General features: G+C 37.9%; 6 protein-coding genes, 3 long non-coding RNA genes and 2 pseudogenes across 23 annotated transcripts; 5 read left to right on the top strand and 6 right to left on the bottom strand.

Moving 5' to 3' along the window:
* Positions 1-3733: 3733 nt before the first annotated feature.
* On the top strand, positions 3734-19419 carry LOC142607672 (tropinone reductase homolog At2g29170-like). Of its 11 annotated transcripts, none has more exons than XM_075779248.1 (7): positions 3734-3814; positions 4584-4799; positions 5835-6054; positions 6291-6388; positions 9804-9808; positions 14157-14191; positions 19155-19419. In XM_075779248.1, exons 1-7 carry the CDS (start codon positions 3734-3736, stop codon positions 19244-19246), a joined length of 747 nt encoding a protein of 248 aa, XP_075635363.1. In that variant the 3' UTR covers positions 19247-19419. The 11 variants fall into 11 exon arrangements, with proteins under 11 accessions (XP_075635363.1, XP_075635358.1, XP_075635357.1 ...); XM_075779243.1 differs by lacking the exons at positions 9804-9808; positions 14157-14191 and adding exons at positions 7270-7279; positions 10223-10245 and having other exon boundaries at positions 6291-6400; positions 19151-19419; XM_075779242.1 differs by lacking the exons at positions 9804-9808; positions 14157-14191 and adding exons at positions 6496-6502; positions 8789-8818 and having other exon boundaries at positions 6291-6400.
* A 10397-nt stretch (positions 19420-29816) lies between these two features.
* Positions 29817-36566, top strand: LOC142607671 (tropinone reductase homolog At2g29360-like; annotated as a pseudogene).
* Positions 36567-49630: 13064 nt separating this feature from the next.
* LOC142607811 (uncharacterized) lies at positions 49631-51777 on the bottom strand. Its single transcript, XR_012839377.1, has 2 exons — positions 51565-51777; positions 49631-50462 (listed from the first exon to the last, which is right to left on the bottom strand). It is a non-coding gene; the product is annotated as an uncharacterized LOC142607811 (long non-coding RNA).
* A 1953-nt stretch (positions 51778-53730) lies between these two features.
* LOC142607810 (tropinone reductase homolog At5g06060-like) lies at positions 53731-67988 on the bottom strand. Of its 4 annotated transcripts, XM_075779441.1 has the most exons (7): positions 67751-67988; positions 67553-67659; positions 66461-66608; positions 66114-66302; positions 65768-65975; positions 54030-54246; positions 53731-53898 (listed from the first exon to the last, which is right to left on the bottom strand). In XM_075779441.1, the coding sequence occupies exons 4-7, from the start codon at positions 66200-66202 to the stop codon at positions 53780-53782; spliced, it is 633 nt and encodes a 210-aa protein (XP_075635556.1). In that variant the 5' UTR covers positions 66203-66302; positions 66461-66608; positions 67553-67659; positions 67751-67988; the 3' UTR covers positions 53731-53779. The 4 variants fall into 4 exon arrangements, with proteins under 4 accessions (XP_075635556.1, XP_075635560.1, XP_075635557.1 ...); XM_075779445.1 differs by having other exon boundaries at positions 54030-54138; positions 66461-67659; XM_075779442.1 differs by lacking the exon at positions 66461-66608.
* On the bottom strand, positions 67439-68603 carry LOC142606150 (tropinone reductase homolog At2g29260, chloroplastic-like). The gene is made up of 4 exons (XM_075777544.1): positions 68382-68603; positions 67813-67962; positions 67751-67763; positions 67439-67659 (listed from the first exon to the last, which is right to left on the bottom strand). The coding sequence occupies exons 1-4, from the start codon at positions 68601-68603 to the stop codon at positions 67439-67441; spliced, it is 606 nt and encodes a 201-aa protein (XP_075633659.1).
* A 2294-nt stretch (positions 68604-70897) lies between these two features.
* On the top strand, positions 70898-73115 carry LOC142605548 (uncharacterized). Its single transcript, XR_012839078.1, has 3 exons — positions 70898-71247; positions 71578-71694; positions 72721-73115. It is a non-coding gene; the product is annotated as an uncharacterized LOC142605548 (long non-coding RNA).
* Positions 73116-75258: 2143 nt separating this feature from the next.
* LOC142606149 (protein FAR1-RELATED SEQUENCE 5-like) lies at positions 75259-79809 on the bottom strand. The gene is made up of 5 exons (XM_075777543.1): positions 79525-79809; positions 75882-78129; positions 75624-75779; positions 75400-75536; positions 75259-75285 (listed from the first exon to the last, which is right to left on the bottom strand). The coding sequence occupies exons 1-5, from the start codon at positions 79807-79809 to the stop codon at positions 75259-75261; spliced, it is 2853 nt and encodes a 950-aa protein (XP_075633658.1).
* Positions 79810-93346: 13537 nt separating this feature from the next.
* LOC142606147 (tropinone reductase homolog At2g29150-like) lies at positions 93347-98058 on the top strand (annotated as a pseudogene).
* A 4370-nt stretch (positions 98059-102428) lies between these two features.
* On the top strand, positions 102429-102941 carry LOC142606146 (uncharacterized). Its single transcript, XM_075777542.1, has one exon. It carries the CDS (start codon positions 102429-102431, stop codon positions 102939-102941), a length of 513 nt encoding a protein of 170 aa, XP_075633657.1.
* Positions 102942-117214: 14273 nt separating this feature from the next.
* On the bottom strand, positions 117215-119066 carry LOC142607809 (tropinone reductase homolog At5g06060-like). Of its 2 annotated transcripts, XM_075779440.1 has the most exons (5): positions 118975-119066; positions 118368-118575; positions 117896-118112; positions 117705-117811; positions 117215-117562 (listed from the first exon to the last, which is right to left on the bottom strand). In XM_075779440.1, exons 1-5 carry the CDS (start codon positions 119049-119051, stop codon positions 117380-117382), a joined length of 792 nt encoding a protein of 263 aa, XP_075635555.1. In that variant the 5' UTR covers positions 119052-119066; the 3' UTR covers positions 117215-117379. The 2 variants fall into 2 exon arrangements, with proteins under 2 accessions (XP_075635555.1, XP_075635554.1); XM_075779439.1 differs by having other exon boundaries at positions 117357-117562; positions 117705-118112.
* Positions 119067-124376: 5310 nt separating this feature from the next.
* LOC142607076 (uncharacterized) lies at positions 124377-126179 on the bottom strand. The gene is made up of 2 exons (XR_012839227.1): positions 125615-126179; positions 124377-124665 (listed from the first exon to the last, which is right to left on the bottom strand). It is a non-coding gene; the product is annotated as an uncharacterized LOC142607076 (long non-coding RNA).
* Between the last annotated feature and the right edge of the window lie 8233 nt (positions 126180-134412).

Raw genomic sequence — 134412 nt, 5'->3', positions numbered from 1 at the left:
GACTCTTGGATTGAGATAAACCTTAGCCTTTTTGATTTTTTAGAGATAAGGACGCTTCCTAATTCGTATCTGATTGTTCAGCTAATTTTTCGAAGCATTCCAACCTCTATAAATAGGGGATGCCTCTCAAAATTCATTATACTTTCTGACCCCTTCTATTTTTGGCTCTTCTCTTTAGATTTTTCAATTCCCCTTACGTTAAAGACGTTCTGGAGGCTTTTGTCTTAGGAACTTCTTTTTTGTAAGTAAAGTATTTTAGGCTTCGAAGAGGTGAACAAACTTCTTTGAATTCTTTCATTAGAAGAGCACGCCCATGCAAGAGGTATTCTAGTTGTTTCTTTTCTTCTCCATTAATTTTTGTTGATGATGCATGAATATGTTTAACATATTTTATTATTTCTTGTTCTTGATTTATAATTACAATGTCCTGCTTGAATTTTTCTTTAACATGTTCTTAGATGTTTTTTTTATTGTGATTCTCTTTCTTAAATTTCAAAATATGTTGGCTATCAAAGATTTCTTTAAAAACTCAAAAACTTATCTGTATTTTCAGATTTGATTTTTTCTAAACACAAAACATATTTATATTTTCATATCTGATTTTTTCTAAACACAAAAACTGATATGTATTTTCATAAAATACAGATATGATTTTTTTAACACAAAATTGATTTGTATTTCATTATATATAGATCTAACTTTTTTAGAAAAAGTTTTCTTGGTTACAAAATTGTAGATTTTGAAATTTAAAAGAAGAAATTGAAAGTTAGGTTGAAGTCTTTTTTTTTTTTTTTAATATGTGATGCATGTATAATAAATTCATCTCATGAATGTGGATCCTCTTTCAAAAAGTCTTTTTTTTTTTTAATTCATAAAAAACAGATATAATTTTCTTGATAAAATCACCTTTTTAACTTTACGCAAAAACAAATCTGATACCTTTTTACAAAAATCTTGTTCTTTCTTTTACATAAAAACATATATGATTTTCTTTACAACTCCAATTTTTTTTATTCACATAACATATTTGAATTTTCTTGAAAAAGAGGACACATCCATAAGACCAATTTATTTGAATTAATTTTGGTCAAGTTTCTGTCATGTATGTTCAACATATCATTCAATATCATGCAAAAAATGGTATATTGATCATTAGAGTCTAGAAGACAAAATTCTGTTTGGTCGGAATGGGTACCTAACACCTTCCCATTCCCTAGCCTAGCCCTCGAGCTTAGGATTTTTGAATAGGTAGATTAGTGTTTTATCTTTTTAATTTTGGGTAGATTGTAACTAGGACCAAAAGCTTTGTATTCTTTTGCATAGACTGTAACTAGGACCTAAAGCCTTGTAAGGTTTAATTTACCAAAATTGTACTTGTCTTTATTCAATCAATGACATTCGAAATATTTTGATCATGTAATTTGTATTTATTTCTTTCTTATTTTTTTGTATAAAAAAATGAGTGGAGACTCCACACCATTACCCAAAAGAGAGGTTCCCTTACAAGCATCCAAATCTCTTTTTTGAGAGCACCCATGTGGACTCTCACAATACCCATATCTCAAAAATACAACCTGAGCTTAAAGAGAACAAGAAATGAGAGAGAGAGAGAGAGAGAGAGAGAGAGAGGAATGAAAGTGTGTGGCCATGTGGTATAGAAAATGAAAAATTCTGAAGTTCTAATGTTGTGTGTGAGTTTGATTTTCTAGTTTGTTTGTGTTTTATTTTATGTTTTTTTTTAAAAAAAAAAGATAAATGAAAACCTTTAAAAAAAATTGAAGAAATTATTCAAAATATAAAAGTTGACATGGATGATGATGTGACATTTTTTAAATGCCAAATAAAAATTTTAAATGCTTCAAGTTTGCTAGCAATGCAATTTGTTTGCCATATAGACTATTTTTGTTATTAAGATGATAGTAGTGATTAAATGAAAATGATTTTTTGATTTTAGACACAAAAAATGGAAATAAAAATTCTTTTAGAACCAAAATGAAAATTGACGGATACTATAAGCGACGAAAATGGTATTTGCACCTTACTTACCAAATTTGTAGATGGAACTTATGTTGGCCCTTTGCATTCTAGGGAGACGTGGCCCTTTCATGCTTAAGATGGAACAAATGCAAAAGTCGCAAGCCAGGTCCGACTTATTTACCATAATTATTGAATATTGACCAGAGACATAAAAATCTTGTATAAGCATCCAAAATTGTAAGGTTTAATTTTGTAAGGTTTAATTTTGTAAGGTTTAAATCTTGTAAGGTTTAAATCTTGTAAGGTTTAATTTACCAAAATTGTACTTGTCTTTATTCAATCAATGACATTCGAAATATTTTGATCATGTAATTTGTATTTATTTCTTTCTTATTTTTTTGTATAAAAAAATGAGTGGAGACTCCACACCATTACCCAAAAGAGAGGTTCCCTTACAAGCATCCAAATCTCTTTTTTGAGAGCACCCATGTGGACTCTCACAATACCCATATCTCAAAAATACAACCTGAGCTTAAAGAGAACAAGAAATGAGAGAGAGAGAGAGAGAGAGAGAGGAATGAAAGTGTGTGGCCATGTGGTATAGAAAATGAAAAATTCTGAAGTTCTAATGTTGTGTGTGAGTTTGATTTTCTAGTTTGTTTGTGTTTTATTTTATGCTTAAGATGGAACAAATGCAAAAGTCGCAAGCCAGGTCCGACTTATTTACCATAATTATTGAATATTGACCAGAGACATAAAAATCTAAAGTGTTTCATAATATCTTCCATTTTGATTCCTCGTATATCTCCCTGACAGATCCAATAATAATGTAAATTCGTAAAATGAAACTTTGTTGGAAAAAAGTGTGGGCCAGAGAACTAGGTTGCCCATCCCACCATGTCGAGCACAAAACCAACAAAAAAAATCAAAATTTATTATGTGTTTGGTATGATTATTTTTACCAACTTATTTTACTATTTAGTTTATTTTTGCTATTATTTATAGGTCTCATTGTACTTTTTGGTACCGTTCATGAGTTTCACGTACTGTACTATTTCAACTACCTTTTACATTTATCTATGGTACTTTCAGCAAAATATTTTCAGTTTCAGCTAAATAATCTATTTCAAACAAATACTTAGTGCCAAGTTACATGATGACAATAGATGTCACTATTTGCTTAGTGCACTACTTAGTGCGAAGTTACTTAGTTTAGAATTTTTTTAATCTATAAAAGTAGATTAAAAAAAAAAATTTACATACTTAAAATATAAGTTATATTTTAAAATACTCTATAATCTTTATTTTACACTATATTTTATTAAAGTTTTAATTTTTTAATTTTTTTTTCACACAAAATAACAATTATTTACTCTCTTTCTCTATTCATTCACAAGATAGGTAAAGAAAAAATATAAATAAAATGTAAAAATAGATAGTATCAGTGTAAATTTACATGGTTGTAACAATACATATTTATAAACAATTTTAACTTTTTTGTACAAAATTATGTAAATATTGAAAAAAAATTTAATCTTTCACCATCTGATGAGAGACGACCATAATGCCCAGTTTATTTGTTTCTCTCGGTGCCACAAAATAGTCATTAAAGTCCTAATAGGCCTTATCATCTATTGACCATTGTGTTGGACCTGTTGGTGTTGATCTACTTTAGGCAATATAAATATAACCCATTCAGAGAAGTGGAAAACACCACTAGTTACACAGGAAACATTGCAGCGACAAAGAGAGATAAATGGCAGGGCAAGAATTGGGTAGCAGAGAAAGCAGGTGGTCTCTTCAAGGAATGACCGCTCTTGTTACCGGTGGAACCAAAGAAATCATTTCTCTGCCTATTTTTTTTTCTCCTCCCTCTAAATTGCATTCTTATTGAATATTTCTAAACATAGATAAATGGCCACTTTAAAGTGACATTCATAGTAAAAAAAAAAATTTTTAAAAAGTTAATGGGATAAAAAACCAATAGAGAGGAAAAACGCCACCTCATTATATTTGGTTTTGTAGCTCTAATTATAGCCTGGTTGTTTATTTATTTATTTTTTGACATCAAAGATGGTGGCTAATGGCTATACTCATCCATGGTGGATGGGGTTGTGCCCCTTTGCAAAGGGTGTTAAAGTGTTACAATTATATATGTTGTATTAGTAGTCCCTAGATTTAGTGATACTTGCTTTATGAATCCAATACTTATATATATATATATATATATATATATATATATATATATATATATTTTGCATACTTCGTATATATCTCCTATGAAATCATATTTTCAAAACACATTTTCAAATAAAATAATGAAATTGTGAAATTATGTTTTGAAAATACGATTTAACAATATTAACTAAAATCGTATTTTTTTAAAAAAAATTAGCTTATATGGCAGAATTTGTATGGTGAATATGCAATAACTAGTGTGTGATAATCATTACCTTTTATATAAATGTTCTTGTGTACAGTTTGATCCCTAAATAATTTAGCAAAAATAAAATAAAATATCCCTAAATACAATAGAATGCACATTATCCAGTTTTTTTTTAGTCTCTAAGTTTTTTATCTACTATTATTTACTTGTGCTACGTCTTTCAATCGGGTATGCTATTGTCGAGGAATTGGCAAGTTTGGGGGCTATCGTACATACATGCTCTCGAAATGAGACCCAACTCAATGAATGTTTACATGAGTGGAAGATGAAGGGATTTCGAGTCACTGGTTCAGTCAATGATGTAGTATCTCAAACCCAACGAGAGGAGCTAATGAGCACAGTCTCTTCTATCTTCAATGGCAATCTCAACATCCTTGTAATTTTAAGTCCTTAATTTATTTCTTGTACATTGCATGGCATTCTAAAGCATATATCCTACATTCTTTTTTGTATTAAAATCATTGACTTCCAATAATTAACTTAAAAAAGAATTTTCATTTGAAGATCCATCTTGAAATTAGCGGTGGTTCTTGGAATGTTTTACCAGCCTAAAAAACTTAAATTATACAAAATTTAATAAAAAAAACTTTATATATTGACTAAAACACAAATATGTAAAGTTTTACAATTTACTTTTACGAATTTTCTTAATTTAAAATCATTGATTGATAGTTTTATTATTAATGTTGCAAGCTACGGCTCTTTCAAAATTTTAGTTCAATAAATTTTTCTTGAGATTTTTCTTTTTGTTTGTAAGAGCCTAATATATTTTTAAAGGGACCAAAGTTTAGGGACAAAATTTTGTTATAAACATAGTTGTAGACTATATATTTTAAAAATCTAATTGTTAAATTGTATTTTCTTTGTGTTCTTAAAACTTGTGTCAAATTTTATTCCAATAAAATGTTATTTATTATTCAATCTATAAACTTACTTTTCATGTATAATTTTAGACTATACAAAAACTCAAAATTTAAACATTTAGTTAATGACATAGCTATTGATCTTTAATTTTCTTGAAATTTTACAAATATTGAGATATAAGAAAAAAAATGTAATCTAATTGTGAATTTGGCAAATTTCACATCCAATAAGAAAAAATATTGGGGGGGACCAAGTTAATTGTAAAATTTTGTCCAAAGTTTAGTTAAGTTGGGCCTAAAAAAAATTTAGGGTGGTCAAAAATCTTTTTTAAGAGTAAAAAATTATAAAATTTATATATCATAATTAAATTTTTTTTCCAGGTTAGAGTGGTCACAGACTCACAGGACCACCCTGTCCTTAATGTGGAGCCGCTTCAGTTGCAAGTTGCAACAATTTTAATGGCATTGAAATTTTACTTGTCTAGAGCCACTTCATTTGTGCGTTTATAGTGATCATTCAATTTATAGTTAATGCTATCTGGTGTTAGATTAACAATGTGGGAATGAACATATTGAAACCAACGTTGGAGTACATAGTTGAAGATTTCTCATTTCTAATGTCTACCAATTTTGAATCTGCTTATCACTTTTGCCAACTTGCTTATCCTTTTCTAAAAGCTTCGGGAGCAGGAAGCATTGTTTATGTTTCTTCAGTTGCTGGTGTAGTTTCCTTAAGTATTGGACTATCTATATATAGTTCAACTAAAGGTAATTTCTTTGCACTATTTGAAATTTTTTTTTTTTGGTAAGCTTACAATATAAATTTTAGCATGACATTAACTGATAGGACAATATATTATATGTTTACATTCACCATTCATATAGAGCATATAATGTTGTACACATTAATTTAGTTTACAATGTATAGTGTACATGAATAGTGGATGTAAAACCATAATTTTCCTAAATGATGCGATCGACTTTTGTCTCATTTTCATGTGAAGGAGCGATGAATCAACTCGCAAAATATTTGGCATGTGAATGGGCAAAGGACAACATTAGGATTAACTCTGTTGCACCATGGTTTATCAAAACCCCACTGGCTGATACAACGGTAAGATTCCTCTTTCCTTGCATGTGATTGATTGTGCTTGAAGATTGTTAAAATCTGGCCATTTTTGAATGTCTTAGGGAGATATTAACATGGAGTTTTCAGGTGAGGTCATGATGTTACGTATTTGGACATCATCTTACTAAAACGCTTTATGTCTATAGGTTTGACACTAACTATGTTATACTCCAATAATTAGGTCATAATTAATCAGTCACCCTTATGACTTATATTCAATTGAAGAAGAATAAAAATCATTAATACTCACATTTGCAGACAAGTTGGACATTTTTTACCTTTCAGAATTAGTATTAATGCTATTTACTCTTCAATTAACTACATGTACAGTACAGGAGGATTCAGACTAATCGGGAGACTAAGACATAAGACACCTTTACTGAAATGCACACTCTCAATATACAAAGATTTGTAACAAATCCTGATTGAATTTTTCGTGTGCTAAGAAATGTGAAAAGTTACTGAAATTAACCCTACCATTCTAATATCCTGGCTCCTTCAGAGAGGTCATTATCTGAGTTAAATGCCAACCTAAAACTGGAAATGTGAACAACTTCATGCATCATGATTACCATAACAAAATTATATTCTCTTTTGTAGTATCTATGCAATGAAATGTTTTTGGAGGCTGTTATCTCTTGATAGTGACGTTTTTTACAACCTGTCAATACGTTAAGGAGGCTGACGGGAATATACAACCCGTCAGCCAGTCTTATTAGGATGCCTCCTTTTGACGTTTGAGGCCATACCCTTTACGTAGCGACGTTAGGCTAACGGATCAAGCTGACGAGTCAAAGCTGACGACCTTGGTTGTAAAGGTCCTTGGCTGACGTTCTTTGTGGAGACATACATAGGCTGACGACAGTGTAGGAGGTACGCGTGGGGCGACGACCTTGGCGAGTAAAGGCTGAAGGAGTAATCCAACCTTCATTCTTAGCCTATTTTGACTTCTACATACGTGAATATAAGGAAAGTTCTTGCGCTACACGTTCGACTTTAGTCAAGAAGATACCTATAAGGAAAGGGCTCTATACAATAGGCAAAGATCCACGAATTACTCTTCTAAAAGGAAAGTACTTCTTCACCAAGGCGTTTATTTCGGCCCCATACCACTATATATACCCCAAAAACCCTCATGACCCAAAGGTACGCACAATTATCTCAACTCTTGCACTCTAGGGTTGTTTAAAAGACTCTAACTTGATCGTCGGAGGGTTTTTGGCCGGCACCACACCGGTGCTCTCTGTTCGATCATCTATTTTCTCTTCGCAGGTGTTGCTTCGATTTGAGGAGTATTCGCAGCTTACTGGTGATTTCTTCGGCATCATCAGTTGGCGCCGTCTGTGGGAAACGACATTTTCGAGTATCACAGCCTTGCTCTATTCCTGAGACAAAAAGTTGCATGGTACTCACTCGATCGATGGCAACAAACAACAATCAAGGCGACGAACCGCACGCCACAGCTCTAGAAAGGCAGGTCCAAACGCTTGTAGCGGCGGTTGAGCGCCTCACCAAGCAGAATCATGATCTGGAGGAACAGTTGTGACAAAGGACTGCACACCAGAGTGCACCAGAGGAAGACCAGGAAGATGCTAGTCCAAAAGGAAGGAATGCGGAAGGACCTGAGGGCAGCAACGCTCCGACTAGACCGGAGCGATAAGAAACCAATCGACCATCCGTCTCGGACACCTTGCCGACCCACATCGCTGCTGAGATGCAGGAGATGAGGGAATGTATGGACGTAATGATGAACGCCCTCAGAGGACGAGTATCTAGCAACCTGGACGACCTAGTCCACAGGACGGATTCGCCTTTCACAGCGCTCGTGAATTCATGCCCTCTTCCTCCAAAGTTTCGCATGCCACACGTGGAGAATTACGACGGATCCAAGGACCCGTTGGACCACTTTGAATCCTTCAGAACCCTAATGCATCTTCAGGGCGTACCGGACGAAATCATGTGCAGGGCTTTTCTCACCACCTTGAAAGGGCCTGCGAGGGATTGGTACAGTAGGCTGACGCCCAATTCCATCGGCACTTTTAAGGAACTAGGCGCACAGTTCGTATCACACTTTATTGGAAGTCACCGGCACAAGAGATCTACTGCGTGTATACTGAGTATTAAGCAACGAGAAGACGAGACATTAAGGTCATATATAGCCCGCTTTAACAAGGAATCCCTCTCGATAGACGAGGCAGATGACAAGATACTTGTGGCAGCATTCATGAACGGGCTACGAGAGGGTAGGTTCTTATTCTCTCTATGCAAGAATGACCCAAAGACTATGTCCGATGTACACTACAGGGCGACGAAGTACATGAATGCGGAGGATGCTTTGCTCGCCCGAGAGGACAAGCCTAGAAAAAGGGAAAGACAAGAAGATGCACAACCAGACAGAAGACAAAAAAGGGCGAGAACCAGAGAGCGACGAGATGATCGGCGACCCAAACCGCCTACAGGAAGATTCACGAACTTCACTCCCCTAAATGCGCCCATCGACCAGGTGCTGATGCAGATTAAAGATGAGGAAACTTTGGCCTTTCCTGGCAAATTGAAGGGAGATCCCAACAGGAGACCGAGGGACAAATACTGCCGTTTTCATCAAGATCACGGCCATGACACCGCCGATTGCTACGACTTGAAACAGCAAATAGAAGCTCTTATTAGGCGAGGAAGGTGTTAGGATTAGTGCCCTTAAATCCTATTGTATGATGCTATGTATGATATTATGTATGACATTATGTATGACATGATGTATGACTTAATATTATGTTTGATAAAGTTATTTTATTATTATCTAAAATAATGGTAACATGAATATGAGACATTATCATATAGTCCATGAGATGCATTGTATGTGATTTATGTGAAAAGTCACAGAAGATGTAAATCACAAGTTCTTTGTAAACTCAGAATTAATAGTTCGTAGTCGGTGATGAAATTGGGCATTTCATCTGCGAAGACTATAACGTTTCAACTAAGATGATTTGTCTTGATCATGGAAGTGGAAGCTTCTAGTTGATATGTTGATATGTTTTAAGAGTTAAAACATATTGAACAGGACCGCTGTGAGATTTATTATTGTTCTAACGACTGTCAAATGAATAATAAATCTCACGACTTCTATTTGCATGAACTCTTAATCCTGAGAGAATAATGGACTTGATCATGAAGTGTAGGTTGCTTTGATATATCAGGAGTGAGATCTGAAGTGACGGTCAAAACCTCAGTATGTTGGGCAGCCACATTTAGTGTTGATGGAACATATATTCTCAAGATGGAATTCATAGTCTCTTGATGGAGATATAAAATATTCCCTTGAGATAAGTTTAATGGTTCAGTTATTCAGAGAGTTAGACCTAACCACTTTAGTAAGAAATTACTAAAGTATATGTTTATGAAATTGGATTTCATAAATATATAATGAATAATTTTAAAGAATTAAACCGGGTACTCAAGGATAAGATGTAGTAATTTACAAAGTGGCAGTCTACATTTATGACTTTGTGTTACTACGAATATTTTATGAAGGGGTTACGTGTATAATAAAGTCTTGGGATATAATTTATTAATAAGGCCTAGAGTGCAATTATATTTATATAGTGGTATTAAATATAATTAATGGTAACTTTGGACTTGTCAAGAGTTGACGGAAAAGCCCAAGGCCCATTGGAGCTAGTGTCTTATTGGTCCCTTTTGGTCCCACTCCAAGCCACACACTAAAGCCCAATTGGAAAGGCCCAATAGGCCAGCCCAATTAGATAATCAGTTAGTTATAAAGGGAGAAACATACAGGATTTTTATTAGGAGAGTTTAAAAAAGAAAAAGAAACGGTGTGTGAGAGAGTGTGAGACACACTTTCATTCTCCCTTTAAAAAAACTGATTGAGAGACCACACATCTTGGGCGTAAAGTGGAATTGGAGTGAAGATTAAAATTGTTCCCAAGTGCTTCTAATCTTTGTTTTGAATTTCTCCACACCAAGGTACGCTATCTTGTTCTTAAATTCTGAAATTTACTTTGTGCACGTTATCAATCATGAATGAAATAGATCCTAGTTCGTTGCTTCCGCTGTGGGTTTTGCATGAGATGCAAAACCAGAATTTTTCCTTCAGAAGGCTGCAGAGGTTCGTCAACAAGGAGAGGGTGGACCCGTCACAAAATCAAGCCACTCGGTGAGACAATGATCGCCCCAGGCAACCTGTAGGAGATATAAGGATGATTATAGGAGGCACCATGAGGGCCGGATCTTCCAAGAAAGCCCGAAAGACGTACATCAGAACGGTCCAGAACGTCCAGAAGGCAAGTCCCGCGCTTAAAAGGTCACGGATTGACAATCCCCCCATTGAATTTTCGGAAGTAGACGCTCGGCGCCTTCATCATCCCCATGACGACGCTTTGGTCGTCACTATACGGGCAGGAGACTACAACATACACCGAGTTCTCATAGACAACGGTAGTTCAGCAGACATCCTTTACTATCCCGCTTTCCAACAGATGGGAATTGAAAAGGAACGACTAATTCCGGCTAACGCCCCGCTCATTGGCTTTGGAGGGGCGAGGGTACATCCCCTTGGCATTGTCACCTTAGCGGTAACCATTGGAGACTACCCACAGCAGGTCACCCGGAATGTAACTTTCCTGGTAGTCGATTGCTCGTCGGCTTACAATGCCATCATAGGACGTCCAACTCTCAACTCATGGAAAGCCGTAACCTCGACATACCATTTGATGATAAAATTCCCTACTGACCATGGAATTGGAGAATTGAGAGGAAATCAAGTATCCGCACGAGAATGTTACGTGGCCATGATGGAGATGGACAATCACATTCAAGCCATGAACATAGAGGAACGTAGGGTGGCGACAGAGCCTGTCGAGAGACTCGAAGACGTACCTCTCGACGAAACCCACCCGGAGCGAACGACAAAAATCGGCACCCTGGCCAACCCGGCAATTCGTCAAAAACTTGCAACTTTCTTGAAAGAAAACAAAGACGTATTCGCATGAAGTCACGAAGACATGCCAGGAATTGACCCGTTAGTCATGGTGCACAGGTTGAACGTGTCGCCATCTTTCCCGCCCGTCCGACAGAAGAAAAGAACCTTTGCCCAAGAAAGAGATCAAGCAATAGCAGAAGAAGTCCGCAAACTGCAAGAAGCTGGATTTATTAGGGAAGTGTATTACCCCGACTGGTTGGCAAACGTCGTGATGGTCAAAAAGAACAACGGGAAATGGAGGATGTGCGTCGACTTCACGGACTTAAACAAGGCATGCCCCAAAGATAGCTACCCCCTCCCGCGGGTCAACATCCTAGTGGATTCTACGGCCAAACATCAGCTGCTGAGCTTCATGGATGCATTTTCCGGGTATAACCAAATCCGAATGGACGAACCTGATCAAGAGAAGACTTCATTCATAACAAGCCAAGGCCTCTTTTGCTACAAGGTCATGCCCTTCGGCTTGAAAAACGCTGGCGCAACCTATCAGAGGCTCATGAACAAGATGTTTGCACGCCAGATTGGAAGAAACGTCCAGGTATATGTCGACGACATGCTGGTCAAAAGTCAAAGAGAAGAAGCTCACCTGGAGGATCTTAAGGAAACATTTAATACTCTTCGCTCTTACAATATGAAGCTCAATCCAAGCAAGTGTGCCTTTGGAGTGACGGCAGGAAAGTTCCTAGGATATATGGTATCCCAAAGAGGGATCGAGGCCAACCCGGACAAGATTCAGGCCATTATGGGGATGGCCCCTCCTAAAAATATCAAGGAAGTACAAAGCCTCAATGGCAGGGTCGCCGCACTTAGTAGATTTGAATCAAAGGCGGCAGATAGATGTCTACCTTTTTTCCGAACGTTGAAAAAATCCTTTGAATGGACGGCCGAGTGTCAACAAGCGTTCGAAGATCTAAAGGCCTACCTCTCTTCGCCGCCGTTGCTAAGCCCCTCACAACCAGGAGAAGAACTATTCCTCTATTTGGCCGTTTCCCCAGCAGCTGTCGGTGCGGCCTTAATCAGAGAAGACGACAAGGTTCAGCGACCTATGTACTACGCGAGTAAGGCATTGCATGGTGCAGAAGAAAGATATCCTCTCATGGAAAAACTTGTCTTCGCTTTGGTTACAGTGGCCCGTAAACTCAAGCCATATTTTCAAGCCCATATAATAGTCGTCCTAACTGACAAACCTTTGCGGCGAGCAATGGGCAGCCTTGTGGCTGCCGGACGAATGGCGTTGTGGTTAGTAGAATTAAGCGAATTTGATATACAATATCGCCCCCGCATTGCCATCAAGGGACAAGCGATGGCCGACTTCATTGCGGAGTTCACCAGTGCGGAAGGCGAAGAGGAAAAGAATCCCCAATGGAGCATTTTCACTGACGGGTCGTCCAACAAGAAGGCTGGCGGGGTAGGGGTCGTACTTAAATCTCCAGAAGGCGACGAGCTCAAATGTATGATTCGCCTCGATTTTCCTACAACTAACAATGAAGCTGAGTACAAAGCCCTGATAGCAGGTTTAGACCTTGCCCAAGTTGTAGGAGCCACGAATGTGGTTGTCCACTGCGACTCCCAAGTTGTCACAAGCCAGGTCAACGGCGAGTACGAGTGCAAGGGTGAAAGAATGAAAAAGTACTGGGAGCAAACGAAAAAGAGAATAGATGGGCTGCAAGCCAAAATAGTCCAAATTCCAAGAGGAGAAAATGAACATGCCGACCGACTTTCCAAAGTCGCATCTGCGGAGCCTATGATTACCATTGACAAGGTACTTTCTTTTACTCAGTCCTCACCGTTAATCGATGTTGTCAGCATACAGGAAATTGGTTCCGAAGACAATTGGACCACGCCCTTGATCTCCTACCTAAAAGATGGCACGTTGCCTGATGAGAAGGAGGCTGCCAGGAAGCTGAAGGTCCGGTCTGCACGGTTTGTCTTGATAAAGGACGTCCTCTACAAAAGGGGCTTTTCTCGACCATACCTAAGGTGCGTAGACCCCGAAGAAGCAAGCTATGTTATGAGAGAAGTACACGAGGGGATATGCGGCAACCACTCTGGATCACAGTCATTGGTACAAAAGTTGATTCGGGCCGGATACTATTGGCTGACAATGCAAAATGACGCCTAAGTTTATGTAAGAGCTTGCGACAAGTGTCAAAGGTTCAGCAACATCATTCGGCAACCGGCGGAAGAATTGACCCCCATAACCGCCCCATGGCCATTCGCCCAATGGGGGTTGGATATCATGGGACCATTCCCGATGGCAGCAAGGCAGCTGAAGTTCCTCGTCGTTGGCATTGATTACTTCACCAAATGGGTTGAAGCTGAAGCCCTAGCCACAATCACTGAAAAGAATATAAGGGGTTTTGTATGGAGAAACATTGTTTGTAGGTATGGAATTCCAAGAGTCTTAATTTCGGACAACGGTAAACAATTTGACAACGACTCCTTCCGAGCCTTTTGTTCAGAGTTAGGAATCAAGAACCATTATTCCTCCCCAGCCCATCCTCAGGCAAACGGACAAGTGGAAGTCACCAACCGATCCTTGCTTCGAATCATCAAGACTCGGCTCGAGGGGGCAAAGGGCGTATGGCCTGAGATGCTACCCAGCGTATTATGGGCATACAGAACGACAGTACGAACCCCTACAGGAGAAACCCCTTTCCAGCTGACATACGGGAGTGAAGCGGTCATTCCAGCCGAGATAGGACTCACGAGCTATAGGGTGGACAATCACGACGAAGAAAGAAATGATCAAGAGCTTCGTTTACAACTGGATCTAATTGACGAGGTAAGGGCGGTGGCTGAACAGAGACTCGCAAGATACCAGGACCTCGTAGCCAAGCACTACAACTCCCGAGTCAAGCACCGAGACTTCAAAGTCGGAGATCTTGTTTTAAGGAAGGTAATGGGCGCAGCAAGGGATCCCACACATGGAAAGCTCGGCCCGAACTGGGAAGGACCATACAAGATTACATCATGGATAAGAAAGGGCACCTATCACCTAAAGGCTCTTGACGGGCAGAAACTACGACACCCATGGAACGCCGAGCATCTCAGAAAGTACTACCAGTAGAAGATAGCAAGCAGAACATTACTCCTCATCACCAGTTTATGCTCTTTAATTATCCGTCTTAGCTTATTCCTGTCTACAGTATATTTTAAGTCCAAAGGACTGAAAGTTTGTTTTCCTTTTTTTCGAACAAAATTTTACTTATGCATTCATCGTAATAAGAGGAGGTTCATTCAGAAACGACCAGTAAATTTTTTGTGTCTTGAAGAAAATAGCAAATCCTCTACTACTAAGTCCACAAAGTGGACGGCCTATTTCTAAGTCCACAAAGTGGACGGCCTATTTCTAAGCCCACAAAGTGGACGGCCTACTACTAAGTCCACAAGTTGGACGACCTACTTCTAAGTCCACAAAGTGGACGACCTACTTCTAAGTCCGCAAAGTGGACGACCTACTTCTAAGTCCACAAAGTGGACGGCCTATCTCTAAGTCCACAAAGTGGACGGCTTATTCCTAAGTCCACAAAGTGGACGGCCTATTTCTAAATCCACAAAGTGGACGACCTATTCCAAAGTCCACAAAGTGGACGACCTGTTTCTAAGTCCACAAAGCGGACAATCCCATTGCTAAGTCCACCAAGTGGACGGCGTCATAAATAAGTCCACAAAATGGACGATCTTACACCTAAAATCCACAAAGTGGACGACCCCAATCTGAGGCCAACAAGGTGGATGACCTCATTACTAGAAGGCCTTATCACCAAGTGCATAAGATGTACAAGGGCAATAAAATGCTGATCTGTTCCCCCTTGGACTCGTCACCTTGCCATGATGCAACAAAGTGACGGTGTTATGTTCAAAGTGACGGCATAATAGGTTAGCTGACGGCATTGTTCGTAGAAATGATGGGCGTATAGCCAAATGGATACATCGAACTAGATTAGCTGAAAAAGAAAAGCTGACGCCGTTAGGAAATTGACAGGCATACAATTAAGTTTTGTCCAACGACGTCGCCCATGAAACTGACGGAATGATAAAAAACGACCCTAAGTTTTCATGGAAAAGAAGCTGACGCCGTCATCAGCTCAAAAATTGAATTGAAAGAGAAAAACCCCGTCACCCTTAAGCTGACGAGCTCATCACGAACATTTAATTCTGACTTACAATAAAAAACACACATACTTGAAGCATAAAATGACATTAAAATTAAAATAGGCGATGTCTTTACAAAAGCCCAGAAAAATGGGCGTCAAGTACTACAACTCCGTCTACACTTTTCAAAAAAAAAAAAAAAAAAAAAAGAGAAAAGAAAATTTTAAGTTCATAAAGGGGCGTCAGGGTCTTCCATCGTCTTCGGCAGTAAAAGGCTAGGCACAGGAGAGAGAAGGGCTGACGGCATTTGGGTCGCCATTATGAGGATTTGCTGGAGTCAGAGTAACGGATTGATCCGCAGCTGGCTGAGCTAGGACGACGTTGTTGTCTCTCTGACGGTTGTCGTCAGCTTCTTCATTGACGGCGTCGCCTGCGGGGGTTGACGGGATGGACTCATCCATTGAAATCCTTGACAAATCCAAGTCAGGATAGACAGATTTTACTTGCTTCAAGCAGTCCTCGAACCCGTCACCGTAGTAGGCAGCACAAGCGTCTATGAAGGCTGACGAATCCTTAAACTCCGTCACAGCGTCATTCCTAGCTGTCTCCACTTGGACTAGGATGGACCTCAGCTCCTTTTCCGCCGCCGCCTTGGCCTTCGTCTCCAGCTCCCGTCAGCGGGTTTCCTCCGTCAGCTTTTCCTTATAATCCTTCAGCTCCGTGCCCAAGATGCGGTTTGCCTCCTTGAACTGCGCCTGACCGTCAGCTAGGTACTTGACGCGCTCTTGCAGACGGGTAATCACCCCTTCCTTGGCAAAGCACCTGCCTGACAGAGCCTTCATGCAAACCATAGCCTGGAAGAAAAAGGGGACGAGACAACGTCAGGGTATAAAAAATTGGTCGGGCACCAAAGTAGAAAGCGAGGCTCACCCTGGTAAGGTCGAAAAGGCCTGATGCATTTATCTCATCAATAGTTTGCTCGACACAAGGGTCTATTTCCTCATCCTTCAAAATGGACCCCGTCATCTCTACAGCGTAGTCTTTATGGGTAAGCAGACGGCGTACAGATCCCTGGGAGATAGGGCCTGACGAGGTCATGGGCCCCTTACCCGCCCCATGAACGGGCCTGGGAGGTGACGGCCTTCGTGAAGACTTGTCCCCGGGAGTTGGGGCAGCCTTCTTTCCTGGACGGTCTTCCCTACCGTCAGGTTTCCTCTTGGCCACGACCTTTTCGACGGACTTAGGGGCTGACGGTGGGGTCGACTCGCCCCCAGCCTTCTTTTGTTGTTTTTTTTTTTGCCGCAGCGGCAGCTTGAACCCTTTGTTTAGCTGACTCCATTTCTGCGAAAAATAAGGGTTAGAAAGAGACAGCGTCAGGATAAAAACAAGAAGTTGAAGGACACTCACGACGACGGGAATAAGCGTTCAATTTGCAAGCTTCCTCCGTCGGTTCAGGACCACCACAATGTAAGTGAAGAGTATCTAACGTGATTAGATCCCGACACTTCCTCTCGTCCAAGGGAATGGCCGTCACTCGACGAATGAAATCCTCTTGCTCCTCGGTAATGCGTGGATGATTGTTAGCTGCAATAAAAAGTGACGGTTTAGGATATCAAATAAGTAGACGAAGTGAGAAGGTCGACGGGATTAACCTGAATCTCTAACATATGCCCATGTGTTATCAAAACCATTGGGCATTGACTCCCACTCCTCTTGACGACATACCCAGTTTGTTCCTTCTACAAAGAAGTATCTGCCCTTCCACTTCCTATTGGAATTAGGCATATCTGACACTAATTTCAACTCCTTTTCCCTCACTGCAAAATGATACACTCCTTTTGACGAGGAAATGTGTTGAGGACGATAACACCAGAAGAACTCGTCCAAGGTCAGCTGACGGTTCCCACCACTCAGACGACCCCATAAGATCTCGGCACCAATAAAGGTTCGCCAAGCATTGGGGGCAATCTGACTGACGGATATCCCAAGGAAGTTAGCTAACTGACGGTGTAACGCCGTCAGCGGTAGCCTTAGCCGGGCCGCGAACATGGCATCATACATGCCGACGTCCGCGGTTCGTCCCGAGTAACACCTCTCACCTTCCTCAGGAAGACGGATGGGAATGTCGTCTGGTATTTGGTAGCGAGACCGCAAACTCTTGAAAACATTCTCCGACATCGTCGGGAGAAAATTGTTGACGGACCACTCTGAGGGTAAGATGAAGGGACGGTTATCACTAGAGGATCCCGAGGTGCTCTCTAAGGCTTCCTCGTCGCCGTCGCTCTCACCCCCGTCACTGATACTCGCCTTTTCATGAATCTCCTGGTCTTCATCGTCTACCCCTTCTTCATCACCACTCACCTTACTTCCTCTAGAACTCTCTACTTCACCGTCAGAAGGAGTTGACGATTCTCTTTCTGACGACCAGGATAGGCCCTCCGTGGGCTCACGACCTGATTGGAAAACTTTGTTGTAACCCGCTCCGTCGCGGATCGACGATTGATCACTCGGCGTCTCCCTAGACATCTGGCTACCTACAAACGACGGGTTTTTCTAAGATCCTAGGCAGACGACTTCACTAAAGGGCGTCACTAGAAAAAGTAAAAAGGTAAAGTAAGGAAAACTTACGTGTAGGAGGACGGTCTCAAGAAGTTTACGGCTGTACGATTGACGGTGTGATAAGATTGGCAGTGACAGATTCTTTCTCTCAAGATGAACAAGGCGAAAAAAGTGGGAAAAAGGTAAATAGTGAAGTATATATAGGAGAGAGGAGGCGCGAAAGACGAAGCGACACACCCGTCCAGACACGGAGCCAATCAATCTACGCCATGTGTCCCACCATTTAATGAAGATGGCACAAATTACCATGCACGAACCATTTCCCCAATAACGAGAACTCTATGACCCGTCACCCATAGCTGACGGGGTAATGGAGTGGGGGGCAGTTGATAGTGACATTTTTTACATCCTGTCAATACGTTAAGGAGGCTGACGGGAATATACAACCCGTCAGCCAGTCTTATTAGGATGCCTCCTTTTGACGTTTGAGGCCATACCCCTTACGTAGCGACGTTAGGCTAACGGATCAAGCTGACGATTCAAAGCTGACGACCTTAGTTGTAAAGGTCCTTGGCTGACGTTCTTTGTGGAGACATACATAGGCTGACGACAGTGTAGGAGGTACGCGTGGGCTGACGACCTTGGCAGGTAAAAGCTGAAGGAGTATCCAACCTTCATTCTTAGCCTATTTTGACTTCTACATACGTGAATATAAGGAAAGTTTTTGCGCTACACATTCGACTTTAGTCAAGAAGATACCTATAAGGAAAGGGCTCTATACAATAGGCAAAGATCCACGAATTACTCTTCTAAAAGGAAAGTACTTCTTCACCAAGGCGTTTATTTCGGCCCCATACCACTATATATACCCCAAAAACCCTCATGACCCAAAGGTATGCACAATTATCTCAACTCTTGCACTCTAGGGTTGTTTAAAAGACTCTAACTTGATCGTCGGAGGGTTTTTGGCCGGCACCACACCGGTGCTCTCTATTCGATCATCTATTTTCTCTTCGCAGGTGTTGCTTCGATTTGAGGAGTATTCGCAGCTTACTGGTGATTTCTTCGGCATCATCATCTCTCAAACCCCACTTGGACGTATTGGAGAGCCAAAGGAGGTTTCCTCCTTGGTGGCATTCCTTTGCCTTCCTGCATCTTCTTACATAACTGGTTAGACTACTTGTGTTGATGGAGTGTTTACTGTGAATGGCTTCAGCTTCCCATGAGCAACCGAAACTGATGTTCAGACACACGTCATTGGAATATGTTTTGGTGTACTGCATCAAGGCATGTTTCTAAACCCATGAATAAAGGCACGACTACAAACTATTGTTAAGCAAAGAAAATAAATTAATATAGTTAAACCAGTTGCGTTCAAAATTGGGAAGAAAAAAAAAAGTGATTGTAGTAATTATGCATGTGAGATGCACAAACTTTTCTCTCCTTGGCAATTTCTGAAATTATTGTGTGGTATTTCCATCTAAATTCTTGTGTTCTTAAATAATTTATAAATACAATGCATATATGTTCCAAGAGCCTGAATGACAATTTATTCAAACATAACTAATATTTTTATTTGGCATCATAGTCATTCGGTCCTCATGGCTTCCAACTCTTTCTCCTCTTCTTCAACCACGATCAACCCAGCTAAAAACTTTTTAAATCAATTTCATACTGGATTCCATTTTGATTTGGCCAAAAAAAAAAAAACTTCAATACCAATTTGTAAAAAGAGAGATTCTTGAAGAAAAGCTAAAAACGCTTATTGATTACAGAGAGAAAATTTTGATACAAAACAGTTACAAGATAAATAGCAATCTAATCTATATATACATCAAAACAGAGTATGAGCTTGGCTCCAAATTACTAATCTAACAAACTCTCAATTGTACACCTAATCACGGCTTGACAGCTGGTTTGACTAACTGCCTTTGCCTCTTTCACTGGCATGTGCAATCTGTGTTTGCTCATTATTCAAAATAGTGCCGTTTACATCTTTCTTGCTTAGTGCCGTTTTCTTCTTGTGCTTGCATTTGTCATTGTCGTCGTTTATTGATCGCTCCAGCTTCAACACTCCCCCTCAAGTCCTGAACTTTTAAGTTTTTTGACTTGAACTGAAGAATTTGCCTTCAATTGCTTTGGTACAAATATATCCCTTAATCCTAGCTTCTCATAAAGCCTTGTAAAAGATGAGAAACCCAAAGCTTTGGTGAAAATGTCAGATACTTGAGAGTTTGTTGCAACATGAAAGGTTTTGATCATCCTTTCCAAGATTTTATCTTGAACCGGATGGCAATCTACTTCAATGTACTTAGTCCTCTCACGGAAGTTTGGATTAGCAGCTATGGACAATGCGGCCTGATTATTATCGAATAGCATGGTTGGTTTAGGATGTTCAATCTTCAAATCCTTGAAAAATTGCAGCACCCAAGTAATTTCACATGCCACACTTGCCATGGCTCTATACTCAGCTTTTGCTGAGGACCTTGAGACCATTCCTTGTTTTTTTGACCTCTAAGATATCAATTATTCTCCCAAGTAAACTGCATAACTTGTTAATGATCTTATAGTGTCAGGGCATCCAGCCCAGTCAGCATCACAAAAGGATTTAATATGCAAATTTGAGTTACTAGAGAAAAAGATTCCTTTCCCTGGTGAACCCTTTATATACTGAAGCACTCTATGGGCTGCAACTAGATGAGGCTCCCTTGGCAGTGGTACAAATTGGCTTAACCTATGCACAACATAGGTAATGTCTAGTCTTTTCAAGGCCAAGTACTAAAGCCTCCCGTGCAATTTCCTAAACTGAGTAGGATCTACAAGTGGCTTGCCTTCATACTTAGACAACCTTAGATTCTGCTCCATGGGAAACTTGACAAGTCTAGAGCCAATGAAACCTGTGTCCTTCAAAATCTTCAGGGCATATTTTCTCTGGCTTAAGCTTATTCCTGCATCAGTTCTGGCTACCTCAAGTCCTAAGAAATATCTTAATGATCCAAAATCTTTCAAGCCAAACCTATCATCAAGCAACTTCTTTAAACAATCAACACATGCAGGATTATTCCAGTGAGATATATGTCATCCACATAGACTAAAAGCATTGTAGAGGACCCTTATGTGTGAGTGAACAAGGAATAATCAGATTTAGACTAAACAAACCCCATCTGCAAAATTGTGATTGAAAACTTCTCAAACCATTGCCTTGAAGCTTGCTTAAGGCCATAAAGACTCTTATTCAATTTGCAAACTAGATTCACCCCCTTGCTGTGAAAACCAGGTGGCAAACACATGTAAACATCCTCAATCAAGTCACCATGTAGAAATACATTATTGACATCCATCTGGGAAAGGAACCACCCTTTCACAGCAACTAATGATAACACAATTCTAATAGATACTGATTTGGCAATAAGGGAAAAGATCTCTGAATAGCCTCGTGCTTTTGTGTGAAGCCCTTGGAAACTAAACATGCCATGTATCTCTCAATAGTGCCATCTGGAAGGTATTTAATCATATACACCCACTTAATCCCAATAAGAGACTTTCCAGGGGGTAGCTGAGTTAAAGTCCAAGTGTTGTTAACTTCCAAGGCCACAATTTCTTTGTCCATGGTAGCCCTCCATTCAGGAAATTGAACTACTTGATTAAAAGAAGCAGGTTCTGATGGAGTGGTGGTGACTGCCATGACAAAAGAATGAAAATCCAAACTATGATGAGAGTAGCTTAGGTAATCAGAAATATCATATGGCAAACCAGAAGTAGGTTTGGTACTGACAGACTTACAAGAATAATCTAAAAGCTAAGGAGGATGGTGAGGTCTAGTAGACCTTCTTAAGATACGTGTATCAGGAACAGGTGGTGAAGACTTAGATTGAATAGCATTAGACAAGGTATTAGAGGAAATGGGTTCTACAGAAGTGATAGGATCTAAATTGGGTTCTATTGAATCACAGGTAGTTTCTGCAGAAGTATTGATTGAGGTAGGGGTAGGTAGTGTCTGGATGAGAATAGAATTTGGTTCATGGACAAGAACACAGAAGAATCTGAGACATAGTGAGGGAAGACAAAATCATCCAAATAAGAAGCTAAGGGTTGAGGAAAGGTGGCATATGAGAATATATGCTAATAAAAAAAATGTCCCTTGAAATGTAAACAAAATTGGATTCAAGATCTAACACCTTGTAGCCTTTCATGCCATGGAGATAGCCTAAGAACACACTTTTTGGCACTAGGTTCAAATTTGTGCCTATTGTGTGGTAAAGTAGAGAAACAACATAAACAACCAAAGTATTTTAAATGATAATAGGAAGGTGGAGAGTTGAAAAGATGCTCACAGGGACTTTTAGTCCCCAAAGATTTTGAGGGAATTTTGTTAATCAAATGCACTGTTGTCAAGATACAGTCACCCCATAAACATAAAGGAACTTTGGATTGGAATTTTAATGTCTTGGAAACATTAAGAATGTGCTAATGCTTTCTCTCAAAAACTACATTTTGTGGAGGAGTATCAACACATGAAAATTGATGTAGAATGCCAATGGAATGAAAAAAAAAAAAATCTTTTACGAAAAATTCAATACCATTGTCACTTTTGATTGTTTTGATTTTACTGTCAAATTGAGCTTTCACCATAGTTGCAAATTAAGGAAGTAAAAATTAAGTTTCAGACTTATGCTTAAGAACGTAAACCCAATTGCATTGAGTAAAATTATCCATAATGGTCAAGAAGTATTTGAATCCATCAATAGTACTAGTATCAAAAGGACCCCATAGGTCACAATGAATCAATTCAAAAGGTTTAGAAGATACATGAGTACTAGGAGTAAAAGGAAGTCTCTTCTGTTTAGAATAGTGACAAACATCACACCAAGTTGTCTTATTTGAGATATCAAACTATACAATTTGCTTTAACAATGTAAGTTTTGAAAAAGAGGGATGGCCTAATCTATGGTGCCACAAGTCTGAAGGAGAAGTGTGATCAACATTGAGTAGTTGGAGCATTTCTAGAGTCTAAGTCTTGCAACAAATACAATCCGTTGCTTTCCTTACACAATTATTAGAAATGCACCTTTTTGGGGTTATTGATTCTTATGTGTGTGTTTGTGTGTGTGTTAAAGACCGAAAAAACCCCACGGGTGGTTTGAAGGTCACCACCAGCTTAAAGAATCCACTATAAAAATTTGAGATTACAAAGTATAAGGAATATACTCAATTTCACTTATAATGTTATCCAAATATAGTTCCAACTCGATTGGACTACTCTTCCAAGTGAACCTCCAATTCGTGACTGATTTCACACAATCAAACCTTCTTGATTGAAGTTGTCATTTGCATTATCATGTGTTGTTCTTGAGTAAATTATAGACTCTATGCATGTTTAGGAATATTTTTGGATTTCTTAGTTTAAATTTGAAGTATTTTAGGTTTTTTTCTTAATACAATAGTTGAATTCATAAATTAAAAGATGTGTTAATCTAATTGAATGTTGAAAAGGTTTTGTAATTGAGTTTATGTGATATGCTGTGCACTCAGTATCAAGGATGCATATGCAGGCCCGATAACCTGTGTATGTAACATCGTCCTTGGTACGCAACCGATAACTTGTGTATGTAACTTCATCCTTGGTACGCAGCCTAAACCAGATTAGGCAAAATATGTGTTTTAATGATTGACTTGCTTGATATCATATTTTCCCATTTGATATGTGATTTTTTTAACTGTGAACCTCTAGGATTAAGCTTATAAATAATAAATTATTTTCCATGATTTTTTCTTTGACTTTTCCATAATAACTTGATTTCAATATGGTTAGAATAGCATTTTCACTAATGATATTTGATTTGGTCAGATTTGATTTTTTTCCAATTTGATAACTAATTTGACTTGGTAATTAGGTTTAAGTTGTAACACAATGATTTGTTTCATTAGAGGATTCCTTGATTGACTTAGGTTATGAAACACAATGAATGAATGTTGGTCCACAGGCTAGTTAGGTTTGGGTTCCCAAGTCATAAATCCAATTCTGAATCTAGAATTCAGTGCATATTCCTTTGTAAGGGGGCCCAAGTTAGTTTTCAAACCTAAACCTGGTGATGACTCTCAAGCCTTCGCTCTTTAGCCCACTCGGCTATGACATACTACTAATGCAAACATCTCGTGTCTAGGATAGTGAGCTCACACTTTAGTGTCACATCTATAATATAGTAAATAAATTTCTTAATTAAATTTTTTATGTTATATCTATAAGTTGATATATTATAAGTAAAGTAATTAAATTTAAACAATTTCTAATATCACTTAGATTTATGAATGATTGTAATGTGATGTGCTTTAACACCAAGCATACCTCTTGAGTCTTGACCAACTTTTGGTGCAAACAACCAAAATAGAATAGAATGTGGATTTAAAATTTTTTAATGGCACACTACTGATGGGCCAAAAATGTATTGACCCCCTTTAGTAAATTAATCAATTAATTAGTCAAATTAATTAATTAGATTCAATTACATGCAATACACATGGTAGCACAAACAAATCACCAAATAACTAAATGCAATGAAAAATAAATTTCACACGAGTGATTTGTTTACAAATGAGGAAACCCACCGAGGCAAAACCCCAACAGGTGAATTTAAGGTTATCACTCCCGAGAATCCACTATTATCAAAACAAATAGTTACAAGTAAGGGAATCCCAATACCTTATACCAACCTACAATTGAACTCTTAACCCAATACCCAACTGGACTTGAAATGTAGTGACAATCTCTCATTTCAATGCATGGCTCCCAGTATGTGACTAAGCAATTGATGCACGAATCCTAGTACGTGAGTTACTCCTTTGCACGAATCCAAATACGTGACTAACACACTAACTTAAGGAAGATGTTGGCTGCAAAGTTCTTCAGTTCATCCAACGATAAAGATCAAGAAGCTCCTTGGTTACAAAACCCTTGGTGTAAAGACAGTAGCTTCTTCAAAGAATATGAAGAACTAGGGCAAATTTTCTCCGATCAAAATATGTGTGTTACAACAATTGCAACAACCTTTGCATCCACTATGATGATCCTTAAAATAATGTTTATATATGTCTAGGCTTGTGAGAAAAGAAACCCTACACAAATACACTTGGATATGCGTGAATTCTGATATGGAAATCCAAATTTCATAATCCTTGACAGATACAACTTCTGTTGAGCTTCAACATTAAATCTCGATAGATGTGATTTGTCAAGCTATGTTTATATATGTCTAGGCTTGTGAGAAAAGAAACCCTACACAAATACACTTGGATATGCGTGAATTCTGATATGGAAATCCAAATTTCATAAACCTTGACAGATGCAACTTCTGTTGAGCTTCAACATTAAATCTCGATAGATGTGATTTGTCGAGCTATCTGTCGAGCTTTAATGAACAACACTTCTTCGCTTGTTTCTTGAACAGATTTGCATGGTTTCGATACTAAACTTGAACTCTTGTTCCTTAAAGTATTAAACTCATCCTAGATTTATTCAATTACAAGTAAAGTGCGTTTTGTCAAAAGATTAGCCAATTTACATAATGACATATGTCTCTTAACAAGTTCTACATATGTCATAACAAATACTTTTTACTATTTTTCTTGTAAAAATTAGCATTGTATATTATCAATGATGCATAATGATGATGCACTAGATCATTAGTGATAAGATTGTCCAGATGGAATGGTGATTAATTGTAATTATGACCTACAAAATGATAATGAGATGTTCCTCCCTCAAAGAATACCAGATGCTAGCCAACGAGTCTCTGATAATAATTAAAGTCAGATACTTGGATGAGAGAGAGAAAATAATATTAAGCAAAAATGTGTACCTCAGTATATGTGTATACCTTTCTCTTATTCTGGTGTGGTTTTATAACCTACCTCTTTCTAGCTGTTGAGAGGACTTAATGGCCATATCTAAGTCTCTAGTAACGTATTTGGTCTCTTAATGAGGTCTTTGATGAGATCGTCAATGGTCCTATCTCAAGTTACCATTAGTAACAGCTATGCGCATCAACTGTCTGTTTAATGCACCAGGATCATCTTCTCGGTATTGGACAGCCTATATTTGCATTCTCATCACATAATATAATTCAATTGGTGTTAACGGTGGATCAAATTGAAACTGATGTCCCACCTTTATGTTTGGCCACCTACTTTCTAATTCTACGTGGCCTTTTCGCATTGCATGTAGGTGGAACAAAGAGTAATGCTATAGATACAAACTTTTTTACAAAAAATTTATAAACTGCTAATGTGACAAATGATTATTGGTAAATAGAAAAGTGATATTAATGATGGGTCTAGATGAAAATCAGTAAAAACTAAGAAGTTAGCCACATCAATAGTTTGTAAAAATGTTGTAAAATAATTTTTAGCTGTAGCATTACTCATGGAACAAATATATAAGTGGTAGGTCCTAAGTGAAATATATATTATTTGCGTGCAATGTACGGCTTGATGAAAATTCATATGTAAACTAATTTTTGTCAAAAAATAATTAAAACTAAATTATTAAATAAATAGTAATAATAAATTATAAAATAAGTAAATAATTTTAACAAAAAAATTACTTTAAGTTATAATTTTTTAGAGATTAGACTTTAAATCCGTGTTTATCTATTTTATATTTTAAAATTATTTTTGTCCTTTGTGTTAATTTCTTAATATGAGATGTGGCATGAGTTTGATCATTCTTATATGGGCTATATTTAATCTATGCTCTAGTCAGCACAAACCATAATAATCAAAATAGTTCCTTAATACCGATTTTTTCCCCAATGATGGTCTAATTAAAATTTCAACACACTCACATATTAAATACAATAACCAAAACCCAAAATTAAATAATACACAAAAGAGTTCAAAAATTGAGAATAAAAAAAAAAAAAAATTACATAAGAGAACTAAGAATTTAAATGGGTGTTTACTATTTTGCTTCTTTATAGTAAATTTCTTTTGGCATAATATACTGCACATAAATTCAAAAGCAAAAAAAAATAAGTAAGATAAATTTATTATATTAAAACATAAGCGTAAGTTGCACATTGGGGAAAAAAAAGTGAAAAAAAAGTGGGTTATTGTCTAGAATTTAAGTTTAGAATTTTTTTTATAATTAACTTTTAGTTTGAATAGAATTTAAATTATTTTAAATATTTAAGTTTAGAAATTTTTTATAATAAACTTTTAGTTTGAATAGAATTTCAATTTGTTGAAGTTTAAATGTATAAAATTAATTTACTAATTAGTTGTTCTCAAAGTCTTGATAATAGACTTTTAGTTTGAGTAGAAGTCAAAACGTAGGGTATTTAAAAAAAAAAAATGTGGGTTGTTATTTGGCATTTAAGTTTAGAATTTTTTATAATAAACTTTTAGTTTGCATAGAATTCAAATTTGTTGAAATTTAAATGATAAAATTTTACCTAAATTAAGCAGTTATTAAATATTATCCTTTAATTTGAGGAAATATATTCTAAAAGATAATATTAAATTAATTTTGTAAGGGTGGCATTTTGGTCCTTGAGCCCAAAAGGTAGAAGGGTTCAGGCCCAAAGAGCCCAACACAATGAATTTGTAAAGAGTGAGCTTAAAAACTAGACTTCAATGGATCAAGTAACGCACACAGTGGGTTAAAGATAGTAAGAAAGCAAAGAAAGACAAGCTCTATGCAAAGAAATCCTTCCTCAGCAGAGTCTGAGAAGAGTGATTCTTGAATATATTTCTTTTAGACTTGGTTACAATTTCGGTTCCTATTGCTACAGTCTTTTCTCTATGAATTTCCTGATCCCCCTTCCCCTAGAGAATCTCTTACATTATATGGTCTCGTTCCCTTGATCTTGGCCCTCTATTTGTTGATCATGTAGGCCATTACTTGAGTAGTTGTCCCATTAGACTCCCTCCTCAGTCTTTTGTGAGTTGCGACAACTAAGACAGCACTGTTTATGGGTCTTCTTCACATAAATACGGCTAGAGGGTTTGGTGAAGTACAATAAATGTGGTGGCAGCTACTATCCCTCCAATTATGTCAGGGTTCACCCTTTCTCTAAAGCTCTTCCAATACAGTATGGTCCTCCTCTGGTAATGTGCCATTAATGTGCCATTTTAGGATCAACTTTATACAATTTCTCTCATTTATCTAATTTTTTTATTAAGTGAGGCCACATTATATTAACCTTAACATGCACCAGTGTTTGTTAATATTTGCCAATATAAAATGTTGAAAATCAATAACGCATATTGGTAAAAAAGGAAATGTTAACAAGCACTTCGGGGTGCTTGCTAAGGTTGGACTAAGGCGAGTCTTACTTAATTAAAAATTAAATAAATGAAAGAAAAAGATATAAAACTAACTCAGCAGTTTATTTATGGTGAAAACCACATTTTTGTTTCTATATTTTCACGAAATTCCCACTTTGGTCCCTATCTTTTATTTTCACTGCTTTTAGTTCCTATTTAGAAAAACGACATCCATTTTAGTCCTTTTCGTCAGTGCTCTAATAACAAAGTCCTACATGGCAGGTGAAACTATTAAAATAATAATAATAAATTTATTTTGGCATTAAAAAATGTCACGTTAGCATCTAAATTTTAAAAAATAATTTATTAATTTTAACTAAATATAAAAAAATTAAAAACAAAAAATTACATTAATTAAGCTTTAAGTCTTAAACAAAAACAACAAAAATATAAACCCAGATCTAAAAACACAAAACTAAAATCCAAAAATCACAAACCCAGAAACACAAACACAACCTCAGCAACAGATCTTCCTTATCAACCAAACACAAAAGCAACCAACACAAACCCAAACATTAGTAAAAATACAAACACAAATCCAGCAATCCATCTTCAGAAAACTCGCAATCCATCTTTAAAAAACCGCAAAAACCCAAATCCAAACACATTCCCTGAGATCGTGACATCTTCGCATCTCTTAAAAAGAATCTCTCCCTTTCTTTTATAAACACTTGTCGTAGTTATTTACGTCAAAAAAACATTTCTTTGTGGGCATTTCCGAACCGCCAAAAAGTATTGAATATTAATCAAACCCATATACTTTACCATTCGTTTGATTTTTCCGTACTTTCTTCCGCTTTCTCTGTCTTTCTTATTCTAATCATCTTTTTGCCGTTTTCTCTTGAAGGTACTGCTGGTTTTTTCAACCTTGAAAATTCGTTTATATTTGTTATATGAACAATATATAACAAATATAATTGAAGCAGCTGAAGAATCTTCTTCTGGGTCATCGTTCTCAGCTGCTGCTACTTCAATTTCAGGTTATATATATATATATATATATATATATATATATGTATCTGGGTTTCACTTGTTTGGATTTGGGTTTGAGGAAAAAAAAAAAAAAAAGCTGCCGTTAAGTGCCACCTTTATGAGCCCCGATAACGCAACCCCTTCGTAAAAAGAAAGAAGTCAGTAGTGTGGACAAAAAGGGAAGCGTGCAGTCCATTGTCTTGTGCAAAACAGGAAAAGACCAATTGAGTGTGAGGTTACAAGATGACAGTAATATCACACTAGCTGAGACGACCTTAATGCTCAGTTTGTTTGTTTGTTTCTCTCAGTATCACAAACTCCTTCTCATAGCTTTCCCTTATCGGTATCTATTGACTATATATTGGTATCGGTGTTCTACTTCGGAGAAGTGGAAAAATACTGGTTATTGCAGAGAGCAAGAGAGAGAGAGAGAGAGAGAGAGAGAGATAAATGGCCCGGGAAGAAACTGGTAACAGAGGAAGCAGGTGGTCCTTTCAAGGAATGACAGCCCTTGTTACTGGTGGAACCAAAGGAATCGGGTTCTAATTTCTCTGCCTATGCCTTTCTTTTTCCTTCTGTTTCTATAGCTTGGAATTACATTCTCATTGAATATTTCTACATATAGATAAATTATAAATGGCCACATTTATAGAATTGTTGCAGCTTTTTTAACAAGTTGATTGGATGAAAAAGCAAGAGAAGAAAGCCGCCTCACTATGGCACTATTTTCATATTTTGGTTGGATTTTATGTTTGCATAATTGGTTTTGTAGCTTTCAATTAAAGCTTGCCTGTTTATTTATTTGGCTAAAATATCCATCCCGTTATTAGGATCTTTGGATTATACCATTTATCTCTACGGTATGAGTCTATGACTTTGGCTAAAAAACTTTAGTAATAGCTAGCTAGGTGAACTAGGTTTTGGGCGTGCGGATCTAAAATAACAATTTAGGGGGCTTTTGGAGCTGGGAAATGCAAATACCAAATGTAAGGAGAATTTGGCATTTCAAGCCCCAAAGTGCTCAGCATCAGGGAATGCAAAACTCAAGTATTGCAAATTTTTTTGCAATACTGCTATAGTGCAATTCTACCTTTAGAATTGCACTGTAGCACAATTCTAAAGCTAAATATTAGTTTTTTATTCCATAAATTCTCTCTCTCCTTTAGTCCTCTCTCCTTCACTCATACTCTGTCTCTCCGCCTCCCACTCCCTGCAAAGTCCCTCTTTCTCTCGGTCCTCACTCTTTCTCTCATCTCACATCTCTCTTTCTCGTTCAAGGCTTGCACCAGAGCTGGGTTAGGTTCATGGTTTGATCTAGGCATGGTGGTGGCTTGGGATTGGTTGATGGTGGGTTTGGATCGGCGTGGATCCACGGGCTGGGTTTGTTGGAGATGGCTTCGATGGGTTTGACAAAGGTTTGAATCGGAAAGGGTGGGTTGCTATGTTTGACTGTGGGTTGCTGTGTCGTACTTGGTCAGCGAGGTCTGGGTCATGCTTGGTCGACGAGGCCTTGGTCGTGCTTGGTCGGCGAGGTCTGGGTTCTACATTTTGGTAGGCGTGGGTCACGGCGTGGTTTTTTTTTTTTTTTTTAATATGGGTTTTTGTTCTGGTGGGATTTTGGTGGGTAGTAGGCAGTGGTGGCGTGGTGGTGGTGATAGGGTAGTGGAGGCGCGGTGATAGAGATTTGAGGGAAGGTGGAGGGGAAAATTGGAAAAAAATAAAAAAATGAAAATATATTTTATTGTGTAGATATATTATTCTAATGAGTAAAATAGGAAAATAAAATTGGGATGCTGGAGGTATTGTAAAATAGTATAGTATAATGATAAAATAACTTTTTAGGATGGTAAAATGGAGTAGAATTGGAATTTCGGGATGCTGATGCTCTTACACCCCTAAATGCTAATGCTCCAACATAGACTTTTCAAAAGTATACCCAGTATCCCTTAAACACAAATTTCACTTAACTTCGTTTGCACTCATTTCCCCAAAAATTAAGTTATGGCCAAATTAATCAATAATTATCACAATACAATTTCACAGCAATTGTATTGTGGCAATTATAAGTCGAGGGGAATGTCTACATAATAGGTAATGATGATGCACGAGAATTAGTAGGCTGAATGCTCCGGGCTCCGGTGATGGTTTGATGACCTGAAGGGAAAGAAAGACCGTCAAGGGTGACCGAGGGGTGAACCAGCCAAGGACCTTTTGACGATTAAGTCAGTTTCTCTCTAGAATACAAGGATAGTGAATCTGTGAATGGTAAAAATGTACCTCAAGCTGAAGGAATTAGATCCTTTTTATAGAGAGTTTTTAGTGGGTCTACATGTTCAGATCCATTACCATCATCTCTGTATGGTTAGTGGAGAAAACGGAGCAGATTTCGAGGAATCCTCCCCACGTTCTAGAATGATGAATTGTGGTCTTACTTTTTGGTGTTTGTAAAAGAATCCTTAAAAATTTCTTAAGTGCTATTTGATTATCCATGCCCCTGTATGACATGGACGACTAGGCTGCCTGATATGACCTCAATCGACATGCTTTGAGACCCAACAAATAATATTGGAATATTTACCCAAGAAACACAAACTAGAGGTATAAATAACAAACCTTGACCTAATGATTATAATTGAATCACGAACCGAAGGTATAAAATTTGAACGACACAAGGAAGAATTCCTGATACGTTCACAGTTCTTGAAGAACAAAAAGAAGACACAAAACCTTTTTTTTATTTTTTATTATTCAATCATCCTCTATTACAACGAGTGCATGCTATTTATAAGACATGACTAAAAATAGGAAAATATAAAAAAAACTTACTAAAAAAAATCTAAATTAAAGTTGATTTGGTCTGAAATTAGCAGCACTAAAATAGGAAAATAGCTAAAAAAAATGTTTTAAATAATAGTAGCCTAAAATTAAGGTGGATTTAGTCTGAAATTAGCAGCTCTAGAATATGAAAAATGTCTATTAATTGATATGGTGCTAGAAAATCAATCAGCCATTAATCCACACAATAAATCACGCCTAATTAAGCCAGATCAACCCTCAATAGCTTTGATTAAATTTATTACGCCTTCATCTTTCTTTGGGCCAAGCTTGGAATGTCTTGTGTTAGAATCAACCCAAATCTCTTTAATCAACCAATTAAGTGCTTCTTCGATCTTCTTAGATCTTGCTCTAGTAATAAGCCCAATTGGAACATGCAATAGATCCTTTAATGGTTGTTGATTCTCATCATTGCCTTGGACGTCCATGATATTCATGGACAGACCCTATTCATATCCATGGTACCTTTTTGGGGCTTCATTTCTTGTGAACAAGTTTGGACATAGCCTGGTCATGGATGACCATCATGGATGACCATCATGGACGAATTGAGCTTAATTTAGACCACTATCAGATAACAATCAAAGATGACAAAGGAAGTAGAAGAAGATTTGAAGAAGCATCAAAAGTTCAAACAATATTAAATGCGATTTATACTTAGGGAGCAAATTAGATATTTTTGAAGAGTTTGGGTATTGCATGCATTAGTCTAATCCTATTGGATGAGTTTTGTATTTTACCCAAGATTTATTTATTTTCTCATTAGAAAATAAAAAGAATAATACACTCTTGGTAGGTTAGCAGCAAGTAAATCATATTTAAACACTCCGCATATTGTCATAATCATTCTTAGCTAGTAAATTAATGTACAATGAAGTATAACCTTCAATTTTGCCAATAATTTAATGACATTAAGAAAAAAAAAGAAAAAAAGAAAACCTCTTTGTAAGGTTTGTATCCAAGGTTAGTCCCTCTATCTTACACTTAATAAGAAATATAGTATAACCTTCCATTTTAACTCATAACTTTCATTTTGTGAAATTCTGCTATGAGAGTTATATTGAGCCAAATCTAGGCCCCTTTGTTTATACATTATAATCACTAAATAGAATACTTTGAACTAATATAATGTTGAGCTATGTGTGGAGTTTGGTTTGTGTTCGATTCAGTATATGACCCTACCCAACTTGGAAGTGTTACGACTTTAAGTAAGACATTTTCTGACTTAGTCCATGGAACGGAGACTTGTCCAATTTGAACCTATTGTTTTGGGTTATTTATTGGTACATTGTTGAATCACGTATATTGTTTTCCTTGTGATAGTTTTCTTCACGTATATTTTTGTCTGTTTTTTGTCTCTCACAAGTTGAGGAATAATTAGGATAAATTCCTAACATATATTGATGAAACCAAATTAAATTTGAACTCATTCTCTTAGTAGTTTGTAAACCATACATTTTGGGAGGTTAATTTTGCTGACCATGATATAGTTGAATGTGTTCTTTTTTTTGGTCTTGAGGGACTAATTCACATCTCTTCCTTACTAGATTTTTGCCTTGATTAGGTCCTAGGATAGAGAAGGGAATATCCCTCCCATTGTGTTTTGTTTCTAATTCTATGCTTTCTTTGAATGTTACATGTTTACCTAGAAAAAAAAATCACTAAATACAGTAGAATACACATAATTCAGTTTTTCGTTATATTTGCTATTATTTACTACTACGTGTTGTGACTAGCTATGCTGTCATTGAGGAATTGGCAAGCATGGGGGCAACCGTTCATACATGCTCTCGAAATGTGGCCCAACTCAATGAATGTTTACATGAGTGGAAGATGAAGGAATTTCGAGTCACTAGTTCAGTCTGTGATGTAGTGTCTTGAACCCATCGAGAGGAGCTAATGAGCACAGCCTTCTCTATGTTTAATGGCAAACTCAACATCCTTGTAAGTCCTTTATTTCCTCCTTTATATCACTGTGTTTTGCGTGGAATTTGAGAGCATACTCCAAAGTTGATGAATTGTATGTTAGGATTTGTGCCCTTAAATCCTATTGTTTGATGCTATGTATGATATTATGTATGACATTATGTATGATATGATGTATGACTTAATATTGTGTTTGATAAAGTTATTTTATTATTATCTAAAATAATGGTAACATGAATATGAGACATTATCATATAGTCCATGAGATGCATTGTATGTGATTTATGTGAAAAGTCACAGAAGATGTAAATCACAAGTTCTTTGTAAACTCAGAATTTATAGTTCGTAGTCGGTGATGAAATTGGGCATTTCATCTGCGAAGACTATAACGTGTCAACTAAGATGATTTGTCTTGATCATGGAAGTGGAGACTTCTAGTTGATATGTTGATATGTTTTAAGAGTTAAAACATATTGAACTGGACCGCTGTGAGATTTATTATTCTTCTAACGACTGTCAAATGAATAATAAATCTCACGACTTCTATTTGCATGAACTCTTAATCCTGAGAGAATAATAGACCTGATCATGAGGTGTGGGTTACTTTGATATATTAGGAGTGAGATTTAAAGTAACGGTCAAAACCTCAGTATGTTGGGCAGCCACATTTAGTGTTGATGGAACATATAATCTCAAGATGGAATTCATAGTCTCTTGATGGAGATATAAAATATTCTCTTGAGATAAGTTTAATGGGTTCAGTTATTCAGAGAGTTAGGCCTAACCACTTTAGTAAGAAATTGCTAAAGTATATATTTATGAAATTGGATTTCATAAATATATAATGAATAACTTTAAAGAATTAAACCGGGTACTCAAGAATAAGATGTAGTAATTTACAAAGTGGCAGTCTACATTTATGACTTTGTGTTACTACGAATATTTTATGAAGGGGTTACGTGTATAATAAAGTCTTGGGATATAATTTATTAATAAGGCCTAGAGTGCAATTATATTTATATAGTGGTATTAAATATAATTAATTGTAACTTTGGACTTGTCAAGAGTTGACGGAAAAGCCCAAGGCCCATTGGAGCTAGTGTCTTATTGGTCCCTTTTGGTCCCACCACAAGCCACACACTAAAGCCCAATTGGAAAGGCCCAATTAGATAATCAGTTAGTTATAAAGGGAGAAACATACAGAATTTTTATGAGATGAGATTAGAAAGGAAAAGACACGGTGTGTGAGAGAGTGTGAGACACACTTTCATTCTCCCTTTGAAAAACTAATTGAGAGACCACACATCTTGGGCGTAAAGTGGAATTGGAGTGAAGATTAAAAGTGTTCTCAAGTGCTTTTAATCTTTGTTTTGAATTTCTCCACACCAAGGTACGCTATCTTGTTCTTAAATTCTGAAATTTACATTGTGCACGTTATCAATCATGAATGAAATAGATTCTACTTCGTTGCTTCCGCTATGTGTTTTGCATGAGATGCAAAACCAAAATTTTTCCTTCATTGTAAATGATCATTTTACATTTCTTTTCTATACGAAAATCTTCGATTTCATTTTTAGAAGATCAATCTTTGGTCAACACTTTAAATGGCATTGGAATTTTACTTGGCTAGAGCCACTTCATTTGTGCTTTTGTAGTTGATACATTCAATTTATAGTTAATCTAATACGGTTTTAGATAAACAATGTGGGAATGGCCACATCAAAACCGACCTTAGAGTACACAGCTAAAGATTTCTCATTTCTCTACCAATCTTGAATCTGCATATCACATGTGCCAACTTGCTTATCCTCTTCTGAAAGCTTCTGAAGCAGGAAGCATTGTTTTCATTTCTTCAATTGCTGATGTAGTAGCCATAAATACTGGAGGATCTATAAATAGTGTAGCTAAAGGTAATTTCTTTGTGCTATTTAACTTTTTAATGCAAGCTTATGGGTTATAAATTTTAGCTATGACATTGAAAAATGCGATCAGTTTTTGTCTGATATTTATTTGAAGGAGCGGTGAATCAACTTGCAAAAAAATTGGCATGTGAGTGGGCAAAGGATAACATTAGGAGTAACTCAATTGCACCTTGGTATATTAGAACCCCCTAGCTGATACTGTAAGTGTGATAGGGCTTGAAGATTCTTAAAATCTGGTCATTGTTAAATGTCTTAGGGAGATAATAATTAACGTGAAGGAGTCTTTAAGTGAGGGCATGATGTTACACAATAATTTATAATATCTTCTTTGCAGTATCTAAGCAATGAAAAATTACTGGAGGCTATTATCTGTCGAACCCCTCTTGGACGTTTAGGAGAGCCAAAAGAGGTTTCTTCCTTGGTGGCATTTCTATGCCTACCTGCAGCTTCTTACATAACCGGTCAGACTATTTGCGTTGATGGAGGGATAACTGTAAATGTCTTCAGCTTCCCATGAGCAGAAGAAAATGATGTTCAGACACCTCATTGGAATATGTTTTTGGTACTGCATCAAGGCATGTTTATAAAACCATGAATATTGGCATGACTACAAGTGTTTTTACGCAAGGAAAAATAAATAAATATTGTGTACTAGTTCTGTCCATAATTGAAAATAAAAAAGGAATGTAGTAAGTGGGATGGACAAACCTCTTTCCTTGGCATTTTCTAAAATTATTGTATATCCATCAAAATCGTTAACTTGTATTCTTTAATTTATAAATAGTTTAAATACATTGCATGTATGTTCCGAGTGTTTTAGTGACTATTTATTTAAACATTAACTGCCAGTGTTTCTATTTGGTATCATATCATTCGGCCCTCACAGCTTCTAACTCTTCCTCCTCTTCCTCCACTGTCAATCGGACCGCAAAACCTTCACAACCCCTCTTTTAGTTCCCTTTTTAATTAATTCTCACAACTCCTTCCTAACCCTCCTTCTCTTCCCTTTTTGACCAATCCTCAGAACTTCTTATCCATTAAAATCACCAACAAAAACTACCTCTACTAGAAAACTTAACTCATACCTGATCTCAATTTTGTTGATGGCTCCAACTCATGTCCTCTCTCTCTCTCTTTGACACGCCTTGATCAACTCCTTATGAGTCTTATAGTTTCCTCCTTGTCTGAAATACCCCTCATCGTTGGGCTCAATTCACCTCTTGGGCTTTCACTTCAATGTTAAAATACTTCTGTTCAATGGTCTTAAATCCAAGTGCAATGATTTTAGTCACAACCCTAGCTACTCGTACCAAGTACCAACCTTATTTATTGTCTTTAGTTGCTTATAATTTTCCATAGCCATGAGTTATTTCACTCAGATGCTTACTACAAGAAATGAGGGCTATAGCCGTGTTTTTAAAACGTGGCAATAGACCCTAAAAACGCAGCTATAAGCTATAGCCACATTTCCTATAGCCGCATTTACAAACGTGGCTTATACTATGCAACAATAGCTCTTACGAGTCTATAGTTGCCTTTTTTTAACCGTGGCTACAGATTGAGACCTATAGCTGCATTTTCATAACCGCAGCTATAGGTTGAGACCTATGAAAACACAGCTATAGATCATTTTTGGTCTGCGTTTTCTAATACGCAGCTATAGGCTTTGACCATGCAGCTTCAGGACAACACTATAGCCGCGTTTTGAGAAACGCGGCTTTAGATGTGCTTTGGCCATGTTTAACAAACGTGGCTACAAGACATATTTAAAAAAAAAAATCGATGGGACCTATAGCTATGTTTTTCAAATGCGGCCATAGGCCCTACCCAATAAAACACCGCTGAACATAAAAAACGCGGCTACAAAACAGCCCTATAGCTGCGTTTTATAGAACGTGGCTATGGGTATGTCATTTTAGCCACATTTTAAAAAAAAATGCGGCTATAGCTAGTTTTTTTGTAGTACTCCTCAACAAACCTTGCCTATCCTAGCCCTCAATCTTCAATTAGGGTCTTCGTCGCAACCTAGAGTTCATGATCGTGGCCACAATTGTAATTTTTGATACGCTCATCCAATACATGTGGAGTTCATCCCATTCAGGGGGATACAGGGTACTTTTTTCTAGTCCAATGACTGGCTCATGCTACCAAAGCTGCAATGGTTTAAAACATATGATAGCAACCTATTACTACCTTTATTATGATATTCCTCCTCCTCCCTCTGCTCACATGCCTTATATGTTGCAACTTCTTAAATTATAATCGGTTTCTTAACTCACCATGGCATTTTGGGCCTCGTCAATTTTTGTATCATGGCCACTCGTAAGGAATATCATGGCCAAGATCAATTTTTTCTTGGTAATGGTAAACTCCTCATATCTTACACTAGTTATACACTATTAATTGAATAATATATGTCATGCATGTTATTTTGTATTGTTCTTTGATGATTATTTCAAGTTCATATGGTATCTTCCTTCCTCCTCATACTTTGGCGTGCTTGTCATTTTTCTTATTTTCCAATTTATGGTTGAATGTTACCTCTGTACAACAACTAATTCTCCACAATAAATTTTGTAAATTAAGTTCATTCTTTGCAAATTATGGAATAAATCATCGTCTCTCTTGTTCCTACCCTTTCAAACAAAATGGTAAAATCGAATCTTGAAATCGGCATATTATTGAAACCAGATTATCCTTAGTGGATCATGCCTCCATCTCTTAAAGATACTAGCAATTCATGTTTGACACAACATTTTTCTTCAATAATCGAATTTCATCTGTTGTATATGGTGGCATTATGTTATTTGAGAAGCTTCTTCATTCTAAACCAGATTACAACTTGGTCTTTAATTATTTTTGTTATCCATTTTTACAAGCATGCAATTGTCACAAAATGGATTTTATGTATGCTCCTCATGTCTTTCTCGGATGTATATAGTCCTCAACACCATGCATATCATTGTCTTGAACCCCACTCTGTCAATCTTTTCATTGCCTGACAGATTCGGTTTGAATAACATAAATTTCCATTTTTGGGGCCCTCCATTCTTGGTACCTCATCCTCATCCCCACGTCTTTAGGCAATGGTCTCAAGTTTCCTTCCACAGTTTGTCTACTTGCTCTCCTTTGTCTCTCTTAGCTAAACACACCTTCACTTCTACTTCTTACTCTCTACTCTTATCTCCTAACCCACCATTAACTATGACTCTTTATTCCACTACAAAAAATGCCAGCTATAGCCGTGTTTTTTATAAATGCGGCTAAAACGACATACCTATAGCCGCATTCTATAAAATGCAGCTATAAGGCTGTTCTATAGCCGCGTTTTTTGTGTTTTCAATGGCGTTTTATTGGGTAGGGCCTATGGCCCGTGTTTGAAAAACGCAGCTATAGGTCCAGCCGAATTTTTCTTTTTTTAAAAAAAAAATATATGTCTTGTAGCCATATTTGTTAAACACAGCCAAAGCACATCGAAAGCCGCATTTCTCAAAATGCGACTATAGTGTTGTCCTGTAGCCACGTCTTTAGATTGGGGCTATAGGTTGAACAATTATTTTTATCTTTTATTTTGAAAAAGGGCCTATAGCCGCATTTCTGAAACGTAGCCTTAGGCACCCTACACAATAAGAAACAAAATTCTCACTCGTGTTTTACCCAAAGCCTATCGCTCATGCGTGTTTGACCCAAACTCACACTCTCTCTCACTCCCTCACTAGCTCCTACCTCTCACCGTCGACCTGCCACTGCCGACCTCCACTTCACCGCTGATCATCCTCATCATGCCACCACTGTTGTGTTGTAGTGCCGCAGCCAAAGATTTGTCTAGCACTCTTGCCTACCGATCCTCTAACTCTTTAAGGTATTTGGTTAGGGTTTGACTTGGGTCTTTGATTCGGGTATTTGTGTTGCAATGATTTGTTATATTGTTTGTTCATTTCTTATTTCTGGGTTTTGGTCCTTTATAGGAATTTGAATGCTTGTGGCGTTGTTTTTGGGTCCTAGGGTTTTCGATTGAACAAGATTGGACCATTCTGACAAGATCCATTCTCTGTCCCTCTAAACTTGATCTTTTTTAGGTCCTAGGGTACCAAACTCTCTCACTTCTCTTTTTTTGTTAATCTTCCCCTCATCTTCATTTCCTATAAAATATGAACTCTTGTCTGTTCCCAACCATTCCCAAACATATCACCATTCCAATCCAATCTCATGGCTTGTGAAGTCCATCTATATCCAAAAGTCCTCTAGTCTAAATACACAAACCCATGCCTTAGATCCTCCACCACCCTTGTCTCATTAAATTTCCTATGCATCAATCTTAATAGTTGTTCCCCTATTTTCAATCTCTTATGCTCTGCCACCACCTCCTGAGACTCACCCCCATGATCCTACTGTCCATGAGTCCACTCAACCACAAACTCAACTCACCCAAACTGATCCCACCTCTCCAACCAAAGAACCAACTTATAACGCCATGGCTACCAAATATCCCTAATGCCTCCAAGCCATGTGAGATGAAATTTCTTCACTCTTTTCTAATGACACATACGCACGTGCTGGTCCCTCTTTCTCCTACCTAAGATGTAGATAGTTGTAAATGGCCGTAAACACCACCTATTGCCTTTCTATCTTGAAGAAAAGTGGGTTTAATTATAACATGAAACAACCCAGATTTATGGATCTAGCTTGTTGATATGTTCCATAAATCCCATAGGAATATTCATATTTTTTATTTAACAACTAAATCCAAGTGATAATAACAATAAAATAAAAAAACATTATATTTGATTTTTCGTGGAAATTAAAGATCTTCTTTGCTTCACTTGAAATAGCCTAAAACACAAGTCCAAGTCCATTTTGCTTTTACTATGAATTATTTTCCTAGTTGTAGGAGAATTGTAGGTTAATTTACTAACATGCCTCCATACGAATGCAATGCCTAGCTAGAAGTCTATTCCAGTTGGAATATTGGATGTCTGTATATATATATTACATGTATAATAAAGTCTTGGGATATAATTTATTAATAAGGCCTAGAGTGCAATTATATTTATATAGTGGTATTAAATATAATTAATGGTAACTTTGGACTTGTCAAGAGTTGACGGAAAAGCCCAAGGCTCATTGGAGCTAGTGTCTTATTGGTCTCTTTTGGTCCCACTTCAAGCCACACACTAAAGCCCAATTGGAAAGGCCCAATAGGCCAGCCTAATTAGATAATCAGTTAGTTATAAAGAGAGAAACATACAGATTTTTTATTAGAGAAAAAAAAAAGAGAAAATAAGAAACGGTGTGTAAGAGAGTGTGAGACACACTTTCATTCTCCCTTTGAAAACTGATTGAGAGATCACACATCTTGGGCGTAAAGTGGAATTGGAGTGAAGATTAAAAGTGTTCCCAAGTGCTTCTAATCTTTGTTTTGAATTTCTCCACACCAAGGTACGCTATCTTGTTCTTAAATTCTGAAATTTACATAGTGCACGTTATCAATCATGAATGAAATAGATCCTTGTTTGTTGCTTCCGCTATGTGTTTTGTATGAAACACAAAACTAGAATTTTTCCTTCAATTGGTATCAGAGCTAGGTTTTCATATTATGATTGTATAGCGTGTGATTGAATTTTAGAATTTAAGAAAACCGTTATCTTTGGGTAGACATGATTTGATAATCATGGTTTTATGATTTTATGTTATTAGCGTTGGTATTCATATGCCATGATTCATTTATATGATATATAGATTGAAGTTTCATAAACTTTAAGATGATTAATATATAATATACGATAGCCCATTACTATTTAGACATGGGAACATTCAATAACTATAGCCATCATGTTCATTCGAAAGGAGCAGTTATTTTGGTGGTAGTTATTGAAATGCAGGGTAGTTATTCAATGACTCTCATTTGCGTGTATTCATTTCTTGCACCACTTGGAATGGGAATTGTTGATGGCTGTATATTATATACTATGTATTAATCATATAAGGATTCAATGGCCGCATGGTTCATGCATGTACTTTTATATATAATGTAGTAATTTGCATGAGACAAAGCCTAACTTCCTGGATTGTCTTGGAGTACAAATCCTTGATGGCCCACGGTTATATATAATAAGACAATTCAATGGTAATTGTCTTGATGGACATTGTCTTGATGTCCCACTCCCAGGATTCTATCAATTTGAAGGTATATATATATATAAAAGATGTAACAATTATATATTATATATATATATATTAATTTGTATATTATATTATATATAATATAATATGGATTTTTATATGTAGTAAGGGTTTTTATTACGTTATATATATTTATATATGATAATGCTAGTTTAATGAAATTTATTCCTAATGAGATTAAGATTATATTTTTTTTATGTGTCTAGCATTATTATGGTTCTTGACTTTAAAAACCTTTATTTTAAAATATCTAGTGGGAGAGAGATACAAGGATTGGATCTCATGGCCTCCATTGTTGGTTCATAGTAGTGTAAAATATATACTGTGTCTTTGCCTCGAGCTTAGCATTCCATGCGGAGAGTATTTATTTCATGATCCTACAAGATTGAATTTCCTGGTTTATAGTAGTTTGATAAACACCTTGTCTTAACTTCAAGCTTTGCATTCAGAGTGTTTTATCATGGTACTACAAAATAAGCCTGTTAAAGGGATGAAATGTGGTTACACATGATTCTAGACAATGGTATACACTAGACTAAGTATTATAGTATCCTCTATGTTGAGTTCTTACTATTATTACTTAGAGGCTAAATGTAAAACGGCATATTATTAATGTTTGATAAGAGTTATCATGATAGCACTAATAATGAGAATAGTTCTCAATCAATCATAGTATTTTATGTTCACTCTATGCTGAAGGATATTGAATATGAGATTGGGTTGTCGTTGCATATATTATTTTATGGTTTTGTTAAGGTTCCATATTATATACTTATATGCTAAATTGATAATGTCCAGTTTACTTATTGTATTCATGTTTATCATTTTCAGATTTTATCATGGCATCATTTAGCCCACTTGTTTCTATTCTTAACCAAAACAAACTGACTGGATCCAACTATGTTGATTGGAAAAGAAATTTGGACATTGTTCTTACTGCTGAAGAGCACAAATATGTGCTTACTCAACCATGTCCTATTTTTCCTTTATTAGATGCTCCTCTTGAGGAAAAACAGCGATATGATTGTTGGCAGAAATCTAATGAGATGGCCAAGTGCTATATCCTAGCATCTATCTCAAATGTTCTACAGCATCAAATGCAGGATGTAGAACTTGCTTCGGACATAATGCATAGTCTGAAGGAGATGTTTGGTGAGCAAGGCCGTTCTGCAAGGCAAGAAACCATAAGGCAAATTTATAATACCAAAATGGCTGCAGGAAGTTCAGTGAGGGAGCATTGTCTTAGGATGATTCCTAATATGAACACATTAGAAGTTTTAGGTGCCGACATTGATGGAGAATCCCAAGTGAATATGATACTTCAGTCACTACTAGAATCATTCAAGGGATTCAAACTCAATTATAATATGAACAAAAAGATTTATTCTTTGTCTGAATTAATGAATGGGTTAGTGGCGGCGGAAGGTATCCTTGGTACTTCTAGTGTTGAAGTCAATGTGGGTGAAGCTTCTACTTCTCAACCTAAGTCGAAAGGCAAGGGTAAGAAGAAGAAGAAGAAGGACTTCACTAAGAAAGATGGTAAACAAATTGTCTTAGGGGTTGCCAACAAAGGAAAGAAAACCAAAGGAAAGTGTTTCCATTGGGTGAGAAAGAACATTGGAAGAGGAATTGTCCAACATTTAAGGCTGCCAAAAATAAGGGTATGAAAAGTTTATTTCTTCTTAAAATATGTTTGGTACAGAATCCAACAGATTCCTAGTGTGTGAATTCAGGTTGTACTAATCATATCTACAATTCTTTGCAGGGGTTCCAAGAGACCAGAAAGTTGAATGAGGGAGAACTATTTCTTACTTTGGCTGATGGGAGCAAGATTCCGGTTGAAGCTGTTGGAGTGTTTAATTTATGTTTTAAGTCTAGAGTTTTAATATTGGAAGGCTGTTTGTATGTACCTAATGTTCGTAGGAATTTAATTTCTGCAACTTACTTAGGTAAACATGGATATTGTGTTATCTTGAAAGACAATGTTGTAATAAAGAAGGATAAAGTGTTTATATGTTCTGGCAATATTGTAGATGGTCTTTATATTTTAACTTCAGATAAGCATGAATTATACAATTCTGAATTAGACAGTAGCTCTCATGTAAAATCATTAAAGAGAAAGTTTCCTTCTACTAGTGATGCATATCTATGGCACTTGCGTTTAAGTCATATTAATTCAAGTAGGATTCAAAGACTAATCAAAGATGGACTTTTACAGCCCATGGACTTTGATGGTTTTCTAATTTGCGAATCTTGTTTGGAAGGTAAGATGACCAAACGACCTTTTAATGCAAAGGGTATAAGAGCTCAAGATTAACTAGAACTAGTACATTCAGATGTATGTGGTCCTATGTCAATCCAAGCAAGAGGTGGCTATGAGTATTTCATTACTTTCACTGATGATTACTCTAGATTTGGTTACGTGTACCTAATGAAACGGAAGTCCGAAATCTTTGAAAAGTTCAAAGAGTTTAGGGCTGAAGTTGAGAATCAATTGGGTAAACACATAAAGGCCATTCGATCTGATCGAGGTGGCGAATACCTTCTTGGTGATTTTAAGGATTACTTGACTGAAAATGGAATTATATCCCAGTTGACTGCACCTAGAACTCCACAACAAAATGGTGTAGCAGAAAGAAGGAATAGGACTCTTTTAGATATGGTTAGGTCCATGTTGAGTTATTCGACTCTACCAATTTCTTTTTGGGGATATGCCTTAAATACTACAATGTATCTTCTGAATTTAGTACCTTCGAAGTCTATTCCTAAAACACCTGTAGAGTTGTGGAATGGGCGTAAGCCTAGTATGAGACATCTCCACATTTGGGGTTGTCCAGCACATGTGTTGAAAGGAAAGTCTGACAAGTTACAGTCTAAAACAGAAGTGGTATTTTTTGCAGGGTATCCAAAAGGAACAGTTGGAGGTTTATTCTATGGTCATAAGGATAATAAAGTGTTTGTTAGCACAAATGCCAAATTCTTGGAAAATGACTATATGAATAATTTTACTCCTAGAAGTAGAGTTGTCTTGACTGAAATGAATGAACTTGTAGTTGAACAACCAATGGATGAAACTAGGGATGTGAGGCTGTATTAGATACACCACAAGATACTACTTATGAGATGTCTAGTACACAAGTGCCTTGTCGTAGTGGGAGAATTATTCGGCCTCCTATAAGATTTGTAGGTTTGGGAGAAACTTATGAGGCTATCTTAGAAGAGGCTGAATAGGATCCTTACACTTATGATGAAGCAATAAATGATATAGATTCACATCATTGGGTCCAAGCTATGAAATCTAAATTGGATTCTATGGATTCCAATCATGTATGGGATCTTGTAAAGGCGTCTAACGGCATTAATCCTGTTAGTTGCAAATGGGTTTACAAGAGGAAAAGAGAGATAGATGGAAAGGTTGAAACCTTTAAAGTAAGACTAGTGGTGAAAGGGTATACACAAAAAGAAGGTATTGATTATGATGAAACTTTTTCGCCATTAGCCATGCTTAAATCTATCAGAATTCTCTTATCCATTATTGCTCATTATGATTATGAGATTTGGCAAATGGATGTCAAGACTGTATTTCTTAATGGCAATCTTGAAGAAGAAATATACATGTTGCAACCGGAAGGTTTCATAGCAAAGAACCAAGAGCATATGGTATGCAAGTTGAATAGGTCCATTTATGGACTTAAACAAGCATCTAGGTTATGGAACATCAGATTTGATCAAGCAATCAAGTCATTTGGTTTTGAAAAAAATCTTGATGAACCATCTGTGTACAAAAGACATCGAGACAAAGTAGTAATGTTCCTAGTGCTTTATGTTGATGATATTCTAGTTATTGGGAATGATGTAGGGGTAATGTCATCAGTTAAAGTTTGGTTGTCAAGCCAATTTGATATGAAGGACTTGGGTGAGGCTAACTTTATTCTAGGGATCAAGCTTTGGCGAGATCGCAAGAATAAGATGTTAGGCTTATCACAAGTTGGATATATAGATAAGGTCCTAGAACGGTTTAGCATGCAAAACTCCAAGAAAAGATTGCTTCCTTTTAAACATGGAGTTCCTCTGTCTGATGACCAAAGGTCTAAGACTCAAGAGGAAGAAAATATGATGAGACAAGTTCCTTATACTTCTGCAGTGGGAAGTCTCATGTATGCCATGATTTGTACTAGACTAGATATTTGTCATTCAGTTAGCATGGTCAGCCGATATCAATCAAATCCAGGACCAAAACATTGGCAAACTGTAAAGTATATTCTCAAGTATCTTAGGAGAACGAGAGATTATATGCTTGTTTACTATAGTGAGGATTTGATTCTCATTGGCTATACAAATTCAGATTTTCAATCGAATCTAGATTTCAGAAAATCCACTTCAAGATGTGTTTTCACCTTAGGAGGTGGAGTCATAAGTTGGAGTATTAAGCAATCTTGTATTGCGGACTCCACCATGGAAGTTGAGTACGTTGCTGCTTGTGAAGCAGCAAATGAGGCTGTTTGGCTCAAGAAATTCCTTTCTGATCTTGGTGTTATGAGAATGGAGCAAGTTCCTATCATGTTGTTTTGTGACAATAGTGGAGCGGTTGCACAATCCAAAGATCCAAGGAATCACAAGAAAGGAAAGCACATTGAGAGGAAGTACCACATCATTCGAGACATTGTTACTCGTGGAGATGTTGTGGTAGCAAAGATTGAAAGTGCAAATAATCTAGCAGATCATTTTACCAAAACCTTGCCTCAAAGGACTTTCGAGTCACATTTGGAAGCAATGAGAGTTAGATTAGTGCAAAATAGTCTTTAGGGCAAGTGAGAGATTGTTAGGATTTGTGCCCTTAAATCCTATTGTATGATGTTATGTATGGCATTATGTATGACTTAATATTGTGACTGATAAAGTTATTTTATTATTATCTAAAATAATGGTAACATGAATATGGGACATTATCATATAGTCAATGAGATGCATTGTATGTGATTTATGTGAAAAGTCACAGAAGATGTAAATCACAAGTTCTTTGTAAACTCAGAATTTATAATTCGTAGTCAGTGATGAAATTGGGCATTTCATCTGCAAAGATTATAATATATCAACTAAGATGATTTGTCTTGATCATGGAAGTGGAGACTTCTAGTTGATATGTTGATATGTTTTAAGAGTTAAGACATACTGAACAGGACCGTTGTGAGATTTATTATTCTCCTAACGACTGTCAAATGAATAATAAATCTCACGACTTCTATTTGCATGAATTCTTAATCCTGAGAGAATAATGGACATGATCATGAGGTGTGGGTTGCTTTGATATATCAGGAGTGAGATCTAAAGTGACGGTCAAAACCTCAGTATGTTGGGCAGCCACATTTAGTGTTGATGGAACATATATTCTCAAGATGAAATTCATAGTCTTTTGATGGTGATATAAAATATTCCCTTGAGATAAGTTTAATGGGTTCAGTTATTGAGAGAGTTAGGCCTAACCACTTTAGTAAAAAATTACTAAAGTATATATTTATGAAATTGGATTTCATAAATATATAATGAATAACTTTAAAGGATTAAACCGAGTACTCAAGGATAAGATGTAGTAATTTACAAAGTGGCAGTTTACATTTATGACTTTGTGTTACTACGAATATTTTATGAAGGAGTTGCACGTATAATAAAGTCTTGGGATATAATTTATTAATAAGGCCTAGAGTGCAATTATATTTATATAGTGGTATTAAATATAATTAATGGTAACTTTGGACTTGTCAAAAGTTGACGGAAAAGCCCAAGGCCCATTGGAGCTAGTGTCTTATTGGTCCCTTTTGGTCCCACTTCAAGCCACACACTAAAGCCCAATTGAAAAGGCCCAATAGGTCAGCCCAATTAGATAATCAGTTAGTTATAAAGGGAGAAACATACAGATTTTTTATTAGAGAAAAAAAAAAGAGAAACTAAGAAACGGTGTGTGAGAGAGTGTGAGACACACTTTCATTCTTCCTTTGAAAACTGATTGAGAGACCATACATCTTGGGCGTAAAGTGGAATTGGAGTGAAGATTAAAAGTGTTATTGGAGTGAAGATTAAAAGTGTTCCCAAGTGCTTCTAATCTTTGTTTTGAATTTCTCCACACCAAAGTACGCTATCTTGTTCTTAAACTCTGAAATTTACATAGTGCACGTTATCAATCATGAATGAAATAGATCCTTGTTTGTTGCTTCCGCTATGTGTTGTGACTAGCTAGGTGTGCTGTTGTTGAAGAATTGGTAGGCTTGGGGGCCACTGTACATACATGCTCTCGAAACGAAGCTCAATTCAATGAATGTTTACATGAGTGTAAGATGAAGGGATTTCGAGTCTCTGGTTCAGTCTGTGATGTAGCGTCTCGAACCCAACGAGAGGAGCTAATGAGCACAGTCTCGTCTATGTTTAATGGCAAACTCGACATCCTTGTGAGTTCTTTATTTCCTCAACATCACTGCATTTTACATGGCATATATTTTAGAGCATACTCCTAAGTTGATGAAGTGTAAATCATCATTTTACCTTCTTTTCTATTCTAAAATATTCGGCTTCAGTTTTTGAAGATCAATCTTGATCAACAATTTAAATGGCATTGGAATATTACTTAGTAGAGCCACTTCATTAGTGCCTTTGCAATTAATACATTCAACTAATAGTTAATGTCACCTAGTTTTAGATGAACAATGTGAGAACGACCAGAGTGAAACCAACCTTGGAGTACATAGCTGAAGATTTCTCATTTCTCATGTCTACCAATCTTGAATCTGCTTATCACTTGAGCCAACTTGCTTATCCTCTTCTGAAAGCTTTAGGAGCAAGAAGCATAGTTTTCGTTTCTTCGGTTGCTGGTGTAGAAGCCATAAATATGGGAGCAACTATATATGGTGCAACTAAAGGTAATTTCTTTGTACTATAATTGACTTTTTATTGCAAGCTTAAGGGTTACAAATTTTAGCTGTGACATCAAATAATGCGATCAGCTTTTGTCTGATATTCATTTGAAGGAGCGATGAATCAACTCGCAAAAAATTTGGCATGTGAGTGGGCAAAGGATAACATAAGGACTAACTCTATTGCGCCATGGTATATCAAAACTCCCTTGGCTGAAACTGTAAGTGTGCTAATGTTGAAGATTGTTTTTTTTTTTTTTTTCAATAGAGAGTTTCAACTTATGGCGTTCGCTCTTGATGATAACTGTTTGTCATCAGATCAAGATACTAATTAGTTTTTGTTGTAAGCAGAGATTGAACTCCAAATCTCTTATATAACCATAAGAGATTTTACCAGTTGAGCTAACTGAAACTCACTATATTTGAAGATTGTTGTCACGCCCCAAACCCCAAAGGGTTCAAATTGTGAGAAAGACACATAAATCCTATCACGTATCAACATCAAGAATTAACATAATAATTCCATTGAATATACTCTCAAAGTAAGTCAAAGCTCTAAGTATTAATTACAAGGACCATTAGCCACAAAAGAATAGAGGTCTAAATAAACGATTACATATCAATAACTTGTCCCATTAGTGGGAATACAGTCACAACCACTATAATATACAAAAGAATGAGTCAAGCCTATTCTAAAATATACATCATCAAATAACTCCATTACAAAAGTTCAGCCTCTATCAGTAGTTAGTCTAACTACTATTAGCCACCAAAAGCTGTCTCAAAATATTGTTGCCTACTCTGAAAAGTTTATAAAACAATGGGATGAGACTGGGCCTAGTAAGTAGCATAATTAATGGGGGTGGAGGAAATGCAAGTTTCATCTTCAATAATAATAATATGACAAGAATGATTAAATAATGAAATACCAAAATTCTCTAAGTAACTACCTTGAAACAATATACAATAATCTGTGAGTATCAACAATATAATTTCCAAAACCATAATATCTAACATACAGTAAATTTTCTCAAAAATACCATACTACCACATAGACTGGTCAAGAGATCCACCCATTCACGACTGGCATGATATTGTCCTCTCTGGTATGCAAACTCTTGGCCCCATGGATAGCAGCCTCACCCATACCCTCAAGGTTTTTCTCTCTCCCCATGGGCAGCAGAGAGAGCGCGTCAAATAGGACCTCTCTTGCATGTGGTCTTTTGGCCCCATGGACAGTAGCCTCACCCACACACAATCAGGGAAGAACGTGTCATCTAAAATGAAAGGGCATTGACCTAGATTTGATTCTGTTGTCACAAAAACTACGAAAACCAAATCCGGTGATCACCAGGAAATCGTACATGGCATGGTGTTAAAACTACATGATGCTCACAAGTTACATTACTTTGAAACACATAGTTTATATTCAAGTAGTTTCAGGAAAAAAAAAAAAAATCTACTTCCACAAAGTTTGTAAGGTTTTTCAACTTCATTCTTGCCAAAAAGATTTTCTATCAATTTTTCAAGTACTAAGACAAGATAAGCATCTTGAAATTTTCTATTATACCATAGAATCCATAATTTTCTTATCAAAGATTAAATAAAAGATGCTCATTTTTCCATATCAACAATTCATGTATTTCCCCAAATGCAATACCAAATATGATGCATTTTTATATATAATAATATGTAATAGGGTCACAACACGACAATTTTAAGAAAACATATATCCATATATAATTTTTTAAAATGTGTTAGACCCAAAACATCGTTTGTGAAATATGGTAATTTTCCAAAAATATCCCATTAAAAAGCTACTTACCTCGCAACCACAAAATCCTAACACTCCAAGCTTTAAGGAGATTAGCTAGAATCTAAGCAATATCAAGTAAACCTATCACAATAAGTATAGAACTTGAAATTGTATCTAACCAAAATTTAAGATTTGCCAAATAAACACTTAATTAGGCAAGCCTACTATTTAACCTCATCAACAATAATATATACCATTCCCAAAGTTTCTCAACAAATTTATTCACAAGGTATCAACTCCAATTTATAAAGTTAACCCATTTCATAATATCTCCAACATTATGACTAGCTTTCATAAGATTTACACTACATCATTAAGAGACCCATGAAAGCAAAAATCAACATATCCTCCAAGACAAGAAATTTAGAATTTCACTAACTCCAAATAAACCCAATGACAATGGCAAAATTAAATTTACTAACCATCATATATTATAACTTAAAATTCCTAAATTTTTCCACCATACATAAACCTTGAATAGCCATTTTAGCACAAAATATATATACCCACTCATCAAAAAATCCATCAATACAAAACCCATACATAAAAGCACATAAATATCCCTTCTAATGCAAAAGTGTAAAACCCACCAAAAGATTAGAAATTTTTACCTCAAATAAAATGATGAAGATGCTTAGGGGTTCCTAAGTATTTTTCCGGTGATCTTGCCGGAAAAATAATGGTGAGATGGTGTGTTTTAGAGAGGAGGCCGGCAGGTGAGTTGAGAAATGAGTGTGTTTAAGTGAAGAGAAAAGAAAGAAAAAAGAAAGAGAAAGAAAAGTGAGAGCCAGCCAAAAGAGAGAAAAATTAAGAGAAAAAAGAGTGGTGGAGAATGATGGGTAGTGGGGTTAGGTGGGGGGCACGTATGGGCTAAAAAAAATCTCACCTTAACATTTTTTTTTTTCCTGACTGATAGGGACGTTACAATTGTTATGTAACTGTATTTAACACTTTAACTAATATTGTTTGGAAGTAACAAATAGGAAAATAAATTGTGCTAAGATTACTATTAGACTTTTATTTTAAAATAAATGACTAAATATGTGTATTTTGAGAATTCTAATAAAAAATTCATTAAATCTAATTTTATTTTCTCAATTTCTACCAATTTTGAGAGAAATGAAAATTTGGGATTTGAAGGAATAGAGAGGAATGAGTGTTCCCTCCTACTCATTCCGTTCTCTTCTACTTAAACTCTCAAATAAGATAATAGACTTCATTAAAACTCATAAACAGGGAAAGGGAAGAATATTCTAGAATTCATTTCCATTTCATTCATTTCTCCCCTCCCAAACGAGTTGTACAATGCACACTCTCAATAAACAAACATTTGTAAGTTTGAATTTTTCATGTGCTAGGAAATGTGAACAATTTACTGAATTTAACCTTACTACAACATTCTAATACCTTGGCTCCTTCAAAGAGGTCATTATCTGAGTTAGGTTCCAACTTATAATTTTAAAATAATAATAATTTACATGAATCATGATAACCATGACGATTTATCTTATCTTCTTTTTGCAGTTTTCCGTGAGAAATGCAAATTTTTTGGAGGCTGTTATCTCTCAAACCCCTCTTAGACGTGTCGGAGAGACAAAAGAAGTTTCTTCCTTGGTGGCATTCCTATGCCTACCTGCTGCTTCTTACATAATCGGTTAGACTATTTGTGTTGATGGAGGGGTAACTGTAAATGGCTTCAGCTTCCCATGAGCAGTAGAAAATGATGTTCCGACACACATTGTTGGAATATGTTTTTGGTACTGCAACAAGGCACGTTTGTACATCCATGAATATTGGCAGGACTACAACTATTTTTATGCAAGGAAAAATAAATAAAAATAGTTAATCAGTGCTTTCTGTAATTAAAAAAAAAACAAAGGAAAATAAAAGAAAAGAAAGGATTGTAGTAAGTGGGATGCACAAACCACTCTCCTTGGCATTTTCTAAAATTAGTGTATGGTTATCTTGTATTCTTAAAGTTATAAGTACTTAAATTTATAAATACAATGCATATCTTGTATTCTCTCTCGAAGAGCATAGGTCTTAAATGATTAGAAAGCTCATATACTATAAGAAAGAAAATGCATATACATAATATTATTAATATAACCTGAGCTAAGATGTTGATCAAGGGTCAATTAAACAAAATCTTAGTCCATATATTTTGAGATCAACTATGAATTCTCATTTTTATATGGAATATAGTATAAAAAATCTAAGATATTGAATCAAGAATTTCCCTGTAATAATAGTTTAGTCATCTTTCACAAAGTACGAAATTTTTTAGCAAACGCATATATACCTACTTGTACATGTATATGTCTATGTATGTGTGTGAGAGTGTTAGATTTTGAAATTCATCTAATTGCATTTTAGGACTATAGGTCCACAGAAGAAGTTTTTGGTGTAGCCTTCTTTTTTTTTTTTTCCTTTCAAAATTAACAATTACAAAAAGCTGAACCAAACTCACTTTTAAGTCATGCTGTTAGAGGACCCTTTAAAACTCACAAAACCACATTGAAGGAAAAATTTGCATCTTAATCCTTTTTTTTTCCCGTTGGCAAGATAATTAGGTCAGGAGCGTTACAAATTTAGCTCTTATCCTCATCCAGTTCACATTGGATGGAATTTAAAATGCCACTTGTTCAAAAAATGTTTTTGAGAATTAAAGCCTAGGAGTTCCATTTCTATTTCAGGTGAAAATGTCGTGCATGCACACGAACACCCACACATTTCTGTTATCTTTTTAACTCTACGTATAAAGATTACTGCACACAGAACAGTGAAAAATACATTCAATGAATGCACAAGCATGGTGAAAGGGTGCTACAGCCTTACAGCTTCAACCAAGGGGGTTCTGATAAACCAAGGTGCTACACAATTACTCCTAATATTGTCTTTCGCCCACTCACATGCCAAATCTTTAGTTAGTTGGTTTATTGCTCCTGCATTGAGAGAGAAAAAGAGACTAGAGTCAGTATTTAAAAGTTTACAAATCTATAAGGTTTGATAAGATGCACGTTGTGGTAACGGATCAAATCAAAAAAATAAAATTTAAATTGCAAAAGTAAATTACCTTTACTTGCACCATAAATAGATCCAACATTTAGTGCTACCACACCGGCAATAGAAGAAATACAAACAATACTTCCTACTCCTGATGCTTTCAAAAGAGGATGTGACAGCTGGCATAAATGGTAAGCAGATTCAAGATTGGTAGTCATAATATTAGAGAATTCTTCAGCTGTGTAATCTACAGTCGGTTTCCAGATGTTTGTCCCCACATTGTTTATCTAGGACCACAAATTAGTAAGAATAGGATTTTAAAGGTTTACAAGTAAAAAAAAAAAAGAGCCATTCCTAGAGTATGAAAAATAGTAACTGTGAACATTTCTATAAGAAACATTGGTACGAGGAACTCCTTTGAAAGATTCACATGTATGAATTTTTCCAAATTTAATTTATGCAACTAGATAAACAAGAAACTATCCTGCTCCTGGGTCCAGGATACCAAAATCAGGATGGAAAGAATGATTGAAGATATGCAATTGCAATTTGTTTATACCAGAACCCTGAATGATCATTCTATTTTCTTCTCAAACTAAAAGCAGTGATGTTGATAGTATAGTAAATGCTTTTATTTTATTGGTAAGTTATACATATACTCAATGACGATGAGTCTTGAACCCATGACTTTACCCTTTCCCTAACACTTACAATGGAAGAAACTGCCAGTTGAGCTATAGTTCATTGGCGAAGGCATAGTAGAGGCTGGTGAAACAATTATTTATAAATATGATGGTCAAAATACCCAAAGCCATATACAAGCTACAAGTGCCAAGAAGCCCAAATAACATAACACGGAACAATTATTTTAGTAAATACATAAAGGTCACATAGCACACCAAGCTCCCACCTTTGTGAGGTCTAAGGAGGTCAATGGTAGACAACTTTACCCCCAATTTGAGCAAGTACATAACACAAGAAAATACAATTTGGTGCTACTTCACATTAGACTCCACCGTGTTCTAATGTGGCAAGTGATGATTTTGATGTCCTAACTATCTTTAAATATTGTTATTAGATAAGCCCAGTTTTATTGTTTATTTTTTTTGGGTGGCTGAATATTGGGTTTTATTTCACCTAAAAAGTTGCTCAGTTCAATCTAGAAAGCTACAGGAAAAAAAGTTTCCAATCTTTCAGAAAGTAACTTCCTTATGATCTGCAACTCCATCTATTCAACCAGTTCCAAAAATTCTCTACTCCCTAGAGCTCATTTCCGGTTACAATCTTTGAAAATTGTTATATATAGATAAGGTCAATTTATTGGTTTCTTTTGGCTGAAGATTAGGTTTTATTGTACATAAGAAGCTGCTAAGTTCAAGAAAGAAAGATACAGGAAAAGAGTTTCTCATCTTTCAGAAAAGTAGCTTCATTATGATCTGTGAATCCCTCTCTATAATCAGCTGCCAGAATTATCTACTCACTTCAAATTCTTCAAGTCTGGCACATCATTTGTTTCATCACAAAATGACTTTTTTTCTTGAGTTGTTGCAACTCTTAAAATGATCCATATAATATTTTATGTCATTTACCAAGCACAGAAAATTATTAATATTTCATTTAGGCACGGTGGTGATGACGGCAGAAGAGGTGGTGCAACAATGATGGTAGTGGCAGAGGTGCCAACAGCGATAGTGTGATGGCGATGGTAGTGATGATGCATTTGTTGGTCACACAAAGGAATGGAATGGGAGAGGGTACAATGGAATGGCAAAAATACGAAATGTCTTCCTTTGAACAAGATTTTCCGTAGCACCAAATATGCAGAAACTGTTCTACTCTAAAACAAATGGTTCTTTGTCTTACGAATAGAACAACACTATCACAACTAACTACAACCTGTTAAAAGATACACTATATTATTTCCTCCTATTTCTTGCCCGTTCTAGGAGTAGCATAGTACTCACAATATCTGGAACCTATTTTCTGTCACAATCCCATCTGTGTCTGTCACAGTTGTCAAGAATGATTGCACTTAATGAATTCTATTGACAACCTCACTTCTATTCTAGTCCCACAATAGCAGTAATGATTCATTGTTACATTACAATCTTGTGATGCTAAAATTGCTATGTAGAATGCAATGAATTAAACTGAACACTTATGAAGGGGATAAAAATGGTAAATGGACGGAGACGTTGAGGACGGATCGACACCAGCAATGACCCAGCTATGACGGTTAGGTGTTGCTGAATATCCGTCTTGTATAAATTAATTATGGATGCCACGTGGCATGTCGTTTGATATATTTCAGATAAGCCTTTGCTTTATCCTCACGCAAACGTGTACACTTGGACTTCTTGCGACACACGTTTGGGAAGACTCCTATATGGAAAGGAACTTGAGAAGGAAGTTATATCCTTAAAGAAAGGTAATTCTACTCAATATAAATACCCCAGAAACCCTAGGTATGAAGGTACGCATAATATTCTTAACTCTAGTACTCTAGGGTTAAAGGAACAAGATTCTAACTTGACCTTCGGAGGGTATTCGGCCGACACCACACCGGTGCTCTCTTCTGGGTCCTTCGTTTCCTTTTTGCAGGTATTGCTTTCGTTTGAGGAGCGCTTGCAATTCACTGGTGATATTTTTGGCTTCATCAGTTGGCGCCGTCTGTGGGAATAACATTAAGGAGGAGGAAGAAAAACTTCGGATTATTTCAGCCTCGCTCTATCCCTGAGACAAAGAGTTGCATGGCACTCACCCGATCGATGGCAACGAACAACAATCAAGGCGACGAACCACGCGCCACCGCTTTGGAAAGGCAGGTCCAAATGCTTGCAGCGGCGGTTGAGCGCCTCACTAAGTAGAACCATGATTTGGAAGAACAGTTGCGGCAAATAACTGCACATCAGAGCGCACCACAGGAAGATCAGGAGGGAGCTAGTCCCGAAGGAAGGAACGCGGAAAGACCTGAGGGCAGCAACGCTCCGACTAGACCCGAGCGACAAGAAACCAATCAACCGCTTGCTTTAGACCCTGTGCCGACTCACATAGCCACCGAAATGCAGGAGATGAGGGAACGTATGGATGCAATGATGAACGCCCTTAAGGGACGAGTATCCAGCAATCTGGACGACCTAGTCCATAGAACGGATTCACCATTCACAGCGTTGGTGAATTCATACCCCGTCCCTTCAAAGTTTAAAATGCCCCATGTGGAAAACTATGACGGATCCAAGGACCCGTTGGATCACACGGAGTCTTTCGAACTCTAATGCATCTTCGGGGTGTACGGACGAAATCATGTGCGGGGCTTTCCTCACCACCTTGAAAGGGCTGCGAGGGATTGGTACAGCAAGTTGACGCCTAATTCCATCGGCACTTTTAAGGAATTAGGTGCACAGTTTGTATCACACTTCATTGGAAGTCATCGACACAAGAGGTCTATTGCATGTATACTGGGAATTAAACAACGAGAGGGTGAGACATTAAGGTCTTATATAGCCCGCTTTAATAAGGAATCCCTTTCGATAGACGAGGCAGACGACAAGACACTTGTGGCAGCATTCACAAACGGGTTACAAGAGGGTAAGTTCTTATTTTCCCTATGTAAGAATGACCCAAAGACTATGTCCGATCTCTATTACAGGGAGACGAAGTATATGAACGCGGAGGATGTCTTGCGCCGGAAGAAGACTACAAACCAAAGAAAAGGAAAAGAGAGGAAGATATGAAACCGGATAACGGACGAAAAGTGGCTAGAACCGGAGATCGACGAGAAGACCGGAGACCCGAGCCGCCTTCGGGGAGGTTCACAAGTTTCACCCCCTCACGGCCCCAATTGACCAAGTGCTTATGCAAATCAAAGATGAAGGAAGCTTGACATTCCGGGCAAATTGAAGGGAGATCCGAACAAGAGGCCAAGAGATAGATATTGCCGCTTTCACCGTGACCACGGCCATGATACGACGGATTGTTATGATTTGAAACAACAGATTGAAGCCCTTATAAGGCAAGGAAGGTTGCGAAGGTTCGTGAGGAAGGAAAGAACTGATCATCCTCAGGAGCAGAATCCTAGACGGGAAAACGAGCGTCCCTGACCACCGGTCGCAGACATACGGATGATAATGGGGGGCAACGCTTCAGTAGGATCGTCCAAGAAGGCCAGAAAGACTTATTTACGGACGGTACAAAGTGTCCAGTCGACGGGACCTTCATTAGAAAGAATACGGCGAAACGACTCCAGTATCGAGTTTTTTGAAGACGAGGCCCGGCACCTTCACCACCCCCATGACGACGCGCTTGTGGTTAGCATACAGGTAGGGGATTTCAACGTCCACCGAGTTCTAGTAGACAACGGGAGCTCAGCAGACATCCTTTACTATCCTGCGTTCCAGCAGATGGGGATTGCAAAGGAGCGCCTGATCCCGGCACGCGCGCCCCTCGTCGGCTTTGGGGGAACCCGGGTCCATCCTTTAGGATCCGTCACATTGGAGGTGACGGTAGGAGACTACCCACGACAGATAACTAAAAATGTCTCCTTTCTAGTGGTTGATTGTTCTTCAGCATACAACGCCATACTCGGACGTCCTACTCTCAATGCATGGAAAGCCATCACTTCAACCTACCATCTGATGATCAAGTTTCCCACTGAACATGGGGTTGGAGAACTACGCGAAAATCAGGTAACTGCACGGGAATGCTACGTGGCCATGATGGAGATGGATGACCATGTACAGACAATGAGCATCGAAGAACGAGAGAACGGTGGCGAGAACCCGTGGAGACATTGGAAGAAGTCCAACTAGATGATTCAAGGCCCGATCGAACCACCGGGATAGGAACCTCGGTCGACCAAACGATTCGACATGCGCTCCTCTTGTTCCTCGAAGAAAACCAAGATGTGTTCGCATGGAGCCATGACGACATGCGGGGATAGATCCAACGGTCATAGTCCATAAATTAAACGTATCACCTTCGTTCTCTCCGGTCCGACAAAAGAAACGCGTATTCGCCCCCGAAAGGGATCGAGGCTGCGGCGAGAGGAAGTGCGAAGCTACGAGAAGCGGATTTCATACGAGAGGTGTACTACCCGGAGACTGGCTGGCAAATGTGGTAATGGTCAAAAAGTCAAATGGGAAGTGGAGAATGTGCGTTGATTTCACGGATCTAAATAAAGCGTGCCCTAAAGACAGCTACCCGCTCCCACGGATTGACGCCTTAGTCTACTCTACCGCAAAACATGAGTTGTTGAGCTTCATGGACGCCTTCTCGGGGTACAACCAGATTAAGTTGGAGAAGACAGATCAAGAGAAGACATCATTTATGACGAGTCAAGGGCTTTTTTGCTACAAGGTGATGCCATTCGGGCTCAAGAATGCAAGAGCCACATATCAACGATTAATGAACAAGATGTTCGAGCACCAGATTGGCCGGAACGTCCAAGTCTACGTAGATTACATGTTGGTAAAAAGCGTAAAGGCGTCGGATCATCTGAGGGACCTCCAGGAGACTTTCGACACTCTTCGAACGTACAAAATGAAGCTGAACCCAAGTAAATGCGCATTCGGAGTGCTTCTTGGAAAGTTCTTAGGGTTCATGGTGTCCCAGCGGGGCATTGAGGTCAACCCCGAAAAAGTGAAAGCAATTATGGATCTATCCCCTCCAAGGACGGTGAAGGAAGTGCAAAGCCTGACGGGAAAGATAGCAGCCTTAAATAGGTTCGTATTAAGAGCAACCGACAAGTGTCTCCCTTTCTTTAGAACGCTAAGGAAATCTTTTGAGTGGACGGACGAATGCCAAAGGGCATTTGAAGAGTTGAAGGCATATCTGTCTGCCCCGCCATTACTTAGCCCGTCTACGCCGGGGGAGGAATTATTCCTGTATCTTGCTGTCTCATCGGCAGCGGTAAGTGCGGCTCTCATTAGAGAGGAAGGGAAGGTCCAGAAGCCTGTGTACTTTGTGAGCCGGGCGCTGCAAGGCGCTGAGGAGAGGTACCCACGGATAGAAAAACTCGCCTTCGCACTTGTAACTGCAGCTCGAAAACTGAAGCTGTATTTTCAAGCACACACAATAACAATCCTGACGGATCAGCCATTGCGGAGAGCAATGCACAATCCTGAAACCGCCGGACGAATGGCTTTGTGGGCTATCGAGCTAAGCAAGTACGATATCCAATACCAGCCACGAACAGCTGTGAAAGGACAAATATTGGTAGACTTCATTGCGGAATTCACTACACATGAGGAGCAGGGGGCAGAAGAGACGCCTACATGGAGAGTTCACATAGACGGATCCTCCAATAAGCATGCGGGAGGAATCGGAGTTGTACTCCATACCCCGGAAGGAGATAAGATTGAATGTATGATCCGTCTGGAGTTCCCTGCTACGAATAATGAAGCGGAGTATGAGGCCCTGGTGGCGGGATTGGAGCTTGCAATAGCAGCTGGGGCCAGGAAGGCAATGGTCTACTCCGATTCCCAAATCGTAGCTAGCCAAGTCGATGGGAGTTATGATTGTAGGAATGAACGAATGAGAAGGTATCTCGAAGAAGTGAAGGGTCGGACGAGTGCCCTCCAATTCACGATAACTCAGATACCGAGAGAAGAAAATCAAGAAGCGGATCGACTCGCAAAGGCTGCTTCGGCCGAACCTATGGTCGTCCCAGAGCAGGTATTGTCCTTCGTCCAATATTCATCGTTACTAGATAATGTTCAGGTGCAGGAATTAACCACTGGAGATGATTGGACGGTTCCAATTGTGGCGTACCTCAAGGACGGCAAGCTGCCAGACGGGAAGGAAGAAGCAAGGAAATTGAAGGTTAGGGCTGCCCGATTCATACTGATCAAAGGCATCCTCTACAAAAGAGGATTCTCCCGACCTTATCTAAGATGCCTGGGCCATGACGAAGCGGACTACGTAATGAGGGAAGTTCATGAAGGGATCTGTGGAAACCACTCAAGATCAAGATCTCTGGTACACAAACTACTCGGGCGGGGTATTGCGGCCGACAATGCAGAAGGATGCCCACATGTACGTAAGAGCCTGCGATAAGTGTCAACGATTCGGCAACCTTATCAGGCAGCCAACGGAGGAACTCACACCCATGACGGCCCCATGGCCATTCGCACAATGGGGGTTAGACATCATGGGTCCATTTCCAATAGCGGCACGACAGGCGAAGTTCTTGGTGGTTGGTATCGACTACTTCACCAAGTGGGTGGAAGCAGAAGCTCTTGCTACTATCGCGGAGAAAAATATTCGCAACTTTGTATGGAGAAATATTGTTTGCCGATATGGGATCCCGAGAGTGCTCGTGTCAGACAACGGGAAGCAATTCGACAACGATGCGTTCCGAGATTTTTGTTCTCAGCTGGGAATCAAGAATCACTACTCGTCGCCCGCTCATCCACAGGCCAACGGACAAGTTGAAGTCACGAACCGGTCCTTGTTAAAAATCATCAAGACCCGGCTCGAGGGGGCAAAGGGCATATGGCCGGACGAACTACCAAGTGTCCTATGGGCATACAGAATAACGGCAAGGACGCCAACGGGAGAGACACCGTTTCGATTGGCGTTTGGTGCTGAAGCCCTCATACCAGCAGAAGTGGGATTGACGAGCTACCGCGTGGAAAGTTATGACGAGAGTAAGAATACTGAAGCATTACGTCTAGAGCTTGACCTTGTTGATGAAGTTAGGGCAACAACGGCTGAAAGACTGGCGCGGTACCAGGACATGATGGCAAAACATTACAACTCTAAGGTTCGGCACCGGGACTTCAAAGTTGGAGATCTAGTGTTGCGAAAAGTGTTTGGCGCTACGAAAGATGCATCCCTGGGAAAGCTGGGTCCCAACTGGGAAGGTCCGTACCGAATCATCTCATGGTGCAGGAAAGGAACGTACTACTTGGAGACATTAGACGGAAAGAAGTTAGGCCACCCCTGGAACACGGAGCACCTGAAGAAGTACTACCAATAGTGCAACAGTCACAATACCTACTGCCTTACTTTTCAGTCTAATTTTAGAATGTTATGGCTTTTACTTTTTAGAGCTCAGTTTTTCTTTTTCATGAACAATTTGGTTTATTGAACTTATGAGAGGAATTTTTTATACATGCTGATGAAAGTCTACAATGAAATAAAAAACAAATCCACAAAGTGGACGGATCACCCAAAGGGTGAAAAACCTACAAGTCCCCAAAGTGGACGGACACCCAAAGGGTGAAAAATCTACAAGTCCACAAAGTGGACGGATACCCAAAGGGTGAAAAATCTACAAGTCCACAAAGTGAACGGATCACCCAAAGGGTGAAAAATCTACAAGTCCACAAAGTGGACGGATCACCCAAAGGGTCAGAAATCTACGAGTCCACAAAGAGGACGGATTACCCAAAGGGTGAAAAACCTTCAAGTCCACAAAGTGGACGGACCACCCAAAGGGTAAAAACCTAGTCCACAGAGTGGACGGATCATCCCATGAATGTTTGCATGGTGGACGGATAGCAAAAATACGTTTGAAAGTCCATTCACAAAGTGGACGGGTTAACTGGATACATGACGGTTAATGAGCAAGCAACATGCAATAAAAAGACTTGATAAGTCAAGTTTAATAATTACTAATGACGGTTTAAAGTTCTTTTACAACGGTAAAAACTTTTACAAAAAAAAGCAAGTATCCTATTCATTCTTTGGAGAGCTCTCGACCAATGGACCGTCATTTGGCTGACTAGGAGGAGGAACTTCGCCTTCATCAGCTGGAGCAGTGACGACAAACACTTCGTCTGTACTTTCTGAACGGACGGATTGTGCAAGTGTTTGCCCTTGAGCGTCAATAGATATATGGGATACATCCAGGTCAGGGTACGATGACTTCACCTGACGGATGGCGTCATCGAACTCGTCGGCAAAGGAGCTCCCCAGCTCCGTCAAAAGGAGTTCAGAATCACGATATTCTTGAATGGCTATCTCCTTTGCGCTGTGAAGCTTGGATGTTGCCTCCGTCAGCTGCTTCTCCTTGTCGTTTAGGATCTCACGAAGATGCCCGTTCTCTTTTTCCACCTCCTCTCTGACCTGCTCCGAGCATTTAAGCTTTCTGTCCATGTTGATCTTGTAGGTTTTCAGCTCGTGCAGCTCATCCTCCATCGTCTGGCTTTTCTTTCTCAGACGGTCCATGGATGTCTCATGATTGAGACAACGGCCATGGAGCCCTTTCATCATCACCATGGCCTGGAAGCGAAGTACAATGTTATGACAGATATAAAAGAACTTAGCAACAATACCAGACGGATTCAAAATTACCTGTGCAAGGGAGAAAAGACCCGTCTCACCCATTGCCTCCGTTGAATGGTTGCTTAGGTCTGCATAGTCGTCGGCTGTCAGCATAGACGACATCTTCTCGAGAGCATAGCTTGAATCCTCCCGGAAGAGAACGGGTGGTTTCTCCCCGGAGCCTGCTGGGCCTTTCATGGAGCCTTTGCCCTTTCCATGCTTGACGCCCATCTTGTCTGCCTCCAGGGCCACGACGAGTTCAGTGGAAGTCTTTAGCTTCTTGGGAGGACGGTCCGTTTTCTCAACTTGAGGCCGTTTTGACGGTACAGGTGGGACCGTCCCCTTTGTTTGACCCCCCTCTTGCTTTTTCTTCGCCGCCTGTTGCTTAATGAATGCTCTCCTCCTGGCGGCGTCCATCTCTGCAAATCAAAGATGGATGATAAAGGAAAGGTAAAAACAAGAGAAAAATGAAAGACGGGTATAGCTTTGATGAACTTACGTTTTCGAATCCTGTTATCGTATTGACGGGCAGCGGATGTAGGTTCAGGTCCGTCACAATACCAGTGAAGTGTATCGAGTGTGACGAGTTGAGCCCAAGTCCTCTCTTGCAATTTTGTTTTGTTAAAAATTTTCTCCAGAAAATTCCACTGCTCCAAATCAACCTGAGGACGGTCTCGAGCTGCGATAAAGGACGGTTAGGCATGTTAGTTAAAAAAAAAAAAAAAAAAAAAAGAAAAAGAAAATTTCGAATGCTGGACGGAAGCAAAAGGAATACACCTACCCGACGGGGGCATTATGCCCCAAGTTGTATCGACGGGCATGTTAGTTACAGCTCCTGGACGACACATCCATTCGTCCCCTTCCAAAAAAAAGTAACGACTCTTCCAGTCTCTGTTCGAGTACGGAGTGTCAGCGACGAGCCTCAATAAAGGACTTCTAGCTGCAAAGCTATACATCCCCTTGGACTTGATAATCTCTGTTGGACGGTAACAATGGAAAAATTCTTCCACCGTCAGCCTCCGGGAACCATCAGACATTGCCCCATATAAAACCTCAACCCCAATGAACACTCTCCAGGCATTGGGGGAGATTTGGGTGACGGACAGACCAAGGTATTGAAGAAGTCGACGGTGAAGAGAACTTAATGGAAATCTGAGCCCCGCCTTTAAAGCTTGCTCGTAGATTCCAACACCGTCTACTCCCTTGTAGTAGCACTTCTCGGATTTTTTGGGAAGACGTAGACGGATGTCATCTGGTATTTGGTACTTGGCCCTAAGTGTGTTGAGTTGAGATTCAGTCATGGACGACCTAAAATCATTTACCGTCCAGAGAGGCAGCATGACGAACTCCCTAAGCCCATCTGGGCCAATTGCGGCGAACGGGGGGATCCACACCGTCCAAGCCACTGCTGGACGACTCAGAACTATCCGTCTCTATACCACCGTCAAGGGAAGAAGAGGTACTTGACGGGTTCCTCTCTTCACTTGAAGTGTCAGGATCTCTTGGACCTGACGGAAACTTTTCATCGTAGCCCGCCCCCTCGCGGACAAACGACTGGTTACTTGACGCACTAGACATTACCTACATTTATGACGGTATAACCTAAGACACCGACGGTTCTAAAGAAAGTGCATATACTTAAAACAATGAAATTCAAAGAAAGACGGAGAAAGGTTTGGAATACATACTGGATTTGCTGAACAACAGGAAGGCACTGTAGTTGTGACGGTTGCGCTCTACTCACAAGTTTTTGACAAGAAGAAGAAATGAAGGGAGGAATATCTGGCCTTTTATAGAGCAAAGGGCACGGAATACGAAGCGACGCCTCGATTTTGGGAAATAGCCAATCCATGAGGGCCACGTGCTCTTCGTCAGAAATACAGGCCACGTGTCATCCGTCGTGGTATACCAAGCCCGTTCCCATTTAATACATTGTCTTCAGTCATTCCATGGATCCGTCAAGTTATAAGGACGGATCCAAGGACTGAAGGGGGCAACTGAAGGGGATAAAAATGGTAAATGGACGGAGACGTTGAGGACGGATCGACACCAGCAATGACCCAGCTATGACGGTTAGGTGTTGCTGAATATCCGTCTTGTATAAATTAATTATGGATGCCACGTGGCATGTCGTTTGATATATTTCAGATAAGCCTTTGCTTTATCCCCACTCAAACGTGTACACTTGGACTTCTTGCGACACACGTTTGGGAAGACTCCTATATGGAAAGGAACTTGAGAAGGAAGTTGTATCCTTAAAGAAAGGTAATTCTACTCAATATAAATACCCCAGAAACCCTAGGTATGAAGGTACGCATAATATTCTTAACTCTAGTACTCTAGGGTTAAAGGAACAAGATTCTAACTTGACCTTCGGAGGGTATTCGGCCGACACCACACCGGTGCTCTCTTTTGGGTCCTTCGTTTCCTTTTTGCAGGTATTGCTTTCGTTTGAGGAGCGCTTGCAATTCACTGGTGATATTTTCGGCTTCATCAACTTATAACAAAAAATGACTTAAACTGAACTGAATTGAGACTTACAAGTATATTAAGTACCCTGCTAAACACTGACGATACTGTGTCCATCAGCTTGACTCGTTCAGCTCGAGACATCACATCACAAACTGAACCTGTGACTTGGAAACCCTTCATCTCCCAATCATGTAAGCATGCATTGAGATGGGCTTCATTCCTTGAGCATGTATGTACTTTTGCACCTAGCCCTGCCAATTCCTCCAGAACAGCATGCCTGACACAGTTACAAAACATTGCAATAAGCCTTTACTAGTTTTTATAATTTTAGAACTCTTTAGCCACCGGCCCCATAGAGGCAGGGTTATTTAAAAACAAACATCCATGATGCAACTAACTTGAGAGAGAGAGAGACCCGATTCCTTGTGTTCCACCAGTAACAAGAGCAGTCATTCCCAGAAGTGACCATCTATCATCTCTGCAACTACTCCCTGCCTGCACCATGTTATCCGATCTCTCCTTGGTCTATTGATTTCAATGTCCTTCCAGTAGCTCAAATGAGTTATATAGTAATGATTAAAATGTTTTCTCCCCCTCAATTAATCTGAAATATATCTAAGAAATTCAGCCCAGTGGAATTACTAAAAACAGAAAAAACAAAAAATTAGATAAAAACAATAAATATAAAAATTTTAGCATAAGCCAAAAAAAAAGGTCAGAAGGAGTTAGCTAGATATATATTAATTTAAATTATTGATGTACCTTCCCTCCAAGCGTTTCAAGGAGTTAGCTAGGCATATATTAATGTAAATTGTGACTGCACCTTCCCTTCCCTCCAAGTATTTCAAGTGATTGTTGACCAAGAAAGTTTCTTCTCAAGGGCTTAAAGTTTTCTGCTACTCCTATGTGCCTATATATAAAATCTTCTTTATAGTAATACACAAAAAAAATTCTTCAACTAGCAGATCTGACGTCACCATTTCTTCTCTCTTGTCAGTTCAAATCATTTCATGATTACAAAAATATTGTAATAAAACAACTGGGAAAGGTCAAAGGGTAATACAGCTGGCATATATGCAATTAGAAGGACAGAAGGAAGAAAAAAACTTTTAAAGTGCAGCACTCCAAAAGACAAGCATGCCAAGGTTATGTCATTTATGGTGTAGGTTAGACTGAATGGGGTCAAAGAATAGCAAAAGCAGATGAGGAATATGGCAAAGTTGCCACGTCTAATCATTTCTAGGGTAGAAACCATTTACACACATCCCTCCATCAACACAAACAATCTGCCCAGTGATGTAGGATGGTGCAGGTAAGCAAAGGAATGCCAAAAGAGAAGAGACCTCCTTTGGATCTCCAAGACGCTAAAGAGGAGTTTGAGAATACACCTCTTCTAGGTATTCTTTGTTGCTGAGCACCAAAAACAAAAAAAGACTCAAGGTCAACTTTGATTGTTTTACAGAACTGGACTTAAGCCTTTATAAGTTCCAGACATCAATTAGTGCAAGTACTAATGTTTTAAACTTTGAACTTACTATGGTGCAGATGCCGTGCATATGATGACAGAGAAGCTTAAGTATTGAAGATAATTTTCAAATGTGGAGACTAACAGTGCAATTTTTGTTTGGTAACCTAGAACTTTAACACAGTAGAGCTTAGGCAGAAAACCTAACAAGAAAAGCTTCTTTTCAATTATATTTTACTCCCCTTAAATGATTGTAGTTAGGGGGGTTGTTTGAGTCAGTGAATGGCTGTGGGAGTGTGGGGGATAACTTCCATGGAGAAATTAAGGCAACGGCCCTTGCCAACATGATGTTCCACACGATTAATGGTCACATAACAATCTGGAGTTACCTGCTCCACCATTGAGGTTCTGATGTACCTAGGTGCAACTGCATTACTTCTTATATTGTCTTTTGCCCGCTCACAAGCCAAAGTTTTAGCAAGTTGATAAATTGCTCCTGGAATCACAAATAAACAAAATTTCTCTATAAGCTTGTTGAGTTTAAAATTAATAGGAACATGGCTACATTCATCTGATAGGTAAATTACCTTTGGTAGCTCCCTGAGCAGACATAGACTTAAGTGAAACAAGACACAGAGGAGGTGAATACAATGCTTCCCACTCCTGATGCTTTGAGAGGTGGATAAGCAAGTTGAGAAATATGGAAAACAGACTCAAAATTGGTTGCCATGAGAGTAGAAAATTCTGCAGCTGTGAAATCCACTACCGGTTTCCGTATGTTTCTCCCGACATTATTTATCTACGGATCAAAAACAAGCCAGTCTTCCAGTTTAGTAAACAAGAAAAGTGGCAAATTTTGCCAAATAGCACGTTTTTAGAAAAAAAAATTAGAAGAACAGCACACAAATTATCTAGTTATGTATAACATTGTTTGGAACTCAAGTTTGAAATTCGAGTCTGAGTTGGAACTTGAGTACCCAAAATGTGTTACGTAACTAAATAATTTTGTCTTTGTGCTTTTCTCCTAAAAAATTTCTAAAATTGTGCTATAGAGCAAATTTTGCCAAGAAAAGCAGTTCAAAACTTCAAATTTTAACATTTTAAAACTCAAAACGGGAACACAAACAGATACAATACATAATATTTTGAAACCCAACAAGGGAAACACAAAATTCAATGTTTTTGTATGGAAAAAAATGAGGAAATGAAGAAGCTTACGAGGATGTTGAGCTTCCCATCAAACAAAGTGGACACAGTGCTCATAAGCTCCTCTCTCTGAGCTCGAACTGACACGTCACAGACTGACCCAGTAACCCCAAAACCCAAATAACCCCATTCACTCAGACACCCATCAAGCTCACTCTCATTCCGACAGCACGGGTGCACTCTGGAGGAACGCTCACTCAGTATGATAGGCCGTTTTCTCAGTGAAAAAGCCATCAACCTTAGAGTAGCAAAGAGCATGATATGAAGCAGTGCCCTTACCGGTGCTCGTCCATGAGTCCAGGTGACCAAACTGATTACCCCTACGGCGAATGGCTGAAGGCAGGGGGACGACGAGGCATGGATGGGCCGAGAGACCATGAAAGAAACACCACACAGGCGCGGAAGGAAGACAGCGACGGTGAGCCTATTAGAAAGCCACCTGTCCACGTAAACCGTAGGGGTGGGGCGGAGTCTGACAGCTCGGCACGTGAAACGGTTTTAGCGGATAAAAGTACTCTACTTTCTGCCCAAGAGGGGGCTGATGGTACGTGTGGACCCAATACACAATTAATGGGAGTTGACTTGACATACAACTCTAACTCTGAAAGTAGGCTCAAAGAGAGGGCATGAGTGTGGGTCTGTGGAGAGTGAAACTGAAGACACAGAAAATGGGAAGCGACTGAAAACTGGGAAGGAGCTTACCTACAGAGATGTTTCAACGGTGGAGGCTGTGGCGCAGCCCCGCCAAGCACAATGCTCATTATAAGTTGGAACTGTCGGGGGCTTGAAACAACGTGCAGTGGAAGAAAAGCAAAAGGTACTTGGAGAGTTGGCCAGCATGGGTTATGGGGCAAACATAGAGCAAATTAGTGCAGTGCGTAGCGAGATAAATGAGTTACTCCACCAGAGGAGGTCTTTTGGAGGCAGCGGTAAGGGAAAGCATACGTGGCATGCTGAATGCTCGGATAGTGACGAAATTTGAGAAATACCTGGGTTTGCCGATGGTGGGGGGGAAGAATAAGATGAATACCTTCAAGGACATTCGGGAGAGAATAGCAAAGCGGGTCACCGGGCGGAAAGAAAAATTCATTTCCAAGGTGGGCAGAGAGGTGCTGATTAAAACAGTCGCACAAGTTATACCAACATATTCGATGAGCCTGTTCAAGCTTCCGCAAGGATTATGTAATGATATCAACTCCATCATCGCTAGATACTGGTGGGGTCAAACAGGCAAGGGGAATAAGATACACTGGATAAACTAGAGGCGGCTGTGCGAGACGAAGAAGAAGGGTGGAATGGGTTTCAGGGACATCAACACCTTCAACTTAGCCATACTAGCCAAACAGACATGGAGACTGATCCACCAACAAGACTCCCTGTTTTTCAGAGTATACAATGCTAGGTATTTCCCTAAAATTTCATTTTTGGAAGCTGAGCTAGGAAGTAATCCGTCGTATGTATGGAGAAGCTTATTGCAAGCCCGAGATGTAATCTTGGAAGGGTCATCGTGGAAGGTTGGAAGTGGTTTAACGGTGGACATTGCTACTCACAGGTGGCTGCCACGACCACCATGCTTTTGAAGGGAAGGGCCTTGGCCAAAAAAGGTAAGGGAGTTGGTGGATATAAACACGGGGCAATGGGATAGAACCAAACTATCATTTTGGTTCGAAAGACACACGTGTGAAAATATGTACCCGATTCCGCGAGTGCCACCGGTGGGGTTTGAGAAAAATGGAGAGGGTGGGTTTAGGAGATTAGACTTTTCAGAGAGAGTTGAAGAAGAGAGTGAATGTGGAATAAGAGTCTGAGACACTCCAGCAGCGGCCAACCCAGTTCCAAGCAGGCAGCAGTGTAAGAAGTCTGACAGGTAAAGTTTAGCGGGAAATTGTAATAAGTCTTTTGATGTTCAAGAGGTTTTCTTGGTACTCATGCAGCAGAGTTGTGGCCCCACGAAGGATAATCTCTAGGCGAGCCTGTGTCTCATCAAAACAATATTTGTTACGTGCATGCCATATACCTCAAGCTGTCATTGCCCAGTGTTCCATCTCTCTTCGAGGAAGCCTCTCGAGCATACTCCGCATCAGGAGAAAGTATACTATGGGTCCGTTTGGATAGAACTTATTGTTGAAAACTGAAAACTGAAAACTGAAAATACTGTAGCAAAATAATTTTAAAATGTGTGAATAGTACCGTGGGACCCATTTTTAATGAAAAAATTACTGAAAAGTGAAATTTGTGGGTCCGTGAACAGTGCACGAATGCACTGTTCACAGAAAATTGGGTCAACACTTGCGGCTGGAGGAAAAAAAAAAAAAAAAAAAAACCAAAACGCGGACGCAGAAACGCCTATCCAAACTCCACCTATGTTTCAGTATTACCAGGTCAGCATCCATTTTGGTGTTTCCAATCCAATAAGTGACTGACACCTGTTCCTAAAAACCACGTCAGATTACCCATTAATCCAAACAAAATTACCATCTTGACCCTGAAATTTTTTCAAAAGCCCGCCCACCGATTCCTCTCTCTCCTTCTTCAGCTTCTTGATTTTTGAAATCTAATTTTCAAATCCACTTACTCTTTCTCTAGTTCTCCTCTCCCTCTCTCAGCTCTCTCTCTCTCTCACCCACACTCCATTCCACCTGCAACTACAAGCTTCCATTTCCTCACCGCACCACTCTCCCTAACCTCCAGTTCCGACCACCACAAACCCTGACAGCCACTGCCCAGTGTCTCCGCCGGCACAACATTGCTGAACATCGTCGGTTCCGACAAGTTCGGCCTTTGTGTCGTTAAAAACCCCCAAACTCTTCTTTTTCTAGCATCACCACCCAACACCGGAAGCTTTCTTGCTGCTTTCAAAACCCGATGTCACAATAAGGTTTTTATTTTTCCTCTTGTTCTGTTTCTTTTTTGTATTTTTCACATCTTTTTTGTATGCTTTTTTCTTCTCAAAATTACACGTTTAGACAAACAAAAGAAAATCCAGATGAACGTTTGAGTGTAGAAAGGAAACCTGTACCTGTTTGATAAAATGTCTCAATGAACATGGATGCACTCCTTTGTTCTTAACCCGTACCTGTACCTTTTTTTTTTTTAAATGTTCTTTTGGATCCCAGATTAAAGTTGGGTTTTTTGTTATAGTTTCATATGTAGAAACACGAAGCTCCTCTCTTTGTGTGATAAATAGTTTGCTGCCTTCATTTTGCAGATAATTGCTTTGCAGATATGTTGATTAAAATCTTGGTCTTGCTGTGAAGGTTGTTGAATGCAGTATATGGGGTTTCCCTAATCTCATACTTCGTTTTGCCTTCGTTGAGTTTTGAAGGTACTTTGAAGTTGTGGTGTATTCAATTGTTTTTTATGGTAATGAAATATGATAGTTTTACATGATCAATTGCTATGTTGGTTATGCAAAGGTGCAATGGCTACTTTTAGTCTAGGGGATGATGCTTGAATTCTACCTTGTGAAGGTTCTGCCTTCTAAAATGGTTAGATTTACATGATGATATAAATTTGCTGATACCTAATGGTTGAAATTTTGGTCTTGAACAAGTTCATTCGAAGTGTACGAATTCATTAATATTTGGAGAAAAGCTCTTGAAGTGGGCTCTAGTGGTTTTCTTAGCATCACTGCTAGATTTTCATGATGAATTGATGATATCAGTTTGTGATTGGATCCATTCAGGAATTGCTATGGCCATCCTTACAATTTGTTTTTACATAAAAAGCCAGGCACCTTTCATGTTAGAGGGAAAAAATGGTCCCTTACTTTGTAGCTGCTTTCATTTTAAACTCGCAGAGTTATTTATGATCATAATTAATTTCTTTTTATTACATTAGGTTGTTAAATGTTTGTTGATTTAGTTATTGATAGATATGTGGAGTTGACAGAGAAGCTAGATTATTCATCTGTTGTGGCCTTACTTTTGTTCAGCCTCATTCTAGCAATATTCCAAGCTTTTAATGGTTGCTGCTCTACTGATTGCATTTGTGACAACACATATCTTGTACCTAAACTTTTATAGACTTGATTATGGTAACGTATTTTCCAAACGGTCTCCCTCTATTGAATAATGCTCTAGTGACATTATTAATAGTAAAAATTATTTGTACTGCTATGTCAAATATGTCATCTTAAACTTCATTGCATAAGGCTTTGTTGCTCTGCCAGAATTTTTAGAGTTTCCATGTTGACTCTACAAGAATGCTTCTTGAAAGTACCTCAATGTCTCACTTGAGTCAACTATAACTGTAAACTTTTTATTTTAGAGGAAAAAACAAAAACTTTAACATGTTACATGTGCTTTTGGTTATTTATTTATTTGCTAATATTGTGTTTCTTTTGTTTTAGGACCCTACTACAAGATTTTGAAGTATGATGGATAGCATTTTTGGACAAGATTTTTTACTGCAAGGCACAGCTGGGGGACAACATTTTGGACCAATATTTTTGGATAACATATTTGACTTGGACAACTTTTTAGATAGCATAGCTGAAAATTTAGACAATTGGTTACTCAACTTGTAGCAATTGTTTTGGAAAATTGTTGTAACTACTGAAGTTAACATGATGGATTCTTTGTATTAGTAGCTTCTAGTTAAATAAGTTGGACTTGTTCAGCAACTTTCATTAGTATGTAACATGATGGATTTTTTGTACGTAACATTTGTATTTAGTAACTTCTACTGAAGTTAACATGATGGATCCATTTTACCAATGTTATAATATTGAACTCATATTAGTAAGTTGGACTTGTTCAGCAACTTTCATTCCATTATACCAATGTTAAAAGGGTGGGCTCATATCAATAAGTAAAGAGAAATTTACATACATTTGAGATCATTGTAAACTTCAATGGTTATTATCCATCTAAGAATATTATACATAAAAATGAGAGTTTGAACTTGACGGTTCGAGCTAATAGCATGACTACCTATTTAGATGTATTTCGCAATAATTGTAATTCACTTCCACTTTCTAAAAATGTTCAATTCTTCAACAATATATAAGTATTCACTTCTTCACAAAGTCACAAAAGACAATGGACAATTGACCAAGTCAGGTATTGGAAACTAGCAGTATTCAACAATAATGCTCTTTAGTTGCAAAAGCCACCAGCTATTTGCAAACGCCCTTTGTAAGGTTAATTTAAACAAAAGAAAATGAAAACTCCAAATCCATCTCCACAACTATTTGCAAATTGTCCAAATAGGACATGTAAAAATATTCATCCACAACTGTCTTATTTAAAGATGAACTCATAGAAATGAACTTTACCATCACATTTAAAAATATTCATCATTTTCATATATAATTTGTGTTAAACTAGAAGCTACTCAAAATGCAAATATAGAATCTAACATGTGTGTTCAAAAGAGTTGTTACAAAAGGAATCAACTATCCAAATTGTTAGATATCCCATCTAAAAAGTAGCTGTATGTTGCCCAAAAATACTGTCCACTAGTTGTGCTGTGCAGTTTGCTATTCAAAAAAGTTCTCCTTTATATTCAGAATCTTGTGCATAAAACTGTGCAGATTGCTACTCAAAAAGCTGTCCAAAAGTTCTCCATTATATTCAGAATCTTGTGCATATGACTGTGCAGTTTGCTATTCAAAAAACTGTCCAAAAAAGCTTTCTGTTATATTCAGAATCTTGTGGTTGAGTCCTGGGAAAAAAAAAAGTACATGTTAAAAGCCACTTTTTCCCTACTACTGTAAAAAGTTTAAAAAACAATACATGTTAAAAGACATTTTTTTTCTCCCTAATGTAAAAAGTTTAAAGTAACATAATGTACCTGGCTGAAGGGTGATATTAATGTATTTTCTTGAAGCATTCTTGTATAACTAAACATGGGATTGAACAACTCTGGGGAAAAGGATGATGATTGAACACCTCCTAAGAAAAAGAGGAAATAGTAACAAATGGTTAAACTTAACAAGCAAAGCTAAGAAAAAAAAAAAGATTAAAAAGAGGAAATATTAACAAATGGTTAAACTTAACAAGCAAAGCTAGGGGAATCTGCCTCATCTTTTGTGTGGAGACTTTGCCATGATAGTTTGCCTACTTTCCTTACTCTAAAAACTAGGGGAATTCATGTAGATAGCTCTTGCCCCCTATGTGCTGAGGATGAGGAATCTTCCTCTCATTTGATGCTTTTCTGCACCTTTGCCAGGGCAGTTTGGCATGGCACACCCCTGGCTATCCACACAACTGATCTTAGGAATGTTTCAGTGCAGCAATGGCTTGGGCAAATTCTCTTAAGACATAAGAATTTGGATCAAGATAATATGAAGTACCTGCAAGGGATTTTTACTACCTTGTGGTCTATTTGGACACATAGGAACTTGGTGGTTCATGAAGGGAAACAACCTAACCCTTTAGAAGTCATTCTAATAGTCCAATCTCTTGTTTGCAGGTATGCAGAAGCTTTTGGCTGCTGCTCTACACCAGTTCATAGTAGTGGTGTTTAGTCCAAGAGGGTTTAAATTCCATGTGGCTCTTGGCAGCTCATAGTCAAAGTGGCTGGTGCTAGATTAAAAAGAATGAATAGAGCTGGGTATGCGTTTGAGGACAAGACTACTCATGGAAATTCCATTCTGCAACCTATTCCAGTCATCATCCAGGGAGCAGTGCTAGAGGCAGCACTCAAAGGTAGGAAATTGGTTCAAACACATTGTCTCTCAGTGATCGTAGGAGGGCTGTGCAGGTCAACAACTGCAGAACCACTGCTAGTTGGCAAGAGAAGAGCCTCATGTCTGATTGGTCTTATCTCTTAGCTAATGATTTTGTGTATCACTCTGTGTTTGTGCCAAAGGTGGTTACTAGCTGTGTTTTTGCTTTAGCTAAGTTGGCAACGAAAATGCCAATCCATAGCTGCTATGTAAATACTAACCTCTTGTAATGTCTCCTTTTTTCTAGAATGGTATAAAATAAAAAAAATAAATAAATAAAACACAAGCAAAGCTAAGCTAAGAAAAAAAAATGATTAAAATGGTAGTTTTGGATATACCATGTATAATAGAACTAACTTGTGGAGCTTGTGAACTAGTTACATTTTTTTCACTTCTCATCTTTTCCACTTGAATTTCTTGATTCATTCTTGAAGAGCTAAACATGGGATAAGCAATAGGCATCTCCGGGGGAATGAATGATGATTGAACATCTCCTAAGAAAATAAGATATAGTAACAAATGGTTAAACTTAACAAGCAAAGCTAAGAACAAAATGGTTAAAATAGTAGTTTTGAACATACTATGTATCATAGAACTAGCTTGTGGAGCTTGTGAACTAGTTGCATATTTTCCACTTCTCATCTTTTCCTCTTGAATTTGTTGATGCATTTTTGTAGAGCTAAACATGGGATAAGCAATAGACATCTCCGGGGGAATGAATGATGCTTGAACATCTCCTAAGAAAAAGAAAAAAATAGCAAATGGTTAAACTTGACAAGCAAAGCAAAGAGAAAAAATGACTAAAATAGTAGTTTTGAACATATCATGTGTCATAGAACTAGCTTGTGGAGCTTGGGAACTAGTTGCATCTTTTACGCTTCTTCTCATCTTTTTCACTTGAATTTCTTGAAGCATAGAAGTAGATTGTGGAGCTTGTGAAGTTGATGCATCTTTCACCTTTTTTCTTTTCTTTTTCTCCAATTGACTTTTTATTCTAGCATTGGTTATCCCTTTCTTTCTCACATGTGGTGGATCAAGGATTGGTTTCTCCCCATCTAAGTTTGGTTGCACCTCATCATGTGCAAGATCTTGAGGACATTCTTTACCAACATCTTCCACCCCATTTGTAGCCGTCATATACTTTTCAAACTCATGTGATAGCTCTCTTAGATTATCCATCATAAATTTTGTCCCACTATCGGTCAATGAAGCCTTATCAAACATATTATATCCCAAATGAGTTAACATGCTCATACGCAAAGTACGACTTGATTTCTCTTTTGGTTGAGAAAGATCATCATAACAACGCAATCTCTTTTTTGCATCTTTTGTCCATCTACTTGATATATATGTATCGGGTATCTTGTTCACATTGTTAACAAGAAAAACCCTTAAAGCATGGCAACATAACAAGCCCAATGTTTCAAATAACTTGCAATCACAACAAATGGTTAATTCAGATCGGTTAAAATGCACAGTATATACCCTACTACTCATCTCATTATGCAGTGAATATGTGAAGTTATTCTCATGATGGTTAGTTTCAACACAACTCAATCCCCCACCTGAATTGAACTCTTCTTCAAACATTTTAAACAAAGTAATAGTATAAACTTTAGCAGCATGACTTAAGATACCTCCATACCTCATTACTTTTGAAGGTACACCATTTTTACAACGAAAATCTTCATTTATTTCATTTTGGCGCATTTCTATTACTTTTTCCTCATAAAATTCAACAACTTGGATAAGTGTCATGGATGTTTTCATGATTTGATGAAATACACTATTTGTACTCTCACTCCGTTGGGTAGATTTCATCTTTGCAGAAAAGAAATCTACATTTAAGGCTGGACACCACTTTTCTCGTATTTGGTATAACCTTTTAAGCCATGCATGATCCTTTAAATTATGCTTCTCAATCATACCATTCCAAGTTGACTCAAACTCCATTTCAGTTAAACATCCATTTAAGCACTTATTAAATCTTTGATGGAAATCTGGATTACCATAAAGTCCTGGGAGGTTTTGTTGGGCATTTTTACTAATATGCCATGTACAAAGTCTATGACGAGACTTAGAGAAAACCACCTTAATAGCATTTTCCATTGCTTGGTCTTGATCTGTAAAAACATATTTTGGTTGTCGACCTCCCATTGCTGTCAAAAAAGTCTCAAACAACCAAATAAATGAATCAGTTGTTTCATTGGTTAGAAAGGCACAACCAAATAAAACATTGTTCCAATGATGGTTAATTCCCACAAATGGTGCACATATTAAGTTATATTTATTGGTTCGATAAGTGGTGTCAAAAACAACAACATCCCCAAAACAGTCATAATCTAATTTTGATCTACCATCTCTCCAAAAGAAATTTGCCATTCTATTTTCTTGGTCTACTTGCATTGAATAAAAAAACATTGAATCTTCACTTTGTCTATTTTTAAAATGATTAATAACACTTTGCCCATCCCCAGCTTCAATCAATTGTTTTCTTTTAGTGTGCAAGAAGTTATGGCAATCTCTCCTAAGGAACCCAACGTTATTTGCACCACCAAGCTCCTTTGATAAAAATGAGTAAGACTTTGTTGCTTTTATGCCTGAGCTAACCATTGTCTCAATTATAGTCCCATGAGTACTTAGCACCTTCCTTCCCGATCTCAAATTACACCTCTCTTCTGGACTTGCAAATTCATGATTGTGTTCATCATTGAAGTGTGAAACACTCCAAATACCATTTTTAACATTAAAACGAATCCTAGCTTGACAACCTGTTCTTGTATCTAATTTATTATACTTCTTATAATCACAAGGGTCTTCAAACTCTTTATGACCCTGTTTTGAACACAAAAATTCTCGTTGCCTAAGTACACCATCAGTCTTTCGGTTAACCCCTTTTCGAATGCTAAATCCCTTGTTTAAAGCATACTCATTATAGAGATTATATGCTTCTTCTTCAGAACTCACCTGCATTCCAAGTTTAATTTCATAGTGTTCACCCAAATTTACATTCTCATGGTTTTCACTTTTATCATTGTCACCAGCTGTATCAAGAGCATTTTCTGAAAAATCCATTACTAGTCTAGCCTAATCATGAAAAAGAACGTTGAATGAACAAATTGAATAGGCAGAACTCATAAATTTCCATAATAACACAACTATAGACTAAAACTAAGAAAAGAAAAGGGAAAAGATAGATTAAATACCTCAATGGAGACTCTTAGAAAGAGACTATTATTGGAAGCAATTCCTTCAGTAAACCCAATAGAACAAAAGCATCACATCCCTGCACCAGTGCCAAATTGAAAGAGATACGGATCAGTTTCAATACCCTGTTTCTTCAACTCTTTGTTTCACAAAAGCTGGGATATATAAAAATAAATAAACTTCTTATTTAGGCTATCACATATACAACATGTTTCAGGTTCTTATTCCCATTTATCTCCTTTTCACACTCAAATGTGTCTTTGCTTTTCTTTTTCTTTTCTTTTTTAAAATTTTATTTTGGTGATAAGTAAAAAAAAAAAAAAACCATCTGTATTTGCAAATAAATTAATAAAAAGAAACTAAAAAAAACTATCTCCTTTCCAAACTCAAATGTGCCTCTGCCTTTCTTTTTTAGGTGTCTCTACCTTTCTTTTTTGGGTGATAATTGATAAGTGAAAAAAACCATTCCGTAGTTGCAAACAAATAAAACTAAAATGAAAAAGAAGATGTGAATAGGTATGAAAGGAAGCAGATGAAAAGAAATATTACCCCTTTGCGGCGGATTCTCAAAATCGGCGATGGACTTGCGATGCTCAATTTGGGGTTTTCAGAGGATTCAACTTCCAATCTCGTAGGACCTGCGATGCTCGGCAGTGGCCGTGTTTGGCAGCAAAATCTTGGTTGAGAGAAAGAACTCCAATCTCGTTGGATGCTCGGCAGTGTCTATGTTTGGCAGCAAAATTCGGAGTTGAAAGAAAGAAAGGAGAAGGAGCACTTGAGAGAGAGAAAAGGGAGAGGGAGAGGGAGAGGTAGCACCTGAGAGACTGTGAAAGACAAATGGGTTTTGGAATTTCAGGTTTAGTAAGCGAGGGAGAAAGTGGCGCGGTTCAACATTTTTTTAGGGATAAAATGGTCTTTTTGATTTGGTTCACTGCAACAGGCTGATGTGGGTTTTTTGGGACAGGTGTTGGTAATTTATTGGTTAGGAAACACCAAAGGAGATGTTGAGTTGGAGTTACTGAAACATAGTATACTTTCTCCTGCATCAGGATGAAGAAGTCTGAAGCACGAGCACAGCTTTTTTGGATCTTTCCCCGGACTAGGGCCCACACATTACAGGCAAAAGGACATTCCCACAGGCCACAGTATGTGACTCACTGTTTCGCTCTATTGGTGGCATACGACACAAAGAGGGTCCAGCTGCACTTTTTTCTTGCACAAGTTGTCTCGAGTTGGCAAGATATTTGAGCATGCCCTCCATAGAAAATTTCGTACCTTTGGGGGAGTGTTAAGGGACCACACTGACTTCCATAAACGCCCATCTGCAGACGCCATAGAGTGCTCACCATCCGACGGGTTAAGCACCCTCTGTGCTACTCCATATGTCGATTTGACCGAGAAGGTTTGAGACTTGTTTTCCTTCCACACCAGCACGTCATTAGCATTCAAGTTAGACAAAGGAGTGCTTAAGATATTAGCACACGTATGGTCCTCAAACCAATATGCCAATTTAGCCCTGTCCCACTGCTTTGTGTCTTCATCCACTAATTCCCTTACCATTGATGGCCATGGCCCATTCCTACAGAAGCAAGGAGGTCGGGGCAGCCACTAATGTTTGACAATATCAATTGAGTTTCCACTTCCCACCTTCCATTTCGACCCTTCTAGTATAATATCCCGAGCTTGTAGAAGGCTCCTCCACACGTACAACATCAACAAACACATTAGGCTGCACGGGGCTTTTGATATTGTATTTGTGTTTCCTTTATCCTGGGGCTTTTAATATTTGTATTTGGCTTCCTTTGTCCGGAGGCTTTTAACATTGTATTTGTGCTTCCTTTATCCTGTGGCTAGGCCTGAGCGCTAGTGAGGTTAGGCCTATCCTAGTGAGGCTGCAGGACCTTTTTTTTTTTTTTTTTAATGGTTGTACTTTTGTTCATTTTAATATATCAATTCTACCTTTTCAGAAAAAAAAAAAAGAATTTTTTTTTTTTTTTTAAAGTGATAGAATATCACAATTATGGTGCCCACTTCATTATTCTTTATTTTTGGTCCAAAATAAGAATGGCAACAAATTAAGATCAGAGTAGGTTTCTTTACGTCTAAATCTCAGCCTACGGGCCCACCCCTGTTATTCGAACCTGTTTTGTTTGATAAACGGTCTTTTTTAAACCCCCAAATCTACTCACATAGGCCCTGTCCAACTATGCCACTTCAAGGCCCAATTCGAAGCCTAAATTGTGGCCCTATGTGTGTGAGTGTGTGTATATATATATATATCTATTGTAGGGATGAGGAGCCCAAATATAGATATTAAGTCATGGGCCACACTCAAGGACATCAAATAGCCCGATGACAGATAAGTACTAGCAAAGGCAGATAGATTATTGGGCCAGGAAAGAGGCCTGGTCACGATGGGTAAGAGATGTTGTCCTAGGAGCAATCCCTCCTTGGCTGACAGATTGGAGGCCTAATGTCCAACCACCCATCAAGAACTAGGTAGCAGGCAACTGTGTTGGGAAGGATAAGCTTTAAAAAGGGACGAGTCAATAGGGAATTGATAAATATCTGGGTAGAAAACTGCTACCTCCGCATTGAATATTCTACATCTAACCTCCCAGCTACATTAATGTTGAAGTGATACTTGAACAGTAACTTTAAGCCTTACAATTACCCACAAAGACTTCAAGAAGGTGCTGATGGGACAAGTATCAAGACTAGCAATCTAATCTACACATAAAAGGCTAAGATGACAAAGAGAAGGGAAATATAAAGGGGGTGAACTCCCTTACAAGAAAGAGGAGGAAAACCAGAGAAAAATCACTGTGTAACCAAGAAGTGTAATTTGTGTATAAGTCTAAGAGAAATATGTAAGAACGGACATTCCTCGGACTTGATCGATGAGAACTTTTCTTGTTTAAACTGTTTATCTTGTTCATTCAAATGTTAACTAGCCTATTGTGATTAGTATCATCCTAACTCATTGAACGTTCAATAGAAAGCCCACCCTCTAACAAATTCATTGTTTTTGGCTCCTTGGGCTATTGTCCAAACCATTTGGGCTGTGCAGAAAAATACATCCTTACATATATGTATGTAAGGACATATATATATATATATATATATATATATATATGTCAAATAAGTCCAAATCATACGACCATTACAAACCTGTTAATCATAAATCATAGCTAAGATCATAAATTAATAAATCACCTAGTTTTTTTTTTAGGGGAAATAAATCACCTAGCTAAGATCACCATGTAATCATAAATCAATGAATCATAGCTAAGATCACCTGTTAAACATAAAAATAAAAGCTACAAAATAAATCCCACAAGTCCAAATCTAAGACTATTATAACAAGTTCAAAAGGCTACAAAATAAATCCCAGAAGTTTAGGATAATTACAAACCAACGATTTAATCTAATAAGTCTAAGAAATTAAAAAAAAGCTACTAAATTAATCCAACAAGTCTAATCCTCCACAGCTGCGACACAACCTCTATCCTCTTCATTAGGCTCTACATAATCGAGAATTGTTTGAATTGTACAATCTCCTAGCATAGTTGAAGAACCTACAATAATGAATTAAAAAATGGAATAAATTTCATCAAATTAAAACCAACAAATATAAAAATACAATTTTGATTTCATTTTATAGATACGAATTATACAATTGCTCAACATAATTTGTGTTCTAAAAAAAAAAAAAAAGATTCACTATCCATTGAATTTAAGACTACCAAATATTCCAATCTTATGTTTTGATCTATGAAATTAAACACTGTTAGGTTCTAAATATTTAAGATTAAATGTTTAGATTCTTAATTTATGTATGTTAGCAAACCAAGAACAAAAATATGTTTAGATTAGGTGTTAGACATTGCTCAAAATCGTTCAAGTTAAGATTCAAGAACTGTCAAGCTGCAGAAATATGAAGCAAGCTACTACGAAGCTCGACAAATCGAAAGACATGTTTGACTGATTGAAAATTGTGTTCTGTAAATTTTAAATCAAGCCCAAGCCTGCGAAAACGTCTAGGGTTTCAGTCCAATGCTACTAGGTATAAAAAGAAAACCCTAATTACATTTTAGAAGTTCTTAGAAGACTTGTGAGTTACTCTTATGAGACCTATGAGGTTTTTTTAACCTTCTAACTTTACAAGCGTTTATTGGAAAGAGATCTAAAATCAAGAGCTAGTGGAAACAAATTGCTTGTAGACACCACATTTTGTACCCGTTAATAAATTTTGGTCCTCGGCCACAATGATGAGCTTGATGTATGTCAACAAAGGGTAATTAAAGAGTTCACAATAGTTTGGAAGTAACCACAGCTCAAAAGTGTTCAAATTGCTTTGAAATCGATACTAAAAAATGACATTTGCTCACTATTTTGACCATAACGTTTGATCCACAAAGCATATTTGAGTGAGGTTTATTTCATTGGAAATTAGACTTCATGGGCTTCAATGTGAACACAAATTTTGACTAATTTGGACTCTTATTGAGTGAATTATGATTGTTTTAAGTTGGGCTAACTAGATAGTCTTATTTTCTAGGTTTTAAAACTTCAATTTTAAGGGCCCAAAACATAATGCTTTGATGTGAGCCGGCCCATGGACCCTTGAGAATATCCAAAGATCATTAAAAAGTTTGAAAATCCTAATTTTAACTAATAAATACTCATCTTATGCCTCCAATTAAAGCCCTAGCTAGAGAGAGTTATTTTTTAGCTTTCATCTTCTCTAAAACCCTAATTCTTCTCTCTAAAACTCACACATAGCCCCTTAGCATGTTTTTTACAAATTAAAAACCTCTCTTTAGTTAGTTCTAAGGCAAAAACTATTTTTCTAAAATTGATTTCTCAAAACCTTTTTCAAATCTCTTGTTCTTGAGTTGTGATTACTAACTATTGTTGTGTTCTTTTGATTATTCTTGTCCTCAATCTAATCTTTGCATTGTAGGCAGTGAGGGATCTATTAAACACCTTCAACTTCTTTTCCAAGGTTTCCCACTTTGCTTACACATGATTCACATGATTTTCTTGATATAGTTTCTCCATTTGTTATATTTGATTTGTTTGATGTTTTTAATTATGTTTGACATGTTTTAATATGATTTTAGGTGGTTTATAAATTGTCCTTTTTGTTCTTTTGTTCTTATTTCAATTCCTAGGTTGGCTTGATATGTTTTAATGTAGAATTGTTTGTGTTTGTTTCATGTTTTGTTGTATATATTGATGCTTTATGTTTTTTGTTTTAGACTAGTTTAATCTTTTGAGGGTTTCTAACATGCTTGTTTGATCTCACATGTTATTCGTTTGTTTGATTAAATCTTTAAAAATGTAGTTTTTCAAATCTGTATTAAAGGCTACGTAAGCATACTTGAGTATGCGCATGCATACCTCATGTATGCGTACACATACTTGTGCCCTGAAACGCAAATTTAGGGTTCTTGCTTTTTTTGTGTTTTAATTAGTTTTAAACCTCTGTTTAGGTCTTGGTGAGTTTAGTTTTCACATTTTTAGGTCTAAGGTTAGTAGAACAACATGTTTCACATGCTTAAATTGATAGGTTGATAATTAGGGTTTATGCTTTGATGAATCACATAAGCATTCATGAGAATTTGAACATGCATTGATGCATAGGTGTTGAGGTGTTATGGTGCAGCGAGGTAAGTGAAGTAAGGCATGCATTCATATGTACATGCATTTGATTGAGACATGGTATGTGAACTTGGAATATGTTTCTATCTTGATACTCTCCAATGATTCTTTGATTTTGTCTCGTTTATTTGCTGCCTTAGATGTGATAATATGAATATACATGTTAGATGTATGCTGTTTGATATGAGTTGTCATGATAGATGTATATTAGGTTTTTGGGATAATTGATGTCATGTTGATTGCTAGATGTATGCTAGTGTGTGTGTGCACGACGTGTAGATAACAATATTGAATGAGCTTTTAATGAGATTAAGACGTAACACAAAATGACTGGAAGCCGACCCACGGGTTGGATACCTAATACCTTCCCATCTCCAAACCTAAACTCCAAACCGAAATTCTGGTAGTAAGATCAGTCCTTCCACATAAGGGAGCTATATTTATGGTTCCTAGACCTAATCTAGGTGGCGACTCCATCTTTTCTCCATACCGATCCACTCAGGCGAGGCGTACTCCCTTTTTTCTAAGGAGGAAACTGTTGCGCCCACATTACTGCATAAAGATTTACTATTGATGGTGATCTGAAACCTTTGAATGGAATCTCAAAGTCACAAATGTGGGAGTTTGTGTTCAGCAAATTCAAGATAGAAGAGTCCATAGGGTCGAAGCTGCATGTGGTCGTATTAGTAAGTTCTACAAGAGGTAGCTTTAGATTTAGGGTTTAAATCTATTGTAAACTTCCATTCTATAATAGTAGATTTGTTTACCCTGAGGATAGTTAGGGTAAATCCTCTCCAAGTTTTTTTTACCTTGAAATGGTCGGTTTCATTAGTTTTCCTCCATCATATTACTATCTTCTTTACTTTTTCGCACTAAGTAATATGCTTGCATGTGTTTAACCTAGATGTCATAATTAACCTAAGTAACTACTTGGCTAATTCATTAGGTTAAACTAATCTGATTTATAGGGGTCTAAACAGAACAAACAAAAGCAACAAAAAAAAAAAATCCAAAGGACAAACCTAACCTATCAACAATCCAAATACAATTTAAAATGAATAAACAATAAACAAAGATTTTATCAACCATAAACTATGTAACAAACCCAAAGTTACATGATAATAATAATAATAATAATAATAATAATAATAATAATAATAATAATAATAATAATAATAATAATAATAGTGACAAAGCGACGAACCTGTGGAGAACGATGAACCAGTGGTAGAGCTTGAGGGGTATGGTCGGCGGTGAGAGTGAGTGAGGGTGAGACTTGAGCATGAGTGAGAGTGAGTAAGAGTGGCCGAGTGGGTGAGGGGCTGAAGGTAGAGAGTAAGGGGCGACTATGAAATAAGAGGAGCGTTAGAGAGTGTGTTAGCTGTTAGGGTTAGACTAAGTTTTGTGTGTGTGTGTGTCTATCTATCTATCTATCTATCTATCTATATATGTGTGTGTGTGTGTGTGTGTGTGTGTGTGTGTGTGTGTGTGTATGGATATTCAGGTTTTTTGGTAATTGTGGTCTAAATGGGTCAGGTCTGGGTTCGAGTTTGGGGCAGTTATCACTAAAACCCACACCTGACCCAAACCTGTTTCGGGTTTAATTTTAAAAACCCAAACCCAACCCTAGTGTTTCACAAGTCAGGTCGAGTCGAGTACTCGCAAGTCAGGGTGGTTTGCCATCCCTGGCCCAAGATACTATTTTATATTTAATTTTTAATATATGAGATAATACTTCAAAACATTCTTAATTACTTGGAAAATTAGATAAAAATAATGCCTAAAATTCATAAGTTTAATTAATAGTTCCTTAAATTTTTTTATTTAAAAAATAGTGATGTTTTTAATCAAGTTCAAATTCTCAATAATCAAATTATAAAAAATTAATAATAATAATTTTCTATATAGGTGTAAAGTTTAATTTAAAGTCATTGTCCATCTTCCTTGTTCATTTGTTCTATTGTGGGAAATAATAAAATCATATAGAAAATCCTTAATTAAACTTTGTATTTTAGCAAAGTATCTAACTTTGAGTTTCTAGCATATAAGATTCATTCACTTTCATACTCCAAACAAAGATTTTTCTCTATAAATATATATATATTTTTTTTATGTTTAATGGTTACCAAATTGATTTATTAAAATCCCTAAATGAAATACAAAATTAATAAAGTATTATCATTTTTCTCTACTTGGTTACTATTCAAAAAAATTTGTTGACAAAGACTTCAAATTGAAGTGATTTTAATAAATTTTGGGATTTCAATTACAAAATTAAAAACGCTATATTTTTCTAGACCTTTTATGTAATTTCCCTTAATTATTTAAGCTTTCTAGTTGTTAAGGTATTAGTAAATGAGTAAACCTCTCAAGTCTAGAGATGGCAAAAAGCTAAAAACAATCCACTCTGCATGACCCACCCCCTCCCCACTCTATTTCGAGCGAATTTTCTCAATCCCAAAAAGGTGACTAGGTAGGGATGTGTTTTGCTCACCCCAAAAAGCTAAAAACAACCCACTCCTCATGACCCACCCCGAATGTATATATTGATATTTTATTTATATTGTATTTTTATTTTAATATATATCCTAGATATAACATTTTTTTTAAATATTCTATTACTATCTTCAAAATATTTGTTTATATTTCTCTCTTAGTAGTCTATTTTTTGATAAGGTTATATCTTAGAACTCCCACGATCTTCATTTCCCTTTATATTTCATCTTTATCGCATTAATATTGGAACTATCTCATTAGGATTAGTAACACATTTCCAACCCATCCCGAACCCGACCTACTCCACATGGGCCCTAAAAATGTGATAAGGTGAGGATGAGGCACCAATAATTCGACTTCGCCCTACCCCATTGCCATCCCTTAAGTTGTGCATAACCTTTCTTAAAGCATTCACATTAGATTTTGTGAAACTTTAGCCAAATTTGACTTAACTAGTACATTTTTTTTTTCTATTTAACCAACCCTTTTTAATACGGCCAGCATGAGATGCTTTAATTTTTACTCTTTTTCTAATTAAATATCCTTATTTATTCTTTTTTCTATCTTTCCTTCTCTTTTTCATGTGAAATGATATCTTATTCTTGCTCTATACAACGATAAGTCTCACAACATTTGGCCTCACACACTACCCCACCCACTAGTGAGGCCCACATTTTGTGAGAGAACCACTACATGTAGCAGATACAAGATATACTTTCTCCTTATGCCATGTGACATCATTTTTATTGGATAAACTAAACACCCGTAGCAAGTTTAACGTAAAATATGAACCGAGTGGCTGTTGATACAAATAGAGTATAACTTCAAGGGGATAAAATCCAAATTCTAAAACTTCAAGGTGTAAAATCTAAAGGCTTCCAAATTTCAAGAGTAAATTTTGAACTCTAGCCTTATTGGTTCTTGCACCAAAGTGAGGAAACTTATAATAGTATTAGTTATGTATTCTTTAGGAAGTATAGACACTTCATTTGAAGTATCGTACTCATGTCGAGCACAAGACACTTTTGTATACATATCCCACCTATGTCTTTTTCTTTTTTTGGAAAAATTGCAAAACACTGCTGGGACAGAAAGTGTAGGCCGGAAAATGACTAAGTTTACTACAACGATAGTTTCCATAACTTTTGCTACAATTCACATAAGTGGTTAGTTGTAAGTGGTAGAAAAAAGATGATAGGCCCATATTGGTCCACAATTCCAATACTCACAAGTCACCATGTGAATAAATGTGATAAAGTTGTGGAAAATAGTTGTGGTGCTAGACTTACTCCAAGAGAACTCTTGCCATAACTATCCATGTGGTAGATTGTGAGTAATAGAGAAAAAGTTGTTAGTCCATGTGAAAGTGACATGTTACTAATCACAATCTACCATGTCGGATAGTTGTGACAAAAGTTATGACTTTTTATGTGGTATTAAAATTACTCGTATCTACGGCAAAAAAAAAAAAAATGAAGCAAAATTTAGTGCAAGATTACTTGATGACAATAGATGTCACTATTAGCTAGGCATTGACATTAGCTGCAGAAAATTTTTTTCCTAGAATATATGTTTTTTTAATTTTACATATTTATTTTTCAAAATACACTATATTAGATTATTTATTTTACACAACATTTTATTAAAATATAATTTTTTTAGTTGTTTCTCTATTTTACACACAACAACAATCATCTACTCTCTTTCTTTGTCTACAGGACATGTAAAGAAAAAATAAAAAATTAAATACAAACTCAATACTATTAATATAAATTTACACAATTATTATAGTAACAATGCATATTTATATTATTTTGACTTATAATATGGATAATTTTTGGACAAAAAATTGTAAATATGACACATTTTTTTATTGTACACAACTATCGTTAAGCAAAGTATATAAATTAATATAGTTAACTAGTTCTGTTCATAATTCGGGAAAAAAAGGATTATAGTAAGTGGGATGCTCAAACCTTACTCCTTGGCATTTTCTAAAATTATTGTGTGGTATTTAAATCAAGGGAGTCAATCCCGTACCGGAAGCTGTATCGGTTTGACCAGTGGAACGATATATTTCGGTATCGGTTAATACTGATGTATCGTTTCAGATTTACCGTTATTTTTTATATTTATAAATATATACATGTGTGTGTGTGTGTGCGTGTGTGTGTGTGTGTGTGTGTGTGTGTATTATAATATATATAAAAGTTTACCATAAAATATTACCTTAATTCAGAACAAATTATTAATAGTTTTAGACTTTAGCATCAATTAAAAGGAAAAAAAAAACACAATGTAAAAAATAGAAAACTTAATTGTTCATTACATACTAAGAAAACAAATAATACTAATAAGTTAATGCAAATAAGTTACCATATAAGTTACCATTCTGCCTTTACAAAAATTAAAAAATTACAAAATTAAAAAAAAAATTTTAAAAATCTATACCAGTTGGTATTGTCCAAAATTGACCGGTATGGCCGGTACGGCCGGTATTTGAGCCAGTATGAAACGTTGACGTTTCGATACCAATATATGTACCGGTATGATATATACCGGCCGGTACCGTACGGTCTCGATTACACTGATTTCCTTCTAAATTCCTATCTTGTATACTTAAATTTATAAGTACAATGCATTTATGTTCCTTTGAGAAGAAGAATGCATATATGTTCCAAGTGAGTGAGTGACAATATATTCAAACATAACTAATGCTTTTATTTGGTACATATTCATTCGGTCCTTATGGCTTCCAACTCTTCCTCCTCCTCTTCATCCACTATCAATCCAATTGAAACCTTTCAAACTGAGTCAATACCATACTAGATGTCATTTTGATTTGACTAAAAAGACAAAATATTTCAATACCAGTTAATGTTAATGTATTTTTTATAAATATATATAATTTTATAGGCTGAATATATAAACCTAATACATATATAATTGGCGTAAATGCACTTTTAGTCCCTACATTTTATTTTTACTATTTTTAGTCTCTAAACCAATTAACACGTGTTATTTTCGTCCTTTCCGTCAGTCATCCGACAGAAATTGCTGAAGTGGCAGCCGGAGACATTAAAATATTATTAAAAATGCCACATCAGCATTTAAATTTTTTTTAAAAATAATTTATCAATTTTAATTAAATAAAAAAAAACAGAATTAAAAACAATAAGAACACAAAAACAAACCCAGATCCAACCCAGAACCAAACACAAACTCAAACTTAAAAACACAAAAACAAACAAAAATGATTGTAGCTCCGCACAAACCCAAAAAAATCATATAAACCCAGAAATCAAACACAGAAAAATTATAAAAGAATATTGTAATAATACTTGATTGCTCAACACAAACCCAGCTCAACCACAGAAAAATCATAAAAGAATATTGTAATAACTCAACACAAAATGGGTTACAAACCCAGCTCTCTCTTTGATGGATTACAAAATGGGTTTTTTAGATTGAAACGAAATAAGCAACGGCAGTAGCATATGTTGCGTAGCCACAGCCGCAGCCACAAACGCCGAAACGCTCTCCTCCTCCGACCACCCTTCACCACCACCCGATATCTCGGCCCTTCGCCGCCTCTCCAAAAACCTCGAATCCCTCTTCAACGACTCCTCCTCAGACCGATTCGCGGACGCCAAGATCCTGGTCAGAACCGAACAAGTCGCCGTCCACCATTGTCTCCTCGTGGCGCGAAGCCCTTTCTTCATGAACGCCTTCTCCAATTCCAAAGAGGTGGAGCTGAAGCTGAAGGACCTAGCCAAAGATCACGAGGTCGGTCTCGATCCAGAGGTTGGAGATGGGGTCGAAGGCAAAGGATTGGTGGTTCTTGGAGGAGGTGTTGTGGTGGCCGTAAAGGAAGAACCATGGATGAAGAGAAGAGGAAGAGGAAGAGAAGGTTGGGGAGGAGATAATGGAGTGCCAGAGTTTGCAGACTGTGGAAGCACGAATCAGAGTTTGATTTCTGGGTTTATATGATTTTTTTGGGTTTGTGCGGAGCTGCAATCATTTTTGTTTGTTTTTGCGTTTTTAAATTTGAGTTTATGTTTGGTTTTGGTTGGATCTGGGTTTGTTTTTGTGTTCTAATTGTTTTTAATTCTATTTTTTTATTTAATTAAAATTGATAAATTTTTTTTTAAAAAAAAAATTAAATGCTGATGTGGCATTTTTAATAATATTTTAATGTCTTCGGCTGCCACCTCAGCAATTTCCGTCGGTTGACTGACGGAAAGGACAAAAATAACACGCGTTAATTGGTTTAGGGACTAAAAGTGGTAAAAATAAAATGTAGGGACTAAAATAGAAATCGGGTCAAAATGTAGGGACTAAAAGTGTATTTACGTCTATATAATTATAAGCATTAGAACAACGATTTTAGTTTGTCATTCGCATCATTAACGTGTTGTTCTTTAGTAAATTATAGATTGTATGCATGTTAATGAATATGTTTTGATTTCTTAGTTTGAATTTGTTGTATTTTAGTTTGTTCTGAATAAAAAAGTTGAATTGATAAATTAAAAGATGTATTAATTTGGTTGAATGTTGAAAAGTTTTTGGAATTGAGTTTATGTGATAGGTTGTGCACTTAGAATCAAGGGTGTGTACGCATGCCTGATGACCTGCGGTCATAACTTCATCTTTGTGTATACAACCTAAACCCAAATTAGGCAAAATATGTGTTTTAATGGTAAGGTTTGCTAGATTTCATGTTGTCCCATGTGATATGTAATTTTGTTGATTGTGAACCTCTAAGATTAGGGTTATAAATGATAAATTATTTCACAATGATTTAGTCCTAACTTTTCCATAATAACATGATTTGAATATGTTTAAAATAGGATTCTCACTGATGAATGTATGTTTTATTTGATTTGTTTCCAATTTGATAACAAATTTGACTTGGTAATTAGGTTTATTTTGTTTACAAAGTAAATTTTCCTTTTGTGCTATGATATTTTCTTATGTGACGTGTTTCATTAATGCACAATTGTGATAAGCTCATTAGGGGATGTCTCAATTGATTTAGGCAATGGAACACAATGAGTGGAGGTTGGTCCACGGGCTAGGCAGGCTTAGGTGCATAACACTTTTCCAAGCCATAACCAAATTTTGGATCTAGAATTTGGTGCATAGATCTCTATGAGGGGCTCAAGTTGGTTTTTAGACCTAAATCAGGTAGCAACTCTCAACTCTCTGCGTTTTAGCCCACTTGGATGTGGCATACTCCCAATGGCAACATCCCATGTATAGGGTAGTGAGCCCACATTGATGTAACAGTTGGTAAATAAATTTCGTAGTTGATTTTTTATCTTACATTTTTATGTTGATATATTATTTTATAAAGTAAAGTAATTAAATTTATAAGATTCCTAATATCACTCCAATTTATGAATGATTGCAATGTGATGTGCTTTAACACCAAGCATCCCTTTGCCTCTGGAGTTTTGACCAACTTTTGGTGCAAATAACCAAAATAGGATTGAAGTTGCATCATTGTTTTAAAAATTAGAATGGTCAAAAAATCGAAGAAAAAAAAAAAGGTTATCAGCTTTTCCAATTCTTGACCGATTTTTACCAGATCGATTTTGGATTCAATTCCTAGTTCAACTGGTTGAACTTGTTGGTCTAGTATGATTTTTAAAACAGTAATTTGGATTCAAAATTTGTATGATGACATAATATTTTTCATAATTTCTTTTGTAAAAACTAGTATAGCCTGTGATAAATGATGCATAATAGAATTGGTGTCAATGGTAGATTTTTTTTTTTTTGATGAATTAATGGTAGATCAAATTGAAAGTGATGTTCCACCTTTATGTTTGGCCATATGCATTCTAATTCTACGTAACCCTTTTTGTTTTTATTTTTTACAAATAAAGACTGTAAATATTATTGAATCAAAACTTTATCACGGGTGACAAAAGGAGAGAGAGGTCTTCAGGCACCTCCTCCAACCAAAATTGAGATTCCAACAAACCCTTTGCATTTTTCGCTAACTAGTGAGCTACAAAATTACCAGGCGTCTTAAATGAGAAAAAGAAATAAAACTAAACTCACTCGCTGCTAACCGAGAGTCTTCAACTACAAGACCACACCCCACCAAACAGCATCCTTTGGAGTTAATAAAATCAGTGGCCCTTTCTTTTCTTTTACTTTTTCTTTTTTTTTTTATGGCCCTTTCCTACTGCATGTAGGTGGAATAGTATATATATATATATAAAAGTGGTAGGTCCGGAGTGAAATATATATAATGGCGTCTTAATCTTCTTTTCCATTATTTTTCTCAAATAAAATAAAAAACTTTTCAATTATTGAGCAAAGATCTAGAAGTCAAAAGTACCAAATATCTTAATACAGATTTGATCATTGTGAATCTATGATATGACTAAAATGCTGGAGATCAATAACGCATATTCGCTCCAACTCTGGCGAGTATCGGGGATGGGAGGTAAGAGCACTCATGCGTCGCACCCTGTATTGCTAACTCTATTGGGGTGTTAGGGTGAGGTCTATGGCACCCCAATCACAGTAGTTATGATTCAATCCAACATTCTCTAGCGGGGGTACTCCTATGGTCACGCCCAAGGGGGTGAGTCACACATGGTCGCCCCTGCCCCCTTTTTATTCATCAAAAAAAAAAAAAATAATGCATATTGGTAAAAAGAAATATTGTTGGGAAAAAAGTGCAGACATAAAAAAAATGGGTTGCTTGGCCCTGCCCATGTGTCTCTCCATCAGTCCATTGTCCATTGTCCATTGTCTTGATGCTCAGTTTGTTTTTTTTGTTTCTCTCGGTATCAAAAACTCCTCCCCATAGCTTTCCCTTATCAGCATCTATTGATATATTGGTATCGGTGTTCTACTTTGGAGAAGTGGAAAAAGATTGGTTATTGCACAGAGAGAGAGAGAGAGAGAGAGAGAGATGGCTCGCGAAGAAATTGGTAACAGAGGAAGCAGGTGGTCTCTTCAAGGAATGACAACCCTTGTTACTGGTGGAACCAAAGGAATCGGGTTCTTTCTCTGCCTATGCCTTTTTTTTTCCTTCTGATTTTAGCTTGGAATTGCATTCTTATTGAATATTTCTAAATATAGATAAATAAATTATAAATGGCCACATCTATAAAATTGTTGCAACTTTTGTAAGAAGTTTATTGGATGAAAAATAGAGAAGTAGGCAGAAAAAAGTTTCTCTCCAAATTAGTTTGGAAAGAAACTCTTCAAACTTCTCGTATCTCTTTTTGGATGTGAATTTTGAAAATCTAACCGTTGATTTCATGTTCTTTATATTTTTAACATACATATCAAATTTCGTTCAAATTGGATGTTATTTACTATTCGATCAATAAACTTATTTTTAATACACAATTTTAGATCACAAAAACTTAAAATTTTAACATTTATTTGATGGCAAAGCAATTGATCATTGATCTTATTGAAATTTTGCAAGCATGAAAGATATATTAAAAACATGCAATCCAAAGATTAAATTTTCAAAATTCACACTAAATATATAAATATATATATATATATATATATATATATATATATATATATAAAGTTTAACAAGTTTTTCTCCAAACTAGTTTGGAGAGAAATTTTGTTAAACACTCCAAATATTGTCATAATCATTCTCGATCAGCTAGTAAGTTAATGTATTGCAATGAATTATAACATTTAGTTTTGCCAATAATTTAATGATACAAAAAAAAAAAAAAGAATCCTCTTTGTAAGGTTTGTATCCAAGTTTAGTCCATCTATCTTACACTTAGGCTACGTTTGTTTCCCATGAAAACCAGTTTCAGAAAGTATTTTACACCATTGTGTGTGTTTGGCACCAACTAAAAATATGGTCAAACTGAAAATGTTTTACACTTTGATCGTAAAATATCCCTTCTCACTCGTAAATCCATTTCCATAGTTGTTTTACCTTTAAACCACATTTTACAGATTGAAAAAGTGGAGAGAGAGAGAGAGAGAGAGAGAGAGAGAGAGAGAGAGAGATGAGTGTGAAACCAGAGAGAGAGATCAGAGTCGCCAACATTGTTGTCGTCGGAAGCTCATCAGCATTGCCATCTAAATCGTCACCACCCAAGACCGATCCACCCAAAACCAATCTCATTCTCGACCCACCTAAGACCGAGCTTGTTCTCGACCCACCTGAGACTGAGCTTGTTCTCGGCACACCGATCTCGTTCTCCCTCTTGCTCAACGTTGCCGATCTGGCCGCCACCGACCACCAGCCCACTCCACTCCACCCCCAAACCCACTCGATTTGGTTGCTGAGAAAGAGATAGATCGAAGGTCGTTGTTGGAGTGCAAGCAGAGGGATTTCTATAGCATCTTGGTGGCGTCGACAAAGCAGGAGGAGTAGCAGCGGGTCGAGTTGCAACAGAGGAAAGACGGGCTCGTCGCGAAGAATAGGCTGATGGGCTCAAGGGATTTCTCTGTTTCTCTCATTCTGTTTGTTTTGGTCACACAATCAATCCATCCCACAAATCTCTCCATATATATATAAACTCCCCAAAACCCAATCCTTCTGTAGAAATCTCTCTCTTTCTCGATCTATCTCTCTTTTCCTCAATCTATCACTCTTTATCCCTCCGATCTCAATCTTTCTTCCTCTTGCTCAATGTTTTTATTTTGATTTTTGGTTGTGTTAAAGTGTATATTTTGAAATTTTCTATTATAAAATTTGTTTGGAAGCTGAGAAAATGTGAAAAATTAGTAGAAAAATAGTATTTTCAAATGTTACCAAACACGGGGAAGAGTTTGCCGAACTAAATTCCATTGCAAAACTAAACACCTGGATTTCATTTTCTTTACGAGAATTTATTTTCCCTTGCATTCATTTTACACTTAGAATTCGTTTTACATAGAACCAAACACAGCCTTTGTAAGAAATACAGTATCCAAATCATATCAACCTAGAATAGTTAAACATAAAAATTTATCAATCTAAAGAATTAAATGTCCACTAAAAGAAAGAATATATATATATATATATATATAGAGAGAGAGAGAGAGAGAGAGAGAGAGAGAGAGAGTGAGTATTCACCTTTTTGTGTAAGCAAAAAAACAGATTGAGTGGAAGATAAAATAACAAATTTTTATAGTAAAACAATGGAGAGAAGAAGAGTGAAAATAAAAAGAAGATGCAGGGATAGAAAAATTGTGAGGCTAGGGTATAAAGTAGAGGGGAGATAAAAAGGTAAAAGTAAGTAAATGTTGGAGAATGTGTAATTGTAAAGTGACAAATTAATAAGGAGAAGAATATTTAAAAAGGAGAGAGAAAATATTGAAAATTGGTTGATGATATGGCGCTAATGTGGCTCAACTAGAGCGCAACAATATTAAACACTACACTTCAGCTTTTGGATATATATAGATATAGATTTTGTGAAATTCTTTTATGAAAGTTATTTATACCGAGCCCAATCCATGCCCTTTAGTTTTTACAACATAATTGTTAAATACAATACTTTGAACTAATATATTGTTGAGCTTTGTGGAGTTTGGTTTGTGTTCGATTCGGTATTTGACCCTGCCCAAATTGGAAGCATTATGACTTTAAATGAGACATTTTCTAAGACTTAGTCCAAGGAGTGGAGGTTTGCCCAATTTAACCCTATTGTTTTGGGGTATTTATAGGTCACTACAAATTAGGTTTGATGATTGCATTGAAAATCATCCTTTACGATCGCCTTTATATATATTTTTTTCTCCTTGTTGCAACTCTGTGGACATAGGCTCATTATCAAATCACGTATATCTTGTGTCATGTGATAGTTTTCTTGGCACATATTTTTCCTTTGTTTTTCATTTCTCACAAGTTGAGGAATAATTAGGTTAAATTCCTAACATATATTGATGAAACCAAATTAATTTTGAACTCTTTCTCTTAGTGGTTTGCAAGCCATACTTTTGGGAAGGTTAAATTTGTTAACCATGATATAGTTAAATGTGTTCTTTTGTTTGGTCTTGAGTTAGAGAAGGGACTATCCCTCCCCCTATAATTTGTTTCTAATTCTCTACTTTAATTGAATATTACATATTTACCTAGAAAAAAAATCACTAAATACAATAGAATACACATTATTCAGTTTTTCTTTTTATTTGCTATTATTTACTACTATGTGTTGCGACTAGATATGCTGTTGTTAAGGAATTGGCAAGCCTGGGGGCGACTGTACATACATGCTCTTGAAATGAGGCCCAACTCAATGAATGTTTACATGAGTGGAAGATGAAGGGATTTTAAGTCACTGGTTCAGTCTGTGATGTGGTGTCTCGAACCCAACGAGAGGAGCTAATGAGCACAGTCTCCTACATGTTTAATGGGAAACTCAACATCCTTGTAAGTACTTTCTTTCCTCTACATCTCTATGTTTTGCATGGCATTTGAAAGCATACTCCAAAGATGATGAATTGTAAATGATCATTTTACATTCTTTTCTATACTAAAATCTTCGATTTCATTTTTAGAAGATCAATCTTTGATCAACAATTTAAATGGCACTGGAATATTACTTGTCCAGAGCCACTTCATTTGTGCTTTTGCAGTTGATACATTTAATTTAATCTAATACAGTTTTAGATAAACAATGTGGGAACGACCACATCGAAACAAACCTTGGAGTACACATCTGAAGATTTCTCATTTCTCATGTCTACCAATCTTGAATCTGCATATCACAATTGCCAACTTGCTTATCCTCTTCTGAAAGCTTCGGAAGCAGGAAGCATTGTTTTCATTTCTTCAGTTGCTGGTGTAGTAGCCATAAATACTGGAGGATCTATATATAGTGCAACTAAAGGTAATTTCTTTGTGATATTTAACTTTTTATTGCAAGCTTATGGGTTATAAATTATAGCTGTGACCTCGAATAATGCGATTAGCTTTTGTCTAATATTTATTTGAAGGAGCGGTGAATCAACTTGCAAAAATTTTGCATGTGAGTGGGCAAAGGATAACATTAGGAGCAACTCTGTTGCACCATGGTGTATTAGAACCCCCCTGACTGATACTGTAAGTGTGATAGTGCTTGTAGATTGTTAAAATCTAGTCATTGTTGAATGTCTTATGGTGATAATAAGACATATGACACATTTAGAGTAATGCACACTCTCAATAAACAACATTTGTAACAAATAATCCTGTTTTGATTTTTTCATGTGCTAAGAAATGAGAACAATTTACTAAATATATCCTTACTGTAGTATTCTAATATCTTGGCTACTTCAGAGAGGTCATTATCTGAATTAGGCTCCAACCTAAGAGGGAAGAACTTCATGAATCATGATAACCATGACAATTTATGTTATCTTCTTTGCAGTATCTAAGCAATGAAAAATTAATGGAGGTTATTATCTCTCAAACCCCTCTTGGACATGTAGGAGAGCCAAAGTAGGTTTCTTCCTTGGTGGCATTCCTATGCCTACCTGCAGCTTCTTATATAACCGGTCAGACTGTGTTGACGGAGGGATAACTGTAAATGCCTTCAGCTTCCCATGAGCAGCAGAAATGACGTTCAGACACTCCTTATTGGAATATGTTTATGGTATTGCAAGGAAAAAAATAAATAAATATAGTTTACTAGCTCTGTCAAAAATTGGAAGAAAAGGATTGTTGCAAATGGGATGAACAAACCTCTCTCCTTGACATTTTCTAAAATTATTGTATATCTATCTGATGGTACTGACGAATACGGAACTGACGAAGATAAGTATAGACGAAGCTGCCTTCACGGACGAACATGACCAGTATCCGCGTCATCAAAAAGAATTAATGCCATTCAATGCTGCCAAAAAAGCTCCAACCGTTACAAGACCAGCTGGACGAACCGATGGAACGCATTAAAGTCCATAACTCCACCAGAGACGTTATCAGGGAGTCATTAACACTCCAACGGCTACAATCCCCAAGGGTATATAAAACCCTCACAACACCAACACAAGGTACATAGAAACAAGATCACCACCTGAATCATTTTTATTGGTATTTCAATAATTATCTTCTTCAATACTGACTTTATCATCGGAGGTGTTGTGGCAAGCACCACACCGGTGACCACTTGAGTAAATTCACACTCCGCCGGGCTCGTCAAAGTACTTCAGAGGGAGCCATACGGGACGAATCCAAGCAAATCAACGAGATACTGCTTCATCAGCTTGGCGCCGTCTGTGGGAATCGACTTTCTCATACAACGAGAACGCAGTTCCTACCAGCTCCAGATGGAATCCAACCAGGACTCAGCGGCCTTGGCACGGCAAGTCCAAAATCTCGCAGCCACCGTCGAAGAACTTACAAGACGAGATCAAGAGATGAGACGAGAGGTTACGGCAAGAAGAGAACCGATCGAAGGTACATTCGAAGAGGACGAAGGGGATAGCCATGGAAGGAGTGGCCAGAGCGGAGAATGGTAACCCCGAGAAGAGCAGCATTCGACATCCTCCAAGAGATGAGAAGGAGATGGATGAATTAAGAAACGCCATCAAAGAAGCGATCGAAGCACAGGATAAAATGGTCGGAGCGACGGACTCCCCGCTTTTACCATGGCGAGTCCTAGAACGGCCCGGTACCCGGCGAAATTTCGGCTACCTCGGCTTGAGCCTTTTGACGGGCTCAAAGATCCCCAAGATCACCTTAACACCTTCAAGACGACCTTAGGCCTTCAACGGCCCACGACGAGATCATGTGTCGTTCATTCCCCACTACGGCGAAGGGAGGCCGGGACGAGAATGGTTCACGAGATTGCCCATTCGTCCATCGACAACTTTGAGCGATTAAGTAGTGCTTTCTGCGCCATTTCGTCGGGGGGCAACGTCCCAAAAGACCGGCGGATCACCTACTCACTATTAAGCAAGGAGAGAGGGAGACCTTGCGATCGTATGTAAAACGCTTCACTCGGGAGACTCTAGAGGTTGACGATGCGGACGATAAGGTCAGTCGACGACATTTAAGGCGGGGCTTAAGTCCGGAGAGAATTCGTCGTCTCGTTAGCAAAGAATCCACCCGGACGATGGCGGAGATGTTGTTGACGGCTCGAAAAGTACATGAATGCGAGGACGCAACGGCGGCCATCGTAGACGAGGGGAAGCTAAAGACGGAAGGAAGGAAGGAAGACGAACGCGGGGGACAAAAAGGGAGCGTCCGAGCCATCGGGGAGGTGACACCGACAGACGAAAGGACGAGAAAGCTCCGCGACCGGTAAAATTCACGCCCCTAATTATGCCTGTTGACAAAATTTTGACACAGATCCAGGATCAACACCACCTAAAGTGGCCAAGGCCCTTGCACTCGTCACCAAGTGTACGGGACAAGAGCAAATACTGCCGATTCCACAAGGACCACGGCCATTACACAAAAGATTGCCGAGATCTGAAGGGACAGATAGAAGAACTGATACAGAAAGGAAAACTTTAGAAGTTTGTCAAGAAGGGGGACTCCTGCAGGTTCAGAGAGGGTGACACGAGTCAACGAGAGCCCTCATCCAAAAACGAGAATCGCCGATCTCAACCACAAGAAGTAATCGGGGAGATAAGCACGATAGCAGGAGGACCTTTCATGGGGGGATCGTACAGGTCCCTCAAGAAAGCATACCAGAGACAAGTAAACAGTGTTCATATGGAACCCCCGTTGAAACAAAGACAGACGAATCAAGATATATTCTTCAGCGAAGAGGACGCGAGGGGAGTCAGGCAGCCCCATAACGACCCTCTGGTGATAGCACTCACAATTGAAGGGTTCAACACTAAAAGGATTCTCGTCGACAACGGTAGCTCTGCAGACATTATGTACCTATCGGCCTTCCAACAATTGAAACTAGGTCCTAGTAGATTGCGTCCGTTTGAGTCCCCCCTCGTCAGCTTTAGCGGTGACCGGGTATACCCCAAGGGCATTGTGACACTAAAAGTCACGATAGGCGCCTACCCGCGGCGGACCCGTCATGCGGACTTCTGGTTGTAGAGCGCCCCTCTTCGTACAACGTGATCATTGGGAGGCCCACGCTCAACCAATGGAAGGCGGCAACGTCCACCTACGCCTAAAAGATAAAATTCCCAGGCGAAGACGGAGTCGGTGAGGTAAAAGGAGACCAAGTCTTAGCTGAGAATGCTACCAAGCCGTGTTGGCTGCGGGAGAGAAAACCACACATGGACGATTGAAAGAGAAAAAGAAGTTAACATGGAAGCCCTAGAAACGGTGGAACTCGTTGAGGGGGAAAGCTCGAAGGTGACGAGGATAGGTACAACTATAAGCCCCGAGATGAGGAATGAACTCGTCCGTTTCCTTAAAGGAAATTTGGACGTATTTGCATGGAGTCACGAAGATATGCCGGGCATACCATGCCGGGTAATCCGGCACGAGTTGAAGACGGATCTGAGAAGAAACCCGTCCGGCGAAACGACGGGTCTTTGCCCCCGAACGAAACCAAGCAATCATGGAAGAAGTTAACGAGATTGTTGCGGGCAGACTTCATCGAGAAGTTTATTATCCGTAGAATGGCTGGCCAACGTCGTGTTAGTGAAGAAAGAAAATGGAAAATGGAGAATGTGTGTGGACTTCACGGACCTAAACAAAGCTGCCCGAAAGATAGTTTTCCCCTGCCCGAGGATAGATCGGTTGGTAGACTCTACGAGTTTGGACATAAATTATTAACATTCATGGATGCATTTTCGGATTACAACCGGATAAAGATGGCCGAGGAAGATCGGGAAAAAACCGCTTTCGTCACAAGCCAAGGACTCTCTTGCTATAAGGTAATGCCCTTCGGTTGAAGAATGCGGGGGCAACGTACCAAGATTGGTGAACAAGATGTTCGGCAAGCAAATTGGAAGAAATATGGAAGTGTATGTGGACAATATGCTCGTCGAGAGCAAAGAAGAGTTGACTCACTGGACGACAGGAGAGACATTTAATACCCTCCGAAAATACCGGATGAAGCTCAACCCTAGTAAGTGTGTTTTTGGGGTAGCTTCGGGAAAATTCTTAGGGTTCATGGTATCCCAAAAGGGGAATAGAAGCAAATCGGAGAAGGTGCGAGCGATACTCGACATGGCATCCCCCAAAAACCATCAAAGAAGTCCAAAAGCTCACGGGAAGAATAGTTGCCTTGAATAGGTTCGTCTCTAAAGCGACGGACAAATGTCTCCCATTTTTCAAAACGTTGAAGCAAGCGTTCGCTTGGACGACGAGTGTGAGGCGGCTTTTCAAGAACTCGAGCGCTACCTAGGCAGCCCGCCGTCTTGAGTCCCTCGAGCGAGGAGAGAGCCTTTATTTATACTGGCGGCCTCATCCACGGCCATCGGCGCGGCCTTAATCCGAGAAGAAGACAAGAAGCGGCTCCCGGTTTATTATGTCGGTCAAGCCTTTCAAGGAGCGAGAGGCCAAATACCCTAGGATTGAAGATTTTTTCGCCCTAATAGTGGCTTCACGAAAGCTACGACCATACTTCGAAGCACACCCTATCCTTGTAATGACGGATCAACCCATCGGGAAATCCATGAGCAAGCTGAAGCGAGTGGGAGAATGGTCCAATGGGCAATCGAACTCGGCCAGTTCGACATCGAATACCATCCCGAACGGCCATCAAGGCGCAAGCTCTAGCGGACTTCATAGCGAAATTCACCCTCCCGGACGATGGTGACGACATGGACGAGGCGGAGCCGGTGGACGATTCGGACCGACGGATCGTCGGCCCCGAAAAGAGGGGAGGAGTAGGGATCATTATAAACACCCCCGATGGAGAAAAACTCCAATATGGAGTCCAATTAAAATTCACGGCAACCAACAACGAGGCTAAATACGAAGGCATGCGACGGGACTAAGACTTGGCAATGCTCTCGGGATTAAGAACTTGCTCATTCGAGTGACTCGAAACTAGCGATAGGACGGATCGGGGAAGAGTATGAGGCGAAGGAAGAAAGGATGCGAAGTACCTCGAGTTGGTCGGACATCTAGCTCGTGGGTTCGACAAGTTGAATTTCGTCGGGATCTAGAAACCGGAATGCGAGAGGTAGACGAGGTCGCCAAGATGGCCTCGTCTATGAAAGAACCAACGAACAAGGAGATTCTCGCTGGAATTCGAAATACCACCAGCATCGAGGAAGTCCCGGTATTCCCTATCCAGAACATAGGTGGTTGGATGGCACCGATCGTCTCATATCTTCAAGATGGACATCTCCCTCATGACTCAATGGAGGCCAGGAAGATTAAAGCAAGGGTGGCCAGATTCACAATTTTGAATGATACCTTATACAAAAGAGGGTTATCCTTGCCTTATTTGAAGTGTATCGACGAGGAAGAAGCTAAGTACGTCCTCCACGAAATCCATGAAGGGATTTGCGGGGACCACGCCGGGCCCAGATCCTTGGTAAGTAAGGTTATTAGAGCAGGGTATTTCTGGCCAACTATGCAGGCAGACGCTATGGAGCTCGTCAAGAGGTGCGATAAGTGCCAAAGGTTCGGGAACGTCCAGAGGTTGCCAGCAGAGAAGATGACAACGATCACCTCCCCCTAGCCATTCGCACAATGGGGGATCGATATCGTCGGCCCATTACCCCTGGGAAAAGGACAGGTACGATTCTTGCTCGTCACTATTGACTACTTCACTAAATGGGTTGAAGCAGAAGCAATAGCAACCATCACAGAGGCGAGAACCCGTAGCTTCGTGTGGAGAAATATAATTTGCAGGTTCGGGATTCTGCAAACGATCATTTCAGACAATGGCCAATAGTTCGACAGCCAGGGATTTAGAGACTTTTGCTCGGGGCTAGGTATCAAGAATAAGTTCTCGTCGCCTGGGCACCCACAGTCTAACGGGCAAACGGAGGTAACTAATCGAACACTGCTCAGAATCATAAAAGCACGACTAGACGAAGCTAAGGGCGCGTGGCCAGAAGAATTGCCCAATGTCTTGTGGGCCTACGGGACGAACGACGAGAACCCCCACGGGAGAGACGCCTTTCGGGCTCACTTATGACGCGAAGCAGTAATCCCAGTCGAGGTGGGTATGGCCAGCACCAGGCGAGAAGTTTTCCGCGAGGAGAACAACGACGACCAGCTTCGAATCAATCTGGATTGCTTAGACGAGGTAAGGGACAAAGCCTCGAACATGACGATGAAGTACCAGTAGAAGATGACTGAATACTACAACAAAAGGGTCAGGCTCAGAAGACTAGAAATTGGCGATCTCGTCTTACGTAAGGTGACGACTGCAACTAGAGACTCCGCCCACGGGAAACTTGGCCCCACATGGGAAGGACCTTACAAGGTCGTACACTACTCCCTACAAGGCAGCTATCACTTGGAGACCCTGGACGGACAAAAACTCCCGCGACCTTGGAACATAGAAAACTTGAAGAAGTACCACCAACAGATATAGATCAAGAATGTACTAATTACTCAAAATTAATGAAATGACGGTTCAAATGATGTGTTCACACAGGTACCAAGCATCGGAGAGTTAGAAATAAAAAAAATGCCCAAGTAATAAGATTCCGCATCGACGGATGTACATTACTGACGAAGGCAATAAATTTTTTTTTCCTAAGTAATAAGATTCCGCGCAGACGGATGTACATTAATGACGAAGACAAAAGCAAAGAACTTTTGTCTAAGTAATAAGATTCCGCATCGACGGATGTACATTACTGACAAAGACAAAAGCAAAGAACTTTTGTCTAAGTAATAAGATTCCGCATCGACGGATGTACATTACTGACGAAGACAAAAGCAAAGAACTTTTGTCTAAGTAATAAGATTCTGCATCGACGGATGTACATTACTGACAAAGAACAAAGCAAAGAACTTTTGTCTAAGTAATAAGATTCTGCATAGACGGATGTACATTACTGACGAAGACAAAAGCAAAGAACTTTTGTCTAAGTAATAAGATTCCGCATCGACGGATGTACATTACTGACGAAGACAAAAGAAAAGAAATTTGCATAGACGGAAGTATATTACTGACGAATAAAAAAGCCAAGAATTTTTGTCTGAGTGATGAGATTCCGCATAGACGGATGCACATCACTGACGAAGACCAAAAAAAAAAAAAAAAAAACGCCTAAGTACAGGAGAAGGCTTAAGTGATAACATTCCCATCAAGTGGGCGAACATTACTGACGGATAAAAAAAAAAAAAAAATTTTATATAGCAAAATATGTCCAAGTAGATGTGATATTATAAAAGCCTAAAACCAGAGGCCATTTTTAAAAAAAAAAAAAAAAAAAGGAACCCATAAACACTGGGCTAAAAATACACATGAAAATTTCTAGTTGTCCAGGAAATTGAGCCTGAAAAACATGTCAGGCACCTCAAAAAAAAAATATAATAAAAACTTCTTATGACAGGTTCAGACATCCGGATCGGCATCGTCTTGGGCAGGGCATCGAGGGCGGGGGGCATCGATGACGCGAGCATCGAACGTCCCCGGGAGCTTCGGCGGCGGCGGCTAGGGGCGGCCTCATCGGCGGAGATCTCCTTGTCGACCTCCTCCATATCCGGCGCCTCCAAATCCACCCCGAGAAGGATGCTTGATGCAATACCTCCTCGAGAGCTCAAACCCCTTAAAGTACCGGTGAAGAGCACGAGTTGTACTCTTCGGTCTACGGAAGTCCTCGATGGCCCTAGAGGCGACGACCTTGATTTTTCCTTCGCGGTACCGCGAGGCTGCTCGTCCTTTTCCGAGAACCACCGTTGTTCAACCTTAAGATCGTCGCCCAGCTTTTTGACCTCGTCCTTGTATTGGTGAACATCCTCCATCGCGGTTGTTAGATCCCTCTTCAGCCTCGAGTTCTCCATCTCCAGGACTTTGATCCGAGAAAGCGAAGACTCGACCTTGGCTTCCTGAGCTTGATACTCCGCTGAAAAATGGACGGCTTCCCCCAACACCTAAAAAAAAAAAAAAAAAAGGGGGCATGCAAAAGAATAGATAAGAAAGAGAGGGGCATATATGTAAAGGCGTCATGAGAAACAAACGGTTTACCTGGACGAGTTTATGGATATGACGACCCATCAACTCAGCTGGAGTCAAACCTGAAAGCACCTTCAGGTCCTCAGCATTCACGACCCCATGAGCCCGATCCGTCGCCAACCTATCGTCATCCCAAATAGTGGATGAGCCGGCGGCCTCCTTTCCTTTATCCGATGTGCGAGGCCTCTTGGAAGCAGGTGTCGGGATTTCTTATACCGAAGTGGCCGGAGAAGCCGTCCTCGTCGTCTCGGCACCCGAAACCACGAGTGTGGTCGAGACCGTCGGAGTAACGGAAGCAACCTTGCCTTTCACTCGAACCACCTTCTTCCCGAGGTTCGACAAGGGTTCGTCTTTCTTGGACCTCATTTTCTCATACATACCCTTGTTGAATTTCGTCGTCATCTCTGCAAAAGGGAAAGATTTTGTAAGAGAAAGAGTAAGTTAAACAAGTACAGCCTCAGGGTCGAGACCGACGAACTCAGAAGCTTACTCTTCTTTCCCTCGATATCAAGGCTCCGTAAGACGTAGGGAGACGGATCGGGTCCGAGGTTGTAGAAAGCGAGTGTCCTCGGGTCTACCAAGTCGTCCCAATTTTCAATGGACTGGGAATACGTGATGGCCGCCTCGACGCGCTCCTTGTACCTACTTTTCAACTTCGGTCTTCGTTTAGCTGCACAAGAACGAAGGAAATTAGCAACAATCACCCAAATATATATATATATATATGTAAAAAGAAAAAAAAAAAAAAAGGGGGCGAGGAAGAAGACTGACGCACCTAAGGTCGGGGTTCCCCACCGACGAAGCAACCTGGGGATCTCACCCCAGTCCTGGCTAGAGGGAGTCTCAAAATTGTCCCCAGACACAAACACAAATCTGGACTTCCAGTACCTGAAGGACGAAGGTAAGCCCTTGACGATCCTGGTTCTTCTCTCCCAAGGTACTAGCTCGTAATACCCGTACTCTTTGGACTCTTTTAGACGGTATAAATAAACGAGCTCATTTACCTTAATCATATCCCCGTTAGCGGCCAACCATATTTCCATACAGTTGACCACTATTCTCCACGAATTGGGCATAAGCTGCCCGGGGGCAATCCCCAGATATGCCAGGAGCTCCATCACAAACGGGTGGACGAGAAGCCTAAGTCCACAAGTGAAAGCGGCCTCGTAGAAGCACACTTCACCGGGGAAAAACGAGCAAGCCCTGTCGTCGTCAGTGGGGCGACGAACACGGACCCGCTCTAGGAATTGAAACCTATCCCTAAACCGACTGACGGCGTCGGAATCTAACCCGCACGGCTCCACGAGGGCATGAAAAGCCCTAACCTCTCTAAAAGTCGAGACAGCCGTATCCCCCTCCATAGGATCGTCGCTAGATGACAACCCAGTATCGAGGTCACTAGACCTAACCTCAGACATCAACTGAAGGTTCCTCATTAAACCTTCAAACCAATCGACGGACTCTCGGAGCAATGGGAATAAATCACCCAAAACAACACCTAAACTGCTACCCTCAGAAACAAAACCCCTCAAATTGGGAAAAGCACCTAATGACCCCCTTAAGCGAGCAAAGAGAAAAGAAATTGAAGGACAGGTTTCCCTAACCTCTAAATTACTGACCATGAACTTCCAGTCTAAAAGGAAGAATACTAAAATTCCCACAGAAAGAAGGGAGAAACAAACAGGGAGAACCACAAAAAAAAAAAAACAACAAAAATCAGATACTTGCAAAGAAGGAAAAAAGAAAAAAGAGAGAGGATGAAGAAGCTTACCTCGAAGAAAGCAAGAAGCCCAACAGCCAAGCAAACAACCAAAAAGGAACAAAGAAACGTACGGGGAGGCTTAGAGGAGAAGAACTGGAGTTTGGAAGGAAATGAAAAAGTAAAGTGCAGAGAAAGGAGTTTAAAAACCAAATAGAAGTGAAAACCGAAAATCGGCGGGAAACCCAAGGGTCAGTCCCTTTCCAACCACATCACGCCACGTGGCCACAACCCACGTAACGCCGCCATAACGCATTCAATGCGGCACGAAATCCTAAAAAAAAAAAACTGTTCGGCTTCCACGATCGTCACTGACGACCATAAAGCCCGGGGGCATCTGATGGTACTGACGAATACGGAACTGACGAAGATAAGTATAGATGAAGCTGCCTTCACGGACGAACATGACCAGTATCCGCGTCATCAAAAAGAATTAATGCCATTCAATGCTGCCAAAAAAGCTCCAACCGTTACAAGACCAGCTGGACGAACCGATGGAACGCATTAAAGTCCATAACTCCACCAGAGACGTTATCAGGGAGTCATTAACACTCCAACGGCTACAATCCCCAAGGGTATATAAAACCCTCACAACACCAACACAAGGTACATAGAAACAAGATCACCACCTGAATCATTTTTATTGGTATTTCAATAATTATCTTCTTCGATACTGACTTTATCATCGGAGGTGTTGTGGCAGGCACCACACCGGTGACCACTTGAGTAAATTCCTGCTCCCGCAGGCTCGTCAGAGTACTTCCAGGAGCCATCTGGACGAATCCAAGCAAATCAACGAGATACTGCTTCATCACTATCTAAATTGTTTTCTTGTATTCTTAAATTTATAAATATAATGCATATATGTGTTGGAATATTTACATGTGAGTCACTGGAAGAGCCAGGGAGGGGCTGGGGGGCTAGGGCCCCCCTCACTTTTCAAATTTTCCATTTATAATATTGATAAAATAGGGAAAAAAAATGAAAGTTTATAAAAATTAACTTACCGGCCCCCCCTAGGATTTTGAGATTAGAAAAAATCCAAAAAAAACAAATCAAATCAACTGAAACAACCCAATGAAATACTAAATCTGGCCTATTCTTGGGCATGTACTCTTTCAAATCCAAATCCAAGGACCAAAAATCTTTGACAAATTCCCAAATTAAACTCCATACAAAAAACCCAAATCAACAATATAAGGAAAAAGAACCCCTTCCAAATTAGATTCCTCTAGGACTCATCCAAATACGAAAAAGAAAAAATATTTCTAATTAAAATAAAAAAAAAAAAAAACACGTACGCCTTTTCCATTGTCTCCACGCAACAACAAGTCACTATTTTGCCACCTCAACTCTGGCTGAGTCATGGCTGGACTCACGATGTGCCCAAAGGTATTTCTTTTTGTTGGTTTGTTTTGGCTCTCTTGGGTTTCTATGGTTAGTTTAGGATTTTATGTTTAGTTGTTTATTGAGTACTTTATTCTCAAACTGTTTTGCATGACATTGACACGTGATATTTGTAATATATTGATATATTTTATTATGTTTATTATATGCATAATATTTATGATTGGTTAGCAGCTAGCATCTTTTATGACAAACAATTATTGGTGTTTTCAACACATACATTAAGAGTTCAAATTCTCATCCTCCAACCATCGAATTGACAAAGTATACAGAATCAATTATAAATTATTTTGGTATAATTCCAAAAAACATTAGATAAAACTTTAGAATTAATGTTAATTTATGAAACAATTTTTTTTTTTAGGTATGAAAGTTTTTTATATGCTTAGCTTAGCCTCCCCTAGGAAAACTTTCTGGCTCCACTACTGGTGTGAGTAGTGTGATTAATTAAGTACTAAAGTCTCTCATTAGATACTAATGAGAAGAATGAGTGATTAATATAATATAATTGAAACAAAAACTCACAAGCTCAAGCCTTTTGGGTCAAAAGGTATTCCTATATGTTATATTAATTACAAAGTTGGAGGCTTCCCAATGTGTTCTTTCCCCAACAAATGGTACCAGAGCTTATGGTGGTGTGTAAGAAAAGTAGCAAGGTGTTTAACATCCCTTTCATAGACGGAGCGGGGACAAGGCAAGCCTAAGAAAAGGCTCACACAAACAATCTTGAGATAAGTCCCAATAAAAAGAGTATTGCCAATTGTGTTAGACCTCAATGAGATGTGAGGTTCCCATGGATGGGATGTGTGGGGTTTACACATGGTTCCCATAGATAATGTGCTAAAAAAGGAAAAGCCCATAAGCAAAGGGGAGCAAGGAAGATTCCCATGTTTGCTTACCCATGGTTGAGTAAAGGGTTCTACTATGTGTGTGTGTTGGTAACTTTCATAATTGTGCAAACAATCTTGAGATAAGTCCCAATAAAAAGAGTATTTCCAATTGTGTTAGACCTCAATGAGATGTGAGGTTCCCATGGATGGGATGTGTGGGGTTTACACGTGGTTCCCATAGATAATGTGCTAAAAAAGGAAAAGCCCATAAGCAAAGGGGAGCAAGGAAGATTCCCATGTTCGCTTACCCATGGTTGAGTAAAGGGTTCTACTATGTGTGTGTGTTGGTAACTTTCATAATTGTGCCAAAAAGACTCCTATATTCACGCCATCCATAATTGAGTAAACAGGACATTATTGGTGATGGTAATGCATGACAAACAAAACAATGATGGAATTTAGCTAGCCCAATGTGAGATGATTTCTTGAATTTCACTTCCAAAATTTAGTTGGACATGATGAATTGTTAGGCCAATGCTAATCCTCTAATTGGATTGTAGTTTAAACTTAACATTTAACAAAAGAAACAAGGACGGAATTACATAATCCCTTACCCCCCCTCCCCCAAAAAATATTGAATAGTGATAAGTAACTTATATTTATTATTTATCAAAATTAAAGTTCTAAGAGTTCCACCCCCCCCCCCCCCAAAAAAACTAGTCTTTTAAGGCACAAAAAGAACTTTAAAATAAAGAGTAATATCTTATCAAAAAAATATGATAAGATTATTGTAAGGTCACAATTCGCACCCGAACCCAACAATATGAAGGGTGCAGGCCCAAAAAGCCATATACAATGAAATTTCTAGAGCATAGGCTTCAAGCCTAGGTTCTATGGATGTTGGATAACAAAAATGATGGGCTCGATTCTCAATTTACGTGCGACGAACTGATTATGTAATAGAAACTCTCCTCAAACGTAAGCCGAGGATGGCTTGTATTGCTTTTCCTTGTTTTAAAAATAGATTACAATTGAAGGTGGTGTGTACATTATTTTTTTCCTTTTCTTTTCCTTTTTTATCCCCCTACCTCAAAGGTTGTTCTTTTCCTTTTATATCGTCCTCTCTCTTCCCACCATCTTCCACGTAGGGATTAGATCACCCTAAAAATAGATACTTGTCCCATCCACTGCCCTCTTGAAGTATTCAAACAATAGCTGTATGGCTGATCACCACTGTTCAGATGCCATTTTCTCATTAATGTGGCCAGAGCAGTAAGTGCAGAGCCTTTAATGCGATGGTAACAACTTTCTCTAAAATATTTCTCATTCGTTCTTCCTCTCTGTGCCCTTGTGGAACACATCTTCATCCACCAGGCCTTCTCGAATTTCCTTCTAAACATCATGGCGTATCATATGATCTTAACTTCATTTAGCCGAGGAGATGCCCCTCCTCGGACCATTCCCATTAACCTCTATCGTAATAGTTTGCTTATGGGCTTTTAAATTCAGTATCGTTATTACCACTAAACCCTCCTCGGACAAATTAATACCCTTGGATCAAGCCCAAGGCCCAAGAACATATTCTGACTCTACTGCCTTCACATTAGCCCTTCAAAAATTCATTTTTCTCCCATTCGAGGAGAAAAGTGAAATTTTGATTCAACACCACAGTCCTCGCACGCTTCTCAAACCGTTACACGTGAGAAAGTCATTTCACCCCTTTTGAAACTGCTCCTGATGTCCCAAAATCCATAACACCCCTATTAATTGCTCCAAGTGACGCTCTATCCTCCACGTCCAACGGTGAGATGCATATCCAACGATTCAGGTTTTTCCTTGAAATTTGAGCGGGATAAATCCCATTCAATGCTGCCTCTCATATATCAAAATGCCTAGGAAGTTGCGACTCAACTCATTACTACAGAAATCAATCAAATCCTAAGACTCCCTCCTTTTCTCTCCTCTCAAGAAGCTCGCGAAGATTCGTCTACTCATTTTTCCGTAAGTTTTCACTCTTTTAAATTCCTTTTCTCCTCGACTATAGTCCTCTGCCATTAATTGTACCCCTTCCCTTTCTAAATCTCCATTTTTACTCCAACCAAATGGGTAGATTCAAATGTCTAGTAGATACCGACGCTGGTATAGAGGGTTTCCGAGCCAAATACTGCATCCCTCAGGAAGTGGGCTTGAGATATTGCCCCCCAAAAGCCATAGCTGACGATAGGAAAGAAAGGCAAGTTGTCATTCCCATAATCACATTTTTGGAGGGTGGAATGACATTTCCCATGAAGAACGTAACCAGTGAATACCTGTGTAATCATAGATTATGCCTAGACCAATGTACACCCAACATGTTTAGAATCTTAGGTTGTGTCGACGCTCTCAATGAGCAAATGAGTTTGAGACTCACATGGCACGACGTTGCCTATATGTATGAGTGTCACAAACTTAAAGGTGTAAGGTATTACCTTAAGTCTAGGTCTAGCATTGTTAGGCTCGTATTGTGTCTTCCCAAATCTAACAAAGGCATGAAGGACGACTACTTAATCGCCTCTAGGAAGTGGTACAACAGTCCTCATTGTCCAGTCGAAGAGGGAAAGCCAGGTGTGATTCCATAGGATTTAGGTCCCCTGGTCTGGGGTTTAGTTCTCCTAACTTTATCATTTAGATCTATATTGTATCTTAATTTCCTCTTTATTTGACGTTTATTTTTTGTCTAACCATATTTAGTTCCTCTGACATTTTTTCAAATAAACAGCACATATCGCCCCGTTTAAGCCTATCTAGCATCGTGGGCCTCAATAGAGTTTTAAGATCCGAGGTATTCGTGAGTGAAGACTTGCAGGTGAGGGCAACCCATCTCATAATGGGATACGAGCCACTATCGGCTACTTTCCAAGATATCGGCAACGCGATCATTGCGAGTGACCAGAGACGTAGAAGGATAGACGTCTTGAAATCGGAGTTCCTTGCTCCACACGATTTACCGGATGACCCTTCTGTCATCCTATACGTACGCCTAATAAAATCAGCCCCTCCTTCGGTGTAACTTAAGGCAACAACCATCCTAGAAAAGCCTACATCTCCCCGCCTGTCTCTCGAGGAGGAAATAGATCGGTTCTGACTTGAGGAAGCAGAGAAACCTTCAGAGGGCCACGTTGTCAACATCTCGGACGAAGAAAACGAACCTACCGAGAGCTCTGGTATCAAAGGCTTCATAGTTGCACGTGTAGATAACAGTTTCGAGGAAGAAGAAGAAGAAATGTCTCGACAACCAGGGACAAGTTTGAAGGATCTGCTTTCACAAAGGGGCAAACAAGCCATTGTGAAAGACGCTTCGAGATCCCAACCTCCTGCCAATTTGCCTCCCCCACCTTCTCCTCCAGGCCCTCTCATTACCATACCCAACCTCAAGAAGAAGAAAAGAATGGGTGAGATTGAGGAAGAAGAGTTGGCCCAACAGAAAAAACAAAAACAACAAAAAGTGTCAAAGGGCTAGACACTAGCTTCCTTCGTGGAGAGTAAGGGGAGTCATGATTTGGTCGAGGTGCACCGCACTCAGTCCCAGTGGTCACCTCCTTTGGAATTGGATGGGGCACCTATTTCCCGCCATGCCTCCATAAAGGAGTTCCAAAAAGGGCACGCCTATTACCTGGCCGAGGCCTTGGAATAGCCCAAGGCCCTAGAACAGCCCATTTTGCCCAAGGATATGGATGCCCTGAAAGGGATGAGGCAACCAGATCTCTTCCTGTCCCTAAAAAGGGACTTGGCTTTGGTACGTATTGTTTAATTCCCTTACCTTTGCAACTTACTTTCTGTTAACCCTCTTTAAACATATACACATGTTTAAGTTATTCTTCATAATGCACTTGTTTACTACCCTTGTGCAGGCTATCCAAGAGGTCTTTGTAGCGAAGAAATGGGTGGAGGACGCTCAGAACGATGCTAAGGTTGAGGCCAACATTCGAATTGAGATTGAAAAAGCTCTTGGCCTAGCCAAGTAGGAGAAGAAGAAGCTTGCTGACAAGCTAGTGGAAGAGGTGAAATTAAGGAGGAGCGCTGAGGCTGGACTTAATATAGCCTAAGCCTAGGCGGAGGAGCAACGCAAGCAGCTTCACAACAAAGAAGAGGAGCTAGCCGCTGCCCAGCAAGACATTTTGCGCTTGAAGGGCGAGTTAGCATAAGCCAAGGAAGCAGCTCGCAGCATTAAAGAGACCGTGGATGTCGCATCACTTGCCTCATTCAACAAGGGGTTGAGGAAACGGAAATCCAACTGGTTGAAGGGCTAGCTGAAGTATGTAGGGATACTGCCAACAAGTATGGGCAGAGGCCCTTAATGTGGCAAGGGTCCCTACTACCTCAAAGTTAAGGAAGGCTGAAAATGTGTGGTTCCCCCCAGACATACATGTGATTGAAGCCCTTCCACCTCCTTCAACTGTTCCTGAGACAGTGCCCCTTATACAGTCATCCCCAGTTCAAGAACTTCTCCCACCTCTTAAAGCATCTGCTGGCTCTGATCAAGCGGCGAAGCAAGGTGAGAAGACTAAGAAGTGTTTGAGCCAGAAAGTTGATCAGGGTGACCCTCCACTAAGGGAGAAGGACAAAGGAAAACAAATTCAGACCCCGTCCCAGAACAAACCTTCAAGTGCTACCCTCATCATTAAAGAATTGACTCCCAAATCCAAAGAGACTGGGCCCAAGAAAAGGGAAGGAGGACAAAACAAAGGAGGCTGAAGCAAAGTCCACAAAAGACCCTCCATTGAAAATCAAGACATAAGCAGCCTAGGATTCTTTCTCAAAATAGCTTTTTCTTATTATAATTTTACTGCCATCATTTTGTCCTGTGTTTTTGTTTCCAATGTAATCACGTTCAATGATAATGACAAATTCAAGATTTTGATCTTTAATTCCCTACAGATTTCACTTACTAAAATGTTTAGCTTTTTATCTTAATACAAGTTATATACATAGCATGAATGACTTAATATTCAAATGAACAGGGTAGATCTCTATAATGTCTTAATTAATATCAGTAATCTAACATGGAAATAATTTCATTTCATTGACACAAAGATTAAAAAATTTAAGTAGACACATGGCACAAACTTGAGTGGATAATTATGGTGTGGTCCTATATAAATTTAGACATATAACATAAAATTAGATTTTAATTTTAAATTCTAATTGAACTTTCTCTATACTTTATCTCTCTCTCTCTCTCTCTCTCTCTCTCTCTCTCTCTCTCTCTCTCTCTCTCTCTCTCTCTCTCTCTATATATATATATATATATATATATAGATGAAATGGTAAAAAATTATAATTGAAAACATAATATTAATTGTCTCAGGTCATTGAATGATGTAGCTAACCTTGACATCAGGAAAAAATAAATAAATAGAAAAGGATCAAGTTTCTCTCCCAAGACATAACCTCTATAGGTTCGGTTTCTTGTCCTAGAAGTCTAGGACTCATAGCACCCCATCCACCACTAGGCCTTTTGATTTGTACCCATTGTTCCAAATATAGGGCCCATATCAACAATTTGAAAGCAACGGGCGTTTTCAAGAGGCCGCCTTAGAAGCCCAACCCATATGCAGCACAACACAGTGGAGACGCCTCGTGCAAACTTAAGGGTACGTTATTTTCGAGCTTCTTAGTAATAGATTTTGTTTGATTTTGAATTTTTTTTGTTAGGTTCTTGAATTTCAATTATGGGTTGTTTAGTTTTTGGAGTAAGCACAAACAGAATTTTCTAATTTTTATGTAGTGCTGCACAAATTTTGCCCCAATTCTCCATGTGGCTGATTATGATAAGCAGAGAAAAAATAGTGAATCTATGTGAGAGTGACATGCAATCAGTCACAATATGCCACGTAAAAGAGTCGTGGTAAAAGTTGTGAGTTTGTTTGTTGTACTAAACGAACTCTGTTTAAAAACAAAAACAAACCTTTAGGGTCAAAATGAAACTTTTTGAATCATTAAGGGTCAAAATGAAAACAATCCCAAACTTTAAGAACGAAAAATTCACTTCAACTAAATAAATAATTAGCTTTATACATGTTGTATTTCAAAATTTTTTTAAAATTCCATTGTATAATAATTTTTCTATTCCGAACAAGTTTATCCGTGATGTGAATGAAGTTAATTTTGAAAGTTTCTACAGTTAAAAACATGGATACAACGTCTATTAAGAAAAAAGAAAAAAAAATGGATACAATGTAAAGTTTGAAGTTTGGTATATTTAAGATTAATTTTAATTTGACTATGTAAATTAAAAATTTGTCAAAATACTTTTTTTCTTTCTTTCTTAATTTGTGTTTTTGAGAAATGGATAAAGATGTACACCAAAGAGTCATTTATGCCAATCATATATACAAACGTGGCGTTTGGGTTTTGCGTTTTAGGTGTTTGCATTTTTTTTTCCTAGACAGCACCTATGGCACTATTTGTTGTCTGTGAACAGTGATTTTAGGCTTGTGAACAGTGCCAAGTGCGTAAACAGTAATTTTTTTATTGTTTTCAATTTTCAGCAAAATAAGCGATATGCAAATGGACCCACAATAACAAATAACAAAAAACACATGGGTATAGTTAACTTACAAAGTGAAAGTGCTTCTTGTAAGAAATTCTCTCCATTTGAAATGGACCAATTTGATGGTTTAAATTAAATATTATAAATTTAAAATTTTATCTAATAATATGTTACCTAAATTTTAGAATAACATGTCATGTACACAGTTTGAGGCTGATATAAATATATATGTTTTATTTTATTTTATTCTATTTATAGCTTATCATAACAAGCCTAGAAAAATAAACTTCACTTATTCGGGTCCAAAAACTGCCAAAGGCCTAATCACATAGGTTAGAAGAAATGAGTTTTGGCACCCAAAAGTAAAGCTTGAAATTAGAATTACACGAATACTCAAGGCCAAGTTGAGGCCGTCTGCTAAGTGAAAAATGGGCCAGAGAAATACGAATTCCCAAGATTGGATTTGTTCTTCAAATACCCATCCCAAAGCTAATAGTAATCTTTAGCTTTTAGTGTAAAAAGAAAAAACCAATGGTTTTTCATGTTACTTTCCCTTTATTGCTTAACCATGATTATCGTTCACTAATGCCAACCATAGTTTTATTAGAGAACAAAATGGTAACCAACTTGAAGCTGACAAGGAAGAAGTTTAAGATTAAGGGCCGTTTGGGAACCGCTTATGTTGCTGATACTGAAAACTGAAAACCACTTATTTTGATGAAAGTATGTAGAAAAAAGCTAAAAGCTGACTTTTGAAGTAATGTGACCCACATAATAGTGAAATAAGACCCACTTTAGGAGCAAAAATAAGCTGAAAAGAAAAACAAGCAAAGTTTTTCTCAAATCCCAAATGCAACCTAAGATCCCTCTTATAAATCCAAATCGAACGGTCCAACCAATAGCAGAGTGCTACGTGTTATGATAAAAAAAATAACCACCCTTCAATATAAACTAAAACATGAAATAAATCAATTTTGTTAGAATTATGGTTAAGTGATTAAACTTACAATTTCTTAACAGTTTAAACTTTTGGGACAATTGGTAATTTAACATAGTATCAGAGCAGGAGATCCTAAGTTCGATCCCTGTCTTCACTCTATCTTTCATTGAAAATGTTAAATTCCCACTTGTTGAGCTCCCACTTACTAAGGAAAAGTTTAGGCCCACAAGTGAGAGGGTAGTGTTAAAATTATAGTTAAGTGATTAAACTCACTATTTTCTAACAGTTTAACCTTTTGCGACAATTGGTAATTTAACAAATTTCACTTGCCAAAACACTCATATCTATGCATGCAATAGTATAATAGTTTATTGGTGATTACATGCATACATCATAATGTAACAAAACTAATTAGGAACACGCAAAAGAGATCAAACTGAAATTGCCTTATTATGCAATACTACAAAGTACGGAAACTGGCATTTGTTTGCGCTAATTCTGAACCATATATGCTTATGGGAACGTGAAGCCATTCACTGTCATACCTCCATCAACGCATATACTCTGCCCGGTCATGTACGAGGCCGCTGGTAGGCATAGGAATGCTACCAAGGAAGACACCTCTTTGGGCTCTCCAACGCGTCCCATAGGAGTTCGAGAGACAACAGCATTGAAAAAGTTTTCATCATCCAAATACTACAATAAAAAAGGAAAATAATAATTATGACATAATTTAATAAGCTAGTAATTAATTTCGATATGTTAATAGGTTAAAATTCCACTGTATCTTTAAAAAAAAAATTGTTAAAGCACACGGGTGTGATGAAAAGGTCATTACAGGTTGGACTAACGGGGTCTTGATGTACCAAGGTGCAACACAATTGGTCCTTATATTATCTTTTGCCCACTCGCATGCCAAATATTTTGTCAGCTGATTCATTGCCCCTGCATACTTATAAAGACCTTCAATATTGTAGCTCAAAGTAGTAATAATACAATCCAAAAAATGATGAGACAAGCCCGGGTTACCTTTACTTGCTCCATATATGGAGCCCCCACTGACTGATACAACCCCACAAACTGAAGACACAAAGACAATGCTTCCTGCTGACGAAGCCTTCAATAGAGGATGGGCAAGTTGGCTCAAGTGATAAGCTGATTCAAAATTTGTGGCCATGATAAATGAGAAATCTTGGGCCGTATACTCCAAGGTCGGTTTTGGTTTGTTTGTCCCAACATTGTTAATCTACATCCATGCATTTATTGAACAAAAGCGCCAATTAGGAAATATATAAAAAAAATGCTAGTAAAAGCTAGTGTTATTAATAAATTGGCATAATAAATAAATTTCTGGATGATTTTTTTTTTAAAAGCTTATTTACATCACTATTTGAAAATTGTTATGCAAATACATACATAAAAATATGGGCTAAAATACAACCTTAATCATAATGGAGGGATTAACCAAAAAAAAAAAAAGCATAACCAAGGGTTGACTTACAAGGATGTTAAGTTTCCCATTAAAGCGATTAGAGGCAGAGCTAATTAGATTCTCTCTTTCAGCTCTAGAGGATACATCGCACACTGAACCGGTGACTTGGAGACCCTTCTTACTCCATTCACCTAAACACTCATTAAGGTCGACCTCGTTTCGAGAGCATGTATGCACAGTTGCTCCAAGATATGCCAGTTCCTCCACAATAGCATGCCTAATCACAAAATAATAGAAGGGGATCAGTTTTTTTAGCGAACCAGCGCGTTGAGAACATTGCTTCAGCTTCTTTTGAATGAATATACTATTATGAGGTGAATCACTTAGTGTATTGTACTGATGATACGTACATATCATATTATGATGCATAAAGGAGAGCTACTAGCAGCCTGCTAGTATTGTATTGATGATACGTACATATCATATTATGATGCATAAAGGAGAGTTACTTTTTGTTGCTAATATTTTCAATCATAATACTTTCCTGCTAGTAGCAGGAAAGTATTTTGATTGAAAATATTAGCAACAAAAAGTAGTAAGAATAAGTTATTGATGAAGCTTTCTAGTTAAAAACAATAGCAACAAAGGGAACACAAAAGGGAAAGAAAGTAGGGACCCTATTCCTTTGCTTCCACCGGTAACAAGAGCGGTCATGCCCTGAAGAGACCATCTACTGTTATCGGGCTGAGCCATTCTGTGAGATTTGTAAACCTAGAGAGGAAAGCTTGAAAGCTAGAGAGAAAGATTCAGAAACTTCTAGATTGTATTGAATTGATTAAGACTCTACAAGTTCCTATATCTATATATCAGTAACAGAAAAGAGAAAAACTAACTACCAAAATATCAGGTTAATGAAAGGATATGAAATTAAATTAAATTTAGGTAAGGCGAAGCATTATGTTCAACTAAACTCTGTTTATTGTCATTACATTATTGCCAGCTCTTAACAAATGAGATCTTTTGCGTGTATTTGTAAGCATGTTTGATTACGTAGGAAAGTTTGATTTAATAGGAAATACTAAGAAAAAATAAATACTGACGAAAGGAAAGAACTAAGTGGGAACAAAAAACTGAAAGAATGGATAGATACTAGTATTTCGAGTTCTTTTTTATATCTTAACATTGATTATAACTTACGCAATGATCTTGTCTACTACTAATAGTTTTATAATTTAATTAATTTTGTTTATGTATTAGTTTATAAAAAAATTGTTAAGATTCATGGAAAAGGATCATATCTTAAAATCAAAATAGAGTTTTGATTAGGTATATAGTATCTATTCTGGTAAAGTTTCTTAGAAATGCACGTACTTAAATAAACTATGAATTCTTTGACGTCTTATATGTTAGCAATGAATTATTAAAGCAGCCAATATGGAAGGTGCTTGTTTGCTTGATCAGAATTTTGCCATATTTAGCAAGCATTTAAACGATGCTAAACAAAAAGAGCCGAAAGGAGCTAAGGAAGCAGACGTGCAGAGAAGAGAAGGAGGTTCGTTTTTGCGTAAACGTCATTCTCTTTCCATTATTTTCCTTCCCTTTCTTATTTTAATTTTCTGTCTTTCATTCAGGGAGGACCTAAATTTTACAAAAAATTTTCATAATCCCAGCAAGCACGTTGTAGTTGAGTAGTGGTTTTAATTGGAAATATAATAATATTTATATGAATTATTTATATTTAACTGAAATTTTCTGAAATGCTTCAAAATTACCGGTTGGTGCAGAAGTTTAGCAATTGAAGTTGGAATATTTTGGAGACCTTATAGAACTTTTTAGATACGTAATGTTGCTATTGGAAGGTTCGGTCGATTTAATTGGTTTGAAACTTCTTTTAGGTTGGGCGAAAAATGAAATAAAAAAAAAGTTTTTTTAATTAAAAAATTAGGTTTTCAAGCCTCAAACTAGGCCCAGAAGCTCTAGTTTGTACCAATGGTTGCGCCACGTTCAGTCCAGGGTGTTCCCAGGAACACCCTGACCTGAAATTTTTTTTTTATATATAATAATTTAAATTTTTTTTATTTGTTTACCCGTTAAAGAAAAAAATTAGGAACAAAGCAAAATTAGGAACACTCTCAAATAATAAAAACAAAAAATTTATTTGTTCTACTTTCAAGCAAAAAAAAAAAAAGCCTAGAAAAAAATTTTGAACTAAAATCTGAAAAATAAATAAATAAATAATATTGTAACAGAGCAAGCCCACAAAAAAGCCCAACATCAATCCTAAACAACAGATGGTAAAGCAAACCCAATCTAAAGAAAAAAACAAACCAATAGATGGTAAACAGGTAAAGCAAACCCACAGATTCTAAAAAAAAAAAAAGAAAAAAAAAAAGAAGCAAAACCAAAACCCAATATGCGTGTCCGTCGATTCATCAAATGGTAAAGCAAAAACTGAAATCTCAAATCAGAAACCTAACCTAAAGAAAAAAAAACCCATCAGTCATTAACGACAACGACCAACGGACGACGCCTCCGCCTCAAACTCGAGCAACGCTACAACAGCCAACAAAGCATAACTCGAGCTCCAGAGCACACCGGGCATTGGAGATCGGAGATCGGTTTGATCAGATAGGAGATCGGTCACTCTCGGCTTGGCCTCAATTCCTTCCTCGCTTCGACGTGTTGCCTAATAGCGCTGCCCCTCAAGCCTCCCTGCTCCCTTAAGGTATTTCATATTTACACTTCTCTCTCTTTTTCTGTCTTACATGCTTGAGTTCATAGGTTTGCTCACTTTGCTTTTGTTGTGGTCTGAGTCTCTGAGACTCTCTGTCTCTGTCTCTCTCTTTATCTGAAGACTGAAAATGAATTAATGAAATGAGACTCTCTCTCTCTCTCTCTTCTTTATCTGATTCCCTCTCTTTCTCTTTGATGTTTGAACTGTAATTGGTTAGCTTTACTTTAGTCTTTATAACTTTATTAATATTTGCCCCTGCTGTTTTGACTTTATTCGTTGGTGTTGGTGTCGGTGAGTTACTGAGTTTGTCTTTTAGTGTATTGTGATTTGTGAATTTATCTGATTGGCTCTTGTGATTGGGGGCCATGGGGCTTGTCTGTTGAGTGGGGGGTGGAGGGAGGCACAGGGTGGGGGCGGGATATTTGAATTGGGAGAAGTAAAGGCATCAAGAGCTAGAGGCAGTAACTTACCAACAAAAGACAAAATTAAATTATGTTAGGACTTAGGCACTAGGCAGGCAGTGGGTTGGCCATGGATAATACACATGGGGTGTGTGCTAATGCATAGTGGGGCGTATGCTAATAGTTAGTAAAGAAAAATAATGAAGCAACTAATAAACAATAATTAATAATTTAATTAACCAATACATTATAAAAAATAATAATAAATTATGTTAGGCTAAACAACAATTAATAATTAACAATTAACCAATACTTTATTTATGCTTCTTAAGGAACAACCTAAACAAAATTCCTGGAGCCGCCATTGTTTTGTACTCGGATCTCACCCCTCCAACAATAACAATTTAGACAAAACATAAACTTGACATATTAAGTTAGTTAATATTTTGATTTCGTTCATATTTGATATTATTGAATGAAATTATTCATAATTTTTCCCCTAATTACATATAGGGAAAAGGTTTTAACCAAAAACCTGTCTAAACTAAAATTTGCTTGAAACACTTATTTTTGTTATGCTATTTCGCAGATAGAGGAAGACAAAATGACCAATTTGAGTATTTCTCAAAGTTCAAGGATTTCTAATTTTAGATTAGAAGCTCACAAGGGCAATTTAATTTTAACCTAAAGTTCAGGAATGTTTGTAAATTTTACCCAAAAATTATTTTAGCTATGAGACTTACTATAAATCATTTTCATTATGTTTAGCTAAAAAAAATCAGTTTTATTTTCTATAGCAAAAATAATCACTTTCTTGAGTTTCTTGTCTATTTCAATTTTCAATGTTATTAGTCCAAGGTAGCCGCGAAACAGCATAACCAAAAAAAAAGAAAAAGTCCAAGCTAGCCCGTTCCCTTGGTAGATCCGTAGACCAAAATGCCTTACCGGGTCCCAATATCGAGAAAGTATATAGTGTTTCTGGAACTCCAACTCAGCACACATATGGTGTTTCTAAGACCAATATAAAATTGACACATGGATTAAAAATTACAACTCAGCAACTCAGGTTATTTAAAATAAAAAGACACAAATACCCTCTAAATTTTCACTATCCCGCCACTCTTCCTTTTCTTCTTCTCCAAAACAAAAAATTTCATCTTTCTCACACGCACTCTCTCTCTCTCTCTCTCTGTTTCTCTCGCACCAGCACCTCCATCAGTCACCAGCACCTCCATCTCTCCTTCTTAACTCCAAACCTTGACAGCTACAACCTAGCATTGCCGGTCATCAGCAGTTTCGACGAGACTGACCTTTGTCTCGTCGGAAAACACCCTCTCTGTTTCTCTCGCACCGCCGTAGCACACCAATTACCATCACCTCCATCTTCCCTCTATCAATTCCAAACCTTGACAGCCACTACCTAGCATCGCCGATCATCATCAGTTCCGACGAGGCCGACCTTTGTCTCGACGGAAAACACCCAAAATTGTCTCTCTATTGTTTCCAACCATGACGCCGAAAGTTTTCTCACCGCTTTCGACTATTGACTTTGCAAGAAGGGTTATCCTCACTCTTTTTTTCATTTTATTTTCTGGATTTTTCCGCTTATATATGTGCCTTTTAAAAAAAAAAAAATAACATATACATTCTTATGTAAAAAGGGAACTTGTAGTGTTTGATAAAATGCTTCAGTGAGGATGGATACACTCATAATACAGTAAAAGGTTTTTTTTTTTTTCAAAAAATTGTTCTTTTGGATTATATTAAAAGTGGTTAGTATGATGTAGTTTTGTAAGTAGAGAAATGAAGCTTCTTTCTTTGTTTAGTTGATTTAGTGTATTTGATGGTTGTGCTTGATTTTCAGGTATTATTTATTTGTTAGATTTTTTTCTTTCTTTTTCAGCTATTCATGTTAAAGATGGTTTCCTTTAGATGCATTTAAGTTTGCAATATGTGTTGGCTTACTTGGAATTTTCACACACAAGTTCATTTTGTGTGTGAAGGTTGTTGACACCAATCCCATCCTTTGTATTGCTTTTGTTGAGTTTATTGATTTAAATTTTGAGATTCACCGTGGGGGAAGGTTCAGGAATCTTAATGAGGCAAGGTTAGCTTTGTGCTCTATGTTATTTTTAGGGGGATTAATATTTTGATGGTTATGTATATATTTTTTTTGTATGTTATAAACTTTTAATGTAGGATACATTGTCTACCAATGGTTAGAAGACACCTACAAGTACAGCAAGTGTTGGAGATGGAATTGCTACTACAAGTGCTGTTTTTGTAGCTGAAACTACTACGAGGGCTGGAGAAGCAAGGGCTGCTGCTACAAGTGTTGGAGATTCAATAGTTGTTGCAAGTGCTGAAGATTCAAATTCAAAGGATGCAAGCCAAGAAGAAGAACAAACCTTGGAGGATTTGAGAACATATAACTAGGCATTAACAATAATCTATTTTATGTCATCCACATTCAATTGGTGGTGATGATTTTGGAGCTTTAGGTGATATAGATTATGTACCCACAAATAATTCTGGAATTCTTTTTTGTCCTTAATATAATTCTGCAGCTTTAGGTGATAATTTTCATCTATTTATCCAGAATAAAGTTGCAATTTTACAAATTGTATATTTAGGTGATATACATGACTATGTTGTTATGTTAATAGCATGGAAACTCTTGTGAGAATACCTATTTTGTCAAACTTGAAAATATATCATTGCAAAATGAAATACCTATCTTGTGAGTAAGATTTTTTTTTTCTGCACACACTTATGGAATTTAGATTATATATATTGTGTCGTTGTTTGCCGTAATCCCCAAGTGGTGTTGTTTGTCTTTAGCACCCAATGATTATCAAAGTTAACATAAAGCTAAATTTAATTGAACTTCATAAACTCAACAAAAGGTAATATTAATCTACAATTGTCTACTAAACCACAAGCTAACATAAAGATAAATTTTTTGATACATCACTATTATTGGCATCATTATTCAAAAAGTTACATCAAGGTAACAACAAATAGGCTTTTTTTGTTTTGCCAGCATACATAAACACACCAAAACAAACTACAAAAAATAGCCATGACCCTATTGATGCCTACTTCAGCTTCTTCACAACTATTTTGTATTTATCCATCATTGATTGATACTTCAGAGCTTCAATTTATCTCACTGCTTCATATTTGACATCTTCATCGCTTTAATGAAAAATCTTACATAGTTGATGACCCCCTACAATAATCCAACAAGAAACAAAATTTAATAATTAGTATAGCCAACAACAATTCCAGATTTTTTTTTTTTTTTGGTAGGTAAATAAAACTCCACTGCAATTATGATGAAAAAGTACCAAGAAAAAGACAAAGCAGGCAATGTGCGAACAACCATAAAAATAGCAAACTAATATATAAGAAAGTATAATTATCTAGCAAATCTGGTAAGGAATTAAAAGTAAAAATATTTGAAGTATGGTCAGGTCACTCTTTGTGCTTACTGCCTCAGTTCAGATTGCCATATGCAAATGTATGTTAACATGAAGAACAAAATAATAGTTGGGTAAGAAGATTATGCATTTATAGATTTGGAATTTAATTTAGTGAAGTAAATCACGTAGAAATTTTCAATTTGCATTATAAGGGTAATATCCATTCTTTTCTCATGTGTTGCTAGTTCTGCTTGAGCTTTACATACCTAGTGCATTTTCATCTCTCTGTACATGATCACAAGACAGCACACAAGCTACAATTTTTTTTTGGTGAGTTCACAAGCATTACATTAAACAAGCACACACATCCATTGCAAAACCATCACATGAACAGAGATTCACATGCATACACCAACATCAGCACAATACACAACACACAGCCATAACAATCCCCAAACCCACATCAGAAAATCCCCACAGAAACAACCAAACCCACGGCCAAAATACCAATCCCAAAAATCCCTTATTTTCAAATCTCCACACTTGGACCCAAATATAAAATCCCATTTTTCAATCTCCAAACCCACAGACAAAAAAAAAAAAAGGAGGGACCTTTGAGCAGAAAAAGAGAGAGAAGAAAATAAGATAAGAAAAATAAAGAGAGATGGAGAGGTTGGTGCTCGTGTGGCGGCTTATCAGTGAAGACTGAGGGATGTGAAGAGAGAAACCTGAGAAAAAATTTAGGAAGAAAATTACCTGAGAAAACACAAAATCCTTTCTCCACACGATCTGGAATTGAGGGAGAGACCGAATTCAATGTTTTCAATTTGGGGTAATTTTATTCTTAGGGTTTTTTGGGACTAGCTCTGGGACTGAGGCTAGAAACTAATCTGGGATAGAGTAAGCGAGAGAAGGAGAGGAACAAAATATTATACGTGAGGGGAGCAAGAAAGCTTCCAGCATAAGATGGTTTTGCTAGAAAAAGAAGATTTGGAGGTTTTCTGACGAGGCAAAGGCCGGTTTCGTTGGAACTTGCAATGTTCGGCAGTATTGTGCCACCGGAGACACTGCAGCTGGGAAGTGGCTATCAGGGTTTGGGGCTGAGAGAGAGCAGGGGCTATGGTGGCGTGGGGACTGGGAAGAGAGAGAGATTTGATTTTGAAAAGAGGAAAGTAATTGGTTTTTGGTTTTGCAGAGAGAGTAAATGGCGGGTGTTTGAAATTTTTTCAGGGCCAATTTAGTCATTCTATTTTAAATGGCTCAATACACTATGTGTCTTTTTTTTAGCTAGGTGTCAATTTTTTATTGGTCTTAGAAACACCACATGTGTGCTGAGTTGGAGTTTCTGAAACACTATATACTTTCTCCCCAATATCACTACCAAATTAAGTAGCATACAGCACACTTGTGGGTCCCCATTTCAGTGATTGTTTAACTAAGTAAAAGTGAGTAGAATTCGTACCAATTTACTAAAGTGAATCTTGGACCAACAATATCCACATGGGCGTCAAAATTTTAGGCTGTGGTCCAATCTTGTAGAACACATGAGTCGACATGATCATATTATTAGATACGTGGGCAGCATTGGGCATTGTTGAAATGGTCCTCTAGGCGAACTGAATAATTTATTGAATCAGTCTTTTCATCATCAACAAAGGTTAAACCATAATTATCCTAATAATTAAAAATATATTAAAATACACATTTCGCCCTCCACGTTTTAAAAGTTTTGATGTGATTGACGAGACCTCTTTCTTTAGATGACCTCATGAAATACCTTTGTCCACCTCAATACGGTATGGACGAAGGCAAGCAAGTTATTAATAAGAGGATTCAATACTTCGAGTAGTTACCAGTTAGCTATCAAACCGTTATAGCCTCATTAAGACCCGCACTAATAAGCCCTAAGGCGTTACAAGAAGAGTATTAAAATCACAATTAAGGCCCCAACGGCTAGAAATCATAAAACTACATATACACACTCATCAGAAGCAAAGTAGGGACATAATTTTCACCCAAAAAATACTCTTACACAGGTATCTCTGATATTTAGTGCTTTCTTATTTCTCTCAAAAAGCTTCTATACACTAACTTTGGCATTGGAGACATTGTGTCAAGCACCACACCGGCGACGACTTTAGGAGAGCCTTTGTTCTATGTTTGCAGGAATAGTAATGAGGATTCAGCACCATTTGGACGAACTAACTTGACTGACGATTTATACATCATCAAGTTTCATTTTATCACTTGCTAATGTTTTACTTCTGTTTCTCAAAAGGGCTGTGCTCGTCCATATTTGGCAGTAGTCTCACCATTAAAGTTTGGATAGGCCTCCACACATCACCATTTTATGCCACATATCATGGTGTCACCTCATCCATATACTTTTTTTTTTGGAGAAACAAACACACACACACACACACACATAAGGGAGAGGGAAAAGGGTTCCAATACAAAGGCACACCACCTCATCCATATACTTGTATAAAAAGAAAATCACTTAAATCCAAAGAGAAATAATATCTACAATATTTTCACAATAAATATTTAATGATAAGTTGTTATTTACTATTTGTAATTAATAGGCAAAAAAGTAATTTCAGTTGTGAGCTCTGATTAGAACTAGTAACAACTTGCCACACAAATTGTTTTGTAAAATTATTGTGAAAATATTATAAGCGTGACATTGCTCAAATTCAAAATGCTAATTATTATTGCACATGCTAATTTACTAAGGTCGTACATTATAATTACTAGCATGTAACCCATGCAAACGCATGGATACATTTAAAATTAATCACAATTTTTATTATAAAAATATACTCTCTCCGTCCTAATTTGTTTGTCATGTTTGAAAAGTCAAACTTTTTAAGGGAACATCATTTATTGTCTTTTTATTGTCTTGTCTGCCTTATAAAAATATATAAGTTTACAAAACTACCCTTAAATAAATTTATTAGCTTTTTTTATTAAAAGAATTATTCTTAATAAGGCAATTGAAATGGTACCCTAGTTACATTGATTTTTTTAAAATATTTGATAATTTTCTTTTCAAGTAGTTTTAAAAATAAAGTAGGGGTATAGTAGGAACATTAGTAAACTAATAACTTTTATTTTTAGAAATAAGACAATATTTGGGACATCCGAAAATGAAATAGAGGACAAACAAACTGGGATGGAGAGAGTAAATCATTAGTAAAATTATTAAAAAAAATAGCATATAACACATGCATACGTATAGATACATTTAAAATTAAACACAATTTTTATCATTAAAATATAAATTATTAGTTAAATTATTTTTTTAAAAGTAAACATAATTAATCACATATTAAAATTCTTACATAAATTTAATATTACTTATGTTTTTTTTTCCTTCTAATTTTTAATAAGATAGAACGTGTGGTGATCTTTATTGTGTGGTGATTTCTATTGAGTATATGATATTGGTTTTATATATATATATATATATATATATATATATATATATATATATATATTTTATAGTTCATTAATAATAGACTCTTAGTATTTTACACTCATTAACTCACTTGGCACAAAGATTAAAAAACTTAAGTGGACACATGGCAAAAACTTAAGTGGATAATTATAGTGTGGTTTCTACATAAATTTAGACAAATGACGCAAAATTGGATTCTAATTTCAAATTCTAATTAAACTTTCTCTAAGTTCTGCCTATATATATATACACTAGTATGTAACCCATGCTTACACATGAGAATGAAAAATTGAAGTGGTGCTATTGATGTTAGCTTTAGAGGTATTAAAATGGTTTTTTCTTGTAATTTTTATGGTATTAGTTACGCTAAGTTTCTCATTACATTGCTATCATATATATTGTAAGGACACAATTTGCACCCGGACCCAACCATGTGAAGGGTGCAGTCCCAAATAGCCTTATACAATAAAATTTGTAGAGCGTGGGCTTGAAACCTAGATTTTATGGATATCAGATAACAAGTATGATGGGCTAGAACCCCAATACATGCACAATGAAATGATTAAATGACAAAATTTCTCCTCGGACGTAAGCCGAGGAAGTCTTATATTGCCCTTTCTTCCCTCAACAATAAATTATAGTTGAAGGTAGTGTGTACAGTGTTTTTTCCTTCTTTTTCCGATCTCCCCCCTTGAATGCCTTTCTTTTCCTTTTATATCATCTTCCTTCTTCCTACCATCCTCCACGTATGAACCAAATCACCAATCTAGATATTTGTCCCATCCACCGTCTTCTTGAAACCTTCAAACAATAGCTATAACACTGTCTACCACTGTTCAGAGGTCATTTCCCCATTAATGCGGTCGGAGAGGTAGATGCAGAGTTTTTAATGCGGTGGTAGCAGCTTTCTCTAAGATATTTCCTATTCACTCCTTCTTCCTATGCTCATGTGGAACATATCCCCCCTCATCAGACCTTCCAAAATTCCCTTATATACATCAGGGTGTATGGTACAACCTTTATTTCATAGAGCAGAAGAGATCTCCCTCCTCGGATCATTCTTACCAACTTCTCTCGTAATCATCTGCTCGTGGGCTTCTATATCCAGTATAATTATTATCACTAAGACCTCATTGGACGAGTTAATATCCTCGGACCAAGCCCAAGGTCCACAAACATATTCTGACTCTTCTGCCCCCAAATATATAATTTTGAAAATCACTATTGGATACTATATATACAATATCAATTCACAACCATTGTACTTGAAATTCTACTAAATGCAATTCAAAATCTATATATAATAATAATAATAATAATAATAATAATAATAATAATAATAATAATAATAATAATAATAATAATAATAATAATAATAGGTAAAGCAGAGAGAATATCTAATTAAGTTTTAAATTGGAATTTAACTAGAGTCTAATTTTGCGTCATATGTTTCATCTAATCTAAATTTTAGAATTTTGTGACATGTGAGTTAATTTAATGTAAAAATTGAATTTCAATTAGAGTTTAATTTTGCGCCACGTGTCCCATCTAATCTAAATTTTTAAAATTTTGTGTCAAATTAATTAATTTAGTGTAGAAAATGATGAGTCCAATATAATAGATCATGAAAAACATAATCATATAACTAAAAAAAATTCAAAATTTATAAGTCATCTATATATATATATATATATATATATATATATATATATATATATATATATATATAATTAATAGGTAAAGTTTAGAGAAAATTGAATTAGAATTTGAAATTATAATCTAATTTTGCGCCATGTGTCTAAATTTATGTGGGAACTACACCATAATTATCCACTTATGCTTGTGGTATGTGTCTACTTAAGTTTTTTAATCTTTATGTAATGTAAGTTAATGAGTGCAAAATACTAAAAATCTAATATTAATAAACTATAAAATTAAAAAAAATCACATATACTCAATAAAAAACACCACATGTTTCTCAAAAAATAAATAAAATAAAAATTACCACATAACAAAAATCACCACACATTCTTTCTTATTAAAAATTAGAAAAAATGATCATAAGTAGTATTAAATTTAAATAAGAATTTTAAAATGTGACTAATTACGTTTACTTTAAAAAAATTGACTAATTATCTCTATTTTATAATAAAAATTGTGTTTAATTTTAAATGTATCTATATGTATGCATGAATGCATGTGTTACATGCTTTAAAAAAAATTAATTTGACTAATTATTTATATTTTTATAATAAAACTTTTGTTTAACTTTAAATACAACCATGCGTTTTCATGGAGTTACATGCTAGTATTAAGAATAGATTGGTCCAATAGTATCTCCTAAATTGAATAGGGATAGGTGCATGGGATCGTTCAGCTCAATTACAATTTTTTTGGTTCAAGATCTTTGCATTCAAAATATCTTAATAGAAACAGTATTAAAAAAAAATATGCTCATTAGTTTACTATGGCAAGCTCCTTCTTCAAAGTCATGAAGATGGTATGGTCCCTTTTCTTTCTCAGCTCAACCATATCCTCGGGGAGTAACAGCGCCTACTCCAATGCATCCGCGACGCATGCAGCTGTCCCTTCATCAGAATTTCTAATGGACGCATCCACGGTAATGACCTCGTCGTCCATAGACATGTCAGGGAGCCATACAGGGGCGCGCACGGCCACCTGTTGGTCAGTTCTTCTTTCTGACCTAGTCTGCATAGTACGGGCCTGCTTTCCACCCTTTTCCACCTCGGGCTCCTTGGAAACAGAGCCCTTTCCTACCTCCACCACTTCCTTTCCTTTCGGCTGATCCCTTTTTCTTTTGAGATCAGCTATGTTGGTGCGTTGAGTTTGGGAGGATGGGGGAGGAGGAGGAAGCCTAGCTTCAGGGCCTTTGTCAGCACCCTTTTCTTGAATCCGAGGGCGCACCTCTTTTGGTGGTTCTTGGACTCGAGGGGCCTTATCAGCGCCCTCAAGGACATCCTTTAGGCTGGGCTTAATCTTTCGTTGAATGCCCATATTGTCAAATTCTTTAGTAATAGCCTTTGAGAAATGGGTAGAGGTGCCGAGGATGGCAGTTGAATCTTCAGGAGAGTAGGGTTGATTAAAAACCTCAAACTCGTCCTCGGAATCTGATAGCTCAACTATTTCTTCTTCTTCTTCCTTTACAGTGGAGTGGGAAGACGCGGCTTCACCAAAGGTTAATTTTGCGGAGAAAGGAACTGTGGGAATCCCAACCGAAACGAATTGTGGTGGTTGGATTGGTTGGGTAACCAAGGTGCCTTGAGGAATGGTAGTCCCCTCCGGTAGCAAGAAACCTTCAACAGCAACACTGATCCGAGGAAGACGAGGATCGTGGGCTTTGATCACGCACTTCGGCGCCTGAAAAGCTTTGGATATTGGGGTGTAGCCGAGGATCAGATGAGCTGCTCGGAGTTGGCCGTCAGTGTGCACAAAAACCTCAGCTTGTAGGATCCTATCCAACCGTCCGAAGTCAACGAGATTGGGATGACGATCCGCGACGTGTGGATCTGTAGAGTTATCCAAGTAAAAGAGGGTAAGAAAAAGTAAAAAGACAGAGGATAATAGCATGTAAAAGAAATTTCACCTGGAGTCCTTTCCTTTGTCGACAGGGGAGGCCGTCGTGCCAATTTCCTGATATTATCAGGAAGTCATTTTTTAGGCCCTTATTTGATTCAGGTAGACATTGAATTAGCCTAACTTCTGGGTATCTAGATTTTAGGTAATACTCGTCTTTTTTGCTTAGGTAGTGGAGGTTGTAAACCCAGTTCACGTCGTGGTGAGTGAGCCCTAAGTTCATCTTCTCATTTAAGGCATCTATGGAACCTAGGATCCTAAAGACATTTGGGGCGCACTGGGTGGGAGCTAATCTAAAAGCCCTAAAATAATCCCTAGTCACGGTTCCCATGGGGATTTTCATTCCCCCTTCGATGAACGCAATCATCGGGATTACGACTTCCCCCGTTTTTCTTTTTGTATAATACTCTTCCTCGTTACAGTACCTTATGGACACATCCGAGGGAATTTTGTACTTAATCTTAAACTGCTCTATTTTTTCGTTTGAATCTACCAGGGACGTAAATCTACCCATTCTTTTTTTTTGAAAAAAAGGGGGGGGTGTGAAGAAAACTAACTACGCCGAGGACGAAAGACACAGTGAAAAAGAGAAGACGGGAAGGAAAAGAAACAAAAGAAACAAAAAGCTGATAAGGAGGGGAAAGAGTGTTGAAGAACTTACTTTTAAAAAAAAAAGGAAGAAAGCACATCACCTCGGACAGAGTACTTGATATAAAGAGAGAGTACGGGGAGATGGAAAGTGTGGCAGGTGCGTTATGAGGTTTCTGTAGTGTGAAGAATTTTGAAGAAAATTAGTATTTATATGTCAAAAGGTGTCTTGAAGCGGGCGAATTCCCGCCTCAACATAGGAATCGCTCTCGACCGTTGGATATGTGTCATATCAATGAAACGTGGGGGACATAGAAACGCCAATAATAAATTCGGGGGCGTTTCGCATACCGAAGCATCGGGAACACGCGATGGGTAATTCAGAAGTTATTTCCGTTAGTAATATTCTAGGATTCTGCAGGGTAAAAAGGCCTTTTAAGTCGAGATCCTATTTTTCCTCCCGAGGTGAAAGAAAAAAGAATCTCGAGGGGCTATTGTAGGGGTATTGGGCCCAGTAATTTATGAAGGACGGCCCAACAAGGTCTTTTGGGCTGGAAACCCAAATCCGAAAACATCAAAATAATCGTGGAGTATTTAAGTGTCCCATACCGTCCGAGGAGTAAATTTGTCCTCGGAATGTTAAGCCGAGGATACACAGTATACGTGGAGAACAGTAGAAAGAGCGGTGGAATGTCTAAAGTAAAGCTGCTACCACCGCCCATGTATTAAAGACTCTGTAATTGATACGCTGACAGTATAGATGGAAGGATGGGACCTGAGCATAGAGCTTGGAACTTGGTCCCAAATCCCAGCGGGCTTTAGGGAAGAATGGATGGGACAAGTATCCAAAAATCAGGGTTGCAACCATAAAGTGGAAGATGATGAAGAGAAGAGGAGGAGTATAAATAGGAGGGAAGGCATACGAAACATGGGAGGCCTTTTTGAGAAAGAAAAGGTATATGATAATCAATATTTGTATCCAAACTTGAGAAATATTATTAGAAACTATCCTCAGAAACAGTCCGAGGAAGAATTCTCAGTCTTACTCTTTGCAAACGATTCTTTGTTTTGTTCCATTGGGCCCAAAGCCCGTTCTTTTTGTAATTGTCTAAGCCATCCTTGAAATCTAAATTACAAACCCATCCTCTACAAATTCATTGTGAAGAAAGGCCTTTCAAGCCCATTTTCCTCCCTGTCGTGGTTTGGGAATTTGAATTGTGTCCTTACAATTAGCGCCGTCTGTGGGAATTTAGTCTTTAAGGAAGTTTAGGACATCATGGTAGGATCAGGACCACAACGCAGTGCGGAGTCCGTGGGCTCTCAGCGTGAGGATCGCTCCTTGCATCCTGATCACGGAGAGAACCGAGAAGGAAGTGTACATACTACACACACCATCAGAAGTGCTAGTCGTTCGCAAGGAGGAAGCAAAGCTCCTTATGAAAGAAATGCCAGGGCCATGCAGAAGGAGATTGACGGCCTAAAGAGGAGATTGCGCCACGAAAGGCGAAGGAGAACTCCTCCGGTCTCTGACCCCTCTTCGGAAGGATCCGAGGATGACAATTACGGGCAGAGATCCAGAACTCCCCCAGGTGAATATGTCTCTTCCGAAGAAGACAATCTGCATGGGAGGCATGGCAGAGACTACCCCCCTAGGGGCTTAGGAAATGACGCAATGGGAAGAGCATTACATCAAATCTCCAGATCACCCTTCGCGCGCAGATTGGAAGAAGGAAGGTTGCCTCGGCGCTTCACACAACCTGCCTTCACTCTTTACAATGGTCGGACGGATCCTGTGGAGCACGTAAGCCATTTCAGCCAAAGAATGGCAGTGCATTCCAGGAATGAAACTTTGTTATGCAAGATTTTTCCTTCTAGCCTAGGGCCCGTAGCCATGAGATGGTTTGACGGCTTA

This window comes from Castanea sativa, chromosome 8, assembly GCF_040712315.1.
Source record: "Castanea sativa cultivar Marrone di Chiusa Pesio chromosome 8, ASM4071231v1".
Taxonomy (NCBI): domain Eukaryota; kingdom Viridiplantae; phylum Streptophyta; class Magnoliopsida; order Fagales; family Fagaceae; genus Castanea; species Castanea sativa.
Note: the sequence above shows the minus strand (reverse complement) of the source record. Positions and strands in the feature narration are given on the sequence as shown.

Coding starts and splice junctions, on each gene's coding strand:
- LOC142607672 (XM_075779250.1), top strand. CDS start 3,734: ATGGCAGGGCAAGAATTGGGTAGCAGAGAAAGCAGGTGGTCTCTTCAA. Junction 3,815..4,583: donor TTGTTACCGGTGGAACCAAA/GAAATCATTTCT, acceptor GTGCTACGTCTT/TCAATCGGGTATGCTATTGT. Junction 4,800..5,834: donor ATGGCAATCTCAACATCCTT/GTAATTTTAAGT, acceptor ATCTGGTGTTAG/ATTAACAATGTGGGAATGAA.
- LOC142607810 (XM_075779441.1), bottom strand. CDS start 66,202: ATGGTGCAGGCAGGGAGTAGTTGCAGAGATGATAGATGGTCACTTCTG. Junction 65,976..66,113: donor GGTGGAACACAAGGAATCGG/GTCTCTCTCTCT, acceptor TAACTGTGTCAG/GCATGCTGTTCTGGAGGAAT. Junction 53,899..54,029: donor TATTTATGGTGCAAGTAAAG/GTAATTTACTTT, acceptor CTCTCAATGCAG/GAGCAATAAACCAACTAACT.
- LOC142606150 (XM_075777544.1), bottom strand. CDS start 68,603: ATGGCTTTTTCACTGAGAAAACGGCCTATCATACTGAGTGAGCGTTCC. Junction 67,963..68,381: donor ATGGGAAGCTCAACATCCTC/GTAAGCTTCTTC, acceptor TTTGATCCGTAG/ATAAATAATGTCGGGAGAAA.
- LOC142606149 (XM_075777543.1), bottom strand. CDS start 79,809: ATGGTAAGGGAATTAGTGGATGAAGACACAAAGCAGTGGGACAGGGCT. Junction 75,780..75,881: donor TTCCCAAGCTCCACAAGCTA/GTTCTATGACAC, acceptor TCTTTTTCTTAG/GAGATGTTCAAGCATCATTC. Junction 75,286..75,399: donor CTAGTTCACAAGCTCCACAA/GTTAGTTCTATT, acceptor ATACCATTCTAG/AAAAAAGGAGACATTACAAG.
- LOC142606146 (XM_075777542.1), top strand. CDS start 102,429: ATGCGAGAGGTAGACGAGGTCGCCAAGATGGCCTCGTCTATGAAAGAA.
- LOC142607809 (XM_075779439.1), bottom strand. CDS start 119,051: ATGGCTCAGCCCGATAACAGTAGATGGTCTCTTCAGGGCATGACCGCT. Junction 118,113..118,367: donor ATGGGAAACTTAACATCCTT/GTAAGTCAACCC, acceptor GCATGGATGTAG/ATTAACAATGTTGGGACAAA. Junction 117,563..117,704: donor AGACCCCGTTAGTCCAACCT/GTAATGACCTTT, acceptor TTTTTATTGTAG/TATTTGGATGATGAAAACTT.